Source organism: Arachis ipaensis, chromosome B3, assembly GCF_059453495.1.
Source record: "Arachis ipaensis isolate K30076 ecotype BB chromosome B3, ASM5945349v1, whole genome shotgun sequence".
Classification (NCBI taxonomy): Eukaryota; Viridiplantae; Streptophyta; class Magnoliopsida; order Fabales; family Fabaceae; genus Arachis; species Arachis ipaensis.
The window spans coordinates 139,690,979-139,809,351 of NC_142438.1; the positions used below are offsets into that span (position 1 = coordinate 139,690,979).

At 33.6% G+C, this 118,373-nt stretch overlaps 11 protein-coding genes and 3 pseudogenes across 24 annotated transcripts; 5 read left to right on the forward strand and 9 right to left on the reverse strand.

Moving 5' to 3' along the window:
• Positions 1 to 8,687: 8,687 nt before the first annotated feature.
• Positions 8,688 to 10,130, reverse strand: LOC107634781 (uncharacterized). 2 transcript variants are annotated; one of them, XM_021119718.2, is made up of 2 exons: positions 9,424 to 10,130; positions 8,688 to 8,948 (listed from the first exon to the last, which is right to left on the reverse strand). In XM_021119718.2, the coding sequence occupies exons 1-2, from the start codon at positions 9,994 to 9,996 to the stop codon at positions 8,862 to 8,864; spliced, it is 660 nt and encodes a 219-aa protein (XP_020975377.1). In that variant the 5' UTR covers positions 9,997 to 10,130; the 3' UTR covers positions 8,688 to 8,861. The 2 variants fall into 2 exon arrangements, with proteins under 2 accessions (XP_020975377.1, XP_016193690.1); XM_016338204.3 differs by having other exon boundaries at positions 8,821 to 8,948; positions 9,420 to 10,130.
• A 14,383-nt stretch (positions 10,131 to 24,513) lies between these two features.
• On the forward strand, positions 24,514 to 26,411 carry LOC107631884 (delta(8)-fatty-acid desaturase 1-like). Its single transcript, XM_016335463.3, has one exon. The coding sequence runs from the start codon at positions 24,862 to 24,864 to the stop codon at positions 26,206 to 26,208; it is 1,347 nt and encodes a 448-aa protein (XP_016190949.1). The 5' UTR covers positions 24,514 to 24,861; the 3' UTR covers positions 26,209 to 26,411.
• A 6,778-nt stretch (positions 26,412 to 33,189) lies between these two features.
• Positions 33,190 to 35,580, forward strand: LOC107631883 (delta(8)-fatty-acid desaturase 2). Of its 2 annotated transcripts, none has more exons than XM_021119719.2 (2): positions 33,190 to 33,733; positions 33,965 to 35,580. In XM_021119719.2, exon 2 carries the CDS (start codon positions 34,047 to 34,049, stop codon positions 35,391 to 35,393), a length of 1,347 nt encoding a protein of 448 aa, XP_020975378.1. In that variant the 5' UTR covers positions 33,190 to 33,733; positions 33,965 to 34,046; the 3' UTR covers positions 35,394 to 35,580. The 2 variants fall into 2 exon arrangements, with proteins under 2 accessions (XP_020975378.1, XP_016190948.1); XM_016335462.3 differs by having other exon boundaries at positions 33,265 to 33,733; positions 33,970 to 35,580.
• A 1,721-nt stretch (positions 35,581 to 37,301) lies between these two features.
• On the forward strand, positions 37,302 to 38,900 carry LOC148572610 (uncharacterized; annotated as a pseudogene).
• Positions 38,901 to 45,967: 7,067 nt separating this feature from the next.
• On the reverse strand, positions 45,968 to 47,728 carry LOC148572611 (uncharacterized). The gene is made up of 4 exons (XM_088507650.1): positions 47,675 to 47,728; positions 46,987 to 47,220; positions 46,598 to 46,701; positions 45,968 to 46,491 (listed from the first exon to the last, which is right to left on the reverse strand). Exons 1-4 carry the CDS (start codon positions 47,726 to 47,728, stop codon positions 46,104 to 46,106), a joined length of 780 nt encoding a protein of 259 aa, XP_088363776.1. The 3' UTR covers positions 45,968 to 46,103.
• A 104-nt stretch (positions 47,729 to 47,832) lies between these two features.
• Positions 47,833 to 51,467, reverse strand: LOC107631881 (cullin-3A). Of its 2 annotated transcripts, XR_001618636.3 has the most exons (3): positions 50,913 to 51,449; positions 48,052 to 50,155; positions 47,833 to 47,983 (listed from the first exon to the last, which is right to left on the reverse strand). XR_001618636.3 is itself a non-coding variant. In XM_016335460.3 (2 exons), the coding sequence occupies exons 1-2, from the start codon at positions 51,071 to 51,073 to the stop codon at positions 48,118 to 48,120; spliced, it is 2,199 nt and encodes a 732-aa protein (XP_016190946.1). In that variant the 5' UTR covers positions 51,074 to 51,467; the 3' UTR covers positions 47,833 to 48,117. The 2 variants fall into 2 exon arrangements, 1 of the variants encoding a protein (XP_016190946.1); XM_016335460.3 differs by having other exon boundaries at positions 47,833 to 50,155; positions 50,913 to 51,467.
• A 5,160-nt stretch (positions 51,468 to 56,627) lies between these two features.
• LOC148572612 (acidic endochitinase-like) lies at positions 56,628 to 57,721 on the forward strand. Its single transcript, XM_088506567.1, has one exon. It carries the CDS (start codon positions 56,746 to 56,748, stop codon positions 57,628 to 57,630), a length of 885 nt encoding a protein of 294 aa, XP_088362693.1. The 5' UTR covers positions 56,628 to 56,745; the 3' UTR covers positions 57,631 to 57,721.
• A 77-nt stretch (positions 57,722 to 57,798) lies between these two features.
• Positions 57,799 to 63,062, reverse strand: LOC107631879 (putative hexosyltransferase MUCI70). Of its 2 annotated transcripts, none has more exons than XM_088506565.1 (9): positions 62,640 to 63,062; positions 61,995 to 62,257; positions 61,692 to 61,877; positions 60,746 to 61,101; positions 59,979 to 60,190; positions 59,630 to 59,886; positions 59,359 to 59,537; positions 58,761 to 58,855; positions 57,799 to 58,316 (listed from the first exon to the last, which is right to left on the reverse strand). In XM_088506565.1, exons 2-8 carry the CDS (start codon positions 62,215 to 62,217, stop codon positions 58,793 to 58,795), a joined length of 1,476 nt encoding a protein of 491 aa, XP_088362691.1. In that variant the 5' UTR covers positions 62,218 to 62,257; positions 62,640 to 63,062; the 3' UTR covers positions 57,799 to 58,316; positions 58,761 to 58,792. The 2 variants fall into 2 exon arrangements, with proteins under 2 accessions (XP_088362691.1, XP_088362692.1); XM_088506566.1 differs by having other exon boundaries at positions 61,692 to 61,862; positions 62,640 to 63,020.
• A 4,201-nt stretch (positions 63,063 to 67,263) lies between these two features.
• Positions 67,264 to 72,020, reverse strand: LOC107631880 (putative hexosyltransferase MUCI70; annotated as a pseudogene). The gene is made up of 10 exons (XR_015906928.1): positions 71,611 to 72,020; positions 70,986 to 71,248; positions 70,641 to 70,671; positions 70,503 to 70,585; positions 69,557 to 69,912; positions 68,806 to 69,019; positions 68,486 to 68,742; positions 68,215 to 68,393; positions 67,458 to 67,900; positions 67,264 to 67,362 (listed from the first exon to the last, which is right to left on the reverse strand). The product of XR_015906928.1 is annotated as a putative hexosyltransferase MUCI70 (transcript).
• Positions 72,021 to 76,688: 4,668 nt separating this feature from the next.
• LOC110269836 (serine hydroxymethyltransferase, mitochondrial-like) lies at positions 76,689 to 79,401 on the reverse strand (annotated as a pseudogene).
• A 9,845-nt stretch (positions 79,402 to 89,246) lies between these two features.
• On the forward strand, positions 89,247 to 91,032 carry LOC148572613 (uncharacterized). Its single transcript, XM_088507652.1, has 3 exons — positions 89,247 to 89,450; positions 90,153 to 90,494; positions 90,565 to 91,032. The coding sequence occupies exons 1-3, from the start codon at positions 89,247 to 89,249 to the stop codon at positions 91,030 to 91,032; spliced, it is 1,014 nt and encodes a 337-aa protein (XP_088363778.1).
• A 2,915-nt stretch (positions 91,033 to 93,947) lies between these two features.
• Positions 93,948 to 94,977, reverse strand: LOC107633958 (uncharacterized). The gene is made up of 2 exons (XM_016337545.1): positions 94,227 to 94,977; positions 93,948 to 94,108 (listed from the first exon to the last, which is right to left on the reverse strand). Exons 1-2 carry the CDS (start codon positions 94,975 to 94,977, stop codon positions 93,948 to 93,950), a joined length of 912 nt encoding a protein of 303 aa, XP_016193031.1.
• Positions 94,978 to 95,220: 243 nt separating this feature from the next.
• Positions 95,221 to 96,231, reverse strand: LOC107633957 (uncharacterized). The gene has a single exon (XM_016337544.1). The coding sequence runs from the start codon at positions 96,229 to 96,231 to the stop codon at positions 95,221 to 95,223; it is 1,011 nt and encodes a 336-aa protein (XP_016193030.1).
• A 2,318-nt stretch (positions 96,232 to 98,549) lies between these two features.
• On the reverse strand, positions 98,550 to 105,882 carry LOC107631877 (uncharacterized). Of its 9 annotated transcripts, XM_088507036.1 has the most exons (8): positions 105,506 to 105,844; positions 105,141 to 105,255; positions 104,424 to 104,613; positions 103,407 to 103,446; positions 103,120 to 103,206; positions 102,790 to 102,869; positions 99,765 to 100,195; positions 98,550 to 99,669 (listed from the first exon to the last, which is right to left on the reverse strand). In XM_088507036.1, exons 7-8 carry the CDS (start codon positions 100,185 to 100,187, stop codon positions 98,674 to 98,676), a joined length of 1,419 nt encoding a protein of 472 aa, XP_088363162.1. In that variant the 5' UTR covers positions 100,188 to 100,195; positions 102,790 to 102,869; positions 103,120 to 103,206; positions 103,407 to 103,446; positions 104,424 to 104,613; positions 105,141 to 105,255; positions 105,506 to 105,844; the 3' UTR covers positions 98,550 to 98,673. The 9 variants fall into 9 exon arrangements, with proteins under 9 accessions (XP_088363162.1, XP_020975381.1, XP_020975380.1 ...); XM_021119722.2 differs by lacking the exon at positions 103,407 to 103,446 and having other exon boundaries at positions 105,506 to 105,882; XM_021119721.2 differs by lacking the exon at positions 103,407 to 103,446 and having other exon boundaries at positions 104,424 to 104,533; positions 105,506 to 105,856.
• Positions 105,883 to 118,373: the final 12,491 nt, after the last annotated feature.

Consider the following 118,373-nt stretch of genomic DNA (forward strand, 5'->3'; position numbering starts at 1 on the left):
TTTTAATCTTTGTATTTTAGATCTATCTAAGCTTATTCCATTTGGGTTTCATGTGAGACTATAACCTCTCTAATATTTGTGGACTTCAAACTATAACCTGTTCAAGGTCCAAATCCATATATTTTGCTGGGTCGAAAGTCCATTTTGTAACTAATATAGCCTGATCAAGAATGGAATGAGATTCAGAAGCCCAATAAGAGTCGGATAGAGAGATGAAAACCAATACCAGCAGCTGAGGCTTTAGCTTAATAGTCCATCATCATGCATCAAATGTGATGCATCTGGGTTCAAGTCTCACTATAGATAGTGGATGAACCCTTAATAAAGTGTGTATCGAGTGTGAATGTGTGTGTGAGTTGTCTGACCCAAAAAAATAAAAAAAAGAGATATGAGAAAGGCTATTTAAAAAAAAAATTACCACCTGACCACAACAAAAATACCAGATAACTACCATCAAAATCTATCTTTCTAGTTAGGAACTAGTAGTTACTCGTTAGCTTTAAAAATCTGCTTTTCCGATTTTTTTTTTTTATTCACCATGTCTATATTTCTATTATCTTTTAAAAAATTAACGTTTTTGATACACATACAAGCATTTAGTAACTAAGTTTAGTAAAATTAGTACAAAATCCAATAAAAATCACTTACACAATATACGAGTAAATAAAATATTTTTTATTTTTTATGTTTTTTTTTATATTTTTGTTGTTATTATATTTTTTTTATTTCTTTCTCCTCTTGCTCTTGGAGTTATTGCAGAGTTTTTTTTTTTCTGTTTTGTTTTTTTTTTTTTCTCTGTTTCTTATTTTTATTCTTCTTGAGCAGGTAAAACAAAATCCTGATACTTCATACTAAATTAACTAAAGTGATAAAAAAGTTATTCAAACTCCCTCATCCTAAAGAATTCGAAAATTAATTAGTGATTCATGTTACATCAAAGTTCATAAAAAATAAAATTATTAAATTGATATAAAAAAATTTATGTGTTGGTTATTATAAAATTTTTGTGCTCGACTCTAAAATTTTTGTCCTCAATAATTTTACTACACATGTCAAAAGTTACTTTTATTGTTGCTTTTTTTTGTCCTTTAATTTCTATATTAATATTTTTATCTAATAATTTTGTGTTGAGTTCTAATAATATTTGATATATTGAATACATTTTATTGGTTGAGTTAGTCGATAATCTGAGTTTATAGTCTTTTAAAAATTAAAAATTTATGTATTATTCATTACAAAATCTTTATGTTATGCAATATGTGTTTAGTAATTTTGTTGAACATATAGATGATGAAAAAAGAAAAAGGAAAAAAAAATCAAACGAAAGTGCGCATGCGTAAATATATGATTTGGTTAAAAAAATGTTTAACTGCCTAGCTAATATTTCTGAAAAATTAATATAATATAAGATTATTGGTTTTTTCGTTTTAAAGCAAGTGGTGTTTTTTTTTTTTTTTTTTTCATTTGGGATGAATGTAATAAGAAGACAGAAATTATTGTTAGAATTCTAGGACATTCGATCAGCGACCTTATAAACCAAAACGAACATTCCTTTCAAGTTTGTTTGTCGTATACTCAAACGTAATTTTTTTTTTTTGTGAACTATGAATATGATTTAATTTTCTCTTTGTGGCCGCAGAGCTATATTATTCTTCCAAGTTTAAGCCTAATTATCTTATTGGTTTAACTGGTCCCCAATGTGTTATACGTTCTTTTCCAAATCAGGATCTTATTCATAAGGTCTTGGGGTCCATCCATGCATTGAAAAAAAAACATTTTATTCACTAATTAATAATACTACCTTTTGTTTTGAAATTGCATGCACACATACAACACAACTTTGCTAATAATGCACGTGTAATTCACGTGGATTACTGGGATTTCACATTACAATGGCAGCACCTGTGCTTGTCTCTATGTATGTATGGCATGGCTTTTCTAATGGATCAACTTTGTTGGTAAGTGAGTCAAATATGACTATAGAGCCATACAATTAAAATTTTCGAAAAAATCTAAAACATGTATATGATCTTTGTTTTTCCGATATGAAATAATAGTTATCTTGGATTTTTTGGGAGAACATGTTGTGCTTTATGGACATAAAAAAATATAGTATAATAACAGAATTTAATTTTCATCCTAGTAAAAAAAATGTTTTATATTAATAACCTCCAACTATAACTGTTTTTTTATAATTATTTATGTAGTTTATATAAAAAATAATTATTTATATTAATATGATGTTATATAATTAAATATATATAAAATTATTTTATATTAATGATAAATTAAAATTAAATTCATGATAATATATATTTGATGTTGATGAAAAGATTTGGAATAGTTTGATTCTTTTATTATAAGACATTTGACTATTTTATTGATAGATTACTGTAGTTTGTTTTACATACAGAATATATAAAATAACACACATATATATATAATTAATGTAGTGATTAATTTTTTGTTATTGAGATTTTTGTTGTGCAAATCACACATAATGACAATAATCTTTAAAGAATTGATTCATCCTAGTGTTTGTATTTAGAGAGAAATTCTATTACTCTCTCTATAGTCAGTAGTATGAACATATGTTATCAGCTTTTTGTGTTACGACCAAGATGCATGTGAGAATGGGATCGGTAGTCAAATTGTTTTAATTATTGGTTCATTAATTTATTGGTCTAATCGATTTAATCATTCAACTGAAAAAATTATTTTAAAATAGAATAATAAATAAATTATAAATAAATATTTTAAAATATAATTACAGTCTAATATAAATTTTAAAATATTTTTAAAATTTAAAATACTACATAAAATATCATCAACCAAATTCATATGATCTTATTAAAATACAAACTCAAAAGTTAAATAATAAAAAATATATCTAAATATTAAATTTCAACATCATGATTTATCAATCATCAAAATTCGCAAGAACTTGTTGCAAATTTGCTTCGGTGGGATCATCTTCACCTTCATTTTCACCTTCTTGAGCAGAAAAATCAAGAAATGTAGCATAAAGACCACTACTACCACCGCCACTTTGATATAAATCAGCATCAATATCACTCAATAAAATACACATGTTATCATTATATTATAAACAACATTCTAATAAATCATTAGAAAATAAACTATAATACTCACGCAATAAGTCATCCACATTATTAGGAAGATCAGACTCTTTGTCTACAACCTCTTCCGTCATCTAAAAGTCAACTAAATTGATAATCAATTGGATCATATTGTATCTTTTACTTTCTTTTTTTCTTTTTTCTTCCTTACAAGTTAAATACGATATATGAAGAATTAATAATTTACAAATTTGTTATGATAAAGATTACGTATGAAATAATATGATATTGCATAAACATATATTACTTGGATTTAAGATGCAAATTATAAGTAATATAAACAATATCATTCAATCTATCATGCTCTAATCTATTTCTTCTTTTTGTATGAATCTGGTAAAAAAGACTCCAATTTCTCTCACACCCAGAAGAAGCAGATGCTTGGCTAAGAATGCGAATAGCTATCCTTTGTAAACATGGAGCAGAACTACCGAATAACCTCCACTATTCATCTACCAATTATAAAATCATAACATACTATTGCTTCATCAACTGCATCCTCTACCTCATCACCATCCTCTTCACTAAAACTTACTTTTCTTTTGTTTTTGTTGGTCTAAATTTCTTTCAATAAGCTTTCCATCTATTTTTTCACATCATATAGAACTTTAGGACATTTTTCACATCTCCAGTAATCTTTGCTAGATGTTTCTTCAACTTGTGAATTCTGCCTCCATTGAAAACTTGTAGACAAAATAAACATTGATATTGAGGTTTTTCATTCACTATTTGTAGAGCAATATACTTCCAAACTAAATCTGTTTTTCCCTGTAAATTAGAGAAATTGTGACTGACTATCGTTAGTACTAGGAGGATTAGGATTAGCATCATTATTCGAAATAGGAGGATTGATAGGCAAGTTATTAGTCACAGATGCATTGTTATCAGCAATTGCTTCTTGATTAATACTATTATCCATAACTAAAATTAATAAAACAGATACAAAATTAAAAACAGCCGCAGCACAATGAGAAATAAAAAAATCATTAACAAGACCATATCTGAATTCCGCCTACAGCATTCAGCAACAAACAAACCAAAATATTAACCAATAATCACAAAACACTAAACTTTCACCCAGCAATTACAAACAAAGCCAACAATTACAACCATTAGCACATTATAAAATATTCCAAAACACTAAACCTTCACCCAGCAAAACTAGTAATTACAAAACAAAGCCATTAGTAAATTTGAACAAAAAAATTAAGAGCCATCAGCAACTAGTAATTACAAAACAGACCCATAAGTAAATTTGAACAAAAATTTCAGAGCCATCACTATCCAGCAATTACAAAACTGTAAAACACTAAAACAGACTAACAGAGCCATCGAGCCATCAGTAAATTTGAAAAAAAATTTTACAGTCATCACCAACCAACAAATACAAGACAGATCCATCAGCAACAAACAATTACAAAACATTACAAAAAAAATGGAACAAAAATTGAACAACAATTTCAGAACTTCAAACGAAGAAGAAGACCGAATATTCAGAATTTAAAGGAAGAAGCGGAGGCTACTAACCTTTGACGGAGACACGGACGGCAACCTGCGAGACGAGGCAATAGAAGAGACGATGGTAAGCGGCGACCCGATGGCGAGCTGCTCCAAGCCACGAACAGAGAAGGCAGCGAAGATAAAGACGACGTGCCGAGCTACCTGGGTTCTGCAAAACGGGAAAGAGGAAGAAGCGGCGGCGCTGAGGACCTGGGGGCGGCAGCAGCGCTGAGGACCTTGGGACGGCGGTGGCAATGAAGAGCTAAGATTTGGCTTTTCTTCAGAGGTCTCCAGGGAGTAGGGGTGGCAAGAGTACCCGAACCCGCGGGTACCCGCGCTCGCCCCGGATGCGGGGCGGGTTCACTAGCGGGGTGGGGTGGGGTCGAGGTTAGGGTGAACCCGTCCCGGAGCATATATTATAATACAAAATAAAACATATAATATAAATATATAAAAATTAATAAATATTATTAAATATAAAAAATATATAAACAACTTTTGTGTGGAGTGTGGGTGTGCCTCAGCCTCACTCTCAGATGCAACATTGAAACCCTAAAATTATTCTTCTCTTTTCCAAATTCCAGAAACCAATGAGAGGCTGAGGCTGAGAGCAATAGAGCATCGAGCTTATTGCCTTCTTTTTCTCCAACACCTACTCGCCGGCTGTCGTCGTTCTTGCCTCCGTCCTCCGTCCGAGAGCAGCTGAGCAGTGCTTCGCCGCCATCATCCTCTTTCTGAGAGCAGAACTTAGCCTCCTTCGTCACCGTGAGTCTGTCGCTGTACCCTCTGTCCGAGAGCAGCTGAGCAGAGCTTCGCTGCCGTCATCCTCCGTCTGAGCGCAAAACTTAGCCGACGTCCTTCGTCCTCTGTCCTCCGTCCTCCGTCCTTCATCGCCGTGCCCTGTGAATCCGTCGGTGTGTAATTTTTATTTAGTTGCAATGTTCCCTAATTTTAATTTGAGTAACAGTTTTGTCCTAATTTTAAATTTATGATCAAAGTAATACTTAATTTGTGTTGAGTCTTGTTTGAGTTGGTTACATGGTTGAGTCATTGAATTGTGTTTTGGTGACCAGTTGTATTATGAGTTTTGAAAGTTTTGATATTTTTAATTTTGTCAAACATCATATTTATTCTAATACTTGGTAGTTATTTATTTTAGATTATAGTAGAGTAAATTTGATATTAGATATACGTTTTGTGACACCAATCATATATTAAACTGTAAAATTAAAGCAAAAGAGAAAATATAAGTTGATTCTTTATTTTTTTGTTGGTGACTGGTAAGATATATGACTAAAGAAATTACCTTCACCATGAAAAATGTGTTTTATGATTTGTCAAGTTTGCAGTTTGAAAAGATGTTGTCATTAACTTTAATATTTTAAAATGGTAAAAGAACAATCAGATGAAATTTAAAGTTCTTACAAAATAGCTAAGGATATATATGTTATTCTATGTTGTCATTAACTTTAATATTTTAAAATGGTAGAAGAACAATCAGATGAAATTTAAAGTTCTTACAAAATAACTAAGGATATATATGTTATTCTGGTGTCCACTATTGTCTCTGAATCTGCTTTAGTACAAGTGGTCATGTAATTTCTCCTCATCGCGCAAAGCTCAAACAAGACATAATTGAAGCTTTGATGTGGCCAAAGTTGGTTGTGGGCACCTTTGGGAAGTAAAGGTGATATATTGTTTAATCTTCATTTATGTTAATTTTTTACATAGTACCAATTAATTTGTTACTTGTTATCGCTTTTGATTTTCAAGTTTAAATCTTGATTTGCAAACTTTTAATGATGATGAAGATGTCGAAAGTGATTAAGAATAAGAATTGAAGACTCTTTTATATCTAATATTATAATTTCTTTACTATGGTGTTAAATTTGTAGTGATCTAACACTAGTTTTTTTTTTTTTTAATTTCAAGTTATTTGAGCTAATGACATTGTATGAATTTTATATTTGTATTTTAATTTATCTATGAATTTTAACTTTTTGTCTTAATTTATATATGAGTATGTAAAAATTAAAATGTTATTTAATTTTTATAGAGGCGAATAGAGGTGAGACAGGTAGTACATGAGTAATAGGACGACGGGACGGGGTCGGGTAAGGCAAAAATCCTCCCCACTGCCACCCCTACCAGAGAGTGTATGAATTATTGGGGGAAGAAGGGGGTTGGTTCCGAATGATTTTGGCTTTTTTTTTTTTTTTTTACAAATAAACAAAACAGCGTTGTTTTATTCGGACCAGCATGTTATCGATTTAATCCAACTAGCCAATTCTCAACCAATTCGACGGTTTTTAAATGGTTTTTTTTTAGCGGTTATAAATAACAAACCAAATTACTTTTATCATTAATTTTCAATTAAATTGGTTCAACCGATCAATTCGGTCCAATTTTCAGAACCATGACTAAAACATGCGTGTCCACCTTCATGAATATTGAATATCATGTTTATTAGTTGGCACAATTACTACATACAAGTAGTGCACCGACAGATTTTGTCCTCACATATTAAGGCAACGTTATAAGAAATTGGAGATAAGAAAATAATGTTATTCATTTATTTATCTATTGCCTTTTTTATTGAGGTAGTAATTACATATAATTAACAAGTTGATATAGTTTTTTCTTAATTTCTTATTTTTAATATTTTTCTTCATTGAAGTTTGGCTTAAATAAAAAATAGGCAGGCAAAAACCGCCGAATTTAAATAGCTAGGATAGGATCTCATGTCGTTAGAATCCAGTTGAAGAAAATGTAATAATGAGAAAATTAAAGACCTAATAACCTAATAATGCGTTTGTATTAATTTGGTATATAACATAAAATGGCAAGTAAGAATAAGGGATAACGGTCACTTTCCGGTGGTTCATCAATCATGATAGATAAGGAGGCAACACCATGGAACAAGAGAACAAAGAATAATGAAGAAAATAAATGCGCAGGAGTTATAAAGTGACAGAATCAGATTTGGATTTTTCTCCAACACTATTTGTCCCTTCCTGCCCTACTTGTCTTGCACTGCTTTAAACGAACAATAATATTTAATTTCTTTTAGAAAAAAGGTTAAAAAAAAAAGTGAACCTCTCTGGGTGTGCCACTTAGAAATTATAATATGCTGCAAGTTACAATGGCATTAATCATAATTTCATAATTCACATTTTCACTTATAGAATATTAATAATCAGTTGTGTGGTTTAACTTTTAAGCATAATCTTAGATGACACATAACATCTCTCAATTGGGAATTCCACCTATCTATGATATTTACTTTCCTAATGTTCCTGATGACCCTTAGCATTATTCTAATTAAAATTATCGCATTAATTCCTATTTGTGAAAACTGAAAACATTATTATTTCTGCATCAATTATGGAAAATTAAACTAGGTTTCATAAAGTTGGAGGAATAATTGTCCGGAGTAGAAGATTCTGCCAGGAGAATTTGCTTTCTACATTATGCAAAACATTGCTCTTAGCTATTTTATTCACATCTGTGAGAATAACGTATCCTTTTTAAATTGACAAGCTAACCTTGTGGAGGTTGTTGGTTGCACTTGTAAGGTTGTGGAAAAGAAAGAGATACTTTTTTGGTGTACCACATAGATAACTACAAGCAACAATAGCGAATAACTTTTAAAATTAAATTAAATATATACTCTACAACTAAATTAAAAAAAAAGTACTTTAAATGATTTTTTTACATACATTAATTTATTTTTAAATAAATAAAATATCAAACAAACTCAAAGTAAAAAAACAAAATATAAAATACGTACTTCACAAAAAGGTTAATTTAGCAACTATTTGTCTAATGATATAATTTATTTTTGATACCTTGTCTAATTAACTAATCAAGTCATAAAAATGTGTATATTTTCTTTCTTGCTTTTTCATAACTAGATATTTTCGAAATTATTGATGGATTTTTTCCAAGAGAATTGGAATAATAAGAATGTAATAGAGTGAAGAACACAAACATAAGTTGAAGGCAATTGATTAGGGATTTCAACCAAATCGATTAAAGATATCTCGAGGTATTCACTTTACTATAATGAAACACTACTTTGCTATGAAAGCAAGAATTTCATTGACATGTAGAGTGAGTAATAATATAAAGAGGAATTTTAAAATAAAGAACATATATTAAAATGAATTACATATATTAACATCAGGAACATAGGATCCACTAATATATTCCAACATTCCCTTAACTTAATATATCATCTATAAATCCCTCAGCTTGGCATGTCTCTAGCAAATTAAAGCTTCTCCAATTTTTCTTCTCTTCAATTTTCTGAAATATGAAAAAGAAGATTAAATAAGAAAGTAATAATATGCCTTATGGATAGCGTTTTAAGATTTTTTTTTTATCTATTTTTGTATAATTTTTTTTATAATTTTATCTGTTCGTGAATATTTAAATTTTTTTTTTAATTTTTTTTGTCCTGACTTTAGATATTGTATTTATTTTTTTATTAAATAAAATATCACTATATTATTTTTAGAATATATATATAGAGGGTTATGCTAGGTAACCAATGATTTTTTTGAACAACATGAACAACCATCAATCAAATAAAAACACACTATACTTCTAAATTATCCACCTAAATTTTAATATTAGAATAACCATCTGTATACCTAGTAAAATGAATATCCGATATATCTATTGTTCACATTGTTTAGTTTTTTCATTGTCTACCTATACTTTTCCATATATAAAAGATGATTAACAAATTTTAGAAAAGCATGAATAAAAATGTACCTACTGATCTTTTGCAATGAAGAACAGCTTCATAAATTGAATTCTCAAGATGAGAATCATGGAAAGCACCAATAACAGGATGAACTGTAATTGATGATCTTTTAACTTGCCTTTCTTTGTTCTTGTTATTGTGATTATCAATATCAATATCATCATCAATAACACTAACAATCTTCCCTGAACACACAACTTTCCGGCTTAACCGGCCGATACGCCTCGATATGTTCTTGAATGTTCTCCTTGTTGATGCCTTCCACCTTGTGAACAATTCATCATGATTATGATGATGAATTGGAGACCTAAGATCTCTTGAATTGGAAGATGAAGAACTATTGTCCAAGGAATCTAGTTTGGTGTTATTAGGGTGAAGAACAAACAGAGGTTTGATGGTACCAGCAGAGAAGAGTTCATCAGCATAAGCAACAACACAAGAAGAAGAATTAGTTAAAAAAGAGATATCAAAGTTGAAGTTCTGGCAATTTGGGTCTAATGGTGTTGTAGTAGTAGATTTGCAGCTTGATGATGATAACCAACTATATGAGAAGCTCTCAGTGGCTAGAGTCAATGAAGATTCCATGATATTGCAATGATTTGGCAATAATGATGAATAAAGAAAACTTATATGCTGCAAAAGTTGATATTAATATATGGTGTTGGTTGGTTATAATGACAAAACAATGATAACCACAAAAGGATAAAGGGACAAATGGAACAATATGAATGAGAAACTTTGTATTGACTTTATGTGCTTGCCCAGAAAATAGGTATATAAAGAAAAATATAATCATTTTTTTCAACTTAATTGATTGATTCATTTGCTTACAAAATTTGCTTCTTTCTTTTATTAAAATTAAAATAAAAGTAATAATAGAAATTCGGTAACATTCTATCACAATAATAGAAAGGAAGAACATGATGAATGCCATGATTTATGTGTTAGATTGGCTCTTCAAGAAAGGAATGTTTTTTAGCAATAAATTTCTGACAGTGTATGATGAGGATTTCATGATGATGTAATTAAATTATTAGAAGGAAGGTTTTATTACGGGGATCGGATATCTTATTTGTCGGATTTTGTTCAGGAATCGGTAACAGTGACACTGGTAAGGTGGTAAGAGAAATTACTGAGAGTATGTTGGGAATGCACAATTATTTGGAATTGAATCAATTTGTGAATAAAATGTTATGTTTGGAATTAAGAAAACTTCCACTATTGTTTGTTTGTATTTTGAAATCCGACCAGGATTTGATATCTAAAAATATAACAGTATTTTGACTTTATTAATTATTGAATACACGTGTTTTTTTTTAATGTAAAATGATAAAATCAAATTAATTTTATTATAATTTTAATGAAATAATTTGATTCATAAATCAATTCAATTGGAATGAAATAATTTCTTAACATTTTTCTCCATTCCCATCCAATTAACATTGAGAGAAAATGATTTGATTGTGATTGCTCAACTAGGAAATGCTTACATCTTAATTAATTTATGTAGAGAGTAACAATTCCATGTTCTACAAGCTACCAATAGCTGACTACGAACTGTAACAACAGTGTAACATACAACAGTTTTTAAGTTATAACAACGTAGCAAACTCTCTACGGTCCTTAACCACTTAAAAGATAACTGATAATAACTAACAATCATCTAACTGTCGTTATTATAAATAGCTAGTAATACCAATAACAACCATATTCATTCTAAGAACACATGATAAATTTATTATTAATGAAAGACTTTAAATTTTTTTATTGTTTTTATTTCTTACGATATCTTCTATTCTGACTAAGCTTCATTTAAGAGTTTGTTACTGGTCAATAAGTTGTTACATGCACAATACAAAATTCAAACCCCCGATACTTGTTTATTAAACAGATTAGTGAGCTAATCACTAGACTAATTCAATTTGGTTAAATTTTTTTATTTAATAAATATAAAATAAATACATTAAAAACTTAAATTTTTTATATTTTTAATAAAAAATTCACAATTTATAATTTTAACTTATATTCTTAAAATACATGATAAATAAACCCTAATAATTAATCCAAATGGAATGACATTACGACTGCGTGGTTTGTCATTTTTTGGAGTCAAAAGTACAATAATAATACAAGGATTTTAGTTTTCCGACTATAAATGTTGAAAAATTAAAGCACCATATAGAGATGAAAATACAAAATAGAGACATAAAAAAAATTACGGATAAAGTATTATTTTAGTTCTTAAGTGTTTGGGTTGAATTCTAATTTTGTCTTTAATATTTTAGACATTTTATTTAAGTTTCAAAATTTTTAAATGTCTTATTTCAATTCCAAAATTTTTTTAACATGTTCGATGTTGCGTCACAAACAAATTTAATACAAACAATTTTCATATTAAAGAGCCAATAGTATATGATTTTGAGGAGAAAAAGTGTTATAAGAAAATTTTGGTAATATTTTTCTGACACATAAAAAAATATATGACTTAACTAATTAATAAATAGTAACGTTATTAACATAAGCGTCACATTTGAAACGTTAGAGATAAAATTAGAATTTAATCCGAATGTTAAGATGAAAATAATATTTTACCCAAAAACTATTTTATCCCTATCTATTCCTTGCCATGTAGACCAAATCCCCAAACCTTCTTCCACCACCATCCTGTCTGCTATTTCAACTGCACTATTCTTACAATAAGGGGAACATCTAAGTTATGGTGCATGCTACAGTGTCTATATATATTTGCCTAACTTATTAAAAAAAAATAAAAATTAATATTTAAATTAAAAAATATAAAAATAAATAATTTTTTAATATTTAAAATTTACCATAAAAAACAAATTTGATAATTTCGACACCAAAATTATAGGCACCACAAAATTTGCTTATAGTTGTAGTGCAAGAAATTTTAACACATCAAAAAAATAAATAAATAAAAGGGATTAGTAAATATGCACGCTCCTTCCATCAATGAAGTTAACATCCATAATCATGATTGTACTATAAATATACATATTAATTTTGACGATGTGACAAAGTAACTGAAAAGCCACTCATCACTTGATGAGTAGAAGCGGTTTGAGACATATGAAACCTAAAAAAAGTCCTTATTCACCAGAATCGTTCAATTAAATTAAAGAGGTTTCTTATCTCTCAAGTTAGTTGAACTCACTCGACTCCTTGTAGCTTTGAAGGCTTCAATTTCAATCCTATTGTTGTCAGTAACCCTGTTAGCACTTGCAAAAGGTTCCAATACTCGGCGTCTCGCCCTCCAGGCCCTGCAGTTCTGGATGGCGTTGAAGGAGGACCTTGCAAGGTTCTTGAAAGGCTATGCCAAGAGCGTGTTGATAACCGCCGTAAGTCACCGTGGTGTAAGTATCTTTTCTTTTTATATGGTTAATTAGAAATCCTTAATAGGTGGAGGATTTAATTGATGTGTGACGTGCCATGGGACCATGGATCAGCCAAATGCGATATCTAAATTGAACCATCGTTGCCTCTTTGATCTGATAATTAATGTCAATAGACAGATTCCATAATTATGCGTGGTCATTTCTCAAACTAATTATGTTCTTGTGCTCTTATTAATGTATTATTTTTATGATAAAACTGTTAGAACTTGTGAATGAAATTGAATTAAGTAAACTCAAAAATTGAAATTCTTATACTCATCAGTTTTTGCAGAAACTAATTATGTAAATTTTTTTTTTTGTTTCTAAAACTAGAAAGAAATAGAGAATGAAAGAAGAGAATAATGTCAGCATGTATCTTGATTTGATTTTCAAGTACCATAAAACTTACATTTAGTCTCCACTATATATATCAAATCGATCAACAGAGGTATCATTTCTGGTGATGGTTTTCAGTGGCTAAGAGAAGGGGGTTTGAATCTTAGCCCATTTTTTTACTTAATAACACTTGCTGGTCTTTGTAAAAATTTCTGGAGACTTTTTTATTTTTATCTCGTACCCAGCCACGAGACTTTTTTTTTATCTCGTCACTCGGCACGAGATGTTTTTCAATTTTATCTCCTGTGTAGCAGAAACAGAAATGGAGTAGAAGAGAGAGATAATTACACCAAGATATATCCTGGTTCAGCTGCTAAGTGCAATGCAGCCTACATCCAGTCTCCATCACAACAATGATGAAATTTCACTATAATCATCGATTACAAACACCAATTCTCCCTAGGAACTATCCTTCCTATCCGGGACAAATCCAGAATCTAACCCTAATCCTGAACTTAACTTGGTTACAGCCAAGCTTTCAACTGCTAAGTGCTAACCCAACTTGCAAGGGGATTCCCACAGAATCATGAAACATAACACAGATGTACAAAGGACCTCTAAGGACATCTATGACTTTTTCTTTTAATTTTGCACTCTCTGCCTTTTTTTGCTTTATAGCTTTTTCTTACAAACCTCACTGTTTTGTCTTTTTTCATGAGACTCAAGACAGACAAAATTAAACAGAAAAATTATAAAATGAAAACATTGAAGGAGAAGAACTTCTGTTAGCTTAGGTAGCTATGAGAACTCTGTGTCTTGCCCTCTCACTCCTTGCTTCAAGCCTTGGCTGTGCTCCCTTATATATAAGGGGAAGCCTCCACGGTTGAAACCAAATGAACCAAGCTAAACTTCTTCTTCTTCATGCAAAATCGGTTCGGCCAGAGAGAGAGGAGAAATAACCGAATGCTAAAACCCAACATGCAATTACCTCTGAGTCTTCTCTTTACACCAATCTTCATCAATCTGAGCCATCCAACTTGACTTACACCCCAAGAAGGACTCCTAGCCCTTGATGCTTCTTGATGTATGACAACTCCTCCTGCTCCACTTTTGCTTCCTTCTTCATGTAGCCACCCTACCTACCTTCTGTGATGAGTGAACACAAAAGCAGAGATGAGCCATCCCTCTGAGATCTTCTTCCTCTAACCGAAATCTTCTTCATCCATTTTTGGTATGGAGAAGTTGAGATCTCTTTAACAAATCTTACCATAAGTGATGAAAATCACAGCCACAGCATACTTTTTATTTTTTTTCTTGCCATCATTATAATGGTCTTGTTGCTTGCTTCTTCTTCTCTATGGTAGCTTGCCATAGCTTCCATGGTTTCTCTATTGAAATGACCGAAAGAGAAGAGAGATGAGAGAGAAGAGAGAGTTGAAAGAAAAGCAATTAAATGAATTTGAACAAAATAATTAAAAATGAGTTGATTTTACTTCCCTCTTTGCTGAGTAGCGTGCCTTCATTAAGGCCATCAATCAAATCAATAATAATTTTTCTCTCATGGTTCCCAATGTAAGTTAATTCAAGTTAATTGAATTTGAAATCCACTACATGATAGAAATGGAATCCATTGGAAACATAAGGCAAAACATTTGCTTTCTCTCACAATTGGTTTCAGATCAAGCATTGGGTGTCTAGCAAAAATTAATTTGGGCTAATAATTATAATCCAATCTGGCCCAATATTATAAAAATAATTCAGCCACTCATCATATATACTTGCATCAAGGCTAATGAATAAACCAATTGGGCTTATGTCACAATTTTTGGCCCAACTAACATAACCATGATTTCAGCCACCATAATCATAACAATTCAATACCAAGACTGAATATATTTTTGATACAATTAGCTTGTTATATTTTTCTTTTTTTTTCGGCCCAAATGCAAAAACTTGCATAGCAAAATTATTTAAAACAACATTTATAAATTGAAATCAAACTGATAATTTTGCAATTAATTATATTCATAATGTTTGATCATCACTAATTTAAATTAGAGTTTTCCAAACTCATCACCTGAGAATTTATACATGTCCGATCACCTTTACGTCGTAGGGTCAACAGAGTATCGAGTCTCAACTTGGAACACGTGGTGGCAAGCCACGGTACTTTACCCAGGAAAACTCGTATCTCAGATAAAAAAAGTGCAAAAGCCACATATTCATTTATTCATCATCATTTCCGCATTTCATTAACAATTCATATCAAATCAATCATCATTCAAGCCATAAGTCACTTTTCGTCAAACGTAAATTCCCCTTTTTAAAACACAGTCGTCCTCCACAACATCTTTCCAAAATATTTCAAAAACCACACCAATTTAAAAATCTCTTCTGAGAGATTGAAAATCATTCACCATAAAACAGGATTTGGTAATAAAAATTTCTCAGCAGAGTCTCAAACGTAAATTTTTCTTTTTAAAACACAGTCGTCCTCCACAACATCTTTCCAAAATATTTCAAAAACCACACCAATTTAAAAATCTCTTCTGAGAGATTGAAAATCATTCACCCTAAAATAGGATTTGGCAATAAAAATTTCTCAACAGAATCTCAAGACTTTAGGGGAGAATAACATAACTCATTTTCTCAAATTCGTTTAAAATCTGTAAAACTTTAACTTTCTTGATTTGAATAAATAAAAATAAAAATATAATTTAAGTCAAACCGAGTCATGTAATCAGTTACTCCAACCACATTCTCAAAATCTTTTCTTTTACTTAAACTAAAACCAATTTCAACCCCATGTTAAAAATCTGAAACGTTTCCAACGGCTCGTAAATCATTTTAGTTTTTCTAAACCATAATTTTAAAGGATACTTTAAACTTTTCTCAAAACCTTGTAAAAATAAGGTTTATCAATCAAGATTCAAGTTCTTTTAAAACCACTTAAACTCCTCCAATTGAACTCCTCAAGTTAATTTCAAAGACAAACCCTTTCACCTTTAAAATAGCTTAAAAACACAAGTTTCTTCTAACTGTCTTGCATCCAAAGGTAAAATCCTTTTCTTAAGAAACAAAGCTGAATCATAGTTCTCTTTTCAATAATTCATTTCGAAACACAATTCATCACCTTTGTAAATAGTTCAAGTAAAATAGTACAAGTCTTAAACTCATGACTTTCTAAATAACACTTCAAATAAAATCTTGGATTTTATAGAAATTTCGGCAACACCTCCCCTAAAACATGACTTTGCCACCCTTTCCGGGTCCCAACCAAACCACTCTGTAACCCTCTTTATCGGGTTCAAAACCAAATCAGTTCAAAATCAAGTTGTTTTCAAAAGTGCATCATTTTCAGATTTTAAGAATACCAATTCAAACTCAAATAAATTTCCAACCGGTTAAACTCGATTTCAAAGCTTTTATAAAATAACTTTAAAGAAGTATTTCAAGAACAGTCCGTTTCATAAAACCGTACAATAACCCAGCCAAACAAGCATTCATATTCATCCAAGACAACCAACAATACATAAGACTTATACAATCACTCAATGATACATTTTCTCACAGTAATATCCATATATAATAATTCCAATTCATAAAGTGTAGTTTTCTGAAAAGGCCCCTACGTATACCTCGACACGTTGAAACCACAACCCAAACGCGTCAACTGAATCTTTTCTCTTAACCCGAAATCACCGGCAGCTTCAACCACAGCTTCGCTCACTTCCGCAACAGCAGGAACAGCCTTATTCACAACATGAGGAGGTGGCTCCACGGACAGCAGTAGCGGCCTCCCCTCATCCCTGCGACGACTGTGTGACAGCCCTGAGCAGCGCAGTGGCGGTGAGCTCTCTCTCTCTCTCTCTCTCCCTCCCTCCCTCCCTCCCTCCCTCTCTTTGAGCAGCGGCGGCGACGGTGACAGTGACGCCCACCGCACCACCTTCCCTTCTCCTCCCTCACCCTCCTTCCGCGGTACCCCCTCCCTCTTACCCTTTCTTTCTTTTCTTTTTTCTTTCCTTACAGGAACCGTGTGTGTTGGGTTTGTTTTGTGTGTGTGTGTGTGTCCGTGTGGGGTGTGGGGATAGCTAGGGTTTCATTTAGGAAAAAGAGAAAAAATGTGTGTGTTAATTAGGATTAGGGTTTGTGTGTGAGAATTAGAGATTTTGGGGTTTAATTTGAAAACTAATTGAACCTTTAAAATTACTTTAAAATATTATTGGTTGTCTTAAATTGCTATTTTGTTTCCACTTAAATATTCTAATTGAAAATATAATACAATATATTAATTTTTTTTATTAACAAAACATAAAGTATTTAATTATAAAAAAATATTATCATATAAAAATTTTTATTATTTTATAAATACTAATTTTATAATTTAAATATAGAAATTAATTTAATAATTAAAAAATTAGATAAAATTCTAATTTTAATATCCAAACATTATTATTTTTAAATTTCTAATATTTTAAATAGTAAATAGAAAAATAATCTAAAATTATACAGTTTGGATAAAAACCTTAATTTATTTCAAATCCAATTAATCAAAACTACCTTTAATTATCTTCAATAAAATAATTTATGAAATTAAATTTATAAATAAATATATAATTTGAAATTAGTTCATAATAACTTTTCAAAAGTTTTGGGTCTTACAATAACTATAACAAAAAAAATCTAAAATAAAGCATAAATTAAAAGAAAAAGAATTCAACTCAAGTGTTTTGAGATAACATTCTTGTATCACTCTCTTTTTCTTGTCTTCCAATGTTAAAGTGAAGCCAACTTTATAGATGCAGCTTGCTCTTCCAATTCTTGTTCATTGTCTCTTTCAATTTCGTGTATCTTCTTTCCATTGAAACTGTCTCCATTAGCATGCAATGCTTTTTTCATTTTACTCTACTAACTCCTTGTTTGAAGAGTTGTTCCATCAACTTTACTATCTTTAGATTTGTTGGATTCTTTGACATGCATAGCATTTCTATTTTTGTGCCATTATAACTGTTGTCTATTGCTCTTTATTTTTATTTTATTCTACCTAACTTTGCTAGTGATTTTTTGAATAATATTACCTTATTGATGTCCTTGGATCGGAGTAGTGATTTTTAGAGCCACAACTGTTCTATAATAGTGCCAAATATTTTTTTCTATAATAGTGCCAAATATTTTTTTCTATTTTTCTTCTTTTGTTCAAACCATGAATGTTTAAGAACCTTTTCTCTTAGCTTGTATATCCTAAACCATGTTTATTAAGAGTATTGGGCTGAAACCTTGACTTTGTGCACTAGAAGTCAGCTGAAGCAGCATGAACTTTGGACTTAATTAGAAGTGAACATTGAGCCAGCATCATTAGCACACACATTAAACAAACTTAAATTTTTAACTTAATACATTTTTGTCATCATTTATATAAATCCAAAATCAATCTATCTTAACTCAAAATTTTACCAACGACCTTAGATTTGATTGGTGGTTTAATAATTAAGCACGTCCAATCAAAAATGGATTAAGGGAAATAATTAAAGTACCCCATTTGTTTGCCAAAAGTTGAGGGCACCATCCATGCCAACATCAATGTGTCATTCTTTCTTAGGCTTCAAACAAATCTTCTCCTCTATATTTCATCGTCTTGCTCCCACATCAATAAAAAGTTTGCTTTGTAATTTTGTTGTCCTTTAAAGGGAAGCATATTACAACACATCTAAAGAGAGTAATAACGAAATGAGCACCAATTTATTTGTGTACTTTTTTATTATTATTTTTTAATATAATACAAAAATGATATATTTTTATAAGTTTTTTAAATATTTTTTTTATAAAGTATGTCTGATAGAAAATAAATAAAAGATGTATACAATAAAGAAAGCATATATAAATTTTTTTATAACAATATTCTTTCTCAATTTTTGAACGATTTCTTAATTTCAATAAAAAAACAGTTTTTAAATATATTTAACATGTAAAAAAATAAAAAAAAATTGACTTCTTTTGTATTTATAATAATAATAATAATAATAATAATAATAATAATAATAATAATAATAATAATAATAATAATAATAATAATAACGTTTTAGGAGAATAAATCAATTCTATTTATTTTATAAATTTCTATGACTTTGTAAATTTTCATCAATGTTCGAGTTAGTAACTTAAACTATAAGCAATCATGAGGTCTAATATAAGTGGTCATTATTTGAGTTTAAGTGTCATGTTTCAAGTTTGGTTTTTAAAAGTAGCAGGCATATAGTATTATAGTAAATTTTATGCTCAACCCCTATCAACTGAAAGATGATTTCGGGTTAGGAATTAGTAGTTGGCTCCCAATTAACATACCAAAATACAAGCAGACATTGAGCACATTGTGTGTCAAGCAGATCAGAAGCACTTTACTTATTTTCTTAACTCTGCCGAAAGTGATTTTCTGGTGGCCACAAATTAAAGTCACAAACCATTGCCATGTTGCATCGCCTATTGCGGGGTCTATAATAATTATAAACAAACTTGAACATTAGTTAAGTTTTTAATTTGTCTATTATTGCAAATCTACGAAAAGTAAAATGTATCATAAGATAAAGAAAAGAAAACTTTTTTAGTGCACAGCTACATTAACGTAATAGGCATTGACCGTGAGGGAAGAATTGAGATTCGATCTCTCAGAGATATATGATTTATGTAGGGATATTACCTTTTTTTTTTTTAATCAAAGATAGAAAGACTCAAATTCGCAACTTCTAAATGAATATGGAGAGATTATGCCATTTGAGTTACAGCTATTTGGCGGGATATACTTTTTTTTATTAGCTTAGTTTTTGAGAGAAATAATTTTATAATATGATTCAATGTTTGTTTTTATTTATATTATTATATAGACTAGACAATTTTTAGTTTACATCACTAATTGAAAATTGAAGAAATAATATTTTGTAATTGAAATTATTTTAAGGAGATAAAAATTGCTTATTGAATATCGTTCCAGGAAGAAGACAATTAACATATATAGTTAAGAGTTAAGACTTAAGAACTAAGATACTAGCTACTATATAACAAGGGAAAGTCTTACTGATGATTGACGAATAGTGAAATTCATCAGTGTTTGTTAAAACTTAAAACTAAATTAATGGACGATGTTTATCTTTTATTATCTAAATTAATATAAACTTGAAAATTTTTGGACAAACAAATATATTTACTCCATTTCAAGACATTTTCATTAAATTCTCTATTCATTATCAGTCTTATTTTGTCACCCAAGTCAAATTTCGTTGGCAACAACTATATTCTAAAAAAAAACATAGAAAACCTTTTTTTATTAAATATATCAACAATAATGAAGTTGATATAGTAACGGGGCGGTGATGTAAGGGAATGTAATAATATGGTGATGACGTAATAGTATATATATATAAATATAATATACTATATGGTGCATGTTTGATTTTGAATTTTTTTAGAAACTATTTATTCCTTGATAAGATTGTGGAAGGAAAGCAATTAAGTTTCATAAGGTGTTTCATTTATGATCTCTCCATTTTGGGTCGAGATTATAAAGACTGATCTGAAAGAAAATCTTTAATCTCATATATTCTACTAATTAAGTCCCTGACCATGTCACTTTTTCTAGATGGGAGAAAACTCTACTCATCTCAATCTTGATTCCCTGGCAACTGGTCCAAGTCAAGAATGGAAAGGTTCAAAGGCTCTCTAACGAAGCAGTGAACAAAATATCTATCAAAATCAGCTCAGAGAACATACCACTAAAATTATTTAAGAAAATATATAGAAGGTTATTCGTATATTTAACAATTAGTGAGAGCAGTTAACTTTTGCTTTTAATTTATCATAAATGGTCAACAAGCTAAGGTCACTGCCATGCAGATATTTATTTTTGGGTAATATAGTTAAATAAATGGGAAAAAAATGAAAGCTAAACTCAATAATAATAATAATAATAATAATAATAATAATAAGGAAAGGTATTACAAAAGTTTATTAATAAAAGAATGGAGATAACTCTACTCATATTGATATAGTTTTCAGACTTTAGACCCCAGTGACTTAGGCCTTCCTCGCTTAAAAAAAAAGGTGGGGATAGTCGAAGTCAAATAATGGAAATAATGAAAAGAAACAAAACCAAATTGAGACATGGTCCCGTTATTAAATGGCGAGTACCCAATATAGATTAGTACTAAATTGCCACTAGCCACTGCATGAATCACTCCAAAAACCAACATCCCCAATAAGGGGTCAAGTTTGGAGTTCTCCTTAGTACGTCTCTCACCTATCATGTGTGTATAATACATTAATTATCAAATTAGTTATTTGTGATTTAGCTAGCGTTTAATTTTTAATATATAATATTTTTGCTAAAATAATCAAGATGATGTTTGATAAAATTTGGTTAAGCTGACCTGAAATACGATATGATATGAAATATGTAAAGACATTAATTTTAATTTTTTTATAAAATATAAAATATGATATATACATATATATATAAAAAATAAAATATTTTTAAAAAAATTATAATACTTTTTTTTATATTTTTTGATATTATTAAAATACAAACTAATATTATTAAATATTTTTAATATTTTTTAATTATATAAAATATTTAAAATAATTTATTTTAATAAATAATATTATATGTTAGTTTAAAATTTATTTAAAAAATATATATTAAGAATGAAATTAAATACGTCAAAACCTAATGATATTTTAATATGTCTAAATGTGTTTGGACTAAAAAATATGTATATCAAATAAATGTTAAATAAATATTATGTTTAAAATTTTGGGATAAGTATTGTTTTGGTCCCTAATGTTTAGGGTCAGAATCAAAACTGTTTTTCGCATAATTTTTTATTTAAAATCATCCCAAACGTTTTATTTCGTATTAAAATCGTCCTTTTAATTTTTTATAGAGAAAAATACCCTTCACTTCTACCATCACCTTTACCACCACCACCTCCCTTACTCCCACCAAATACTAATAATCAGATTCAAGAACACCAACAATAACACATTATTCAAATTCAAAAACAACAACATTAAATTCAACAACAAAATCAACACACAACAACAATAAAATCAGAAAATAACAAATCAAAATCAGAATTAAAAGCAAAAATAAAAACAAAAGCAGATACAAAAGAAGAAGAAGAAGAAGAAGAAGAAGAAGAAACTCAAACAGAAGCAGAAGCAAGAAGAAGCGGAAAGCACAGGCCGAAGCAAGAAGCAGAAGGCGAAGCAGAAAGCAGAGACCGAAGTAAGAAGCAGAAAGCGAAGCAAGAAGCAGAAGCAGAAACGGGGAGGTGCAGCGGCGAGGTGAGGCGGCGACAATGGCGGAGCGCGACGACGAGCTCTCTCTCTGGCTTGCGTCTCCTCTCTCCCTCGTGAGCTCTGATTCCCGACGGCGACGGCGGCTCCAAATTTCGCCGGCGCCGTCCCCTCCCTCCTTCTCCTTCCCCTTTTCCTTCCCCGCCCCTTTCGCATCCTTTCCCCTTTTTCTTTCTCCCCCGCGTTCTTTTCTTTTTTAAAAAAAATATAATTTTTTATTAAAGTAGGAGTAATTTAATAATAAAATTAAAAATTTTATTAAAACGGACGATTTTAATACAAAATAAAATGTTTGTGATGATTCTAAATAAAAAATGACGTAAGGAACGATTTCGATTCTGACCCTAAATATTAGAGACCAAAACAATATTTACTCCAAATATGTTCAACAAATAAACCCCCTAATTTAATAAAGTATCTTTACTTCATGGTTAAGAAATAAGAACACTCAATTTTATTAATATATAATATATATGATATTAGAACCTATTTCATCTAATAATAATAACACAGAAGGGATGCGTGGTTAAAAGGGTGTGAGTATGTGTGGCACTGTGGCCAGAATATAAAATGCAAAAGATAAAAGATAAATTAAAAATATTATTTGTATATCATAATTAATTACTAAAATTAATTATTAATATATTTATATATAAATATATGTGTGGTTTGATTTATTTTTATGTGTATTTATATGTTAATATGTATTTTATACTAATAACTAATTTTAGTATACATATAACATTACTCAACATAAATAAGTGGCAATTAGGGGTGTACATGGTCGGATTCGGTCCGGCTCCGAACACTTTAGGGACTAATTTAATGTGAGGGTCTCAAAAATAAACCCGGTCATTATTTTGGGTCGGGTCTGGACCATAGCTCGGGTCACCCGAACTCGGCTCGGTGGCCCGGTCATCATACACAATTAATATTTTGTGTTATTAGTGATGGATGATAGCTATTTTTATGTGGAATTTAAATATTGTAAACCTTAATATTTTGTGTTATTAGTCATTATAAGATTATAAGTTAATGTTTTATGTTTAAAATGCATAATATTATGTTATTTGTATTGATTTAAATATTTAGTGTTATTAGACAATATTAGTATTGATTATGGTTATGCTTTAATTTTAGAGAAGAGTTAATGCTTGTTATATTTTTTTAAGTGAATTTTACTATGTGAATTGTGAAATAATAGTTGAAAATTAGGTGATTTTTACATACTAAAGACCCGATTTTCATTCAATTTTTATCCGATTTTCACCTAACCCAAAAATGCATAAATTTCATTGGGTTTAGGATCGGATTAGAATATAAAAATTAAGCTCGGTCTATATTTCGAGTCGGATCTGGATTAAGTCAAACCCGTGTGGCCCGTACACCCCTGGTAGCAATAATGTTTTCGGTTTTATACGTACCCTTAATGTTTTCGGTTTTATACGTACCCTTATAATTAAGGTCACCAGCCCAGCAGCTTCCATTATATACGTACGTATGGTTTCTTGTCGGTTAATTTATTTTCTCACAAACTAAAATAAAAACTGAAAATAATTAAAAAAGGATATTTTAAAATAAAAAATGATTAGATATATAATTATTTTTTAATAAAATTTTAGTTTTATATATAAAAGATATTTTAGAAAATAATTTGGATTAAAAAAAAAAAGAGAATTCGGAAATATAATTATTTTCAAAATTTATTCCCAAAGTGTTTTTTTTTTTTAATTATTAATCAATATGTCACCATTCAAAAAGAGTGGTATTAGATATTTGTGTGTACAGATAATAACAACAATAAAATATAACCAACATTTTCCTTCTATTGCTTCTAATTTCTAAATGAGACTACTTATATGGTTAAGTTATAGTATATTGGAAATAATTGTGTTGATAAACGTGTTCCAGCACACGTTTGCTGCCTGGCTGGTACCTTAACAGCACGCTGCCTTGCTCGTTAAGCGTTAACAACATAACAAAAAAGACTTATTTTTTCCCATGTGTGGTTAACTGCCTTAACGGCTATAACTTAAAACCTAACAATTCTGTTAATATAGAAGTTATAAATCTTCCTAGCTAGGAGAAACAAGCATCCAAACCTAACACAAAAACCAAAAAAAGGAAAGAAACCGAGAAAAAGAAGGGGTTTTAGGTTCCCTCAATATCAATCCAGGTCCCTTGATCAAAGGGATTCTCTGCATTGTATTCGTAGAATCAGATACTTCATCATCTTTCTAGATATCTTTCTGTGAATGAATCAAGAATAATATAGTTATATACTTCCATTTTTTGTTATTCTTATCCCTTGGTTGATATAGATACACATATACATAGTTTTGACATCATCATAATCAAGATCAAGATCAAGAACATGCAGGGGGTTGAGAAGAAGTACATAACCCCTGAGGAGCTGAAGGAGCATAACAAGGCAGGGGATTTGTGGATTTCAATTCAAGGGAAAGTTTACAATGTCACAGATTGGGCCAAGGATCACCCTGGCGGTGATGTTCCCATTCTAAACCTTGCAGGCCAGGATGTAACCGACGCATTCATCGCTTACCATCCCGGCACAGCATGGCAATATCTGGACAAGTTCTTCACCGGCTACCACCTCAAAGACTACAATGTCTCCGAGGTTTCCAAGGATTACAGAAAACTCTGTTTCGAGTTTGCGAAAATGGGGCTATTCGAGAAGAAGGAGCATGTTACTCTATACACACTGTCTTCCGTTGCTGCCATGTTTGCCATGGTGGTGTACGGTGTCTTGAAATGCACAAGCGTCTGGGCTCATCTGGGATCGGCCCTTTTGCTTGGTTTGCTTTGGATGCAGAGCACATATGTTGGACATGATTCCGGCCACTATGAAGTTATGTCGAGCCGGCAATACAACAAGTTTGCACAGATTCTTTGTGGGAATTGCTTGACAGGGATAAGCATTGCATGGTGGAAGTGGACTCACAATGCACACCACATTGCTTGCAATAGTCTTGACTATGATCCTGATCTACAACACATTCCGGTTTTTGCCGTGTCTTCACGGTTCTTCACCTCAATGAAATCTTACTTCTATGATAGATGCCTCAAGTTTGATGCTCTATCTAGGTTCTTGGTGAGTTACCAGCACTGGACATTCTACCCTGTGTTGTGCTTTGCAAGGCTAAACCTTTATCTTCAGACCTTTCTGCTATTGTTTTCGTGGCGGCGCAATGTCCCGGACAGAGCTTACAACATTGCTGGGATCCTTGTGTTCTGGACTTGGTTCCCACTCCTTGTTTCTTGCCTGCCAAATTGGCCGGAGAGGGTGATGTTTGTGGTTGCAAGTATGGCTGCATGCTCCATTCAGCACCTCCAATTTTGCCTCAACCATTTCTCAGCCAATGTGTATGTTGGGCCGCCAAGTGGGAACGATTGGTTCGAAAAGCAGACGAGTGGGACACTGGACATCTCTTGTTCATCTTGGATGGATTGGTTCTTTGGTGGGTTGCAGTTCCAGCTTGAGCACCATTTGTTTCCAAGATTGCCAAGGGCGCAATTGAGGAAGGTTTCTCCCTTGGTGATTGATCTTTGCAAGAAGCATGGTTTACCTTACAGGAGTTTGTCTTTCATAGAGGCCAATATATGGACCCTCAAGACCCTAAGAACTGCTGCATTGCAAGCCAGGGACCACACTATCCCTCCCCAGAATCTGCTATGGGAGGCTTTCCACACTCATGGTTGAACACAGCATATATAGTTGACAATCATACACCTTGTGGTGTTAGTTTTATTTGTTCATGTTCTATGTATATCTCAATAAGCTAAATGGTATTCTTGTACAGTTTTCTTCTGGAAATGATGTTAAATTGCTGCACATTGCATGCAAGTAACATTAGCCTTATGTATCTATCGGGATTATATGAAAATCTCCTCTCATTTGCTACACTTTTGCTTTTTCAAAATTAAAATTAAATTTTCAAACATAATTTTGCAAAACAAAAATACTAGCTGCCTAAACCTATTTTACTAAGTCCAACCAAGTCATAATACTTCTTTTTCTTAGTTTTGGTGCTTCTTTTTCTCTAGTTTCATTTCTCCTTCTCTTTCTTTTTCCTCCTCCTTCTTATTCTTATTCTCCTTTTTTTATTTGATTTCTTCTCATCATTCCTTCTCCTCCATCTTTAATTCTTAATTATAAAAAAATTTGTCAATAATTATAACAGTCTATATCATATCTTTTTAATAATTACCTTAATTCTTTATTATATCTATGAATAATATATATATCTTTTAAATAATTTTTTATACAATATTTTAAAATATAGTATATTTTTATTTTTGTCTATTTAATTTATCTGAATAATTGGAGAATTATTTGTTAATATTTTTAATAGTATATTATTATTTTTTACTACTCAAATCAATATTTTATTATTATTATTATTATTATTATTAATTTGACAACATTTAATGAATATATAAAATTTATTTTAAATATTTTAGTTCATTTTTTCTTATAGACATTGAGTTATTTGTTTATTGTATAGTATACTTTTTTTATTAAATATAAATATTTTGTAAATTCTTTTATTTTATAAATTGTTTGGTATTAATATAAATAACAAACAAATATAGAAAGTTGTTTCATATAAGATAAATATATTCATGAATAACTTATTTTAGAAGCATATTTAAGACATAAATATAAAGAAATAAATATTTTTTATATATCATACAGATACATAGACTAGTATCACATAAATTAAATACATGGGTTATGCATCAATTTAGTTAGTTAATTTTAGTCTTTAATTAGTTAGTTTTTAATGTTAAAACTCCTCCTGATTTTTTATGTACAAGGATTATAGTTGTAACCTTATCTCTGGTTTGAAATTTGGTAGAGCTCACATTGATGACACATTGTTACTTCAATTCTTTCATTCATTCACTGTATATAGACACAACAACAACGACAACAAATACTAACAATAATTAAGAAAAAAAAAAAACTTGGGAAAGAACTGTGAACGTAGTTGCAGGTTGAAAACAGTGAATGAATGAATTCATCAATTGAGCTGATCGAATAGAAGGTCTGTGGGTGTGGGTGTCGGGTTTAATAGTTACTAAAATCCAAAAGGGGTACAACAATAATGAGTGCCAAAACTTCGATGTGAATTACACATAATAATTAAGAAAAGTTTAGGGCAGTAACTTTATTAAATTCTGCCTAGTATGTAATCAGTAAAGAAAAGTGAGCCATTGGATGAAATTTCACACCAATCTCACATCATTAAAATCATCATTAATGGCTATTTGATGGTTACAAATCACAAAAGTTGCTCTAGCATTCCTCTAATAATTAAAGGTAGGTATATGAATGTAACCGATTTAAATTAGTTGAGTGATTAATTTATTTATTTATTTAAATATAATTTTGTTAAGAAATTATTTAGAAGTGAAGTTAATTAGAGTCAATTAATTAAAAAATAGGAGACTCAAACTTACGATTTTTAGGTGAGTATAAGAAAATTATGTCATTGAGTTATAGTTTATTGGTGGCTTATGTTGTAATTGGTTCTTTAGACTTTTTCGTTTAAATAAATATCGAGAGTTTAAGTCTTTTCTAATACATACACTAATTTATTGGCCAACAACAAATCTATTTTTAGTTTTTTGCATTATTTCTCAACTCGACAAACTAAAAACAAATTCATTACAGATCTAAATTCTATTTAAGGAACTACCGCTAACCAATAAATATTAAATCTCAAACATCGAATCTCTAAATAAAATTTCGATGTACAACAAATTAAATTTTAACTTATTTAATTGATAATCATATTATGTGTACACAAAAAACCAAATATTAAGTCACAAAAAAAAATATTAATCACTAAAAAGAATAATATAAACTCCGTTTTTACTACTACAAAAAGAATCCAAATAGATACTCAGCCCAGTATAAAATGTTATGGACGACCGAAATTACAACTTGGGTCTATCTCCATTTCAAAAGGTTCATATGAATCACACATGAGGCACACGGGTAATGTGAAACAATATGGAGGAAAGTGAGCCTAAACTGCCTGCCAGTGAGTTGTTTCTTTTTTTTCAAGAAAAATAACGTTATATTATTTTTAGTATAAAAAAAAATAAAAATACATATAGCCAGACATGAGCCACTTTTATTGACATATCACATGGTTAGCAATCCTTGATAGGTGGAGGACTTAATTAACGTGTCACGTGGCATGGGGCCATGGATCAGCCAATTGCGATATTTAAATCTAATTAACATTGCCTCTTAACTCTTTAGTCTGATAATGTCAATAGACAGATTCTATTTGCTCATACTAATTCTGTCCTTGCTGTTATTAACTTATCATTTATTACGATTATTAGTTTAGTAGCAACCATAGATTTGCTTGGTGGTTTAATAGCTAAGCACGTCAAATCAAAATGAATTAAGAGACCCCATTTGTTCGCCAAAAGTTCAGGACATCATCGATCCCACCGTCAATTCTTAGGCTCCAAATAATCTCCTCCTCTATTTCATCGTCCTGCTTCTGTAATCATAATAAAAGCTTGCTTTCTAATTTTATTGTCCTTTAAAGGGAAGCATATTATTAACACACACCTGAAACGAGTAATCATGATATGACTTATGACCACAAATATATTTTTTGTATAAAAATAAATATTTCTATAAGAAAAGTAAAATAACAAGCTCATAAAATTTTTTGTTTTATTTCTAGCAGTTTTCCATATTTATATTTTCGGATACTAATGATGTATTTTCTTAACTTTTAATTATTTCTTTCAAAATTATTTAGATATATTAAATGTTTTAAAATACAGAAAACGTTGACTACTTTTTTTAAATTAAAATTAAAGGAATAATTAAAATAATAACATGCATTTATGAGAATAAATCATTCCTCTGGTAAAAATCTCTATGAGCTGTGTTATCTTTCATCATTTCCAGAGTTAGTAACTTAAAATACAAGCAGACATTGAGCACATCGTGTGTCGACCAAATCAGGACCACTTTGCTTATTTTCTTAAGTCTGGTGGTTGCATCACGTTTTGCGATGTTTATAATAAAAGTAAGGAAAAGTTTAGGGGGACAACACACCAATTTCACACCATTAAATCATTATTGATGGCTATTTAATAACTACCAATCACAAAAGTTGCTGGTCCCTAACATTGCTCTAAAAGTAATACCAATTATACTGTGTTTGGAGTCTAAATTTTTGTTTAATTTATTTTTTATAATAAATTTTAAATAATTTAATTTTTATATTTGAAATTAAAATTAAAAATTTTTTTGACAATTGAATATCAAATCTTTTTTCAGAAACAAACTTGCATATTATTATTATTATTATTAAGTTTTTAATTTGTCTATTATTGTAAATCTAAGAATAGTAAATTGTATCATCATATATTCATATCCAATTATCCATATAAACTAACAAAAGAAAAATTTCTTAATACAGCTAAGCTAGCGTAACATGCCTGGCATTACCGAGTTATTATCTAAATAAATATGAAACTCGAAAATGTTACACAAACCATGCAAATATATATATATATATATATACACACACATTTCTTTAATTTTGTCTATATGAGATATTAAATTTATTCCAATAGATATTACTTACAATAGACAAAACTTTTTGTCTTGTAGAGTCTAACTTATTATAAGATTTGAGACTCAAATTCACAATTTTTTTCCATCTCCATTTTATCACCCAAACAAAATCATGTCGACAATAAACATATTTATTCTGAAAAATTGGAAAAACATTATATTCAGGTCCCTCACCGTGTCTCTCTTTTTCTAGGCGTGGGATAAAACTCCACTCAGTTACTTTCCTGGCAATTAGTCCAAGTCAAATATTGGAAAGGTTCAAAAACTAACAAAGAAGTAAACAAAATATCGATCAAAATCAGCTTAGAAAACACACCCTCTTATATATAGAAGGTTCGTATATTTAATAATTAGTGACAGCAGTTAACTACTTTTGCTTCTTAAAAAAAAAAAAAAATAGCCAAACCCAATTATTTTAATATATCAGTATAATACTTGTACGCTACTTGTAAATTACTCAACTCTAATATTTAAACTTTTAATCAAACGTGATTCATAATAAAAGCACCAACAGATAAATACCTATGGAATAATATAAAGTAATGCGATTTTGAGTTAGTTTATAACTTTATATACATGGAATAATATATAATAATTAATTTTTATAAAAATAATTAAAAATATTATCTCTTTATTACACATAAAAGTATGAAACAAAACAACATTTGAAAAATAAATAGACAGTTGTTAATAAAACTCATGTATCCATTTATAATATTTAAGTATTTAATTAATAAGTAAGAAGATATTAAATTTCAACTAAATAACAAATTAGAATAAACAAAATTGTATGACTTTGATGCTCTGTCAATTGAATCCTAGTAAGTAGTAACAATACGTACCTATCATAACGACATATACTTAAATAATGATCTATTATTGTTTTATTCGTTTAAAAAACCTAATACTATATTTTTTTTAAATTAACCCATCAAATTAAAAAAAAATCACAATTATCTCAAAAAACAATGAGATTTTTAACAAAAAATTTTTTTCGATTAATGAAGACTCGAACTCGCAACTTCTTAATTGAGTGTGGGGAGACTATGCCATTTGAGCTATTGCTTCTTGGCAAAATTAAATAAACTTACATAAAATATTAAACTGTTAATTTATCCATTAAAAATCAATCAGAATTAATAAATTTTTTTATTGAAAATTTTGTTATCTTTTAATGATAATTGTCAAGACTATTTAATTTTTTATTATTTTTTTAAATATATTAATTAAATTTATTGTATAAAATTAAAAAATATTAATAATTTTTAAAATATTTTTATAAAAATATATTAATAATTAATATATCGCATAAATATATTTTGAAGAGATCATGACAGAATTAACCAATTTTACAGAAATTAAATATCAAAAATTTAAAAATAATATTTTTTATTTAAAAATCTTACAAAAAAATTATTAGAGGACGGATTGGATATTCAATTAAATTACATTACAAAATATGTACATAGCGGACTCCATCGTCTAGGCTCAAGAAGGGACCTTCCCCGAAAGTAGCATCTATGCTTGTAAGTTAGAAAAAATTTTAAGTGTATCCAAAATAATATTAGTGTTTCAATTATTTTAATCATTAATTTTAATTAATTTATATTATATATATTTTATAATTAAGATCAACTATTAAAATAATTAAAATACTAATATTTTTGATATACTTAAAATTCTTTCTATAAATTATAACTACAACGATTGATATTTTTCATGGGGTACCATAAGTCTATAATTATACTTCTAGTCTTGTAGGACCGGATGGAAGACTTACTCCGTTATTGTATTTAAATAATAATATATAATAAGTATATATTAAAATTAATTATCAAAATTAATTATTAAATATAAAATATATATTAAAATATAAATTAAAAATGATATTTAACTTTTTGAAATACATTTCATTCTTTAAAAATAAAAATATAATATTTAGATATTTTACATGTTAAATAGTATAGTATATTAGAGAGAATTTTTTATTTAAATAAATATCATTCTCTTATCTCATTTATACGAGATATACACACGTTTCGTGTCCATCTGTATTATCGGATATACATATATTTCGTTTAGAAGATAGGTGGACACGAAACGTGTATATTTCAGTGTAAACAAGATATACTGTAAACGAGATATATGTTTTTTTTTTTAAATTAAAAATAATAAAAAATATTAATATTATCAATAATCCAAATTTTTAGCATGCAATTAGTATATAAAAAAGTTGGTAGAAGATATTAAAATGGATATGTTTGATCAATTGGTACTCAAAAAGGTTGATGGGATGGTGGGATTAAAATGGAAACGGTTATCTCTCACGTTATCTCCCACTATTCACGTGAGAGATAACCGTTTTAATTCTCTCTCCACTATCCTATCAATGTTTCATAACAATTGGCAAACGATTATTTTTATTTTTCAAATTTAAATAAATCCAATTAGATCATAATTTATTTTAAATTTTTTAAAAGAGTACATAAAAAATTTTAGTTTAAATTTTGATCCAATTAGATTGATTTAAATTTAAAAAATAAAAATAACCGTTTGCCAATTGTTAGAAGATATTAATGGGATAGTAGAGAGAGAATTGAAACGGTTATCTCTCACGTGATAGTGGGAGATAACGTGAGAGATAACCGTTTCCATTTTAATCCCAGTATCTCATCAATTTTTTTGAGTACCAATTGATTAAATATATCCATTTTAATCTCTTCTACCAACTTTTTTATATACTAATTACATGCTAAAAATTTAAATTATTGATAATATTAATATTTTTTATTATTTTTAATTTTTTAAAAAAAATATATATATCTCATTTACAATGTAAATGAGATATTTATTTCGTTTACACTGTAAACAAAATACATACAAAATTATCTCGTTTAAACGAGATAAGAGAGGAATATTTATTTCGATAAATATTTTTTAAATTATTTATTTCAATAATTATTATAATTAATTTATTTATTTAAATAAAAAATCCATATTAGAGATGAATTGTTTATCATGTATGCAATTTGATTTGTGATGTTATTATATTGGTGTTAATGTGTGTATAATAATAAATTAATGAAAGTGCAGGCTGGCACAGCATGAGTATGGCAGTGCCGCATGTGATGTGTGAGAGCGAAACTGAGAGGTGAGAGCATCACATTCTCCGTTCCCCAAAATATCTCAGCATCGACTTTAACCCACTCTCAATACGTTGCAACGCGCTTTACCATAACTAGCCTGTGCCCCACCCACCCATTCACACCCTCATTCTTCGCTGGTGTTTTGCTTCTTAAGCATATCCGTTCCACCTTGGGTAGTTACTTTCTGAATCATTTAATTTAATATACAAGTTATAAATAAATCTACCTAGGAGATCCCAAGCATTTTCCCCTGAGAGGGAGAGAGAGAGAGAGAAAAAGAGAGAAAAACGGGGTTTTAGGTTCAGATTCGGTGTTCCTGCCGCCCCCTTTCTTTCTCATTCTCTGCCTTGCCGCCGCACACTCAATCTCATTCTCCGCTACACCTCCTTTCTTCTCTGTTCTCTGTTCGCTTTCTCGACTCCCTGCTGATCTGATCCATCTTCTCCACTTTAGAACTTCAGGTACATTGAATTTGGTTTCGTTGTTATTTCAGTTATTCTGATTCTCAAGCTGAAATTTGTTATTAATTAGGAGGAGGCTGTTATATTTGTTAAGAATTAGGATGCTGATGTTATCATGATTACAAAACTGCTTATGCCTATATTTGAAACATGCGTCATGGACATATATATCACTTTGAATGCTGACCTTTAGCGCAAGTTTATTTATTTATTTACATGATACTGTGGCAGGACAGTAGAGGAGTTTGACAACCATGGGCATAGTTTTGTCTTCATCATCATCATAATCAAGATCAATATTAGGTTCAAGATCATGCAGGTTGTTGAGAAGAAGTACATGACCCCCGAGGAGCTGAAGGAGCACAACAAGCCAGGGGATTTGTGGATTTCGATCCAGGGGAAAGTCTACAACGTCACAGATTGGGCCAAGGATCACCCTGGCGGTGATGTTCCCATTACAAACCTTGCTGGCCAGGACGTAACCGATGCGTTCATCGCTTATCATCCTGGCACAGCGTGGCAATATCTTGACAAGTTCTTCACCGGCTACCACCTCAAAGACTTCAATGTCTCTGAGGTCTCCAAGGATTACAGGAAACTCTGGGTCGAGTTTGTGAAGATGGGGCTATTTGAGAAGAAGGAACATGTTACTCTATACACACTGTCTTCAGTTGTTGTCATGTTTGCCATTGTGATCTACGGTGTCTTGAGCTGCACTAGCGTCTGGGCTCATCTGGGATCTGCCCTTTTGCTTGGTTTGCTTTGGATGCAGAGCACATATGTTGGACATGATTCTGGACACTATGAAGTTATGTCAAGCCGCCAATACAACAAGTTTGCACAGATCCTTTGTGGGAATTGCTTGACTGGAATAAGCATTGCATGGTGGAAGTGGACTCACAATGCACACCACATTGCTTGCAATAGTCTTGACTATGATCCTGATCTACAACACATTCCGGTTTTTGCCGTGTCTTCACGGTTCTTCAGCTCTATGAAATCTTACTTCTATGGTAGATACCTCAAGTTTGATGCTCTGTCTAGGTTCTTGGTGAGTTACCAGCACTGGACTTTCTACCCGGTGTTGTGCTTTGCAAGGATAAACCTTTACCTTCAGACATTTCTGCTATTGTTCTCAAGGCAGCGTAATGTCCCGGATAGAGCTTACAACATAACTGGAATCCTTGTGTTCTGGACTTGGTTCCCACTCCTCGTTTCATGCTTGCCAAATTGGCCGGAGAGAGTGATGTTTGTGGTTGCAAGTATGGCTGCATGCTCAATTCAGCACCTCCAATTTTGCCTCAACCATTTTGCGGCAAATGTGTATGTTGGGCCGCCGAGTGGGAACGATTGGTTCGAGAAGCAGACGAGTGGGACACTGGATATCTCTTGCTCATCTTGGATGGATTGGTTCTTTGGTGGGTTGCAGTTCCAGCTTGAGCACCATTTATTTCCAAGATTGCCAAGGGCACAATTGAGGAAAGTTTCACCATTGGTGATTGATCTTTGCAAGAAGCATAATTTGCCTTATAGGAGTTTATCTTTCTTTGAGGCCAATCTGTGGACTCTAAAGACCCTAAGAACTGCTGCATTGCAGGCCAGAGACCACACTATCCCTCCCCAGAATTTGCTATGGGAGGCTTTCCACACTCATGGTTGAAGACAGCATAGTTGACAATTGTGACTTCTCTGGAGCATATTATCAAACACCTTGTGGTGTTAGTTTTATTTGCCCCATGTTTTCTGAATTGGGCAATTGGAGTGACATTAGGATTATACGTCTATCGGGAATGTATCAAATTATGAGCGATGATTCATTCAATAATAAAATCTTTTTCTTTTATGAATGTAGTTAGTTAGAAGAAAGTGAAGAAAAGTGGCGGGTTTTGCTAATTCTACACAAGACGACAAATACAATAATAAGAACAGTGAGGGCAATGCAAATTAAGATAGATTCCCACTTGTTAACGTGATAAGATAAGTATTCGTAAACGATGGAGTGGTCATTTCCATAAATTTGGGCAACTAACCAACTACACTCCTTTATTTAATACGAACAAATGCTCAAGAATATCCAATGATGCTATAGTATTTGACTATTTCCAATACTTAGTACATTCTAAGTCTTAATGTGGAAGAAACTTAGCAGATATTTATTTGAGATTGCGGTATACTAGTCTTTGGAATTGGTCCATGGCCATTGGGATTACTGGTTTCAGATCCCTGACTTATCAAGTATATTGTTACTGGTTTTGCTATTCATTCGGTCATTCCCCTTTTAAAAACATCAATGATTTTATTTTGCTTTATTATATCTGATGTTTGCAATAAACAAATTTTTCTTTAAACATATTTGTGTTTAGTTTTTTTATCGCATTATTCATAATTCTTTATTTCTTTTAGATATTTCTCTCTAATTATTTATCTATTTTTATCTAATGTGCTCTCCTGGTTGAAATGTTTTGTTGGTTTCCTCAACGTTTTTCTTGGGACAAAAAATCGAATTTCATTAATGAAAATTACAAGTACAAACAATTATAAGTTCAATATCACAACACTACAGATTATTATAAATCATCAAAAAGCATGCAGGGCATAGTGGCATGCCCTTTAATCCCTATATAGGTATCTAAGTACATATAATACCATATTTCATTCTTGTACCCGAACTTTTGCTTAAACTCAACTCTTAGAATTGCAACTGATACGTCATCCTTATCCTTGGTCGCCCGAAAAGCTCGGCACGTGAGCAGATAAGATCGGCCTCACGCTAGCCGCTCGATAAGCTCGGCACGAAAACAGACATGAACGACCTCACCCAGTTGAAAATAAGAAACGTGCTCAACAAACTTAATCACCAAAACAGAATATCATGACCAACCTACAAACTAGGACTTATCCCCAGTAAAACGGATAAAACAACTCCTATAAAGCCGAGCTAATATCCTCGGCTAAGGTTCAGGTTCCATTCTCAGTCTTCTATTCTTTACTTATCTAATTCACTAAAGATCATTACTAACTTGAGCGTCGGAGTATCTTTTGCAGGTATTCCCGCCGTGGTGTTCGATCCAGGCCGACGTATAGCTCTTCCTCTCCGACAGCCGCCTGCTCGGAGTCGCTAAAGCTCGGCCACCCCAGTGCCAGGACTAAACACTTGGCGCCCACCGTGGGGCCGGAATATACCTGACCTCACCATTCATTTTATTTAGTATCTTACCTTATTTTGCAGGATTTCCTATCCTCGGACATGGCTGACAATGGGAACCCCCAACCCACACAAGCAGAGCTCCTAGCTCAGATCGCCGAACTCCAGGCAGAGGTGCGGAAGATAGCTGAACTGTCCGCACAGAACAATGGAAAGCACGAAGGAGAAAGCTCTAAAAACTCGGCGCAGGGCAATGCGGATCCCCTGAACATCACTCCACCAAAGGAAAAACTCACCCTTGAGAACCCCTTTTCTGACGAGATGACTAAGTTCCAGATGCCGAAAAACTTTGTATTACCTACAGCGCTGGAACTATACAAGGGGTTCGGTGACCCCTGAGCTCATGTCAAAAAGTTTCAATCCATGATGTTTTTTAACGGCGCTAACAATGAGCCCGTGCTTTGCCGGGCTTTTCCTACTTATCTTGATGGTGCTGCATTACTGTGGTTTTCTAAACTGTCTGCAGGTTCAACTTCCTCCTTTGAGGAACTGGCGAGATCCTTTATTGACTATTTCGCTGCATCGAGAATTTATGTCCATGGATCAGACTACCTAGGCACAATCAAGCAAGGCCAACACGAGAGTTTAAAGAACTACATGACCAGGTTTTCCGAGGCTACTATGGAGATCCAAGACTTGGATCCGGCGGTCCACCTGCATGCCCTCAAGGCCGGCCTCCGACCAGGCAAATTCCGGGAAACCATTGCGATAACAAAACCAAAAACACTAGAGGAGTTCCGAGAAAGGGCTGCAGGTCAAATGGAGATTGAAGAACTCCATGAGGCCCAAAAGCCGGATAGACAACCTCAGCGGAGGGATGAGAAAAAGGCTTTCAGATCACCAGGCAACAAGGATACAAAGAGGCCCTTCAAGCTTACACCAAAATACAACACATATACCAGATTCAATACCAAGAGAGAAAACATCATCAAAGAAATTCTGAATGCCAAAATTGTGAAGCCGCCAGCTCGAGCAGGGAACTACCAAGACCAAAGGTTCGTAGACAGAAGCAAGCATTGCGCCTTCCACCAGAAGTTCGGCCATACTACGGACGACTGCATCGTTGCAAAAGACCTGCTCGAAAGACTGGCACGCCAAGGGCTCTTAGACAAATATGTCGAAGGCCGGAAAGCCAGAGGGACAAACTCGGACAGGAACGAGTACAAATAAGCAGTGACAGAAAAAAAAGAACAAACAACTCCTGATCCACCAAGTGGCATCATCAGCCACATATCAGGAGGATACGCAGGCGGAGGTGAAACAAGCTCGGCCAGAAAACGAAGCTATAGGGCGATGCTGGCAATCAAAGGAACACTGCAGCCAAAGAAGAAGGAAGACCCAGATGTCACGATATCCTTCAATCATTCAGACTTCAGATCGGCAAGCCCTAACCTCGATGACCCAGTAGTAATCTCCATACAGGTTGGAGAGCTGTTGGTAAGAAAAACACTACTGGACCCAGGTAGTAGTGCTGATGTTTTGTTTTATTCTACCTTTAAAAAGATGAAATTATCAGAAAAACTAATACAGCCTTCCTCGGTAGAGCTAATTGGGTTCTCCGGAGAAAGGGTCCCCATCATGGGACATATATGGCTGAGGACCACAATGGGAGAGATCCCTATCTCGAAGTCCATTGATATTCAGTACCTAATAGTAGACTGCTATAGCCCTTATAATATCATAATTGGGAGACCCGCCTTGAATATATTCAAAGCGGTAGTATCCACATTACACCTGTGTGTCAAGTTTCCAGTGCAGAAAAACAAGATAGCTACAGTATACGCTGATCACCAAGAAGCTCGGCAGTGCTATAATGCATGTCTAAAGCAAGCCCATACGAGGGAGATAGCTCGGCCCCAAGTCCAAGCCATACATAACTCGACCGAAGCCACAATGTTAGCTGATCTCGACCCGAGAGAAGACCTCAGCGAAAGACCTCAGCCAATGGACAACCTTCACTAATTAACATTAACAGCAGATGAAAAGAAATACACATACATCGGAGAAGCACTAGAAGGAAAAGAACGAGCAAGACTCATACACATACTGCGCCAGAACGCCGACCTATTCGCATGGACACCAGACGACATGCCGGGAATAAGCCCAGAAGTCATCTGCCACAAATTAGCAATCGACAAAACAGTCCGACCAGTGGCACAGAAGAAAAGAAATCTCGGAGAAGAGAAAAAACAAGCAGCACTTGAAGAGACCAAGAAGCTCCTCAATGCAAGTTTCATCAGAGAAATCTGCTTCACCACATGGCTATCAAACGTGGTAATGGTAAGGAAAAACTCAGATTTTGATGCACCCAGAAGACCAAAGCAAAACAACTTTTATAACAGAGCATGGAAACTTTTGTTACAAGGTCGGAATATGGAAGTCTATCTGGATGACATGGTAGCAAAAACGCATGTGCAAGGGTCACATTGTGATGACTTGGTAGAAGTTTTCAATCAACTCCGAGCATATGACATGAGACTCAACCCGGACAAATGTGCTTTTGGAGTCCAAGGAGTGAAATTTCTTGGCTTCATATTAACCTCACGAGGTATAGAAGCCAACCCAGAGAAATACAATGCAGTGCTGACCATGACAAGCCCAAAGACAGTAAAAGAAGTCCAACAATTTGCAGGGAGAATAGCCGCCCTATCACGTTTCCTACCCGCAGTGGCAAACCGATCTTACCATTTCTTCCAGACATTCTCTAAGGGCAAGAAATTTTCATGGACGGAGGAATGTGAAAACTCCTTTATAGAACTCAAACAGCTCTTAACATCACCTCCAGTACTCCAAAGACCAGAGGCAGGTAAGCCGTTGTATTTGTATTTATCAGTATCTAACAATGCTATAAGCTCGGTCCTAGTGATCAAAACAGGAAAAAAGCAAAACCCAGTATACTTCATTAGTAAGGTACTGCAACCAACAGAAACAAGATATCCGAAGATAGAGCAGCTAGCGCTGGCACTAGTCACCACAGCAAGAAGGCTGCGACATTACTTTCAAAGTCATACAATCATAGTACGAACAGACCAACCATTAAGGCAGATATTAACCAGACCCGAGCTCGCCGGACGACTAATAAAGTAGTCAATTGAACTATCCGAGTTCGACATTTAGTACGAGTCGAGAAAGACTCTGAAATCACAAGTACTTGCCGACTTCGTGTCAGAAATGACTAATGAGACACAACATACAGCAACCAATTGGAGTATACACGTGGATGGAGCATCAAACAGAGAAGGAAGCAGAGCTGGGGTACTGCTAAAAGAGGGAGAGAAAGTGATAGCCGAACAATCACTACTATTCCGCTTCAATGCAAGTAACAACCAAGCGGAATATGAAGCTTTGCTAGCAGGATTGAAGCTCGCCCAGCAACTTAGGATACCTTAGATAATAGTCTACTGCGACTCATCACTTGTAGTACATCAAATCAAGGGCGAGTACCAGGTAAAAGATCCTTTGTTAGAGAAATATTGGCTCATAACAAAGGATCTCATCTCAAAGTTCAGTAATTTGATATTATTCATGTAAACCGAGAATAAAACACCAGAGCCGATGTGTTATCCAAGTTAGCCACAACAAGGCAGGCGGAAAACACACCGGCCCTGTCCCAACTAACACTCAACAAGCCGAGATTTGAGCAGGACACAATCTTAAGCATCATGCAGGTACCAGATTGGAGAACACCTTTTCTCAATTACATCAACACAGGTGCCGTGCCAAACGAGGAGCCGAACTTGCCGCTCTTCCGAAGGAAAGCAAGTTTCTATACAGTACTCGAAAATACCCTGTACAGGCGAGGACACTCCCAACCACTCCTCAAATGCATCAGCTATGAGGAAGCCGAAGATGTTATGGCAGAAACACACGAAGGGGTTTGTGAAAACCACATCGGCGGCCGAGCATTGGCTGCAAAGATATTGCGAACAGGATACTATTGGCTGACGATAAAAAGAGACTGTATTACGAAAGTCAAGGCATGTGATAATTGTCAAAAGCACGCCACCCTCTCAGAGACCCCGGCCGAGGAGCTCCACACCATAGAGGTAAGCTGGCCTTTCGATAGGTGGGGATTGGATATCCTCGGACCTTTTCCGAAAGCGCCAGGCCAGGTAAAGTTCCTTTTAGTATCAATATACTATTTCTCTAAGTGGATAGAAGCACAACCACTAGCACATATAACGGCAGAAAAAGTGCGATCTTTCTTATGGAAAAACATTATATGTAGATACGGTATCCCAAGAGAGATAATCTCGGATAACGGGAGACAATTTACAGACCATAAACTCGCTGCCTTTCTAACAAATTTTAACATTAAACATCATTTCAGCTCAGTCGAGCACCCGCAAACCAACGGGCAAGTTGAATCAGCTAACAGAATTATCTTGCAGGGATTAAAGAAAAAGCTCGGCGAGGCTAAAGGAGAGTGGGCCGACCTCATTCCAGAAATCCTATGGAGCTACAATACCACCATTCAATCTGCTACAGGAGAAACTCCTTTCAAGTTGGTATATGGTACACAAGCACTAATCCCAGTAGAGGTCAGCGTCCCAACGTTAAGGGCCGAACTTTATAATCAATCGAACAACTTGCAAGCTCGAGCAGCCGAGCTTGATCTTGTGGAAGAAGAAAGAGACATCTCAGCCATAAAGCAACGAGCCAGGAAGTAGTTCATAGAGCGAAGACACAACAAAAGGGTAGTTCATAAGTCCTTCAATAAAGGAGACCTCGTACTCAGACGAATAGAAGAAGCTCGGAAACCTCCAACACATGGCAAATTAGCAGCAAATTGGAAAGGACCTTTCCGAGTTCTCCAGAATCTCGGAAAAAGGGCTTACAAGCTAGAAACCCTTAAAGGAGATCAACTTCCAGGAACATGGAATGTCTCCTCACTAAGGGAATACCAATCATGACACATGCTGTAAATACGCGAATGATGGTACTCTTTTTCCCCTTTGAAGGTTTTTTCCCAAAACACATGGGTTTTACTCGGAGAGGATTTTAACGAGGTCAGACGCCACAAATCATCATACCAATGTAATTTACATTGCAAGCAAAACATATTTTATTTTGGCAGTTAGCATATATTTCACTCAATAAACATTCAAAAAAATCCGAGCTTCATACTCGGAAACCAAAATACGCATGCCGAGCATATTACTCGGAGAAATACAAACAAACAACAAAATCAAATTGTCTAAACGAAGCCTAAGGGCTCACTCCGCCGTACCTCCTATATCAGAGCTACCGCTCTCGTTATTGATAGTCTAATCATCTAAAAAATGGCAACAGACAGCCATCTTCAATACATACACGTAATCGCTATCGCAACATAACATATTACTATGAGTATAACTTTGCCAAAATATCATATCTTATAAAAGGCTAATCAGTCATCATAAAAACCAAGCTATATACTCGGAAATCAAAAGATCACAACCGAAAATAACACTCGGAATTACCAAACAAGTCAAGTCTAACAAAAAAAAAAACAAAAGTACCATATACAAAGCTTACAAAACAGAAGCATAAACTAAAGGCCTAATTTGCCTTATCACCACTAGCTGACCATTTACGACCACCTTCATGACGTCAAGCCTCGAAGGATCAGCTTCCGGGAATAACACCTTGACCTGAGAAACAGCGTAATCAAAACCTTGAGCAAAAGCCTCATAGATCCCAGCTTCCAATTCTTTGATCCGAGCAGAAAGTTGATCATTCTCGGACCCCATAACCTTCAACCTTTCAAACGATGTCTTGTGCAGCTTCCTCTCATCAGCCAATTCCATCTCTTTCTTTTTCACAGAAGAAGAGAGCTCGGCAATCTTGTTGTCTTTCTCCTGGATGATACCAGACAACTCCTCTACACGAGAATCATACCCATGGAGCCTTTTCTCCTCTAGCATGCTCGTTCTCATCATACCTATGGAGCCTTTTCTGTGATTCATATGCAGACTCAACCATCTGCAGAATCATAGACGACTCCCCCTTACCTTCTAAGACCTCGACAAAGCTACCTTGACCTTGCCCTCTCTTCCTCTTATGCTTCTGCCCAGGGCCATATTGAACCAAAGCAGCAGGACCTTTCCCAACATTAGATGAAACCTCTTTCTCACCTTTCTTGCGTTGATTGAAGAAAGAATTCAAACCTATAGTGGTGATGGCAGGAGCTTTCTCGGCTACAAATCACAAATAACCAAATCAGGAATGATAGATCAAAACAGAAATGGGAAACAAACATAGTAAAACAAATTATCTATGTGATCATATACAGCCTGCCTATCAGTATCCCATTTCAACATCTCGGCAACTGACAACAAACCTTTCGGACCCAAGGGCTTAAACAAAAAATCCATCACGATATCATCGTCAGGAAGCCTATCATCTACATCCAATGCTTGATACGGCTCGGCACACCAAAATAAAGGAAATCTCTCAACTAAATGCTCGTTCAAATAAAACGGAAAATCCTCGGGTACACTCCTAACCCTTACAAACATGGATTTAAAGTCCTTAAACGAAGACTTATATAGACCAAAAACAGCACGACGGGGATAGCTACTAAGGTTTACCCACAAGCCCCTATTCACCCCTTTTGCTTGAAATAAAGAGAAAAACAGCCTCAAAGAAGGCGGACGCTCCAACAGTTCCATCAAAATTTTGAATGCTCAGACAAAACCCCAGGAGTTAGGGTGAAGCTGGGTTGGGGCATAATTTAACCAATACAACACTCCACACTCGAATTCGGTAAAGGGAAGTCTCACACCCAACTCAGTAAACAGACAACTATACATGAAAAAGAAAGACCAATCGTCCAGTCGGTTGCACACTCGGTCACCTCTATCACAAGGTAATAACTCTATCCTAACATTACTACCCTCCCTGATCCAGAAATTCGAACCCAACAACCTCACGGATTCCTCATCATCAAACTGGGAGACATACTCTTTCACCCTAACATCCACCCAACCATATAGGTCACCCACATTACAGTTCTCCATCACGAAGAACAAAACAGAAAGACAGAAAAGCAAAAAGGAAAAATAGAAGAGGAGTTAACACTGACCTTTCTTACTCATTCTCATTCAGGAAGAAGACACAAACTTTTTTTTTGAAACAGAGCAGTATGAAGGAAAGGAGAAATGAAACTACAGATAACTCCCCTAAAACACAAACGGTTACAATACCACAGCATTTAATCCATATTGTTAAAAAAGAGAAGCATTAAACCCACTACAAAATCCAATGGATATGGGTGCCTAAAAAAAGGGGATAGTTTCACATCAATCATGTCATAATGGCGCGCAGAACGAAGCCACCCAAAACGTTTTGAATTCTGCACAGAACCAAGCCGAGCTTGGGGGCTGCAAGGAGTACATACAGTAACAAACTCAGCGACCGAGGATTGCGGTATTCCTGGTTCGAAAGCTCGCCTTAGTCCTGTCCAAACCAAGGCAAGCTTGGGGGGCTATGATACGTCACCCTTATCCTCGGCCGCCCGAAAAGTTCGGCACGTGAGCAGATAATATCGGCCTCACGCCAGCCGCCCGATAAGCTCGGCACGAAAGCAGACAGGAACGGCCTCACCTAGTTGAAAATAAGAAACGTGCTCAGCAAACATAATCACCAAAACAGAATATTATGACCAACCTACAAACTAGGACTTATCCCCAATAAAACGGATAAAACAACTCCTATAAAGCCGAGCTAATATCCTCGGCTAAGGTTCAGGTTCCATTCTCAGCCTTCTATTCTTTACTTAACTAATTCACTAAAGATCATCACTAACTTGAACGTCGGAGTATCTTTTGCAGGTATTCCCACCGCGGTGTTCGATCCAGGCCGACGTATAGCTCTTCCTCTCCGACAGGCGCCTGCTCGGAGTCGCTAAAGCTCGGCCACCCCAGTGCCAGGACGAAACAGCAACCAAATTCAATACATACACTTCTGGACCTATGTTTGTTCAAATTAGTTTACATTAGCCGACGACAACACATACTTTTCTGTTTGACGATATCTTGTTAGTATTTTGGCCCACAATAAAAATTTGTTGAGAGGCAACTGACTCAATTCAATTAGTGGGCTACAGTAGAACGTAAGGCCCAGATTTCTTGTAACTGGTATCCAATAATTCAATGATCTATATAACAAAATCAACAACCATTCAAGATTCAATACAAAAAGGGTGCTATCGTATAGTAGAGGGGTTTTATTACCCCGTATAGTCTCCAATTTAAAGTTTTAGTTTTTGTTTTTTTGGGCTCTAAGCCCCCTTGTAAACCAAAAAAAAAAAAACACAAAAAGGGTGCTACCATGCTAGTAATATTGAGAATATTTTACCAAAAAAAAAAAAATAGAGAATATTATTCACACAAAAGAAAAAAAAAAAAACATATTGAGAATATTATCTTTACCCGACTACCCATGATAGACACATTTTATACCTCACAAGCCAGAAAAAAAGACACATTTTAATACCATGGAATAATTAAGAATTTCTCTCTCTACCAAAGAATTAAAAAGAATTAATAGTCAAAATTGTCCTTAAAAAATATCTCGATCTCCATTCTCGTTCCCAAAAGATAAAATTAATCAAATTCGTCACCAAAACATAATCAACCTGATCGCGTTAGTCCTTCCGTTATCTTCTGTGCTAAGGTGGCCAATGCTCACTGACATGGCCTGTTAACTGCCAGCGTGACACTCGCTAACTGTACCCTCTTGGTGATAAGATAAGTTTATTAGATCAATTCAAATCACTCCCTAAATCTATGAACCCTAATGCCAAATTCAACCATTGAAGCAATTCAAAAACTTCCTCAAAAGAAAGACGTCATAGTCTCTCAGATATAGAACTTTCTTCTATTCACCAGGAAATTTTTATCTTTTGGTCTTTTTAGACACTTATTGCAAGAACAACACATGAAGGGGGAATACAATTCAAGTCTTTCCTCATAAATTATGAATTTTAATGAAAAGAAATGTTTTTTTCCTTTCTTGTAAATATGTATGTGTGCTTACCCGCTGTCTCTGATTCCTTTTAGCCAATTTCATATATCTGATTCATTAGGTTCAGCATATCCTTCCTTACTCTTGTCAACATTAGCCAATGAACCCTTTGGAACCTTGGGGTTCCCTTCTCCAAGAGTAGTGAACCTTTCAACGTCACTCATGATCATTGCAGCTTGGATCTCTCCAGGTAAAGTTTGACGTACAGATGGAGACCAAAGAGAGTGTATAGTGCGAAGTAGCTGGGAAATAAGAACATGAACCGCTTAATACAAAGTACTTAATAAGTATTGGATTTATAGGAGTTGAATCCGGTGTTGAGCTGTTTTCAGGATTCCAATTAGCTTTCTTGATTCCACTCCTGTTAAGTGCCTTATCAAAGAATGTCACACTGTGAAAACTTGACCACATAACTTGTGCTTCTGAGAACAAGTAAACCAGGCCATATGGTTCAGATAAATACTTATCCTGCCATTCCGAATGTGTCCACTCTTGGCTCAAAGGTTCCAATAACCATGCTAAAACTTCTTGCTGCTGTTGAATCCTGTGCAATTAAGGAATAACAAGAAAAGGTTAATTGATATCTTGACTGACTTTACACCAAAATGAAAGGAATATTGACAGAATTATCTGTTATATCCGATCATTACCCAGCAACAGAAGCCATCACAAGAAAAGCTTCACCTAGAAGATTATGCTCTCCTCGAAGCAAACAACCTTCCCTTTGCAAACATCCGATGGTATTGGCAATCCCCTGCATATAACATTGCAAGAGTAAATAAACACACTAGATCTCCCAAACTATGCTCTGGACCTCAAAGCACTTTCAACTTAAGATTATATGAAATTTTGTAAATGTATTAAAAAGCCAGGATATTCTGTTAAGATGCAATTATCCTTTCAGTCAAGTTTCACAAGAACTAAAGTCAAACAGATGTATGAATGATGTTAAGATTAAAAACAAGAATATATGACAAATTTGTCAAAGAGAAACCAACTGAACATCTAATTCAATATTTTATAACTAATAACTAACTACCTGTTCAAGATAGAAAGGAAGTATGTTGCTATCTCCAACAATACTTTGCAAGTTAGAAGCGCCTAGTGACACCATATTTTCACATATAAATTCCACAAATTCATATTCACCATCATCTATAGATTCTAGATTTGAGCCAAATCTGTACAAAAACTCAAAATCTTGAGGAAGAGGGACGAGAGTACCAAGGCAACCAATGATTGAATTTGGGATTAAGGTCCATGGACTTAGGGACTGATTTGAATTGATATAATAAACTTATCTTATCAGTAACAAGAGGGTACACTAAGCGAGTGCCATGCTGGCAGTTAACAGGCCATGTCAGCGAGCGTTAGCCACCTCAGCACAGGAGATGACGGAAGGACTAACGCGATCAAGTTGGTTATCTTTTGGAGACGAATTTGATTAATTTTATCTTTCAGGGACGAAAATAGAGATCGAGGTATCTTTTAGAGACCATTTTGACTATTAACTCGAATTAAAATAGAAGAGCAACAGCAAAGCAAAGAGAATAATATAACAAGATGCCTAAGATTCTTAGGCTAAGAACTAAGCAGCGTGCCACTTCACACAAATAATGACCGACAGACAAACAAAACTGTGATCCATGCACAAAGAAGTCATTATCTTTCATAATACTTGAATCTAACTAAGAAGAGAACATCATGAATCGGCTCCCTTGACAAACAGGACCTATATCTTGTTGAGCAGCATCTGCAACATTGTCAGACAACCAAACCATCTGATTGAAGGCTTTAGGTATCAAATTTGAATGATGGCCATTTAAGTCAAATTCTTTGATAATATAACAAAATTAAAGCACATAAATTGGACTTGGATCCAAAATTTTAGTTATAATAGGGCATGGTTCCCCACTTTCATTGGATGCTATCAGTAACAAGAAGTAAAAACTTAATCCGAAAAACATGTTAGAACTTCCTCACACCCAACGACATTTGTCCGAATTGTGATGCAGATAACAATGAAGAAACAGCACCTGGAGGGGGAAAAACAAATCAATATACATTGAAAATCAATGGAGCTATTAAAGGGCAAGTTTCTCACCTAGTTTTTAAAGATACAACATCTGGGTCACTGTAACTCAAACTAAAACAAAAGAGTTCACCAATTCTAGGCAAGATACCGATACAGTTTTCTGTCATTTTCATCCCTCTCCAAAAAGTCCCGTTCAATCAGGGACTCTATCCGTTTCTTTACCTCGGTTGGGTTCGCAAGAAATCGGGATTGCAACTGCTTTGTGACCTCGGCTATAAGGTTATTATGATCAAGTTGCTTCCTAGATTTCATGATCCTCACTATGGCTGCTTCGATCTGGGGCTTCCGGTCCTCCTCCACTCTCTGTCGAGTTTCCTGTTTCTCGGGCTCCGATTCCTTTTGTGCAACTACAGTTCCTATTTTCACCTTGTATAGTTTGCTACTGAACTTGTCATTAACAAAGAATGCATCATCCTCCCCAACATCTTTACTCATAGGCTCTTTCCTAAGGACATTTCTTCCTTTAACTAAAGCCAATGATTGCAGGCATCTCTTAAGATCTGAAGCAGGAATCTCAGTCGCTTGCTCAATCTCCTTGTAGCTAAGTCTGTCCGCATTATTAAAAAGCATAAGAACACACATTTGGTAAGTGGATACGTTTAGCTCGTGCTTCTGACCTTTCCCAAAGGTTGCTTTTAAGTCTGCAGTGCCCATATTAGTTTGCCAGGACAATCTCCGGCCGGTGTGGGTTCCGAGGTAATATGATCGAAACTTCTCACAAAGGGCAGACATTTCGGCTGGCAGGTTGCATGTAACACTGGACTGAGTTGGCCACGACCCAGTTGTCAGGACCTGTACAGTAAGTGTAGGACCATCAACAAGTTCGGGGTGGCTGGCATAGAAGCCCTGCATAGTGTCCTGGGAGGTTTTCATGTCTGTAAACATGCCCTCTAATTTGGATGTAAACTGGTAACCACATTCCGTCTTGAGCTTAACTATGAGACTTCTCTCTGCATCATCCGAAACAGTTTTTCCTGACAGAAGTCGCTTTGCCAGATGCTGTTTGTAATACTTCTCAAAAACATCCTTTTCTTGCAAGTAACGGAATAGCATCATCACCTTGTCAAGGGTAACCTCTACATCATCCTCACTAACCCCTTTCAGACCTTTACGAAGTTTATCATCAACAAACAGCGAAATAAACTCTGGAGATCGAGGGTTCAAGTTAATGAAATATTCAAAGGAGGAATTCAAAGCATTCTGGAAAGATTTGTCATTGTTAAATGCAAAGTTGATAATCTTGTCATATTTGTCCTTCTCATCTAAGAGCCTCTGCACGAATTCTACAGGATCCTTCAACCTTTCAGGATCATTAACAAGCTGCTTGCCGGTTTCTTTGATGTGTTCAGTCATGACTTCTCGAATTTTTGAGAGACCATCGGGAACACGACGGAACAAATTATACATTCTACCCAAATCATCATATTTATCATCAGAAAACATGTGTACCAATCCAGAATTCTCCATATGGATTAATCTAAGCATGTGATTTTCAATCATCTCCTTCTCCACCACATTAGTGATCTTCTTTTCAGTCCTGGGATCCAAGTAATGGCTCACTCTATCAATTTCTTCGTTCAGACGCCTCTCGGCTTTCTTCAAATAATCACCACAATCGCAACACTCAATGAATTTCTGGGATTCTACCCGGTAGAACTCAGCTGAAACATGAAGAAAATGCAGTTCAAATTCATGCACATAAACAGAAGGACCCAAATCTACAAGCATCTTTGTTATATTTCTCATTATCCCTCTATCAATAACATCCCCAGTACGTTCACTATGTACTAATTCCAGAAGTGTGTTCAGTAACCGATTCCTGATCTGATTGGAATAAATAACGATTTCTCTCCAAAGGTTCAAGCCGAGTTCATGAACAGGGGTCTTCTGGGTGCTTGGTATATAAGTCCTGTCCATGTACATAAGTATGTCTCTAATCATTTGCAATGCCTTATTATGATCATTCCATTTTCTGTTCAGTTCTTCCAGAAAGGAACCTCCTTGAGCAGCTTCAACAGATTTGGCTATTTCTTTTAGATGTCCAGTCATAGTAGCAACCAGTCCTGAATACAGCTTCTCACCGAATTTGTGAAGCACCATATTGTATGCATTTCTAAATCCACACACAAATAGAAGGGTGATATTAAAAGCACTATCGATTTTCCTTATGAAAACCAAAAAGATATAAACATATTTTTAGTCCCTCCACAATACATGATAAAAAATCCAACCCATATTTGTCATACACAAACATGCTGTACACTTCACTACGCCCAAGAGAGTTACTACTTAGGCAATACAGAATCCATGCTTAATCACCATGTGACATCACTTGGATTTTCAAAACTACCATTTGATGAGCTATCAAAACTACAAAAAAAGAAAATAAGAAAGGGCAAAGACAACGAGTCTAACTACAGGTACTGACAAAAGGGCACAGCCAAAGTCATGATTAGTGAATTGTAATAACAACATATATCAACATCTATGTAGCTCACCCTCAACAACTAAATGTTTGAGAGCATATCATAGCACTACATGCATAAATAGAACAAAAAACAATGAATTTATTTCTAAGGTAAATCATCGTTTGATAAACATTCCTAATGCTGAGTATGTGAACAGGCAATAGACAATACCTTAATCTAAACATGAACAACACCTCTATGAGCAACATCCCTAATCCCCAATCTCCTCTAGTTTTGTTTTTTTCTTTTATACATAATAATAATAACTAGAATCATATAATCATCAAGAGGAACTCAGTACCTTATCTACATAATACGCATCAATCATTTAAGGCATACATAATAATAAAAAAAGAAACCAAAATTATTTTAAGGGGAAAGGGAAGAAATTGGGGAGAAAACCTGTAAAGCTCTTCAAAGCTGAGACCACTGGCGTTGTGATTGTAAATCTCATGAATAGCATGTTCGAGAATCTTCCATGTCTTGTCGGCATATTTCGGATCTATGACAACCCTATGCTTGAAAGCTTCTATCTGAAAATTTCTCTTCCTCTGGTTACTCATCTTCTCCCACTTCCCCCCCAAAAATCGAACCTTTCCTGCGACCCAAAACCCTTCCCTCTTCAGATTTACTCAAACCCCGAGATCGATGAGGTTGCACCAGAAATGAGCATGCAAAGAAATCGGGTCAAAAAGAAAAATTGAATTCTTTTTCTCTGTCTCTCTTTAAAGAGAAATTTATGGACGTTGATGAATCATTGGGCAGGATTTAATAATAAATTGATTTTGGAAACTTTGAATGATTGGACTTTTTTTTTTCGGGTGTGTGTCGGGATGAAGAAGATGATGATGATGCTGATGATGGGACCCTTGGGCTTGGGTGCTGTTGTTTCTCAAAATTGTGGTTTATAATGGCGAAACGACCTAAACGAAACGAAACGTTTCTTCTGGGAGTTTCGCGTTACACTTATATTATTCTTGCGCTGTGTTGTGTGTGTTAATACTTAATAGTTAATACGCTAATACTACTAGTGATTCAATTTATTACATAGGCACTTGGCACTTGGCAGCATTACATTCTAAGCAATTCTCATTTTTAGTTCCTAAAAATATTGCTAGTAATTGTGCAAGAGAATTTTACTTGGTTTACAAATGGGAATTTGTATTAAAAAATATAAATTTTATTAAACACTGTTTTAAGAGAAATAATTAAGAAAGTAAAAAATAAAAAGAAAGTATTTTTAATAATTTCTTTGTTAAGTATCTTTAAATAGTATTTTTAAGACACTTATATTCAACACTCAAAAAATATATCTATACTTATATTTTGTATATATAATAAGAATGTAGGAAGGATTGGTGTCTAATTTTTATTTTTAAATATTTGTTATTATATATATTTTTTTGTTACTTTCAATACTTAAATCCAACACCTTTCAATTAAGTTATAGATCACTTGTCATTTCAACTAATTTTTTTATTGATTTTATATACAACAAATAAAAGAGTGAATTAATAAACACTTTACTACTAAATAATGCACTAGTATATATGTAATATAAGTTTTTCATATATTTATTACGTTAAAAAACTACAAGAAAAATGCTCATACTTTGGTTCGTATCAATTTCATCGTTCGATCAATGTATAACCTCTTAAGTAGTAAACTAGCAAAGATAAAACTCGTATACGTGACAATTTATAACTAGATTACTGATAATTGAATTTGAATCTATATTTGTGATGTCTAATTAATAAATGCACAAAGAGTAGCCGGCATGATTAAGTAGCTAATGACATGAAGTATGGAATTGAATCTTTTCAATTTTTTTTAATTATTTGATAAAGTATAATTTTTTGTTAAATATCTTTTTTTACATATTTTTTTGTTTTACTTCAAAAATATAAGATGAGAGATCACACCTTATCAAATAATTAAAAAAAATTTGAGAGGATCGATTGCTATGTAACACTAAGCAAACGAAATAATTTCCGTAGGACATGTAAAGGCTAAAACATGTTCTGCCTCTAACAATGAATATATTCCATGACTCACTAAACATAGTTAGCAAGCAATTGAGATTCAGATTTCTGCTTAGCTGTAACATAATGAGGTTTAACAAGCAACTAAAATTCCTCCTTGCTTTAGCTACCCGCAATTGTTGAATTTAGTTTAATGGATTTTCCTCGTTCATGAAGAAACTTTGTTGCTTGACACAAGTCATGATAATGATAAAGATTTAAAGAGGTTAAATTAAGAATTGTTTTAATAAATATATTAAAAATTAAAATTTTTTATATTTTTATAAAAAATTTAATTGATAATCGTAACATTTATCTTTTTATCTTAAAAATAGATGTTAACTAAAAATCTAACAAATAAAGATAATTTTTTTTAAGGTAAAAGAGTTCAACACCCTAGAGTGGAACAAACAGTATCAAACAAAACAAACAGACAGGCAACCCCAACAAATTCCTAGATCAAAGAAACGAAATCCCCACGTCATCTCTGGCATAACCATCAACAACCCTAGAGATGCGCACCTTTCCACTCGTTGCAGCTAAGGATGGTCATTGTGATGATCTCTTCTACGCCTTTCATTTGGTTCTGAAATATCCTCCTATTTTGCTCCATCCAAATGTATCAAATGATCGCACAGAAACACCTCAAACGCTGCTTTTGATCTTCTTTTCTTCGCGGCTCATCTGTCCAACTCAGGAAATGGTCCTTTACCAATTCCGGGAAAGCCAGAGCCGTCCAAACATAGATATCCATGCACTCCACACATGCCTAGCAAAATCACAGCCAAGAAACAAGTGATGGACCTGCTCAACATCCTTATTACATAAAATACAGCTCTTGTCATCCTGGCTAATAATTTCGAGCCGACTTAGCCATTCTTTGGAATTCACCCTGCCTACCAGGACAAACCAAGCAAACAGCTCCACCCTTGGTGGAACCAAACCTTTCCAGATGGTCTTTGTGAAGCTGTAACTAGTTACATCCTCTGATAGCATTCCTTCTTGTAGCACTTGCACAAAAGAGTTAGTTGAAAAAATACGAAGTCTATCATATTTCCACACAACTCTATCCTCCCTATTATTCGCTAGCCTCACAGGTCTCAAAGCCTCATGTAGCTGACTCAGAAGGTCTAACTCCCACCGAAAGAGCTCACGCCTCCATTGGAAGTTCCAAACTCACTCTAACCCATCCCAAAACCCACAATCCCCAATAACCGAACCACATTGGTTTGAAACAGAGAAGAGCCTAGGGAATCGATCTTTCAAGGAACCACACTGCAACCAAACATCCTCCCAAAACCGGGTCCTTCGTCCGTCTCCAACCTCCATTGCCAGACCTGTAACCATCTTATCCCTCAAATATTGCTCCTTAAATTCTATATGGCAAATATCCTTCCATGGGCCTCCTCTAATAGACAGCACTTGAGAGGACAGTAACTCATCCAACCTCAAATTATTACAGGAACAGACCACCTTCTTCTACAATGGGCACTCTTCCTTAGCAAAAACGCCACCACCACTTAAACAACAGTGCGGTGATTCGAATCATAGCATCTCCTACTCCCAGCCCACTGAATTTCTTAGGGGCCTGCACCAACTCCCATTTCACCAACGCCATGCCCTATCTCCCATCCTCCTTACTCCACAGAAATCTTCTCTGTAAGGAAATTAGCTTCTCAGCGACTGCCTTCGGCATCTTGTATAAGCCAGATAATACACTGACAGACTATTCAAGACTGATTTTATAAGCACCAGCTTTCCCGCTTTATTTAACACCTTAGCTTTCTAAAGGCTTAGTTTCTCTTCCACCTTATCGATTATAGAGTTCCAAGTCTTAACCAACCTCGGATTAGCTCCTAAGGGGGCTCCGAGGTATTTAATAGGGAGGGTACCTTCCTTGCAACCCCACAAACTACACATACGATGTACCCACCACTCTTCACAATTGATTGGAATCAAACTGGACTTATCGAAGTTGATACTGAGACCTGACATCAACTCAAACCATCGCAGCAGCCGCTTGTAATTCTGCATAGTCTCATCATCTGGTGGGCAAAACAGAATAGTGTCGTCAGCAAACTGAATGTGTGAATGCTCCACACTGTCTCGACCAACCACCAAAGGCGAAATACGCCCATTCCTGACCGCCTCACCAAACATTCTATGCAGTACATCCACAACCAGCACAAACAAGAAAGGAGAAAGCGGGTCACCTTGTCTCAAGCCCCTTTCCATTTTAAATGGTTTAGATGGTGATCCATTAATCAAAACCGACATCAAAGCTGTGGTCACACACTCCATAACCCACGCCCTCCACCTGCGTCCAAACCCCATCTTCTCCAGCACAATATCCACAAAGCTCCACTTGACTCTATCATATGCCTTTTAGAAGTCTAACTTGATTATGGCTGCCTCCTCTTTTCTCCTTTTAAGCCAGTGCACTGTTTCACACGCTATGAGAGCCTCATCATGAATTTTTCTACCCTGCACAAAAGCACTCTGAGTCTCCCCAACTAGCCCAGGCATCACTACTCTCATCCTCCTAACAAGCACTTTCGAAATGACCTTATACACACACCCAACCATACTGATAGGTCTGAGGTCTTTGATCCCCTTCGCATCCGTGAACTTAGGGGCCAGCGCCACCCACGTAATATTGGAATCCACGGGTAGCCTAGATGTCTGAAAGAACCCCATAACAACTCCCGTAAATTCCGCCCCAATCTCCTCCCAGCACCGCTTAATGAAATTCATGTTGAACCCATTACTCCTTGGCGCCTTCGAAGACTCACAATCCCACACTGCCTGCCTAATTTCCTTAGCTGATGGCATTGCCTCCAGGGACACCGACTCTTCCTCATCTATCTTTTCCACCAAACCATCTTTGAACCCCAGCAAAGGCGAACTCTCCTGATGATACAGATCTTTATAAACTGTCTAATAGCTACTTTTATTTTAGTTTGGTTCCTTACCAGTCTGCCATTGACTACCAAAGCATCAATCCGATTATTCCTCCTTCTTGCCGACGTTATATTGTGGAAGTACCTTGTGTTTCTGTTCATTTCCATTGCTTGCTGAGATCGAGACATTTGCTTCCAGTGAATTTCTTTCCTCACACACCATCTCTCACAGCAGGTAACAAATCATCAACCTTTATTAAAGATAAATATTAGGAAGTTATTAAAATTTATTGTTTTTGGCTATTATTTAGCCATCAACTCAATTCTTTTAATCTAATTCTTTTAGTTTAGTCCAATAATATAATTTATCGTATACTTTAAAATATCGATAGCTGATTGATGGTTAAAAATAATAAATTCTAATCATTTTCTAGCATTTGTTATAAATAAATAGAATAGAATAATATGAATGATTCAAATGGTATGGATCAAATAGTATAACATTCTCCCAATTTCATCTAGAAATATCAGATTCCGGTCTAACATTGGAAAAAAAAAAAAGCACGGCTCACATTTTGTCCTGCCATCATAATTTGTCGATTTGCGACCAATTCATTTTTGGAGTGCGATATTACTTTTCTGTATAATTCCTTTTAAAATTACCCTCCTTCTTTATTATTTTGTTTTCAATGGTAATACCGTAATCGAAAACTTTTGCAATAGTTTAAGAGTACAAGAGTTTGTTAGCTGTACATTTAATTCAACTATCAAAATTATTTATTAGTGTAAAATACATATTAAAATCATTCATTTCTGTTATCAGAAGATGCTATGGGAGTGGTTCCTCTCCAATGAGAATAAAACTGGATGGTATCCAGTGTTCAATTTAACCATTTATTACTCTCTCTCTCTCTTATTATTTCTGTCCCACTCATAAAATCAAAGGTGATAGATCACACTGTATTCTATCAATTGTTAAAATAATTGGAGAGGAACCTTTTCCATGTGAAGATACTATCATGACATAATAATTATAAGTTGAAAATTATAAATTGACCGTTGCCGTAGCTTATTAGTGTGCTGTATTGTACACGACTTAAATGAATGAGATCAACATCAGTGACTGCTTTCTAAGCATGAAGCGCGAGACAAAGTAGCTGCCAAGCCACGCACTTTTGAGGCAAAGTTAAAAATTGTGTGTAGTTTAGTTATCTTAGCGTTATAAAAGGCACTCTCACCAGCACTGTGTGGCATACATCAAAAGCATAGATTGGTTAACACTTGAAGAGTTCAATAAACATAGCCTTCTTGACAATGGCATTGAACTTGCCAATCTCACTCACATTCTTCTCTTTATTGCTCTTAGCACTTGCAAATGGTTCTAATGCAGGTAGGATTTCAGTCTATTGGGGCCAGAACGCTAACGAGGGCACGTTGGCCGAGGCTTGTGCCGCAGGGAACTACGAATTCGTCATCATAGCCTTCTTGCCAACCTTCGGCAATGGCCAGACCCCCATGATAAACCTGGCTGGTCATTGTGATCCTTACAGCAATGGTTGCACCGGCTTAAGCTCTGATATCAAATCATGCCAGGCCAAAGGCATCAAAGTCTTGTTGTCTTTGGGAGGTGGCGCCGGAAGCTACTCAATTGCGTCTGTCCAGGACGCGCATAACGTGGCCACATACCTTTGGAACAATTTTTTGGGGGGAACTTCATCGTCTCGCCCTCTCGGTCCTGCAGTGCTCGATGGCATTGACTTTGACATCGAAGGAGGATCAAACCAGCACTGGGACGACCTTGCCCGGTTTCTTAAAGGGTACGACAAGGTGTTGATAACTGCCGCGCCTCAATGCCCATTTCCTGATGCTTGGATAGGAAACGCCCTCAAATCGGGACTCTTCGACTATGTTTGGGTCCAATTCTACAACAACCCTCCATGCCAATACACTGCTGGGGGAATTGGGAATCTTGTAGCTGCATGGAAGCAGTGGACATCAAGCATCCCTGCCAACAAGATATTCCTCGGCCTACCGGCTGCCCCAACAGCTGCAGGCAGTGGCTTCATCCCTGCAACTACCCTTACTTCCAGTGTGCTTCCAGCAATCAAGGGTTCTGCTAAATATGGTGGCGTTATGCTGTGGTCCAGGTACTATGATGTTCAGAGTGGCTATAGCTCCTCCATCAAGAACCATGTCTGATACCTATATTCCTTTCATGTACTGTGTATACTTATCCCTGTCCTGATGTATGTTCAAATATTTATGTCTATAATATGATCATATTTTGTGATGATCCATAACAAATTAAGGAAATAACACACCTGTGAAGAGTATAAGTTTGTTAATTAAGTATTTTCCAAAAAAGAGTAAGAAAAAATTAATTTACAGACATCACTGCAACTAAAAAGGGACATTTACAAATAAGAGTAAAAAATGTATCCTATTTCACCAAACAAATGAAGAGACATTTACAGTTTTCTCGTTTCGCCGTTCAACCATAATCCTCTACTTTTGTGTGGGAGAGGATGGAAGAACTGCTACTTGTTACTTGTTAGTTACACAAAAAAGAAAGATTAAAATTACATGTTAGAAAAATGCCAAAATCACCTTTTCCCTCACATTAAATTAAAAAACAAAAAGGGAAGCTGAACAAACTAAAACCTTGATCAACTTGCCTTCCCTCATCAACAACATCCACTTGAACGGTTGAACCCCATCCTTAAGTGAAAAGCTTGCCCACAATAATTCACCTTTTGGTACAGCTACATGGCGAATAACTATTTGCTCCGCCAGAAGCAACTGACTTTGCCTCTCGTTAATCCGGCTCAAAATAAACATCAAGTTCGAGACTAGTCTATGATAAACTTCATTTCCAGTGTGCATCCCTTCACATATAAGATATTCTAGTTAGATGCTTGGATAAGAATGAAGAGCAAGAGTGTGGTTAGGGAGAAGGTGGAAAGTAGAGAGAACGGAATTTGGAAGGTAAACCCATTTTCTCAATTTTGTTGCACCGAGCCGGGTGTCAGATAGTAGTGTTCAACTATTTCAAGTTCCATTTTCCCAGTTGCAGCTATACTAAACATTCTACGGTTGATGAAAAAAGTATTTGAAATTCAAGCAACAAATACAACTTCATATAGCACCTAATTATCTCATATTCTCATTTACCAAATTCATGGAGATAGTTTCTCAAGTCAAAACAATGGACAGCTAGTCTTACCACATAAAGAAAAGTTGAATCATATTCTTAAGTTGGCACTGAAAAAATGAAAAAGCAGAAGAAAACAAAATCTAGCAGTATTAAATGAAGTGATATCAAAAGGCACCTTAAAAAGCTGGCCGGAACTGATCAAGCAGTCTATGGTGGAGAAGGAATTGTCCTATGCCGGAATAGTTTAACTAATGCTCTGCGCTCACAATCCTGCATAGATTAATGGTAAATGTGCATTTTTCAGCATGCGGAATACATTAATCTCTTTGAAGCGACAATCATCAAAAGGGTCAGAAATAATAATTGACCAAGATAAAGTTTTGGCCAAATTAATATAAGAGGGAAGGAGGATGGAGCCTGTCAGCATAACTAAATGAAAATGGCTAATAACATGAATAGTGGGTATAGTAGGTATGTCAGATTCAGAAACATAGACAACTAGCAGAGCTGCAGAGGCTTAAATAATAGAATAAAAAAGATTAATGAAGTAAACGTTTCACCATAATGAACAATACTTGTATTTACTGAGAGCTAAGGTAATTTATTAAGTAATATCAACCAAGACTGATATTTCTGTGCAAACTAAATAAAAAGAAAGACCCCCTTGACTAATAAGCAGTACGATGAAGATCACATAATACATGCAATGAAAAGTAAGTACTGAACACCAAAAATACTATGAAAAATGTTGTGAATTTTGAGTAAAAATTCACCTTGAACATATGCAACTGAAATGGTCTCTCTGGATTCATTCTCCTCAATTTCAAATAAGTATAAGCAAAGCTTAGTTGATCTCGAGAAGTAAATCGATCAACTTCATTGAACCAAAGGCATGAAAATAAATTTGACATTGGTGTATGTGCCCTTATTATCAAGGAACCCTCAGGAACATCTGCAAAATGAAAGACTCATCAGTAGGAATTATATTATGCACAATTGGGAATATAAAAACTCCATATGAACAAGGTTTTGAAGATGACGCACAACTTGGAAGAGGATTATTTGGGTTTGAAGGATCAAACTTGGTTAGGCCATCAGATTGGTAAAAGTTAAACTGTTCGTCAATTGCCGTGTGGTTGTACTTGTTTAAGCGTTTGTTTTGGAGTACCTCATCCCAGACACAGTGGCGATCATAATGATTTGAAATGGCAAATTCAGCATTCCTTCGCCACAAAAAATATTCAATGATCAACATAGGATCAGCATTGAGTCTCATCTTGCTGTCAAGCCAAATTGAATACCTATCAAACAACGTTTACAAAGTTCAACCAACATTACAATGAGGAATAGAAGGTCAAGCAACTGGGATTGCAGGAAATATTTCAAGAACTACCTAGAATTTGGGAAGAGGCGGTGTGCTAAAAATTTTGGCACCTTGCCAGTCCTCCGCATGTCTTCATATGGCAAGTTTTTCACAACTACTACTTTCCATAGGCCAATATGCCCTCTTTCATCGGGACTGTTCCCTTCTGATGAAAGTTTGGATAGTGTTTGTTCATCCAAGAACATCACAAAACAAACATTGTTCTTTGAATATTGACTAATCTGCAGCAATGGACATATATAATGTTTTCTGTATGATAAACAGGTGCTTTATAAAGCTAAGATGCAATACATTTCACTATCAATAAAATATTGACTTAATCAAGGTTGATATTTAAGTTACATTACTTCATAGTAAGTGTAAAAACAACAAATGATACATGAGTCCCAGGAAAGGCTAAGGTGGCTAGACCAAACGAAATAAATAAATAAAATAAAAAATCATCAATTATTGCCAAGAACAAAAAAAGCAATAGTTTTTTATGTTCCTTTTCCTTCTGTTTCTTTTTATTTTCTTATGTTCCCATATTTATTACTCTAATTCTTTACACAAGTGAATGCTTTACCGAGTTTATACATGAAACAAGAACACATATGACATTTATGCTCTGACTTAATATCTTTTATGTACATATATTTTTCTCGCCCTGGTGAATGACATCTTTATCAATTTATTGAACTGACATATGATTACTTGGTATCTTCAGCAAGCCTGTTTTCATAATGAATTATTTGCAAAACACCAAACAAAATATTCAAAACAGGTAACATAATTACCAGTCTACTTGTAGGCCTCCGAAGAAAATCGGAGCTTCCAAAAATGCAAGAAGAAACTGCAATCTTACACTTTGACATGTATGCATTATCTTTTTCATCTAAATCAAATCCAGTGCTTGAATACCCTGGTGATCCCTTGACAAAACCACAATGAACCATTTGGTTTTTGGCATAAAATGACTTTTCTCTCTCCTCAAGAGTCTGATGTCCTCCAAATCGAGGTTCAAACAAACCACTATCGGATGTTTTTCCTTCTTGTTTAACATAATCTAGAGAAAACCAAGTGAAATTCATGTAATTCTTGGGTTCAGCAAGGCCATCTACTGACTTCAGAAATTCAACTTCGCAAGGAAAATCTGAAAGAAAGATATCGAGGAAATTATTGGGGCAAACTGAATTTAGTCACTGACTTAGCTTACTGAGGAAGGTCCAACAAAATTATGCTAATAGATAGTAAACACTGCTGATTTAGTCAACAGAACTCAAGCACTATCAAGTGACATTAAAACCAGGTTAAAAATCTCATATGCTTTGAACTTCGGAAGTAATCAACATATGTTACTATGACAAGAACTACATTTGCATAATAGGGTTTGGTAGCTTATCAAATATGATTGTAAGACATAACAACCACATAAATTCATTCTAACAAAACTACATCTGCCATTATCTAAGAAATGCTCCACTATCTTTCTGACACCTTAGATGTCTCCAGGTCCTAGCGCTTTCACCAGCAACAATCTAAGTAGCTGCTCACTATATTTCTGCAACTTCATATAGTCCAGTATTGCTTTTCTAAAAGGTGTTAATCAACAAATCTTCAATTATAAAGAGGGTGTATCAGTGTATGAGGAAGCAATGCATAACAGAAAAGAAAATGAAGTGCCTATTCTATTTCATTAAACATAATGTAACAATAACTGAAGTTCAAGGCAAGAAATCTTACGCTTCCTGCGCTTGCTTTTAGGTGGTGGTTTTCCAAATTCAGATAATGAAACAGTTTCTTGAAGGTTGAGCTCTTTGTGTATACTGTGTAGGTTAAGCTCTTCATGTTTACTGTGTAGGTTGATCCCTTCCCGTATCCTGTGAGTCGCTGGGAACCTAGATTCCATTTTAGCTGTAATAGAACCATCTAAGGGAAATATAAGTGAAAATTCAGAAAGTTGAAGTTTTTCTTTGACACATCTTGCTACAAAATTCATATAAACTTTAAATGAAGCTGGAAAAAAAGCCTATATTCAAGCCTCACCGTGAATAAACATTTTCAGGCCACAAACTGTGAAATAAACTGAAAAGAGTGCAGTAAGAAGGAGAAGCCAACGCGAAAGTCTGTGTTTGGTAATCCGACCAAGCCTTCTACCACGACGCAAGATTCGTGAGCCATGGTCACTTTTACCAAGAGAATTGACAACCGCATCAATGATGCCCCTTCTCTCGGTGAGCAACTCACCATTGTTTCTATAAAGAGCCATTCCAAAGCGCTTCCCAAGTTTCAGACATAGACTGGTTCATCTGTTAAAGAAAATAGGAAACAAGTCTCCACCTCTTAAGTTTCTACAAACAATAAACTATCCATAACAAACTCACAAATTCATGCATAGTTAAATCCTTGAAATAGTTAATATTTAGTAACTTAGATGTTGATGCATGCACTAAATTTGACAGCCTTATTACCAAAGTGAATCAATATTAAAACAAGCACATGCAAAATATCAAGCCCAAATTTGATAATCAATTCTTCTAGCTCCTACAGCTACAAGCAGCTGGCGTGAAAGGGAAAACATTCAAGGAAAGCCCCACCACAAATAGCTTCCAATTGGATTATCCATTGAAATTGGAAAAGCCAGAACATACCCAAAACGAGAAATGAAAAGATGAGAATGCTACAACTCACAGGGATTAACCAAAAGAGCAATGCAGGAAAAGGCGAATCTTCTTCTTCCCCAAGGTGAGATCTTTGTGCAAGGAACAAGAGTCAAACAGTGGAATGAACATCAAAAACGGATCCTTTGAGCAAATGGGTGAGCGAACAGAGGAACAGAAATGGATTGCACGGAGGCAGAGGGATGAGGATCTATGGTGCGTGATGCATCAGCGGAGCACAGAAGCTGGTGTGTGTATTTAGTGGCTTTTCTTCATGTGAGTTGTTAGTGGGTTGTGTGTTGCCAAATATCACGATCCGAGCTTTTCATTATCAGAAAGTTTCCATTTTTATTCTTATTACGGTTTCTTTGATTCTTTCTCAGGTTCTTACTTCCCTTTCTGGGACCCCTTTTTCTTCTTCTTCCTCCTCTTTTTTTTTTTTATATTAATATTATTATTTTCTTTTCATTTGTTTGACACCGACACGGTAACGAATTGTATAAAAATTAAAAAATAAAGCAGAGATTTTGGGTAAACAAGTGAACATGGTTCTGGACTATGACTATTGCTAACCCTAATTTGAGGAAAATAAGATGGGCAATATTTTTCATTAACAATTTATAATTATTTTTTAGGATAAATGATGTGATTTAAATAAAATGAATCTCTAAATTATACAAATGCAATATTTGAGATTTGGTTACATTGCATCGTTGTCCTTGTCCTTGTCCTCTTCCATATTTATATAAACCGCGTTGACTTATAGAGTTTTTACTTTTTACATATTTTAAAGTAAACCGGTGTTTTAATTTAGTTCAAGTGAAAAATTCTACAGAACATTACCATGTATATATAATTTGGCAGGTCTCATGGCATGTAAACACGTCCCTAAACCCTCAGCTATATATTTTAAGAAAAACTATTTTTTATACTTTGTCAATTTCAATATATTTTACATAGATATTTAATTATATATTGACAAATAATAAAATAAAATAATTACTTTCTACACTAATCAATCAAATTGTCAATTAAAAAAACGAATTTAACTACTGTCTTATGGTTAAAGTTATATGAGTAAAAAATAATAATACCAAATTTCTAGAGGTTTACATATATACATATACTTGTAAACCCGCAACCCTTTACATAGTTAAAAGATGCAAATTTTTAAAATTTATTGAGAAAAGGATAAATAGGTCCTGATCTTTTGCCCCGCAGACATTTTTGTCTTTGACCATTGAAAAATACTTTTAAGTCTCTGATCTTCACAAAAATTGGACGGATCAGTCCCTCTGTCCAAATGCCTCCGTCAAGGATTGATCCGTCCAAGTTTTGTGAAGGTTAGGGATTTAAAAGTATTTTTCAATGGTCAGGGACAAAAATGTCTGCATAGCAAAAGGTAAAGGACCTATTTGTCATTTTCTCTATTTTTTGCAAAATGTCAACAAATAAACTAATTAAGTTTAGAAGTGAATATCTCGAGTCAAGGATAATAGTTTAAGAAATGCTATATGGCTATTAAAATTTATTGTTTTTGGCTATTCAACTCAATTCTTTTAGTTTACTTTATTTTAATTTAGTCATCCAACAGCATATATTTTATCTCATACTTTTAAATATTAATGATTAACTGATGACCAAAAATAATAAATTTTGATAACTCCTTGCATTACTCTAACAGTTTTTCATAGGGCTTGTTTTTGTTTTAAAGCTAGATTATTACAGGACAATAAATATTGATACACTCAGAAAAAAATAAAAAGTGCAATGCTATTTAAATTTTAAAGCATATATCTTAAATTTTAAATTTTAAATTTTGAATTATAAAATTTAACTACTAAAATTAAAAATTTAAATTGTCTAAATCTTAAATTTTAAATTATTAATCATAAATTTTAAATTTTAAATATGAAACATTACTCATATGAAATATAATAATTAAAAAATTAAAATTTATTTAATTAATATGGAGTATAATATTTCATATTTAATAATAAGCGTTTAAGGAAAACCTTATAGGACTACAGAGTACAAACATACCAAAATAAGATCAAATGAGCAAGAGAGTAAAATTTGGGAGGTCATTTGTGAGAGTGTTAAATTATTTTTCCTAATTCAAATATACTCTACTTCATAATATTCTCTCTTACAATCCAGATGAACAAGCAGGTCCGGAAGTGGGTTGGTATTGGAGTGGGTCTGCTGCCAAAGTCTATGACTCACGCAATGGTTACTTGTGGTTGTGTAAGCAGCTGTTTGGTTGGGAGGAGAGGGAGAATTGGCTTTGGCTTTGGCGTCAGCTTGTTCCGGAAAAGCATAAGTTTTTGGCTTGGTTGTGTCTTAAGGAGGCTCTTCCTACTGCAAGTTTTCGCTTTAGAAGAGGGATGTCGTCATCGGATAGGTGTCCAAGATGTCTTTCTAGCCAGGAATCGGTTATACATTGTATTCGGGATTGTCCAAAAGCTCAGCTTGTCTGGCAAAGGTTGGATATTCCTTGTCATCCTTTGGATTTAAAGAACTAGTTCTTGTATCATAGCAGAGAGCACCCGTTCAAGTTCTTTTCGGGACTTTGGTGGATATGGCGAGCAAGGAATAACGACATCTTTAATCCCCATGAAACTTGGCCTCCGGAAAAAGTCATTTGTCTGGCATTAACTTCAGAAAAGGAGCTTAGAAATATTTTTGAATTACAACGTATGTCCCTTCCCTCTACTCTAAATGGTTTTTGGAATCCCCCATCCATTGGTACTTTTAAGATTAATTGTGATGCTAGTTATTTTGGTTCGGGTGATAGTGTTGGTTTTGCTTGTGTTATTAGAGATTGTAATGGGAGCTGGCAAAGGGGGTGTTTGGGAATGATTGAGAGTAATAGTATTCTTCAAGGAGAATTGTTTGCTATTTGGAGAGGATATCTCTTAGCTTGGGATGTGGGTCAACGAGATGTTATTTGTGAGACGGATTGTGTGGAAGCATTTAATCTTGTTACTCAAGATGGTTTTGGGTTTATTGATCCACTGGTGCTCAAAATAAGAGATATCATGCATTGGAATTGGCGTGTTGACTTTCGTTTGATTATGAGAGATGCAAACACGGTGGCAGATACTATGGCAAAGATGGCGATGAAGTTACAACTTTCGCATGTAGAGCTTCTTTCACCTTGGGAGGAGTTTAAGAGTAGTCTTAAACGGGACTGTCCCTCTATTTAAGCAGTTCCTTGTTTTGTTTCTTTTGTTTTTCTTTGTTTAATTTATTTCAGTCACCAAAAAAAATATACTCTACTTCAATTCTTTTTGTAGTTCCTACTTCCTAAATAGATTTTACACCAAGTATTTGATGTATCATGAAACCAAATACAACCCCCCCCTTTTCTCTCCCCTAAAAAAAAGATTAAAATGTTCTTATAGTGGAATCATCGGAGCATATAGGATAAGGTTGAATGCAAACGCCTTTAAAATTAGTTTAATTTAATTTAATTAGCATAAAAAGTAGTCATTCAATTTTCAAAATCATCATCATGACAGTCTAAAATGGTGACATGCATGACACAAGAAGGATAGATAAAGGAGAACAGTAAGAAAATATAAAAATAAATAAATAATAAAATAAATCCCATATTCTAATAATTTATTGAAAATTAAAATATATCATAATGCATAAATTCAGTAAACTATAAAATTTTAGTTGCATTTAAAAATAAAAGAAGAAGAAAATACTGAGTTTGATCCTGAAATTATACTCGAGTCTCAATTTAATCTTTGAAATTTCAATTGCCTCAATTTAGTTTTTAAATTTTTCAAATTTTAATTACGTTAATTCCTGTAGTAATTTTCGTCACAAGAACTAAATTGAGGCAATTAAACATTAAGGACTAAATTGATGCCGAGTGTAATTTCAGTGACCAACCCGAGTATTTTCTCTAAAAGAAGAGTTTAGTTTTCACTAATTCTAACTAACTAACAATGACCGTTCCATGCAAAACTATTGTGTGCCCGATAATGTTCAACCAACAATTGTTGTCTAAAATTTTCGGCTTCTTTTCTTGCTAATGAAAGCTTTTCTTGCTCCCGCTCTTGTTTCTCCTTTTCGTACAAATCTCTGGCTTCTTCCTCTGACTTTGTTAGTTCTTCTATTGTATCGAGCAATTCCTCTCTTTCTTGGTTCAAAGCTTGGATTTTTTGATCCAATTCTGATATCTCTTTTTTATAAAATTCTTCCAATTGTTGTTGTCTTTTCTTTGCTTCCATCATGGCATCTTCCATAAACATTGTGGCCAATTTTTCCATCTTCTCAAATGCTAAATGCCATTCACCCAACATTGCCTCACACTTGGAGCATTCTTTATTCGTCTTGTTACTTAGCCACTCAGAGATCGTAGACTCGTCATCATCTTCCTCCTCTTCCTCCCACCCTACTTCTTTGAATTCATCATCACTTGACTGAACCTTCTCTTCTTTTACTTCCTCTTCCTCTTCCTCTTCCTCGTCCTCTTCCTCCCACCCTACTTCTTTGAATTCATCATCACTTGAGTGAACCTTCTCTTCTTTTTCAGGTTGTTCCTCTTCCTCTTCCTCTTCCACCCACTTTACTTCTTTGAATATATCATTAATTGTGTGAACCTCCTCTTCTTTTTCTTCCTCTTCCTCTTCCTTCTCCTCTTCTTGGTCTTTCCCATTATCATGATCCTTTTCTTCTTCTTCTCTTTTGGCGGAATTTATACCGGTTTCATCCGAACAATAGTTATTACTGTCAACCTGAAAATAACACGCAGTTAATTAATTCAGATCACATGGCAAAGGATATGTATTTTCTATTAAATTATGTTTGCAGTCATAAATAATTTACTTACAAAGAATAAAAATCGATCGAGCCAGCAGAGGAAATATGCGCCAGTAACGAGAAGAGACAAGAAATACATTAAGAAAGTTGGATTAACAAAGATGGATTCCCGGGGAACCGCAGCAGGCATAACCACCACCAGCAACCTCTCCAGAATGAAGAGGATTCTCCCTACCCACGGTGACATCTCGGTGGTGGCCACGGCGGTGTAGAACCACCGGAACACGTAGAACGCGGGCATGATGGTGTAGGTAAACAGCACCAGAGAAATAAACGACCACGTGTGAGGATCATCAGTGCTAGGGCAAGTGGCCACGTTGTGTGCTGCACATGGCCACCATATTGAAGCAGTGACGATGGCGATGAAAACCAACGCAATGCGCTCCATCAACAAAGCCTTGAACTCAACATTTGACCTTTCTTTTTCTGTCATTCTGTTTGCCATTCTTGACCCTGCTTAACAAAGGTTATTAGATTAAAGAAGGTGAAGCACTCAATTAGGCTCTGTTGCCGTCTTATTTATAATCTCAAGAATCATATCTACATTAAAACTGCTTATTTATCTTTTTTTTTTTTTGGGTAGAGTTATCTTATCCTTTTTTTTTTGTATTGTTATCTTATCATATCTTATCAAAGAATCACTTGTATTTCAAAAAGGCCATCAAATTAAAACACACCCAAAAAAAAAAAAAACAAAAGGAAAAGGAAAAAGTACTGAACACCAAAAATACCATGTACAATGTTATAAATTTTGAGTAAAAATTCACCTTGAACATATACAACTGAAATGGTCTCTCCGGATTCATCCTCCTCAATTTCAAATAAGTATAAGCAAAGCTTAGTTGATCTCGAGAAGTAAATCGATCAACTTCATTGAACCAAAGGCATGAAAATAAATTTGACATTGGTGTATGTGCCCTTATTATCAAGGAACCCTCAGGAACATCTGCAAAATGAAAGACTCATCAGTAGGAATTATATTATGCACAATTGGGAATATAAAAACTCCATATGAACAAGGTTTTGAAGATGACGCACAACTTGGAAGAGGATTATTTGGGTTTGAAGGATCAAACTTGGTTAGGCCATCAGATTGGTAAAAGTTAAACTGTTCGTCAATTGCCGTGTGGTTGTACTTGTTTAAGCGTTTGTTTTGGAGCACCTCATCCCAGACACAGTGGCGGTCATAATGATTTGAAATGGCAAATTCAGCATTCCTTCGCCACAAAAAATATTCAATGATCAACATAGGATCAGCATTCAGTCTCATCTTGCTGTCAAGCCAAATTGAATACCTATCAAACAACGGTTTACAAAGTTCAACCAACACTACAGTGAGGAATATTTCAAGAAACTACCTAGAATTTGGGAAGAGGCGGTGTGCTAAAAATTTTGGCACCTTGCCAGTCCTCCGCATGTCTTCGTATGGCAAGTTTTTCACAACTACTACTTTTTCCATAGGCCAATATGCCCTCTTTCATCGGGACTGTTCCCTTCTGATGACAGTTTGGATAGTGTTTGTTCATCCAAGAACATCACAAAACAAACATTGTTCTTTGAATATTGACTAATCTGCAGCAATGGACATATATAATGTTTTCTGTATAATAAACAGGTGCTTTATAAAGCTAAGATGTAATACATTTCACTATCAATAAAATATTGACTTAATCAAGGTTGATATTTAAGTTACATTACTTCATAGTAAGTGTAAAAACAACAAATGATACATGAGTCCCAGGAATGGCTTAGGTGGCTAGACCAAACGAAATAAATAAATAAAATAAAATAAAAAATCATCAATTATTGCCAAGAACAAAAAAAGCAATAGTTTTTACATTCCTCTTCGTTCTGTTTCTTTTTATTTTCTTATGTTCCCATATTTATTACTCTAATTCTTAACACAAGTGAATGCTTTACCGAGTTTATACATGAAACAAGAACACATGACATTTAAGCCCTGACTTAATATCTTTTATGTACATATATTTTTCGTTCCCCTGTGAATGAACTGACATATGATTACTTTGTATTTTCAGCAAGCCTGTTTTCATAATGAATTATTTGCAAAACACCAAACAAATATTCAAAAACAGGTAACATAATTACCAGTCTACTTGTAGGCCTCCGGAGAAAATCGGAGCTTCCAAAAATGCAAGAAGAAACTGCAATCTTACACTTTGACATGTATGCCTTATCTTTTTCATCTAAATCAAATCCAGTGCTTGAATACCCTGGTGATCCCTTGACAAAACCACAATGAACCATTTGGTTTTTGGCATAAAATGACTTTTCTCTCTCCTCAAGAGTCTGATGTCCTCCAAATCGAGGTTCAAACAAACCACTATCGGATGTTTTTCCTTCTTGTTTAACATAATCTAGAGAAAACCAAGTGAAATTCATGTAATTCTTGGGTTCAGCAAGGCCATCTACTGACTTCAGAAATTCAACTTCACAAGGAAAATCTGAAAGAAAGATATCGAGGAAATTATTGGGGCAAACTGAATTCAGTGACTGACTTAGCTTACTGAGGAAGGTCCAACAAAATTATGCTAATAGATAATAAACAATGCTGATTTAGTCAACAGAACTTGAGCACTATCAAGTGACATTAAAACCAGGTTAAAAATCTCGTATGCTTTGAACTTTGGAAGTAATCAACATATGTTACTATGACAAGAATTACATTTGAATAATAGGGTTTGGTAGCTTATCAAATATGATTGTAAGACATAACAACCACATAAATTCATTCTAACAAAACTACATCTGCCATTATCTAAGAAATGCTCCACTATCTTTCTGACACCTTAGATGTCTCCAGGTCCTAACGCTTTCACCAGCAACAATCTAAGTAGCTGCTCACTATATTTCTGCAACTTCATATAGTCCAGTATTGCTTTTCTAAAAGGTGTTAATCAACAAATCTTCAATTATAAAGAGGGTGTATCAGTGTATGAGGAAGCAATGCATAACGGAAAAGAAAATGAAGTGCCTATTCTAATTCATTAAACATAATGTAACAATAACTGAAGTTCAAGGCAAGAAATCTTACGCTTCCTGCGCTTGCTTTTAGGTGGTAGTTTTCCAAATTCAGATAATGAAACAGTTTCTTGAAGGTTGAGCTCTTTGTGTATACTGTGTAGGTTGAGCTCTTCATGTTTACTGTGTAGGTTGAGCCCTTCCCGTATACTGAGTCGCTGGGAACCTAGATTCCATTTTAGCTGTAATAGAACCATCTAAGAGAAATATAAGTGAAAATTCAGAAAGTTGAAGTTTTTCTTTGACACATCTTGTTACAAAATTCAGGAAATGGATCCTCTTCAGTTTTTTTAACACTTAGACAGAATCCAGTGTGATCTTTTACCTTTGATTTTATAGGTAGGACCAAAAATAAATAAGAGAGAGTGTAATGAATGGTTAGATTAAACACTGCACACCATCCAGTTTTTTTTTTTCACTGGAGAGGATCCACTCTCCAAAATTCATATAACCTTTAAATGAAGCTGGAAAAAAAAAGCCTATATTCAAGCCTCACCGTGAATAAACATTTTCAGGCCACAAACTGTGAAATAAACTGAAAAGAGTGCAGCAAGAAGGAGAAGCCAACGCGAAAGTTTGTGCTTGGTAATCCGACCAAGCCTTCTACCACGACGCAAGATTCGCGAGCCATGGTCACTTTTACCAAGAGAATTGACAACCGCATCAATGATGCCCCTTCTCTCGGTGAGCAATTCACCATTGTTTCTATAAAGAGCCATTCCAAAGCGCTTCCCAACTTTCAGACATAGACTGGTTCATCTGTTAAAGAAAATAGGAAACAAGTCTTCACCTCTTAAATTTCTACAAACACACAAAATTCATGCATAGTTAAATCCTTGAAATAGTTAATATTTAGTAACTTAGATGTTGATGCATGCACTAAATTTGACAGCCTTATTACCGAAGTAAATCAATATTAAAACAAGCACATGCAAAATATCAAGCCCAAAATTGATAATCAATTCTTCTAGCTCCTACAGCTACAAGCAGCTGGCGTGAAAGGGAAAACATTCAAGGAAAGCCCCACCACAAATAGCTTCCAATTGGATTATCCATTGAAATTGGAAAAGCCAGAACATACCCAAAACGAGAAATGAAAAGATGAGAATGCTACAACTCACAGGGATTAACCAAAAGAGCAATGCAGGAAAAGGCGAATCTTCTTCTTCCCCAAGGTGAGATCTTTGTGCAAGGAACAAGAGTCAAACAGTGGAATGAACATCAAAAACGGATCCTTTGAGCAAATGGGTGAGCGAACAGAGGAACAGAAATGAATTGGACGGAGGCAGAGGGATGAGGATCTATGGTGCGTGATGCATCAGCGGAGCACAGAAGCTGGTGTGTGTATTTAGTGGCTTTTCTTCATGTGAGTTGTGAGTGGGTCGTGTGTTGCCAAATATCACGATCCGAGCTTTTGATTATCAGAAAGTTTCCATTTTTATTCTTATTACGGTTTCTTTGATTCTTTCACAGGTTCTTACTTCCCTTTCTGGCCCCTTTTTCTTCTTCTTCCTCTTTTGTTTTTTGTATTAATATTATTATTTTCTTTTCGTTTGTCACAGCTTTGTTTGACACCGACACGGTAACGAATACTATAAAAATTAAAAAATAAAGCAGAGATTTTGGGTAAACAAGTGAACATGGTTATGGACTATGACTATTGCTAACCTGATTTTTGGAAAATAAGATGGGCAATACTTTTCATTAACAATTTATAATTATTTTTTAGGGTAAATGATGTGATTAAATAAAATGAAACTCTAAATTATACAAATACAATATTTGAGATTTGGTTACATCATTGTTCTCTTCCATATTTATATAAACCGCGTTGACTTATAGAGTTCTTATATATTTTAACGTAAACCACTGTTTTATTTTAGTTCAAGTGAAAAATTCTACAGAACATTACCATGTATATATAATTTGGCAGGTATCATGGCATGTAAACACGTCCCTAAACCCTCAGCTATATATTTTAAGAAAAACTATTTTTTATACTTTGTCAATTTCAATATATTTTACATAGATATTTAATTATATATATTGACACATAATAAAATAAAATAATTAGTTTCTACACTAACCAATCAAATTGTCAATTAAAAAAACGAATTTAACTACTATCTTATGGTTGAAGTTATATGGGTAAAAAATAATAATACCAAATTTCCAGAGTTTTACATAGTTAAAAGATGCAAATTTTTAAAATTTATTTTCTGCAAAATGTCAACAAATAAACTGATTAAGTTTAGAAGTGAATATTTTGAGTCAAGGATAAAAGTTTGAAACATACTATATGCCCATTAGAATTTATTATTTTTTACTATTATTTAATTATTAATTTAATTTTTTTAGTTTAATTCTTTTAATTTAATCATCCAATAACATATATTTTATCTTATATTTTTAAATATTAATTATTAATTTATGATAAAAAATAATAAATTTTGATAACTTCTTGGATTACTCTAACAGTTTTTTATAGGACTTATTTTTGTTTTAAGGAAAATTCTACTATGCTAAAGGCCTCTCCTTTAGATGCTGAAGACACATGTACAGGTTTTAGGCAGTGAGTGAGAAAGTATGGAAAAATTGAGTCTCTACTTTGTAGCAGATCATGAGTTCAACAGAGCATCATTTGTCGGTTACTTATACACCTGTTTATAATTATGTGTGTGTTTTGATTACAGTTTGTAAATAGGAATTTGCATAAAATTGATTTTGCAAACTTAATTTTGATGAAAAGTAAGTTTGTATTGAAGTGATTTATGTTTGGCTATCTTTATATCAAAATGGATTATAATAAAATAAATATTGTTTGGATTACACTATTCAAAATCACTTTTAGATAAAAAATTACTAAAATAGATATCAACTTAAATAATTTTTTTATATTATCCAGTTATTTTAATTTAGATATTTAAATAATCTTATTAATTAATTTTATAATAAATTAATATTTATTTATTAAAATAAAATAACATATAAAAATTAGCAAAATATATTTTATATTAAAAATAAGAAATATAAATTATATACATGAGAGTATTTAATCAAATATGTTATATTTTTTTAAACTTTAAATATTAACGTAAAAATGTTAATTTAGTATTTTTTATATCGTATTTTTGTTTTAATACTCTTAATAATCTTATTTTTAATATTATTTTGGAATCCAACATTTATGATTTTATTAATACCTATGATTAATTTTTTATTTAATTTATCGTTTTTTACTGGGATCATAATTTATATTATAAAAAAATTATAATAAAAAATTGTATATACCAGAATTATAATTATAAAAAAGAATACTAAAAATAATAAAATTAAATATTTATCTTGGTAGAGATAAAAATAAATCTAAAAGTTCTTGATGATGTATTTTATATAGTATATTTTTAGTTCTTTTAATACTCTTTTTTAGTACTTATAGTTTTTTACTATTATTATTATTTATGGTTAATTTTTAGTTTAATTTACTTTACCTAATGGGATCAATAAATCGTATTATGAAAAGATAATAATAAATATAATATACAAAATCACAATGATAAGAGTGTATAATATCAAATAAAAATTTAACAAAAAAATAAAAATAATAAATAATAGAAAAAAAAAGAATTCATATGGAGAGAAATAATAAGAATTCCACAAATAATACAATAATATATCTAAAGGATAAAATTGGTAAAGGAAAAATAGATGTTTAGTGTAAATGGTTAAAAGCCCGTTAGTAAAATACAAAAGCTATAAATTGTTGCTTCTGGTAAACCATGATTTTGACTACAAAATCACTTCTACGTTTGCCAAATCAAAAGTTAGCCAAATAAAAAATTGAAACTTTCAATAAGCTTAAACGTGCTTTTTCTCTTCAAACGGGTTTGCCAAACACACCCTATAACGTTGGGTTAATTCTTGCCATAACTAAAGTAGTTAAAGTGTGTAGTGTTTTTGTAACTACTCTTGGAATTTATTGCAAAAATTGTGTTGGGTTATTTGGCTCAGGATTCGGTGGTACAGGAACCTTTAGACCATTTAGTGGTCCAAGTAGAAAACATGTTCTTGGAGTTTTTTTATCAATTGCTACGTAGTCTTTAAACTAATTTTAATTACAAATCAACCCCATATATTTTATTTAATTATAAAAATAGTTTTTTATTTTATAAATTATTATTTTATCAATTATCTGTTATATTTATTAACAATCAAATACAAAAATAATAACCAATTATATCCTCCATTCATCCTAATAATTCCAATTGATTAAAAAATTAACTTTGATCTCGTTATTCGTTCATGGCTTCCAAATCGTGTTTCCTTGAAATTCAATCGATTGGTTTACACTATATCACAAAACAATGGATTGAAAGTTGTAAGGTAGAATGGTAAAAAGTTTAAACCAATTGATTATTTATACTTTCCAATTGAATGAATGCCTCAAAACAATCGATTGTTGTTGTTACTCAATTGATTGAATTCACGAAAACAACATGGATTTGCCAAATACAATCGATTGGAAAGTGATGACATTGAAGTTTTAGCCAAATTCAATCGATTGGTAATGTAATCCAATCGATTGGAAGGTGATGAAGTTGAATGTTTTGCCAATTTCAATCGATTGGTAATGGAATATCCATCTACTCAATCAATTGGTAATGTTCTCATTTTTCAGAATTCTGTAGGATTTTGCACAATTTATTCTATTCTACTTTCATAAATCACAAATAGGTTGTACAAATCCTCATTAATCCAATTTTTTTTCAATCACCATGATCAGGATCTTATTATCTTTTTGCACCAATATCAATGTATTAACATAAGAACAATTTTTATCACTTAACTTAAATCATTGATCCTATAGTTTGGTCTAGTTTGGACGAAGGAAATGTATTTCTACTAGTATTAATTAAATCCGTGATACTACATGACCAAATTATTTTGGTAACCAAGTTTAACCAAGTTGGTTCAATAGCTTATTGGTATAATAAAAAACAATTGATTGAGTAGATGGGTACCATTACCAATCAATTGAAATTGGCAAAACATTCAACTTCATCACCTTCCAATCGATCGGATTACATTACCAATCGATTGAATTTGGATAAAACTTCAATGTCATCACTTTCCAATCGATTGTATTTGGCAAATCCATATTGTTTTCGTGAATTCAATCGATTGAGTAACAACAACAATCGATTGTTTTGAGGCATTCATTCGATTGAAAAGTATAAACAATCGATTGATTTAAGCTTTTTACCATTCTACCTTACAACTTTCAATCGATTGTTTTGTGATATAGTGTAAACCAATCGATTGAATTTCAAGGAAACACGATTTGGAAGCCATGGACGAACGTAACGAGATCAAAGTTAATTTTTTAATCAATTAGAATTATTAGGATGAATGGAGGATATAATTGGTTATTATTTTTGTATTTGATTGTTAATAAATATAATAGATAATTGATAAAATAATAATTTATAAAATAAAAAATTATTTTTATAATTAAATAAAATATATGGGGTTAATTTGTAATTAAAATTAGTTCAAGAACTACGTAATAATTGATAAAAAAATTCCAAAAACATGTTTTCTACTTGGACCACTAAGTGGTCCAAAGGTTCCTGGACCAGCGAATCCTGTGCCAGGTTATTTCAAAAAAGAGTAACTCGGAGTTAGAAGACTAATATGTTTGGGTTTAGCTAGCTGGGGAATACTCCTATAAAGATGCTCCAAACATCTTTTTTTAAAGTTGTTGACATGTCATATTTTAATTGGTATCTAAAAAATCAGTTAATAAATTATTTTTTAAATCCGGTTTTAAAACCCGGTTTGACTCTGTTCGGTTTACATAAACCGAACCAGGTCATGCTTAATTTGTTTTTTAAAAATTACTGATATGACATCGTTCAGTAATCCTAAACTCTGAGTTAAGCCCCCACTTTGGTCTTTGAGATTGGCGAGTTGCACTGAATTCGTCATTGAGATTCCAATTGCACTAAATTAGTCTCCCAGATTCGAAAAAATGCACCATGTTAGTCCTTCTTCCAATTTCCGTCACCGGAGCACTGATGCCGTCAGTGACGTGGCCAGTTCTTGCTATGCTGGACCCAGCAACGGTTAGATGACATAGCAATAAATTTGATTAGCTCCAATTTATTCCTTGTCCCCTTTTATAACTAAGATTTCTGCTCTAACTTCTTCCTCTTCTTCTTCTACCCACTTTTCCTGGTTCTTCGTCTTCTTCCTCACTGTGCAGCTTTTTGGATTTAGGATCATGAGTGCAAGTAGGAGCCAGAGTTTCCTGCGGTCAAACAGAAGAATCTCCAGAAGAACCAGTAGAGCATCGAGTGTTCCAAAGTAGTGTGGGTGTGGCTGCCGCCCTATTCTCCGGTGGTCCACAACAGAGGCTAACCCTAACAAAGTCTCAACTAATAAGAATTATACATAAATAGATATGTAATAAAAGCATTAAATTTTTATGAATAACTACAAAGTGATTTCTATCTAATCCTTGAAGAAATTACCAAAAGAAATTACCAATAACCCATGAACTTGATAGATTTCATTATCACAGGAAATGGTGGATGATGAAAATTGAAAATACCTGGTATTCATGAGAAAGATGTCCACCATGAGGAAGATCAAGTGCCATGATTCTGTCATGAGGTTTTAGCAATGCAGTATAAACTTGAAAATTTGAAGGAGACCCAGATAGAGGCTGAACATTCACTGCAGTTTATGGGTAATAACATATGAGAAAAATTGACACCTAAATATTTTAAAATAATCTACTGAATATCAAAAAAGCTTATGAGCATTTATTTTGAAATTTAACCAGCAAAAAGTCTACAAGAGAATTCAACCTAAATGCTACTTCTGAATTCTGAAGAAAAACTCGTGTGCCTCAAGTGGTAGAAGAAAGAGGAAAAAAAAATAATCACAAAGAATAGATCATGTCCACCTGCAAGCTTAGAACAATTAGAACACCATGCCAATGACCAACAAGATGAAATAATGTGCAATCAACAAAGCCAAATAAAAGGGTATACCAATATAGTTATTGTGCAGTTACCTCCCCATTTAGCTGGATCCAACCTAAATGCCTCGAGGGCACGCTTCTGACATAGTCTTTCTGCCATATCAATGTACCTTACGAAAGAAAGGCAACAATTTTTTAATTGGACTAGAAGCAGGAGTCCAATAATAAAATCCAAAATGCTAGCCACTGTATATTATTGTGTTTGTTGAATTATCGAGAGGTGAACAAACACAAAGAAGAAAAGTGAGTGACATATTCATTTCCACCATAATATCTTGCACCAGGATATCCTTCGTTGTACTTGTTAGTCATGACTGAGCCAACAGCTTGCATTACAGAGACTGAAGTGAAATTCTCTGACGGTATCAATTCAAGCCCCTTCACCCCCAAAAAAGTGATATTTAGATAAGTCATTCTAATAAGTACAAGCTACTGAAAAAAAGAAAAAAATGAGTTCCAATCCTTATGTAATGTTCTCCCTAGGTGCGGTAATTTTGAACAGAACCACGATTAAAATAGAAATAAGTTTGTTGTTCCATGGTCTCCGCAATCACATTGCACGCAACAATTGTAGCTGCATAAATGAAGAGTCTCATGACCAATAACATGTATGTAAATAAATTACCTTCCATTGCCTAGCTTTTTCGAGCTCAATTATATCAGCAATCTAAGGATCAACAACCTCAAGTGGGGCATTCAATTGCTTTGGCCACTGAAAATCTCAACAATTTGAAATCGAAACCATCACACTACAACCACAATTAACCTTCTTTTTTTCCTATAGTAGAGATGAATTGAAGTGATATCTTACTGTAATTCCTGGTCTCTCTTTGTCGTAGACAGCTTCATCATGATTTGTTGGTTCTGTGATGTTGGGTGGTGAAGTGTTACAGCCAGGGCAGTGGGCTTATTGTCTTCGATGGGTGCTGATTCTTCCACCATTGGAACAGAGCATAAAAAGAAACCCTTAAACACAGTCCCACAAAACATCAAAATAAAACCCTAACACAAAATCAGCTTTAAAACTTGTGAACTAACAATATACAAAACACTTAACCATGATCAACACACATCACAGCATTCCATTAAATTTGAAAAAAAAATTCATCCTCACTAACCTCAGTGACGACACAGAAGATCCCTGTAGTGGCAAACATACTCTTCCGACAACTGCACAGCGAACGTCATATTCCAATGGTCTCGAGAAATCCTATTGCAGCCACCTGTTGCTACTTTGGGTCACTCATGGAAGAGAAACCTTTTTTTCTCTGCACTAATGGAGAAGTAGAAGACAAAAAGTAGAAACAAAAAAATGGTGCCTAATGTTTTATTTCTCATCACATACAAATGACGTCGTTCAAAGGGGTGTTTAGCGCCAAATTAGAAACGACCTCGTCTCATTCTGTCCAGCATGGCAAGAACTGGCCACGTCACTGACGGCGTCAGTACTCCAGTGACGGAAATTGGAAGAAGGACTAATGTGGTGCATTTTTTCGAATCTGGGGGACTAATTTAGTGCAATTGAGATATCGAGGACTAATTCAATGCAACTCGCCAATCTCAGGGACTAAAGTAGGGCTTAACTCCCTAAACTCTACCTTCTCCTTACTCAACGTCACTCTTCACTGAAGCTCTCGAGCTCTCTCATCTCTCTCGCTGTGGCTCATTGCTCCCGCACCGAAGCTCTCTCCTTCTCTCATCTCCGGTCTCCCTCACTGTGTCCGGACTGGCACTCAAGCTCGTCGTCGCTCTCTCGGCTTCGGTCTCTCTCACAGTCTCTGGTCTCCCACTCAGTCTTGCTCGCTCGCCTTCCCTGCCGTCGTCGTCGCCGACGGCAGAAGCAGCAGATCCTAGGACTGGTCATAATCGTCTCTCCCTGTCTTGTCACCGTCTTGCAATCAGTCCCGCGCCTTCGTTGCTCTCGTCGTTGCCGGCGGCAGAAGCAGCAGGTCCCGTGGCTTCCTCCTCGCTGTCAGCAACTCTCACCGTCAGCTTTCTTCGCGCAACCAGAAGCTGGTCCTGATTTGGTGAGTCCCAACAAATTCCCCTGTTCTTTCCTTTTCTGCTTTGTTGCTGTGTTTGATTTTGCTGCTGAAAATATCACTGAACTACTTTTTTTGTTGCTAAAAATAATCACGGACGTGAATTTGTTACTGATTATCACTGAACCATCCATAATTTGTTGTTGAAAATATCACTGAGCTAGATTTTTTGTTGCTGAGAATCATCACTGAGATGAATTGGTTCCTGATTATCGTTACTGAACTTTGAATTTGTTGCTATTTTACTCAAATAATTATTTAGCTAAATCTTTTTGTTGTTGAAAATCATCACTGAGTTGAATTTGTTAGTGATTGAAGCTTGACTACAATTCCTCTTGGTATGTTGCATTTCCTCTACATAATTTGGTTTTAATTTATCGATTTCTGCTTTAAGGTTTGATGGTCTTGGTGTGGTTATTTCTAGAGATCTTTCAATTGGAACTTGTCGTTTTATTTTGGGAGTTAGGGATAAAGATTCTGATTCATCTACTTCTCAGATAACAACAACATATAAATATCATCTGTGCATTCTGTTGGTAATTTTAATCATCCAATGGATTTTTAAGTAATGTGTGAATTTAGAGGTTTCATAGTTGGAGTTTTAATGGATGATGGATATAGAAGTAAAAGTAGAATTAGCTAATGTAGTTTGTGTAAGCAATTAGAAACATACCAAAAAGCATTTTTGGTCTGAAAAAGTAGCATTATTTATTAGGAAGCAACTTCACAATGCTGAAACCCAAAGGCTGAACCATAGTTTCAGAAATTCTCCATCTAAAACACCTGGTTTCTTGGATGATTATGCTTTTCTGAACTCTGGATTACTAGATCTCTATATTATGCCTTTCTTTGCATGTATAATTCATATTTAACGTTGAAAAACACATTCTGTGAGTAGTGTGTTATTTCATGTTTCATTTTTACCATAATAGTCGTATTTAATTGTTTATCTTTTGTTTGTCACGAACCTCAGGTTTCAAGCTCTGTGTTAAGTTAATAAATATTCTAATCCTCTTATGTTGCATTTGGTTTTTTATTTAAAGGATCGAGCTAATGAGATATACAAGCGGGTTGAAGATCAGAAGTCTAATAGATGAAGAAATCAGGATGCATTATTGGTATGAATAATCAAGCTGTCAAAGCTGCCAAGCCTTTGAAGAACCTTTTGTAGCCCTTGAAATGTAGAGCAGAAAAGAGCATAAAGGCCATATTTACAATTACATCTTAAATGCCATGGGAGCATTCTGTTTTGGCCGTATTTTTTAACCACTCTACTTGATATTAATTCAACCGTTCATTTTGGTTCACCCTCCCTATTTGATGATTAATTCTTGGGGAAGGAGGGGCCATTGATATCAAAAATTGCTCGACCTTGTAAGAGTTCAAAAGGACATAAGAAATAATGTATAAATCATTTTTAGTCGTACAAGCAAGTTTTTATCTCTCACGAACAAATTAACGTTGTTTAATTAATGGACTAATAATAATTAAACCCAAATCGGATATGCATGGGCATGGCTCTTGTATAAGCTCAATTTGCTAGTTTATATTGTGCATTAAACAGTAATTGTAACATGCGTCGCTACACTCCACAATGTCAGAAAGAATCCAAGCAAAGCCGAGTGCCACTACAAGTCGCTACACTCCACAATGTCACTTAGAAAGAATCCAAGCAGAGCAGAGTGCCACTACAAGTTGAAGCCTCTCGATTTCGTACATGATTATAATATTTAAAAAGAAAGATAAAATAATAAATAAAAAATTCATTATTTATATAGATAAACAAAAAAAAACGTATAATATCAATTCAATTTTAAACTTCTACATAATAACAAATAAGATTAACACAATATTTAAAAAAAAAGATAAAATAATAAATAAAAAATTCATTATTTATATAGATAAACAAAAAAAAACGTACAATATCAATTCAATTTTAAACTTCTACATAATAACCAATAAGATTAACACGTAAATACAACAAAAGATTGAACAAATACACATCTGTGTGTGGCATGTCACCAAAGAGAATATTCTCATTTGCCATTCTATCAAACCAAGTCAAATAAGTAGCCAACCCATGATCAATTAGGCTCTTTGAGTAAATAGAACTACCATAGTGATCTGAATGATGGAACTTCCTGTGAAGTAGTTCTAATCTCCAAAGTTAGAGGCACAAAGACAAAGGTATACTCAAGTCACAAATACGAGCAAAGACAGATCAGTCTAATGCAAAGAGTTGGGCTTTATAATTTTTTACTTTGGACATAATGGAACTCATAAAAATCCAAATCTTGTGCACAATGTGATTAAAACAATTCAGCAGTATGTTTGTCTTGTTGGTGCAATGGTGCTCATCAAATTAGGAATTGATGGTGTCTATTTGAGTCAAATCTATTTTAGGCTTTTAGTCCTAAATTTTCAAACAAAATGATATTAGCTTCTATCTAATCTTATTCTTGTATGTAAGTCAACTTCATACTTACAATTCAAAATATAAAATTTCAAACATTGCTTATTGGTAACGGCAACTTCTAACATCCAACATATTTAATGAAACAAAATCTCACAAACAATTATGACATAACATTTTCTTATATACATATATTAAATTTGCGTGAGTTAAGACACATTATATACCAACGAACTAAACACAATTCTAAAATAAAAGAGTTAAGTTTAGACAAACCAATCTAAAACTCAGTCATCTTGTCCTTCAGTTTTTTTTTTCAAAAAACTGCAAAAAAGTTTAATACAACAGATGGAGATAACATTAGTCAAACATTAAGCAAATAATAATTGTTGTATAATACTATTACTTTAGATAATAGTCCAATAGTGTGATCCAATATTATTGGTAGATTTCACTTTCTGCTATCTCTTCCTTTCAAAATATTATTGAATCCTTTCAATAAACCTTGCAAGAAATGTAGTATTAATTAAACTATTGTCTCTTTAATCTAGTATACAAAAGTTGAAAAATTTTGATAATAAAAAAATACTCGTACTACTTCTTTTTTCTTTTTCTTTAAATTAAAAAAAAAAACTTTTTCCATAAACCAATCATAAACCAAAAAAAGCTAACCCAAAACAGAATCACAGAGAAGGCCACTTCATTAATGCTTAGTAGTATATACACCTAAATGAACAATTTTCTAGCCTAATAAGAACAAATTTCCAGTCCTCAAATCTACGTGACTACAAAACGTAGTATTTTTGGAATTCTACAAAATGTAGTGCAAGCAGGGATGGTCTCGCTGATTCAATTCATAGAATACACAAACAATGCAAAAGTAATTCAATTCGCAGATTTCTACAGGTAGATAAATACAATCAGGGATGATTTCAATACCACAAATTGCAGTATAACCATCATCTCAATAAGTTATGAAAGTAAAAAAATTATAAAAAAATCTCAGGACTTCAATTCATAGATTAAAATTTAACACTACTTATCTATGAAAAATGGAATATTAAATGAACAAATCAGTTATACATTATGCAATCATGACATGAATTAAGATCAGAGCCACTAACCAAGGTCACGGTGGCAAGCAATGTCACGGTGGCAAGCTAACGATGATGAGGAGGTGGTTGTCCAGGCAGCGGCTAGAGGACCTATCTTTAGATGGTCCTACATTGGCAAAAGAAGAGAAGATGGAAACATAGTGGAAAAGAAGATTGGTCCTGTGTTGGGAAAAGAAGATTGGTCCTGTGTTGGCTAAACGGCGACTCACCCAGCTTACAAACGCTACAACGGCGACGCTGATGTTGTAACACCCTAATTAGCCTAAGCCTTACCTCGCATCGTAAAGCAAAAGTTAATCAGAGACTACGACAGTTCTAAGCTCATACATATAATATATATAGATAGAATAGTATAATCTAGAAGTTCGATGAAGGATATAGCTCAAAAACAGGAGTTTAAAAGTGCAAAGCATACAAACGAAGCGTCTAACGTAGGGCACAAGAAACAGATGTGATAGGAACATAGATAATAGTATAATAGTGTAATATCATAAGGAACTAGCCACGACTCGCGAAGTTTAAGCCGGCTAGCCAAATATACAGACAAAAAGGAAACTAATGTTTAAAAGGGCTTATACAAGTTGTATTCTCTCAAAACGTGCCTCTGGGTAAAACAAAATACAAAAGTGAAAGATATATATAAACAAAATAAATAAAAAAGAACTCAGAAATAATGGGATCCTCCGCTGCTGTCACCTTCCAAAGCAACTCACCGACGTGGGTTGCAACCTGCATCTGAAAAATACAACAAAAATATGGTATGAGAACCGGAGGTTCTCAGTATGGTAACAGTACCCAGTGATGTAGGATATAAGACCCCGAGACGCCAAAGGAAATCCTAGATTTCATATCCATCACAAGATCCAACTTAAAGCATTCTAAAACCATAAGACATAAAATATATATAAAACCTTAACATAACTAAACAGGGCACTCTATCTTAAAGGATTGCTATTCTAACCAAACACTGCTGTCCCACAGCCTTCGCCAACCTATCCTCCATGCGATCCCATCGCCACCGCCTTCCGAACCTCCTCAATCCCAGTAGAAAACACAAGTATATACAATACAAGTAAAGCACAGATAGAAGCATATAAAGCAAATAATTCAAATAGCAAATAAGCATATTATACAAATAGGCAAACCATTTCAAGTAGTCAAAGCATACAAACAGATAGAAAATGCATATGATGAATGCTTGTCCTATTGGCTCGTGATATCACTTGTCGGTCTATAAATGCCAAACTGACACACCCTTTCGAATGTCGCCTTTCTGCCACTTCCGAGGATATAGCGCCTGGCCTGCTCTTGTTCCGAGGATATAGTGCCTGGCACACTACCATTCCGAGGATATAGTGCCTGGCCCACTCTTGCGGCAAAAAAAGAAAACAACAATTACACATAACTCATCACAAATCATTCCAAGGATATAGTGTCTGACCCACTCTCTTTCAAGCACTATCGCTCCGAGGATGTAGTGCCTGGCACACTTTTCACGTCCAACAAGCCCATCCACCTCAAATCATTATCAGTCATCACCATTTCTCATCTCAATCCACTTTCAATTATCAATTCTCAACATTCCAAGGATATAGTGCCTGACACACTCTCAACATTCATATCTCTAAAGTTCATCAGAAGCCATTCCACTCTGGACTCATTAGTCCATCAGTTTCTAAATTCACATACCAACCTACCTTCACAAGCCATCAAATCATCCTCATTACACCCGAAACCTAAACCTCCGTCTTCTAATATTTCATAATAATCATCAACTAAAACCCTTAGATTATCTCCCATATGCCCATACTCGAAATTAAGGCCACAAGCCTTAAAATGGTGTTATAGAAGCTTACAACCTTGTTGGGAAGGTGAAATAGTTGAAAATAAATTTTAAATTACGAAACAGGTCGTGTGCGTCCGCACAGGGGTGTGTGTGCGCACACAGGAAGATTTTGAAAGTGTGCGTACGCACAGGGGTGTGCATACGCACAGGTACTAAAATTTATAGAGTCTGTTCACTCGCACAAGCTGTGCGAGCGCCCCTAACAGACGTCCCTTCCCGACTTGTGCGTGCGCACAAGGCTGTGCGTCCGCACAGGTCGTAATTCTTCATTGATGTGCGCGTGCACAACCCGTGCTAGCGCTGCTACCAGAGCCATTTTCCCTGCCTGTGCGTACGCACAGGTCTGTGCATCCGCACAGAATAGAATTTTTGCAGGGTTGTGCGTGCGCACAAGGCTGTGCGTCCGCACATATCAGAAAATCCTGAAATTCTGCAACTTTGCAGAATTTCAGATTTTTAACACCAACTTTGAATAATCATAACTTCCTCTACAAAATTCCAAATTTTACAAAATTTATATCAATTTAAAGGGTTTTCAAAGATCTTTAATTATAGATAAGTTTCATCAAATTTTAAAAACCGAGGCAAAAGTTATGATCAGGCAAAGTTTATCAAAAACCAACTTTTACCCAAAAACACAATTTCCTCAATTCTTTGAAAAACATAACCAAAACCAAACCAAACCAAACCATTCCAAACTCCAATTCTCATTAAAATCAACATCCCATGACCCATTTCACCAATCCTACCACATATTTCTCCACCTTACCTCATCCTCAATATCAACATCAATATATTACATGTTTCAAACCTCATTAACAATTTTCCAACTACATTTCCAATCAATCCACATCGATTTCACATTTATCAACACAATTCACTCCTCAACTCCACAAGTCATTTATACTCATCATAACACTATCAGTTATCAATATCTAACTCAAAATCATCATTCCATCATACATCATCAAAACAATAACATCCAACAACTCATTAACCATTCAAATCCAATCCTATCCTATGGGTCACTAGTCTAAGTGTCCATGAATATTATATACTACATAGAGGAAACCGAAACCATACCTTAGCCGATTCTCTTTATGAACCAAATGAGCTTTCCACCAAAATCTAACCACCAATGTAACTCCAACAAGCACCAACAAACTCCAATCTCACAATAATCAAGCTCTATACATATAAATCACCAGAAAATCAACCTAGGGTTCCATTTAAACTTAATATCACAAGGGTTTAGTTGCTCTTACCTTTTTCAACAGATTTGATAGCAAAAATCCAATACTAAGCAAGGATTAGAGCAAACCTAAACATAAAAAATCACAAAAACTCATCTAACCCAAAGCCCTAAAAACCCGACATTCAGAGGAGAGAAACTGGAAAGATTTCGAACTTTTCTTACCAGTTTCTTACATGGGTTTTGTAGGGCTCTTCACAAGGAATGCGTAACCGCTGACGGCACGCAAATCGGAGCACTGTAGCTCAAGATATTAGCTTGGAAAGATTGAAGTGAATAGTGCTCAAGGGTTTCTCTTCTTCCCCTTCTCTTCAGCTGAGTGTGTATGTGTTTGAGTGTGTTATGAGTGTTTGGGTTCATTAATGAACCGCTGCGAATCGAGATTGGCCTCTGTTCCAATTAGATGTGAAAAATGCCTTCCTGGGCACTCCGGCCTTGTAGTACCTCGCTATCCTCTGTTGGTAAGTAGCCATTCTGAACTGAGCTTGCTTTCTTAACTCTAAAATTAGGTCGAAGTTGGTCCTCAACTCTTCTTCTGGACTTGGGCCCAACTTAGGCCCGGTCCAATCTGTTAGCATTTTTAGCCCGTTTGGCCCAACTTCGGGCCAAACCTTTAACACTAACGCCCAATTTTCCATCTCTAATATTTTTCTAAGGTTTTCGGCTATTTTCACTGCTTCTCGTGCAGCACTGAGCAGACTTAAACTGGTTTAACCGGTTCGACTATCGGTTCGCAATTTTTCACGGTTTTTCGCAGAAAACACATTTTCTGACTCAGAAAAATCTACTGAGTCCAAAAATCACATTTAAATCCCCAAATTCTCATCCTAACCTTTCGAAATTTAATTTATACATTTAAATAATTTTATCCGTAAAAAATTCGGTTCTTACAGATGTCGTGCTCGACGTGCTGGTCATGTGTTCTGCGATGGGAGAAGATGAGTGGCTACTAACTTCAGCGTGCAACGGTGATTCACCCAACTCACGGTGGCTACCACGACAGCAACGAGGTGGTGGTCCTGGCGCGGGCGTTGGAGTAGCGGCTCCAGCTGAGAAGATGATGGTTTCCTAAACCGAGAAGATGAGCATATGCAATAAGTAGATAACTGAACCCTAATTTGATTTGGCAAAGGGTACACTTGGAATTAGCAATTTTGAATGTGGGTATTTTGGATAGAGTTGTAGTGACTTTATATAAAAAATATTAACTCAAACCGGTTTAAAATTTAATTTATCTAATTTTTTATTGAACCGATTTATTCGGTCTAACTTAAACAAAATTAATATGATTTAATTAATTATATGTGTTATAATTTGATTGTTTGAAATAAAAATTCTTTAAAAAAAGATATTTTAAACATCTTTATGTAAGTGACTTCCTAGTTAAAAAATCTTAGTCTTATTAAAATGTTATGTGTAGTACATAATTTAAGAATGAATTGTAAGACCACAAAAATAAAGGACTAGATTGGATTGACCAAAATAAAGAAAAATGAGTTATGCTTATGATGTTAGAAAAGTTTTTGTTTTTTTGGAAAGCCTTAAATAAAAATGTCATAAAAAAAATCTATAAAAATATATAATTTAATAATTAAAGTTGTGACCACATGTATTGGCAAGATAAAAGATGGTGATAATATAACTTTTGGATTGAAAATTAAGTGTTAATTTTTTTATGAAAATTAAACACCATTTCTTAAAAATTAATTGTCAATAGCAATTATCTTTATTTACTTGTATAGTAGAGAGTATGGTACTCCCAATTAACATGAATAAGTGAATGAAAATACAAATAAAAATAAGAAACATGAATACGAGAAAAAAAAAAGTAGAAATAGAGAGGTTATAAAAATAAATTAAAATAAAAATATGAAGACTTTTATCTTAATAACAAAATAATTGGGAGTATCGTACTCTCTACGTTACAAGTAAATAAAGGTTATTGCTATTGATAATTAATTTTTAAAAAATGGTGTTTAATTTCATAAAAAAAATTAACACTTAATTTTCAATCCAAAAATTATATTATCATTATCTTTTATCTTGCCAACAAATATGGTCACAAATTTAATTATTAAATTACACATTTTTATAGACTTTTTTTTATGACATTTTTATTTAAGGCTTCCCAAGAAAACAAAAAATTTTCTAACATGATTAATGTTCCGTTCCAACTCGACCGAGGTATATGGCTCCTTCTCCGATTGCTCGGCTTTGGGAAGAGCTATACGTCGTTCAAGGAGAGTGATGGCAAACCTCGGTAAGGCGAAACACAGCGGCGGGAGCACCTGCAAAAAGTACTCCGACGCTCAAGTCAGAAGAGAGTATTAAGAAATTAATACGAATAAAAGAATGAAGGTGTGTTTTGTGACCTGACTTCTTCTAGGATTTTTTGGCTTGTTTATATGGATGAGTGGAGTGTCATACTTGCCTCGTTAGTTCCGGTTTTCTTGGTTGAAGGGTGCATGCCGTTATTGATAACGGTCTGGTGTTAGTGCTTGACTTGTTTTGAATCTGTTTTCAAGGTTTGCGTTGATATCTCCGCCTTATTTGGTCGGTTTTGGTTTTTACCACATTTTGGGGTACACATCATAGCCCCCAAATTTGTCTGGCTTTGCTTTTGAAAGTCAGGCAAGCTTTTAGTACGGTCGGCTGGTTTATGTGTTTTTGGCGCGCAATTTTATTTTTGATTGCTTCCGTGTTGAGTTGGGTTTTCTTTTGTAGTTTGGACTTTCATGTGGTACGTTTAATCATTGACCATGGAAAGAAAGAAAGGAGAAAATACCGGGGGCGCTAGGAGGAAATTTAAAAGACTTTTATCTCGTGAGATGTGTTTTCATTTAATGTGCCTTCTCACCGTTTGGATTTTTGAAACCCAGAGTGGTTATTATTTGTGTTACCCACTAAGTTAATGGACTTGTAATAATAATTGTTGCGTTTTCAAGATTCTTGCTCTTTCGAATTCTTCTTCTCCAGTTGACTCAGCATGACTTCTAAAGGTTAGTTTCCTTCTTCAAAGATTTTTGTTTCTATTTTTTGCTATGGCGAGAGAGAAAGAAAAAGAACAGCAGAAAGTAGCAGAAGTGAAAAAATATGACCCTTATCACTGGGTTCATGATGACGTTAAGACTCGCTCATCGTCGTATACGAATGTAGAGTCAATGCGTGAAGTGAAAGGTTTGAAATTTGTGAAGAATGATTCGGGTGTGTCAGTTGAGCTTCTCCCCTGTTCTGGCGAGGATAGGGTTTGTGAGAGGAGGGAGGATTGACAGTATTTTTACATGTATGTCCCGTGTCTTACTGAGCTTCGCGTAAGTTTTTCTTTTTCTGATTTTGAGTGCGATGTCTTGACTCAACTTAACTGCGTGCTCTCGCAGTTGCATCCAAATTCTTGGGCCTTTCTTCGCGCCTTTCAGTGTTTAATGGAGTTTCTTTCTTTTCCTTGTTCTCTGTCTGTGTTCTTTTCGTTGTTTCCGTCTAAGGGTGTTCGCAAAGGCTTGTGGGTTTGCCTTAGTAGCTTTCCTGGTCGCTCCCTTTTTCTGCTTTACAAGTCTTCTTTTAAAAATTTTAAAACCCTTTTTGTTAAAGTTTGATCGGTTGAGACCGAATATCCTTTTTATCTGGATAATGAGCTTATTGAAAGGTTACCCCTTTATTGGTGTTCGGAACCGAGCCAAATCTTTGAGGCTACTGAGCGGAGCGAAGAGGAGGATTCTTGTTTAGAATTTCTGATAGAAAGCTTTTCTGTCAGGGAGTGTTTGTCTATTCCCGAGCTTCTGCGTTTACATGACTCTGGCGATAGTGAGGGTTTGAAAACTTTCATAGGTAATCTTTTTGTCTGCTCTCAGCATGGTTAGTGTTGTATTTTGCTAATATTGTGTTTTGTGTTCGTAGGTGGGTGAGTTCCTCATCTGGATCCTTCTCGTTTTCAATCTTTTCTTAAAAAGAAAAGGGAGAAAGATGTGGGAGGTTATGGGATTTTGAAGGAGGGTGGTGGGGAGGTTGCTCAGTGTACTGCTCAACCTGCATCCTCATTTAAGAGAAAACGAGATGATACCGAGAAGTCTCTAGAAGTTATTTCCGAGGGTGATCAAGAGGTCATCGGCAGTGGTAAATTTGCTTTTGACAGGCAGAGAAAACTTCATGGTTTTATTCCTAGTACGAGCTCTCATTCATTGTGGAGCGATCAATTTCCAATTGCTGAATTGTCTGATAGGGTTTCTCAATATCCTGGCGACATACTTATGACTCGCCGAATTGGTATGGAGGGAATGAAAAAATTTATTCAGGTCAGTTTTATGTCTTTTCCCTCTTCTTTTTTCTCTCTTTTTTTTACATAGTGTATTTGCTTGGCTGTAGATTGTTGCATCAAGGTTGATGTGTGTTGGCCGAACGACTGAGCTGCTTGGGGCCGAGCAGCAGATAACTGTAGATAAAGTAACTGACCTGGAGAGGTCGTATAAGGAGAGAGTTGCTGAGCTGGAGATGTCATCCAAGGAGAAGGATGAGGTTATTGTGAATGTCACAACAAAGGGGAAAGAATCTGATGAGGAAGTTGTTCGTCTGCGGGACCAGATACGGCTGCTGCAAGTTGAGATTAAAGAGAATGACATATCCAAAGGGCAGTTGACCGCCAGGGTCCACGAGCTGGAGGAGGTGAGGATGGAGATATTTTCTTCTGGGTTTGACCGGGTTGTTAGTCAAGTATCCGTTTTAGCCCCTGAATTTGATTGTGGTCAGCTCGATGTGACCAAGATAGTTATTGGTGGGAAGCTGGTTGTGGATGGTACCATTGAGGATCATGATGAGAATGTCCCTCCTTCTTGAATTGTGTAAATTTTATGTTTGTTCATATATGTTTGATTGTTCTTTTGGTGAACTGTAGCAACATTTTGTTTGTGCTGACCGAGCTCTGGTCAGTTTGACTTATTAAGTATTTTGATGGTATACATAACTATGAATGTTTGGTTTAATATTCTGTATATTTATAAGTAGAATAGGAAGAGTAGAAATAGATCGGTTATGCATGTATCATTGTCCAGATTTGATAATTTGACAATTTGGGCGTCCGGCCTCGTTAAAACCCTCCTTAGGTAAAACCCTCTTTTTAGGACAAAACCTCTAAGGGGAAAAAGAGTACCTTCATCCGCGAATTTGTACAATTTATGATCTATACAACTTTAATGAAGAAATATTCTAATTTCCTGATAATGGGTCGCCTTGTAGTGTTTGGAGTTGGTAGGCCCCCATTCCGAGTACTTTCGCGATTCGGAATGGTCCTTCCCAACTCGCAGCGAGTTTGCCGTGTGTTGGAGGTTGTCTTGCTTCCTCTGTTCTTCTGAGGACTAGGTCGCCTTCATTGAATGTCCTCGGCATTACTCTCTTGTTGTGTCTTCTCTCCATTAGTTGTTTCATTGCTCTTTATTTGATAGCGGCGATGTCCCTGTCTTCTTCGGCGAGATCTAGCTCGGCTTTCCTTATATCGATATTGTGATTTTGATTGTATAGCTCAGCTCTTAAGGTAGGATTGCCGACTTTGATCGAAATCAGTGCCTCTGTTCCGTAGACTAGCTTGAATGGTGTCTCGCCTGTAGTAGATTGTATTGTCGTGTTATAGCTCCATAGTATTTCTGGGATCAATTCTGCCCATTCACCTTTTGCATCACTGAGCTTTTTTCTCATTGCCTGCAGTATTACTCGGTTAGCAGCTTCGGCCTGCCCATTTGTTTGTGGGTGCTCGACCGAGCTAAATTGATATTGTATGTTAAAATTTTTCAAGAATGATGCAAGTCTGTTATCTGTAAATTGTCTACCATTATCTGATATGATCTCCTTAGGTATTCCAAATCGGCATATGATATTTTTTCATATAAAAGATCGTACCTTTTCGGTAGTTATTCTTGCTAGTGGTTGTGCTTCTATCCATTTTGAGAAATAATCAATTGATACTAAAAGAAATTTTACCTGACCTGGCGCTATTGGGAATGAGTCGAGGATATCCAGCCCCCATCTGTAGAAAGGCCAGCTTACCTCCATGCTGTGCATTACCTCGGCTGGCTTCATTGAGATGGCAGCGTGCTTTTGGCAGTTGTCGCATGTTTTGACCTTTGATATATAGTCTCTCTTTATCGTCGGCCAGCAGTATCCTGTTCGGATGATTTTCACTTCCAGAGCTCGTCCTCCTATGTGGTTTCCACGCACGCCTTCGTGGACTTCATTCATGGCGTCATTTGCTTCGTCCTTGCCGAGGAATTTCAGTAATGGGTGTGAGAAGCCGCATTTGTAGAGTTCTCCCCCTATTGTTGTGAAAAACTTGCTTTTCGTTTAAAGTTTTGGGGGTTAGTCTCGTTTCTGGGTATGACTCCTGTATAAATATATTCAAGAAAAGGTATTATCCAGTCGTTGAGATGGTTAATGTTCGTTATGCGTAATAATTCAATGCTAGGTTTTTCTAGTGTAAGTTGTGATAGTGCCGATGTGTGTGTGCTTGCTCTAGTAGCAGCGAGCTTAGATAATATGTCCGCTCTAATGTTCTTCTCTCTATGCACATGCGATATGATGAATTTATCAAATTTTGAAATAAGATCCTTTGCTATGAGCCAATATCTCTCTAACAAAGGATCTTTTACCTGGAAATCTCCTTTTATTTGTTGAATCACTAAGAGGGAGTCACAATGTACTATTAGGTTCTGCACTTGGCAGTTGAGGGTGAGCTTGAGTCCTGCTATGAGCGCCTCGTATTCGGCCTGATTATTGCTTGCCGAGAAGTTAAATTGGAGAGATTGCTCGACCATTACTATGTCTCCCTCCTTTAATACTATCCTGGCCCCACTTCCTTCTCGGTTTGACGCGTCGTCTACCTGTAACTCCCAAATCTGCTCGTAGTGGTGCTCGTCAGGTGTGAGTTCGGAGACGAAGTCTGCTAGGGTCTGTGACTTCAGGACCGGCCTTGATTGAAATTGAATATCGAACTCAGAAAGTTTGATAGACCACTTGGTCAATCGTCCTGCCAGTTCTGGCTTTATTAATATATGCCTTAATGGTTGGTTCATCCTTACAATTATTGTGTGGCTCTGGAAATAGTGTCTGAGTCTCCTTGCTGTTGTTACTAATGTTAAGGCCAGCTGTTCTATTCTGGGATATCTTCTCTCTGTTGATTGCATGACTTTGCTGACGAAGTATACTGGCTTTTGTGTTTTTCCTGCCTCAGTAACAAGGGCCGAGCTTATAGAATAATTGGAAACAGATAAATATAAATATAAAGGTTTACCGACTTCCAGGCTTTGTAGTACTGGTGGTGATGACAGGATGGCCTTAAGTTCGGCGAACGCTGTCTCGTATTCCTTTGTCCACTCGAACTTTTTACTTTTTGATATCGTCTGAAAGAAGTGATATGATCGGTTTGATACTGCTGGCAAGAATCGTGACAGGGCGGCCACTCTCCTTGCCAGTTGTTGTACTTCCTTGATTGTTTTAGGACTTGCCATGTTAAGTATTGCCTCACATTTTTTAGGGTTCGCTTCTATTCCCCACGAAGTCAACATGAAACCGAGGAACTTGCCTCCCTGTACCCCGAAAGCGCATTTCTCTGGATTGAGCCTCATATTATATGCTCGGATCTGATTGAATACTTCTTTGAGGTCATCGCAGTGTGATCTTTTTGGTGTGTTCTTGGCAACCATATCATCCACATAGATTTCCATGTTCCGACCTATCTGTTGGTGGAATACCTTGTCCATTAGTCACTGATATGTTGCCCTTGCATTCTTTAGACCAAATGGCATCACTCTATAACAAAAATTCCCATGTTCAGTTATAAAAGCTGTCTTGCTCTGGTCTTCTGGATGCATAAGGATCTGGTTGTAACCAGAATATGCATCCATGAAGCTTAAGCTTTTGAAACCTGATGCATTATCTACTAGTTTGTCAATACACGGCAGTAGGTAGGCATCTTTTGGGCATGCCTTGTTGAGATTTGTAATGTGTGCTCACATGTGCCATTTACCTGAATTTTTTCTTACCATTACCACGTTTGAGAGCCACGTGGTGAAGCGGATCTCTTTGATGAAGTCGGCACAGCTTCTTGGCTTCCTCTAGAGCTGCCTTTGCCTTTTCCGCCCCGAGGTTCCTTTTCTTTTGAGCTATAGGTCGGATCATTCTGTCGATGGCGAGCTTGTGGCAAATGACATTTGGGTCTATTCCTGACATATCTGCCGAGGTCCAGGAAAACAGATCGGTATTGTCTTGTAGTACCTTTATGAGCTCCAATTGTTCTTGTCCTTGGAGTGCTCGGCCGATGTAGGTGAATTGTCCTGGTTTTGATGTCAGGAGAACTTTCTGGAGCTCATCCGCTGGCTGGGGTCTTTCTTGGGTGTCCTCCCGAGGGTCAAGTTCTGCTAGAGACAGTACTTCATTCATGTTGTGGATTGCCTTGACCTCTTGTTGATACTTTTGTCTCGTGTCAGATCTTTTTAGGCTTGCATTGTAGCATTGCCGTGCTTGTTGGCAATCTGAGTGGAGTGTTGCTATCTTGCCGTCCTGTGCCTGAAACTTAACACATAAATATAAGGTCGACACTACTGCTCTGAACATGTTCAGAGCAGGTCTTCCAAGAATAATATTGTAAGGACTGGGGCATTCGACTATAAGATATTGTATATCAATGGCCCTTGATAATGGGGTGTCCCCCAGTGTCGTTTCTAACCATATATAACCTTGAATTGGGACCCTTTCTACTGAGAATCCTACCAGTTCTCCGGATAAGGGTTGCATGGCTTTTTCAAATAATTTCATTTTTTGAAAAGTAGACTAGAAAAGAACGTCTGCACTACTACTTGGGTCCAAAAGGACTTTTCTTATCAATAGTTCACCTATTTGGATGAAGATTACTACTGGATCGTCTAAGTTCGGGATGGTCGAAGATACGTCAGCCTGGCTGAAAGTGATTTCGAGATCGGTTGTATTCTTGTTGCTTCGTGGTGCCGCTCCTTCGATTGCCAGCATTGCTCGATAACTTCATTTGCGTGCCGCGTTTGTCTCGCCTCTCCCGGTGAATCCTCCGGATATGTAGTTTATGATTCCCTTTGGTGGATTAGGATTGGACCATTTATTGTCGTCCTTGTTCTCCGAGGTTCGTTGGCGCTCTTCTCGGTCTCGAGTGTTTTCCTTGTTTCTTCTTCCTTTGACATATTTGTCCAAGAGGCTTTGCCGAGCTAACCTTTCTAATAAGTCTTTGGCGATTACACATTCGTCTGTCATGTGCCCGTACTTCTGATGAAAAGTACAGTGTTTGCTTCTGTCTACAAATCGTTGATCCTGGTAACTTCCTGCTCGGGCTGGAGGTTTTATGATTTTGACATTGAGAATCTCTTTGATTATTTTTTTTCTCTTTGTTTTGAATCTGGTATAGTTGTCGAATTTTGGGGTGAGCTTGAACTGCTTCCTTGGTTCTTTATTGTTTAGAGATCTTATAGTCTTGTCTTCTTCTTTCCTAGGTTGTTTTCTTTCTGTTCTCTCAGCCTCATGGAGTTCTTCGATCTCCATTTGTTCAGCTACTCTTTCTCGGAATTCCTTCAGCGTCTTCGGTTTAGTCACTGCGATTGTCTCCCGGAACTTGCCGGGTCGAAGGCCGGCCTTGAGGGCGTGCAGGTGGACTGCTGGGTCTAGATCTGGTATTTTCATGGTTACTTCAGCAAATCGAGTCATGTATTCCTTTAAGCTTTCGTGGTGTCCTTGTCGGATGGTACCGAGGTAATCTAACCCGTGTACGTATATCCTTGAACCTGCAAAGTAGTCAATGAAGGATCTCGCCAACTCTTCAAACGAAGAGATCGAAGCTGCAGATAGTTTAGAAAACCAAAGTAGTGCAGCACCATCAAGATAAGTAGGAAAAGCTCGACAGAGTATAGGTTCATTGTTAGCGCCGTTAAAAAATATCATAGACTGGAATTTTTTAACATGAGCCCGGGAGTCACCAATCCCCTTATATGGCTCAAGAGAAGTGGGTAGCACAAAGTTTTTGGGCATCTAGAAGTTGGTGATCTCTCCGGAGAATGGGTTGTCCAAGGTCAGCTTCTCTTTCGGTGGGTTGAGACACAATGGATCGGTGTTGCCTTGAGCCGAGCCTTTGGAGTTTCCTTCCTCGTGTTTTTCAGCATTGTTGCGGATGGACAGTTCGGCTATCCTTCTGACCTCCGCCTGTAGTTCAGCAATTTGAGCTAAGAGCTCCGTTTGTGTGGGTTGATGAACTCCGTTGTCAGCCATGCCTGAGGATTGGAGATCCTGTTAAAGAAAAGAATAAAGAGCCAGATAAAGAAAGTAGTAGGGTTAGATAAATTTCCGAGCCCCACGGTGGGCGTCAAATGTTTCGTTCCAACTCGACCGAGGTATATAGCTCCTTCTCCGACTGCTCGACTTTGAGAAGAGCTATATGTCGTTCAAGGAGAGTGGTGGCAGACCTCGGTAAGGCGAAACACAGCGACGGGAGCACCTGCAAAAAGCACTACGACGCTCAAGTCAGAAGAGAGTATTAAGAAATTAATACGAATAAAAGAATGAAGGTGTGTTTTGTGACCTGACTTCTTCTAGGATTTTTTGGCTTGTTTATATAGATGAGTGGAGTGTCATACTTGCCTTATTAGTTTCGGTTTTCTTGGTTGAAGGGTGCGTGCCATTATTGATAATGGTCTGGTGTTAGTGCTTGATTTGTTTTGAATCTGTTTTCAAGGTTTGCATTGATATTTCCGCCTTATTTGGTCGGTTTTGGTTTTTGCCATGTTTTGGGGTACACGTCAATAAGCATAACTCCTTTTTCTTTATTTTGGTTAATCCAATCCAGTCTTTTTTTTTGTCTTGCAATCCACTCTTAAATTATATACTACAAACAGCATTTTAATAAGACTAAGGTTTTTTTGGCTAAACCCAAACATATTAGTCCTCTAACTCCGAGTTACTTTTTTTGAAATAACCCATCACAGTTTTTGCAATAAATTCTAACCATTGTTGCAAAAACATTACACACTTTAGTTACTGCAAAGATTAACCCAACGTTATAATCATAAACAGGTGTGTAAGCAACGACAGATGCTGTTCTGTGAGACCCAAGATCTGCTACAAAGTGGAGACTCAGCTTTCCCATGTTTTCTCACTCACCGCGTGTCATCTCTGCAGCCTGCACATGTGTCTTCAGCACCTAAAGAAAGGAGAAGTCTTAAACATAGTAGAATCTCCCTTGTTTTAAAGCTAGATTATTTCAGGACAATAAATATTGATACGTTCCGAAAAAAATAAAAAATGCAATGCTATTTAAATTTTAAAGTATATATTTTAAATTTTAAATTCTAAATTTTGAATTATAAAATTTAACTGCTAAAATTAAAAATGTAAACCCTTTAAATCTTAAATTTTAAATCATTAATCATAAATTTTAAATATAAAATAATACTCATATAAAATATAATAAATAAAAAATTAAAATTTATTTAATTAATATGGAGTATAATATTTCATATTTAATAATAAGCGTTTAAGGAAGAACCTTATAGGACTACAAACATACCAAAATAAGATCAAATGAACAAGAGAGTAAAATTTTGGGAGGTCATTTGTGATTGAAGTCAGAATTGAGTGTTAAACTATTCTTCCTAATTCAAATATACTCTACTTCAATTCTTGTTGTTCTTCCTAAATAGATTTTACACCAAGTAAAAGATTTGGGTAAGGATTCATTGAGATTGTAAATTTTGAACAATACTTTTTTTGTATGAGCCAATCCCCCTCCCCTCCCTCCCTCAAAGATTAAAATGTTCTTATAATGGGATCATATAAGAAGAGATCAAATGCAGACGCCTTTAAAATTAGTTTAATTTAATTTAATTAGCATAAAAAATAGTCAGTTAATTTAAAATGGTGACAATTGTGACACAAAAAGAATAGATAAAGGAGAACAGTAAAAAAATATAAAAATAAATAAATAACAAAATAAATTTTATATTCTAATAATTTATTGAAAATTAAAATATATCATAATACATAAATTCAGTAAACTATAAAATTCTAGTTGCATTTAAAAATAAAAGAAGAAGAAAATATTCCGTTTGATCATTTTCAATTTAGTCTTTGAAATTTCAATTACTTCATATTCTAATAACTTATTGAAAATTAAAATATATCATAATGCATAAATTCAGTAAACTATAAAATTCTAGTTGTATTTAAAAATAAAAGAAAATATTCCGTTTGATCATTCTCAATTTAGTCTTTGAAATTTCAATTACTTCAATTCAGTCTCTAAATTTTTCAAATTTTAATCACGTTTGCAATTTTTGTCAGAGTCAATCGAAAAGTTTAGAAACTAAATTGAAACGATTAAAATTTTAAGGACTAAATAGAGACTTGAGTGTAATTTCAGAGAGCAAATCAAGTATTTTCTCTAAAAGAAGAGTTTAGTTTTGGACTAATTCTAACTAACTAGCAATGACCGTTCCATGCAAAACCCCGATAATGTTCAACCAACAATTGTTGTCTAAAATTTTCGGCTTCTTTTATTGCTGATGAAAGCTTTTCTTGCTCCCGCTCTTTTTTCTCCTTTTCGTACAAATCTCTGGCTTCTTCCTCTGACTTTGTTAGTTCTTCTATTGTATCGAGCAATTCCTCTCTTTCTTGGTTTAAAGCTTGGATTTCTTGATCCAATTCTGATATCTCTTTTTTATAAAATTCTTCCAATTGTTGTTGCCTTTTCTTTGCTTCCATCATGGCATCTTCCATAAACATTGTGGCCAATTTTTCCATCTTCTCAAATGCTAAGTGCCATTCACCCAACATTGCCTCACACTTGGAGCATTCTTTATTCGTCTTCTTACTTAGCCACTCCGAAATCGTAGACTCATCATCCTCTTCCTCATTACTTGGGTGAACCTCTTCCACCCACACTACTACTTTGAATTCATTATCACTTGTGTGAACCTCTTCCTCTTTCTCTTCCTCTTTGAATTCATCATTACTTAGGTGAACCTCTTCCACCCACACTACTTCTTTGAATTCATTATCACTTGTGTGAACCTCTTCCTCTTTCTCTTCCTCTTTGAATTCATCATTACTTAGGTGAACCTCTTCCACCCACACTACTTCTTTGAATTCATTATCACTTGTGTGAACCTCTTCCACCCACACTACTACTTTGAATTCATTATCATTTGTGTGAACCTCTTTCTCTTCCTCTTTGAATTCATCATTACTTGGGTGAACCTCTTCCACCCACACTACTTCTTTGAATTCATTATCACTTGTGTGAACCTCTTCCTCTTCCTCTTCCTCTTCCTCTTTGAATTCATCATCACTTGGGTGAACCTCTTCCTCTTCCTTTTCCTCCTCGTGGTCTTTCCCATTATCATGATCCTTTTCTTCTACTTCTCTTTTGGCGGAATTTATACCGGTTTCATCAGAACAGAAGCTATTACTGTCAACCTGAAAATAATACGCAGTTAAATAATTCCGATGGCATGGCAAGGAATATGTATTTTCTATTGAATTATGTTTGCAGTCATAAATAATTTACTTACAAAGAATAAAAATCGATCAAGGCAGCAGAGGAAGTATGCGCCAGTAACGAGAAGAGACAAGAAATACATTAAGAAAGTTGGATTAACAAAGATGGATCCCCGGGGAACCGCAGCAGGCATAACTACCACCAGCAACCTCTCCAGAATGAAGAGGATTCTCCCTACCCACGGTGACATCTCGGCGGTATAGAACCACCGGAAAACGTAGAATGCGGGCATGATGGTGTAGGTAAACAGCACCAGAGAAATAAATGACCACGTGTGAAGATCATCAGTACTAGGGCAAGTGGCCACGGTGTGTGCTGCACATGGCCACCATATTGAAGCAGTGATGGCGGCGATGAAAACCAGCGCAATGCGCTCCATCAACAAAGCCTTGAACTCAACTTCTGACCTTTCTTTTTCTGTCATTCTCTTTGCCATTCTTGACACTGCTTAACAAAGGTTATTAGATTAAAGAAGGTGAAGCACTCAATTAGGCTCTGTTGCTCTGTTATTTATAATCTGAAGTATCATATCTACATTAAAACTACTTATCTTATCCTTTTTTTTTTTTTTGGATGGAGTTATCTTATCCTTTTTTTTTTTGTATGTTATCTTATCATATTTTATCAAAGAATCACTTGTTTTTCAAAAAGGCCATAAAATTAAAACACACAAAAAAAAAAGGAAAAGGAAAAGGAAAATTGCTTATCCAACTCAACTCAAACGAAAAGTTGAAAACTAAAAATTAAAATTTTAAATTACATCAGATGTCATTTTTAACTAATTGAATGAATTTTAAGAGTTTTGGATCTAATTTTTCAAATGCGACACAATCCAAACGAAACCACATATACTATTATATGTTTTATTCATTATTGCATAGTTTTTTTTTTTAAGAAGAATGCTAGATAAATAAGTTATTTTAATAATCAAGTTTAGCTAATTTTTTTTATGTCACTTTTTTTTTCTTTTTTTTCAACTAAATTTTTTTATTATCAATTCCTAAATTGTTAGACCAACTTGATTAACCTTAATTATTTAAATGAGTTGATCACGTAGCACCATCAAATTTTTTTATATTCATACATTATTTAATTTTGTTCTTACTTAAACAATATTCTATATATATATATATATTTGGAACTTTTTAGTAACAAAAGAATTCTCATATAACAATTAAATCAATTATTTGTATAAAATACACATTAAAATATAAAATAAATATTAAAATATGTGACATTATATATATATATATATATAATTTTTTGTACATACATAAGATTTTTATTTTAACCTACTACCTTCGTGCCTTTTCGTGTTTATTATTCTTCATATAAATTCAGTTACTTGTTTAAATTTAAAGAATTAGAAATAGAAAAGATAAGAATAAAAAAGTAAAAATAGAATAATCTTTCAGAAGAGATATATAAGATTTTAAAATCTCTAGAAAGACACTAAGATTTCGTTTGGTTTGTTAAAAATTGTTTGGAGAGGTATTTATATTTTGGTAAATAAAAAAAAATGATGTACTCGTAATTTGAGTTTTTAATAGCTAGAGATATTTTTGAAGGTGCATAAAGATGACTTTTTAAAATTAGTTTATATTTATCTATAAGATCATACATGAATAAATATTTATATATTCTTATATTTATTATATATTTTTAAATTTTAAAAATTATTTTTTTAAATATAATTGTTGTTATTTATATTTGTTAAAAGTTATTGTTACTTTGCTTTATCAAATATAAATACTATAATTTTTAAATAGTTATCTTTTAAATAACAGTTTTGATAAACTATTTCTAATTTTTTTTTCACACTAAATCTAAATATATAAATTAAAAGTTGTTTGTTGTATAGAATTTAATGTTCCATAAACAAAAAAATCTATCATTATATCAATTACGGCTTCTTTATTATGTATATATTTATAGACATTATTTTATATATATTTTTCAACAAAGTAAATAATATAATATTTTTTCATAATCATATAGACTTTGTTTGATAAGGTTTTCAGAAAGGTGTCTCAACAATCATCTCATCGTATGTTTGGTAATAGCTTTAAAAGTAAGATATTTTTGAAAACACCTATATTTTTTTAAAATTTATTTATGTTTATTAAAAGTTAAAAAAATTAATAAATATTATATATTAATTAATATCCAAAGATATTATTCTTATTCTATTATAATCTTTTTAAATTTTAAAAATTATTTTATCAATCATAATTATTAGGATAAGTATTATTTTGATCCCTAACGTTGAGGGTCAGAACTGAAACGCTCTCCAACATAATTTATTTAGAATCATCCTTAACGTTTTTTCGTATTAAAAATCATCCTTTTAACTTTTTAAGGACAAAAATACCCTCAACCATCGCACTTTTACCACCAGCACCTTTACCACCACCTCCCTTACTCCCATTAAATACTAATAATCAGATTCAAAAATCCCAACAATAACACATTTAAATTCAGAAACATCAACATCAAATTCAGCAACAAAATCAATCAAAAAAATAATAAATCAAAATCAGAATTGGAAGCAAGAATCAGAAGCAGAAGTAGAAGCAAAGAAGCAAATTTGTTTTCTTCACCAGTTTGGGTGTATCCTTAACTTCACTTTTCAGCCTTCAAAATTTGTTTTCTCGACAGAAATATTGTTACCAAAACTAATTAATATGGATATGCATTTGGATGATAGAGAGTACAAGCAGATAGAACCAAAGAGAATAGAAACAGAGCTGAATACCAAATGACATGCAAGACACAAAATCACTAAATACCAAATACATAAATTACTAAATTAAAACAGGGCTGATGTGTGAGGAGAGAATAGAAGGGAAAAAGCTTCAAGATTCTGCTATGTGCAAAGAGAGATCTCAATCTTCTATTCTTGCCACTAACTAAACTAACTTCTATATAAATATGGAGCTAACTAACAAAGAGATATATTACAAATTTAAACTTCATAAGAACTCGGTATATTCAAGGTTTTTTTGCAGAAGAAAAAAGAACCAGAAGCTAACCATTACCTCGTCAGTTGCATCTTCCCTTTCAGATGCACTGCAGCTTCACAGCTCTCATCTTTTCCTTTGTTTTCATGTTCTTCATCCTGGTTATTTAACCAAAGCATGGTGTCACTTTGTACGAATAAAGCAAGAATCTTATATCAACATTGAAAAACACATAAATGAACAACTGAGATGAGCAGAAAATAATAGATAAAGTTCACACATATCTACTTTAATATTAGATGTATTCATTATTCAAATTTAATTTCCAAAATATAGTTAGCATTCTGAGAAGTTCACACATATCTACTTTTCACCATCTATTATGTCAAAATTATCCTTTTTATATACCTGAAGAAGGATTGATTCATTCAGGTTTTCCACTGAGTCAACTTCACTATCTGAGTTTATTTCAGCCTCTGCTCCACCTTCAATGAACTGCACATAAAGTTGAATAGCATTAAGGAACAATCAAAAGCATGACAAATCGACACTCATGGGTATAAATAAATTAAATTGAACTAATCAATAAAATTTCAAATATAATTAAGTACCTCAAAAACATAATTAAATAGAAAAATAATTCTAAACTATTCACAATAATATATATATATATACGGGCAGGAGCAAATACTCACTTATCAACAAATGGTTTGCTAAGGTCCCTATTAAGATTCCCTGAGCCGAGGCATGGATTAATGGATTAATGCATTAGACGTAGTATCAACTATTCATATTCATAATCAGTAGTATATATTGGCACATAGGACATATCTAGAATGTTTCTTTCTCTTTGGAGATTAGAAAATTGCAAACAAAACCTTCAACTTATCGAAAACAATCAAATGCTCCAGAAAAAAACATAGTTTAGTGTCTTGGGTAGTTTTAGCATCAACTGCTATAACTCTTGCCTTCTGAGAACTAAAGTGGTGATCACCAGCTGTGAATGAAGGACACAGATGATTGTTTTATGAGAATGAGACTAATGGCAGGACACAAACTCATGATGACAAAAATGAATGTTATATAGATTAAGAGCTAGATCATTTTCCAATAAAAAGAACCAAGAAATGCAGAGTACAAAACCATAGTCTTGTTTCCTTGTATCAAATCAAGTACCTTTACAAAGTTTTTAGTCCATACAAATCAAGTTAGGAGATGCAGTATGGTGAAAAGAGATGTACAAAATAAAAAAGTGAAGAGGGAAAAAACATAATTTTTTTTTAAGTAAACTATGCCACAAGACAGTGACATATATTAAGTAGAAACTTATTGTCTCTAGATATACCAAGACAAAAGTTATGATTAGATGAAGTACAAAAAGGGCAACGACATGGACAAACCACATTACAACAATTTTGCAAGAAAGAAATAAATCCCCAACAGAACTTTACTGTTAGAAATAAAGGGAAATGGATATGAAACCTTCTCCAAAATCCCTAAATTTACTGAAAAACAAATTTCTAAACCAGAAAGAATTTATCAAACTTTACTATCAGATTTCTTAATAGCAACCAACTTTCACAACTCACAAGAACATGAATTTCTTCTCTACAAATCCCTAATAGAACTCGGTCATAAATCGCTGCAAGCCATCAAAATGCGTAAAACCCTCAATATAAAGAAATAATCGAGAAAGGAATAAGAGGCATAACCTGCTAACATAGAAGACAGAGGCACGACAACGGCAGAGGAGAGACAGAGATCAGCCACAGATGCAGATCCTCAAATTCCGCAGAGAAGAAGGAACACGTGAGGGAAAAATCTGCAAATGAAAAGGATCTAACACATTTACTGGAATAGCAATGTCTTCTTCTTTGTAAAAGGACCTTTCCCCTTCATAAACTGATGAGAAGAAATATAAATATAAGAACAAAGCATTCGTATGATAAGAAAAACGGATAAAGAAAAACGGAAAGCATTCGTATGCTGTTACATTTGCATAAAACATATGATAAGAACAAAGCTTAATTAAGCATTTTATATTATAGACTATGAAATTATCAAGGCTTATATTTTTCTTTGAAGGTATGTAAGATGTAATATTTCTATATCGAAGAACAAAGAGGTAATATGGACTTCCCAAATCAAACAAAGTATTCTATGTAATCATTGGTTTAATTTCCTTAAAGAGGCTCTAAGCTATTAATCTTCATGAAGATAATTTAACTTTCAGAAATTTGTTTTATCCTATTTCAAAAGATAAAAGTATTATATTATCAATTACATGATTTAATTCTCAAACAATAATAGTAATAGAGCCAATCACCCATCATGTGCTGGTTAATCAACTTATGACCTAACCCTCAGCAACCTAACATCACATGCACCATCGTGTACCACTTGAAAAGATATCAATGAATAATGAATACCTGAAAGAATAGATCAGTGGGGAATCTGAGCGATTTAACAGTCCAATAAGCCATCTTGTCCAGAAATGTTACCGGCGCACTAAACAGCAACAAGTAATCCCTAATCACACTAAACCTGAAATCAATAAAGCTAACAGAGCATAATCCCTAATTACAAAACAGCAACAAGTAATCCCTAATCCCTAATCCATTTTTAGCAGCAGCAAGAAAATTTCAACAAAAATTTCAGGAATTAAAAAAAGAGCAGCCGCACAAAATCAATTATTTGATTTCCATTAATCCATTCACAACTTCACATTCAAAAATCAGCAAACAAAGCATAAAAGGAAGAGAAGAACCGAAGAAGTGAAAACAGTGCCACTAACCTTAGACGGAGACACGGACGGCGACCGGCGAAATGACGGCGACCGGCGATACGGCGGCGAGCTGCTCCAAGCCTCGAACAGAGAAGCCAGGAAGACGAGCTTAGCGCGACAGAGCTTGCGACGAGCTTGAGGCGGCGACGCGAGCTTGAGGCAGGGACAAGCTTGAGGTGGCGACGCAAGCTTGAGGCAGCGACGAGCTTGAGGTGGCGACGCAAGCTTGAGGCAGCGACGAGCTTGAGGTGGCGACGCAAGCTTGAGGCAGCGACGAGCTTGAGGAGCCGGCGACGAGCTTGAGGGAGACTGGGAGAGAGTGGCGAGAGAAGAGAGAGCTGAGATGGATTTTTTTAATTTATTTTGAAATTCAGTTTATTTCTCTTATTTAAAAAAAGTGACCGATTTAGCAATTAATTAATTTGTAACTTTTGATTTTTAGTTGGTCTCAAATTTCGTCGTTAATAACGATCAATTTTATGATTAACTGTTCTAATACTAAGATTTTATAGTTAGTCGCTAAAATCGGTTGCTATATTAATTCTTAGTAACCGATTTAGTGATCGCTACTTTAGCGATCGAATTAGCGACCAGCTATTTTATCAACATATTTTTAAGTCGGTTGCTAATTCGGTCGCAAAATTATAAAATACCAACTAATTTAGTGACCGAATACTTTAAAACCAATATTTTATAGTTGGTCGCTAAATCGGTTCAACCAACTTCTTAGCGACTAATTTATCGACCAACCACCATTAAGCTTATTTTTATATTGGTCGCAAAATCGGTCACTAAACTAAAAATAGCAACTGATTTAACCACCAACATACCCTAAGAGCTTTTTTTTTTTGGTTGCTAATTCGGTCGCTAAGTTAAAAAAATAGCGACCGATTTTAACGACCGATTAGATTGGCTTTGTCATTAGTAGTTAAATCGGTCACTAATTTTTATTTTAACGACCAATTTAGCAAACCAAGAGTGGGTGGTCACTAAATCGATCGGTAATTGAAATTTAGCGATCGATTTAGCAACCGATTTTTTTTAATCCTATAAAAGTTTGATTGGTCACAAAATCGGTCGCTAATAGTGACTGATTTTGTTGGTCGCTATTTTAAAACTTTTTCGTAGTGAAAGCATAAGCAAAGCAGATGCAAAAACAGACAGACGCAGGAATAGAAGAAGAAGCATATGCATCCGGATCTCAAGCGGCAGCGGCATTTCTCGGCGACGAAGGCTCGGCCACCCATCACCAGCGGCGGCGACGGAGCGTGCGACGGCGGCTAGGCAGATCGGCGATGGTAGGAACCCAGCTCAGCATCGGATCCCTCTCTCCTTCGCGCGCCACCCTCCTCGCGTCGGGCTCCCCTTCCCAGCGACGCACTCCACGGGGCAGAAGCATGCATGAACGGTGGCGATGTCTTCCTCTGTTCGCGGTTCTGGCAGCGGTTCGTGGGCAGACCGGCGACGATGCAGGTGTCGCGATGGTGGTGGCGACTATGGCAGCTGCCTCCTCTCCTCCACCGGCGCTCCTTCTCTCTTTCTCGGATCTCCTCTCTCACTGGCTCGTACCCGGTGGCGAAGGACCCAAAAGTGGCGGCAATGGCAAGACACGACGGTGGAGACTCGCATTGAAGGCGACGACGGCACTGGGATGCCGGGGCTCCCCTGTTCCCCCCTCTCCCCTTTTCCTCCCCTATCCTCGTGTCCTTTTCCCTCCCCTTCTCCCTTGATATCGTTTTTTTTTATATAATTTTTTTATTAGAATAGGGATAGTTTAGTAATAAAATAAAAAAATTTTATTAAAAATGACGATTTTAATACAAAAAAAATGTTAAAGATAATTCTAAATCAAAAATTATGTTGGGGACGATTTCGATTCTGACTCTCAACGTTAGAAACCAAAATAATACTTGCTCCTAATTATTACGATTTTACTAAACATGAATACTACAATGCAATTTTTGAAAGTTACTTTTTAATAACCAATTTTGATAAGAGCAATATTAGATTGTTAATAAAATTTTTAACAATTGACTATTAAAGATATTTTTATATTAAATTATAAATTTTAAATTCTAAATCCTAGACTCTATCAGTATACAAATAAAATTTTGGCTTAAAATATTGGTTAATATCAATAAAAAAAATATTTTGATAAACAACTTTTAAAATATCAAAGTTGGTTGGTAACTGGATATTCCAATAAAAATTCTATAAGGGTACGTCTTTGATGGCCAAGGTTATAGTTACTAAGAATAGCTAAGTTTTGACTGACCAATGAACATATGATATGTGAAGAGTTGAGTGAAAGTTATTAGTTAGAGTGATAGATCTTATTGTTAGTGAGTAGTAGATCAAAAGAGTAAATAAACTGACCAAAATGATGTGTATATCATGTGGGACTTTGTTTTGAAGAAAAAAATTAGTTAGTATTTTTTTAGTGGATAATTCCAAAATTTTAATGGTTGGACTTTAATGTGAAAATCTATTATAATGTTAGATCAATAAAAGGTCATGAACTATTAATGATGAGAGAAATAAAAAAAAATGTTATGCTACACATACAAGTCTTTTTGGCTTACAAGTCTTACAAGTTGGCCAAATCTAACAAAAACTACATTCACCCACTGGAGCGTGATAACACGCACGTCACCCAACCATTATCAAAGCACGCTCTCACTCACCATTACGGAAGACACTTCTTCTTAAGGGAATTTACAAATTTGATTAATTAATATTATTGATATTATTATTAATATTATTAATATTAATAAATGGTTACTAACCGTTTAGTACCATTTGGTTGAAGGGACACAACCTTTTAAAGATTGTGTATGTTCAAAATATTGTGTCTATTGGCTAAAGGGACACAACTCTTTAAGGATTGTGTACGTTCAAAATATTGTATCTATTGGCAATAGAAAAGACACAACCATTTGTATACGTAGCTAATCATAATTGCTATGTGCAATATGTATAAATAAGTCCTTGTCCACTATTTAAAAAATACAAGTACTAAGTGTACAATTTACTCAACTATTAAGAGATTTTCTTTGTTAAAGAGAGTTGAGAATTTCTTACTATTGCTAATTAAGAAATTCTTAGGTTTCATTGTATCCTGGGAGAGTATTGTCATCAACCCTATAGCAACTAAGTGTGGAGACAAATATCTCTCTAAAGAAAGCGATCTAATCGTGCCTTGAAACCACTACACAAATATAAGATTTTGTCATCTTACCATCTTCTTATACCCAACATCTTCTTCTTCTTCACGTTCCTCCTTCTCCTCCTCCTCTTCCTTCTTCTTCTTTTCTTTTTTCTTCGCATGTTTCATCTTCATCGTTGTTTTTTATTATCGTTGTTGCTGCATTTTTTCCTCCTCCTCTTTCTATTGATTTTGCAATATTATGTATTTTTTCCTTCTTTGTTTAATTTTTTCTCTCAAGAAGAATTATAAGAAAACAAAACAAGGAGATGAGGAAGAAGAAGCAGTAGAAGATGAAGAGGCAGTAAAAGATGAAGAGGAGAAAGAGGAAGCGTTTTGAATTATGCAGAACTTATCAGAATAAAAATATACCAAAAAATTCTTAAAATACACTCAAATATCTTCGTATTACACCCAAATATCTTTGTGTTACGCCCAAATTTGCTGCAAATATAGAAAAATATTTTCTCTAATGTTGCGTTTTTTTTTTTCTTCTTCTTTTCCTTATTTCTTTCTTTCTTTTAGTTAAATGAATGTAAGCTCATACCCTTTCAAGTAATTTTGTAGCATTATGTGTTTTTTCTTCTTCTTTGTTTGATTTTTTTGTTTTTATTCTTGTTAAGAGAGTAAAACAAGAAGAAACTGGAGAATGTAAAATAAAAAAAAAAAGATGAATAAGAAAAAAAAGAAGAAAAAGATTGTGATGATGATCAAGAAAGAAGAAATAGTAGAAGATGAGAAGGAGGAAGAGGAAGAGTTTTGAATTATGTAGAACTTATCAGAATAAAAATACACCAAAAAATTCTTAAAATACACCCAAATATCTTCGTATTACACCCAAATATCTCCGTGTTACACCCAAATTTGTTGCAAATACAGAAAAATATTCTCTCTAATGCTGCATTTTTTTCTTCTTTTTTTCCTTATTTATTTATTTCTTTTAGTTAAATGAATGTAAGTTCATCCACTTTCAAGTAATTTTGCAGCATTATGTGTTTCTTCTTCTTCTTTGTTTAATTCTTTTGTTTTTATTCTTGTTAAGAGAGTAAAACAAGAAGAAACTTGAGAAGGTAAAATTAATAAAAAAAGATGAATAAAAAAAGAAAAAGAAGATGGTGATGATAAAAAAAAAAAAGAAGAAATAGTAGAAGATGAGAAGGAGGAAGAGGAAGAGTTTTGAATTATGTAAAACTTATCAGAATAAAAATATACCAAAAAATTCTTAAAATACACCAAAATATTTTCGTGTTACACCCAAATATCTTCGTACTACACCCAAATTTGCTGCAGAAAAATGTTTCCTCTAATGCTATATTTTTTCTTCTAAATTGAACCACACTTTAGCTTGGATTCAAAATAATAATTAATTTCGTTCTGGTTCAATTGACAATATGAACCTGAATTATTTATTATCTTCAACAACGAGATAACTGATGATGAAGGAGAAAGAGAAAACGAAAAGAGCAGAAGAAATTCCAATGAAAAAAGAAAGAGGAAGAGAAGGAGGAGGAAAAGGTAGTGTTGCTGACGACGATAACAAGAGAGAAAAATTACGAAAAAGAAGAAGAAGAGGTACGGAGAAAGAAGAAGAAGGAGAAGAAAAAGAGGAGGCATGGAGAAAGAAGAAAAAGAAGAAAAAGAGGCACGAAGGAAAAACGCGTGAATATAAATGACTTGTATGGGAAAACGCTTGTGTATGAAAAATAACTCTTGTAAAAAAAAAAAGAACTAAATCTATTATATATCTCTAATTTTACAACCGAGAGGTGCCACGTGTCACTTTTTCATTGCAATTGGAATCAAATCCCCCCTCCTCAAAAATTAAAGAATTCTCCTCTTCACCTTACTAATTTTACAATCAAAATGTGTCACATGTCACTCTCTCATTATAATTGAAATTAAATCATTCCCTCAAAAATTAAAGAATTATTTCCTCTTTCTTACTAATTTTACAACCAAAATGTGTCACATGTCACTCGCTCATTACAATTGAAATCAAATCCTTCCCTCCAAAATTAAAGAGTTCTCCCATCTTTCCTCTTCCTTTCTCTATTTCTCTCATTCCTTCAACCACTCTATCTATTTTATATATCATTATCAATGTCAATTATTAATTACTAATTTGATAATCAAAATGTGCAATATGACATTCTTTAATTGCATTAAAATTAAAATTAAAATTAAAATATACTTGTATTATGTATTATATATTACTATCTAATTTAATAATCAAATGTGTTACATCTCACATGACACTCTCTTATTAAAATTGAGAGAATTTTTTTTTTCAAAATTAATAAACTCTCTTCCTAAATTCTCTCATCTACCTCACTCCATTTTTCTATTTCTCTCTACTATTTTTATTCATATATAATTTATATTTTATATCAGTGATTTGAAAATCAAAATATATCATCCGGTATTTTTTTACAATTAAGATAAATTTTTTCTTTCAAAATTAATAAATTCTTACTCTCACTCTCACTCTCATTCTTCATCTTTATCTTTCTCTCTCTTTTCTCTCATTCTCTATTTTTTCTATCTTTATCTTCTACAGAAAATAAAATTAACAAAATAATACAATTTAAATAAAAAATATTATTATTATTGTTATTATATTCATAGTTTTTTAGTTTTTTTATTTAGTTTTAAATTTTCACCGCTTATCTTTCTAATTTATATTTTCATTTCTCTTCTTTCAAATATTTATTACATATAATTTGGAGAGAATACTAATGTTATAATTAAAAATTAGAATCAAGATTCAATTATTTTAAAAAAATTAATTTTGAGTTAATTTTATAACTATCAGTATAATTTTTTTATGCTCATATCTAATTATATTTTTATATACATAGAGAGAAAAAATATTATTTTTAAATAGCAAGTATAAAAATTAATTATTTCTATTTGTGCAACAGACTTAACAGTTAACACCTAATTAAATGTAAAAATATACACGTTAAATTGTTTTAATTTTAGATAACAAATGTTAAAATTAATTATTAATAAAAAATTATACTTTTTCATATAAAAATAATAACTAAAAATCTTATTATTTGATTTTTTATTTACAGATATATTGGTCTTTTTATCCAGAGACTTTTATCAACTTACGACTTTTTTTTAAAAATAGTTTGATTTTATAAATCTTTTGTGCCATGCATAATCTATACTGTCAGAATAAAATAGACCGTAGTTTTAAAAAAATTATATTTCCGTAATATTATTACGAGTAAAAATATTAGTCATGTAATATTTATGTGAGCTCTTACTATTAGTATATTTGTGGCATGAATTATATGAGAGTGTAAATTTATAAAGTGTTAAAATTTTATAAGAAAATATTTTTATTTTGAATAAAAATAACTATTAAACAATATTGTTGATATTATCATAGTTATTATTATTTTTGTTCTTGTTATTATTATTATTATTATTATTATTATTATTATTATTATTATTATTATTATTATTAAAAGAGAAATTTTTGAAAATTAGTAATTTTTAGTAGTTTTGTTCATCTTTTGGTGAATATAAATACTAAATTATTTTTAAGAGATAAATATTATTAATTTATGTGTTTAAATGCTGAAAATTTTGAGTGCAAATAGTAATGATTCAAGTGTGCAAAATTTTAATAAATATAGGTATAAATTGTATGTTTATTGTGTACAAAATCTTTATAAATATGGGTACAAATTATTACTGGCTAAGTGCTGACAAAAAATAATACTTGTTAATCATACAACATTGTTCTTATTAAAAATCATCATAATAGTTTTAGTAATAAGATTTATTTTTTTACTTTGTGAATCCACTAAAATTGATATCCGTAAATATTGAATTCATAATGTCATACCTTTTATAATTTATTTAAATAAATTAGTTAAAAATTAATCATACTAGATTGTCTTACAACTGAATTTACTATTAATTTTTTTCCCTCTCAATATTTATATAAAACGTGGTCCTTGTATAAAATTTTAAAGAAACAAATAAAAAATTAGCAAAATTACCACGATCTGTGAAGTAGATTTATTAGTTTTTATCAATGTTTATTCTTTTTTAAGATATTAATTTATTAATTTTTATTTAACTAAAAATTCTTTATTGTTTAATTTATATATCCATGATTATACATATTATTTGTTAATTCCATGATATAAGTTTTAAAACTAAAGAAGAAATAGGCATTGACAAGTATGAAACGTAAAAATATAAAAGAAAAAGAGTCACTCGTATTTTCTTAGGATATTCATGTAAAATTACGGTAAAAGATATTTTAATCATAATAGTGTATAAAATATTTTTGTATTTAGATTACCAGGGGATCTAAGATTTTTAATATGGAGGAGTCGAATTATAAACAAATTTTTTAATTTATTTTTACATTTTTTTCATTACATAAAAGTAATTTAGGAATAATATATAGTTATTGAATTTGTTTTATCTAAATATAAAAAAAATGTTATAAATTATTTTTTGTAATATCATTTTTGATATGACAATTACATAAAAGAGACAACAATATCAATAATATATTATAAAATTATAATGGACCAAAAATTTATAGTGCATTTAGTTACAAAAATTATTAATTAAAATTACTTGAAAAAATCATAAATTATTAATTACTTGAAAGGTATAATATTGTTATTAAATATAAGTTACAAATATCAAAATAAAATGATAGCTGGAATTAAATAAGTTAGGATTAAAAAAATTAGGTAATTTTTTTTTTTAAGGATGTAAAATTAAACAAAAGACTGAGTATTTTTTTTACAAAAAAATAACATCTAAGATACACAATATAATTACTAGAACATAATTCTGTAAGTCATTACTAATATTTTATATAATAATATAAATGTTAAATATGTTATTATTAAAAAAATAAATTTTTTTAAAAATAGATATAGAGATAAATATATAAAAACTAATTTGATAAGTACAAAAATTTGAGTGTATAATAATAAATTGGTTAAATAAAAAATATTAGAGAACTAAATAATTAAGATATAAACTCATTACATAATAAAAAATTAATACATATAAAGTTACTAAATTACATAATTTTTTTATTTTTGTAGACATATATCCTATATGTAGACATAGTTTTTTAAAATTTTTTGATGACCAAAGCCACTACTATCTCTTACATGTTACAATAAAAAATAAAAACAAAATAAAAATTAACAAAAACTGAAATTCATATTTTGTATAATTGTATTTGATTGGAACTCAAATAAAATTACATATTTACAAACATATAAATTTAAACCATAAATTTTGTTTTCGAAAAAAATAACATATATATAACCTTCTAATGTGGCATTTTAGTATAAATTTTTTACATTTTAAATTTTAAAATAACAAATAATGATAATAAATTTTTTTTTATAAAAGTCTAACCAGATTTATACAATGTGATTCTAAAAATATTAGGGCATAGCATTAATAAAATTATTATTTCTCTTATAATAATAATAATATAAATAATAACAAGAACAAAAATAATAATAACTATGATAATATCAACAATACTATTTAATAGTTATTTTTATTTAAAATAAAAATATTTTTTTATAAAATTTTAATATTTTATAAATTTACACTCTCATATAATTCATGCCACAAATATATTAATAGTAAGAACTCACATAAATATGCCAATGAGTTATAGTTCAAATGGCATAGTCTCTCCATACTAAAATTAAGAGGTTGCGGGTTCGAGTCTCCTATTTTTGGACGAGTGAGCTGACCACTCGATCAACCCAAGTTGGTTGTTCATAACCTTTTTATTGATCCAACATTATAATAGATTTTCACACTAAGGCCCAACCATTAAAATTTTGGAATTATCCACTCAAAAAACACTAATAAATTTTTTTCCTTAAAAAAAAAATCCATATAATATACACATCATTTTGATCAGTTTATTTACTCTGTTGTCCTACAGTAATCAATAACAATAAAGGCCTATCACTCTAACTAACAATTTTCACGTAACTCTTCACATGTCATGCGATTATTGATCAGTCAAAACTTAGCCACTATTAGTCATTATAATCTTGACCACCAAATACCTACCCATTCTATAATATGTTTTCTTTTAACTATTTGATGGTAGATTATAGAATTTGATTATAGCATATTATAAAAATATTATTTTTTTAATCTAAAAATGCTATGATTTCCTTTAAATCGTTATTTTATTTATAAATTATACTTTAAAGTGTGACTAAATAAATATCTTTATAAAATTATTTTGATATTTTTATTAAAATTTATGCTATAAAAGTTTTACCAAAATCTAAATAAAAAATGTTCTAAAATGAGAAAAATTGTAAGATAATAAAATAATGAACTAATCATCATTAGATTTATGTAATTTTTATTATGTATAAATTTTACTATTTTAATTTAAAAATGATTAAACTCTTACTTATATATTTAATTACTTTACCAATCTTCTCATTTTAGATGAGCTCAATTGGTTTGAATTTATAAATTAAAAAAGTTGCGGGATTCATAAATTTTACAAAATATTAAAGAGGCACTCTATTATATAGATTGAAGTGGTATAAAGAGAGAAAATAATTTTTTATAGTTATTTTTTATTATTTTATTATTATTCAAAGTGTGGTCCTACCTTTTTCAATTTCTCTTTCATCTCATAAAAAAAATCTATAAACTTACATCTTCACCGTATAATTCACCAATATTAAAATACCAGTGAGTTTGTTTTCCGTAAAAGGAAAAAGAAAGTAGCAGTTTTGTATGTTCTGGACTAAATTATTATTGTTACTATGGGTTAATACTCAAATTCGTCCCTAAAAGATCATGCGATCTTTATTTTCGTCTCTGAATGATTTTTTAATCAAATTAATCCCTGAAAGATAAAATGTAAATCAAATTAGTCCTTCCGTTAGTTGGATAATGACGTGTCACGTCAAGTGCCACGTTGCACGATGACGTGTCACGCCACGTGACAGATCAGTGACACGTGGCACATGTCACTTGACATGTAAAAAAGTTTTTTATAGTTAAAACAGTCCTTGAAAGTCCAAACGTAAATCATTTTCATCCCTCAAATTTTAAAAATTAGTCAAACTAGTCCTTATATAATTTTTTTATAATATTAAATTTATAATATTTTTTTATACTACTAATTTTAATATTATTTTTTAAACCTTAATAAATAAAATTCTCTTTACATAAAATAATAAAAATAATTAAATTTTTATAAAGTTATTTTGTCATTTGTATTTTAAAATTTTACATTTTCAAATTGTAATTCTTTATGTGAATTTTTTTATTTAAATGACTTTATCAAATCATTGTTGATTATATATTTAAAATTTAATATTTTAAATTTTACTAAATAATATAGTAATTATTTTAAGTTTTTAATCTTTTAAATTTTTTTAAATTATAATTCTTATTATTGTTTAATTTATATAGTAAAACCCAGTAATTGAAAAACTAATTTATAGAATCACTTTTTGAATCTTAATATTCTAATATAATTTTTTAAATATTTCATTTAAAACAAAAGGAATTTTATTTTAATACGAAACATATATCTATTTATATAATGTACTGGTGTAGAGTAGTCTGTACTATGCATAGGTATAATGTTTTCTGTTTTATTTTATCTCATTGACTTGTGAAATTAAAAGAAAAATTATATAATCTATCTCAAACATATGAAACACACAAAAGTTTATTATGATCTTTGCACGTATTACGCTTAAGAAGCAATTTATTAATAATAATAATAATAATAATAATAATAATAAAAAAGTAACAAATTTTCAATATTTTGTAAAGTTTGAAATTGAAGCAAAATTTGTGGATCTTCTTGAATTTTGACTCTAAGTATCACTACCATTACATCCTATACGTAAATAATACCGTAATGAAAAAAAAAAAGATGTAGTAAAAAAAAAAATAGTGGTATAACTTTGTTTGAGTTAACATACATAAATTTTGATTTTGAACATATAACTTTGTTTAGGTTAATAAATACATACATTTTAATTTTGAGTATATATATATATTCCAGCAAAATGTAATAATGTAAGAAAAATATTTTAGAATAGAAAAGAATGAGAGCTTTTAAAAAGAATTAAAAGAGAGAGTTAATTTTATTGAAAAAATTTTTAAAAAGAAAAGATATAATTCCTAATGTTTTGTTTGTCAATTATATTTCTATTAAAATTAGTAGTATAAAAAATATTTTAAATTTAATATTATGAAAAAAATAAAAAAAAATTATATAAGGACTAGTTTAACTAATTTTTAAAATTTGAGAGATGAAAATGACTTACGTCTGAATTTTCAAAGACTATTTTGACTATAAAAAACTTTTTTACATGACAAGTGACACGTGACATGCCACGTATGCCTAGCCTGTCACGTGGCGTGACACGTTATCATCAAATTAATGGAATGACTAATTTAACTTACATTTTATTTTTCAAGGACTAATTTAATTAAAAAAATTATTCGGAGATGAAAATGAAGATGCTTGTCTTTCACGACGAATTTGAGTATTAACCCTTTTACTGTTCCATGAAGTGCATAACCATGGCATCATGCAATAGGTTTCGGTAGAGTTCAGTAGTTGCTATTGCTGCTGAGAGTTTTCCAACAAGTTGAGCCTTTTCTTCATCCCATTTTCTTCGTTCTCTTTGGTACCAATCTACTACTTCTTCCTCCCACTTTCTCAGTTCTTCTTTGTACAAATCCCATTTGCGCAACATTACCTCACTTTCACAACATTTCATGCATTCTTCTTTTCTATTGTTTCTCAAACACTCTGCCCTCACTTCTTCCTCTTCTTCTTTATTGACGTGAACAACGTCATCTTTGTCATTGTTGTCATTATTTTTCTCCTCTTCTTCTTGGCCTATGTCGTTGTCTTCATTGTATTCTTCTTCTCCTTTTTTACTTATTATGCCACCATATGCATATGCACCAAGATAGTTATCAGTGTAACCCTACCAACAATAATACACAGATAATTAATTTCAATCTCAGGCCATTAATTTGGTAACATATTTTACTCCAGTGCGGACCTATTATCAAATAATTGAAACCAGATTCCTTTTTTTTTTCTTGAATAATCAACCAAAAAGTTCTTCATGAGTGCAAACTTCAAATCCAAAAACAAGCTCCAGAAAAGAACTACTTTCATATGACTATTCTGATGTGTATGATTGAAACATAGTCACAAGTTATAAAATCGTAGAAGAAATTAGAAAACACAATTGAATAGCATGGTTCAGGTACTTACAAACTTGCAGACCCAACTGAGAGAATAAATAACCCGGTAGAGGTAGCTTGCCAAGTACACTCCACCAACGCAAAGAGACAATACCACAAAAAAAACCCAAGTGAGAAGAGTATAAAGTGGCCTCATGGGAACGAAAACAAGGCTAAGAAACAGCAAGAACCGCTCAACCAAGAAGAGGCTTCTCTCAATCCACAGCGGCGGATACGTCGTCGTGGAGTGTAGCCAGCGATACAAGTAGAATGCCGGTGTCATGGCAAAGGCCGTTGTCAGAGAAATCTGCCAGATGCTGGGGAAGGAAGAAGCATTGCAGGTGGCCGGAATAACGATGAGGGCGAAAAGCAGCGCTATGCGATCCAACAAGAAAGCAT

Excerpts from the sequence above, each read along its gene's own strand:
- LOC107634781 (XM_021119718.2), bottom strand. The coding sequence starts at position 9,996 with ATGGAATCTTCATTGACTCTAGCCACTGAGAGCTTCTCATATAGTTGG. Across the intron at positions 8,949-9,423 it reads TTCTTCATTGCAAAAGATCA|AAAATTGAAGAGAAGAAAAA; the intron begins GTAGGTACATTT and ends TTCATATTTCAG.
- LOC107631884 (XM_016335463.3), top strand. The coding sequence starts at position 24,862 with ATGCAGGGGGTTGAGAAGAAGTACATAACCCCTGAGGAGCTGAAGGAG.
- LOC107631883 (XM_021119719.2), top strand. The coding sequence starts at position 34,047 with ATGCAGGTTGTTGAGAAGAAGTACATGACCCCCGAGGAGCTGAAGGAG.
- LOC148572611 (XM_088507650.1), bottom strand. The coding sequence starts at position 47,728 with ATGGTTTGGTTGTCTGACAATGTTGCAGATGCTGCTCAACAAGATATA. Across the intron at positions 46,702-46,986 it reads TTCCTTTCTATCTTGAACAG|GGGATTGCCAATACCATCGG; the intron begins GTAGTTAGTTAT and ends TGTTATATGCAG. Across the intron at positions 46,492-46,597 it reads GTGATGGCTTCTGTTGCTGG|GATTCAACAGCAGCAAGAAG; the intron begins GTAATGATCGGA and ends TTAATTGCACAG.
- LOC107631881 (XM_016335460.3), bottom strand. The coding sequence starts at position 51,073 with ATGAGTAACCAGAGGAAGAGAAATTTTCAGATAGAAGCTTTCAAGCAT. Across the intron at positions 50,156-50,912 it reads AGCTTTGAAGAGCTTTACAG|AAATGCATACAATATGGTGC; the intron begins GTTTTCTCCCCA and ends GTGTGGATTTAG.
- LOC148572612 (XM_088506567.1), top strand. The coding sequence starts at position 56,746 with ATGGCATTGAACTTGCCAATCTCACTCACATTCTTCTCTTTATTGCTC.
- LOC107631879 (XM_088506565.1), bottom strand. The coding sequence starts at position 62,217 with ATGGCTCTTTATAGAAACAATGGTGAGTTGCTCACCGAGAGAAGGGGC. Across the intron at positions 60,191-60,745 it reads GGAGGCCTACAAGTAGACTG|ATTAGTCAATATTCAAAGAA; the intron begins GTAATTATGTTA and ends CCATTGCTGCAG. Across the intron at positions 59,538-59,629 it reads AAATAATCCTCTTCCAAGTT|ATGTTCCTGAGGGTTCCTTG; the intron begins GTGCGTCATCTT and ends TTCATTTTGCAG.
- LOC148572613 (XM_088507652.1), top strand. The coding sequence starts at position 89,247 with ATGGCGAGAGAGAAAGAAAAAGAACAGCAGAAAGTAGCAGAAGTGAAA. Across the intron at positions 89,451-90,152 it reads CCTGTTCTGGCGAGGATAGG|AAAAGGGAGAAAGATGTGGG; the intron begins GTTTGTGAGAGG and ends TTTCTTAAAAAG. Across the intron at positions 90,495-90,564 it reads GAATGAAAAAATTTATTCAG|ATTGTTGCATCAAGGTTGAT; the intron begins GTCAGTTTTATG and ends GCTTGGCTGTAG.
- LOC107633958 (XM_016337545.1), bottom strand. The coding sequence starts at position 94,977 with ATGCAACCCTTATCCGGAGAACTGGTAGGATTCTCAGTAGAAAGGGTC. Across the intron at positions 94,109-94,226 it reads GGCTCTCAAACGTGGTAATG|GTTTCAAAAGCTTAAGCTTC; the intron begins GTAAGAAAAAAT and ends ATAATGCATCAG.
- LOC107633957 (XM_016337544.1), bottom strand. The coding sequence starts at position 96,231 with ATGCCCAAAAACTTTGTGCTACCCACTTCTCTTGAGCCATATAAGGGG.
- LOC107631877 (XM_021119722.2), bottom strand. The coding sequence starts at position 100,187 with ATGGCAAAGAGAATGACAGAAAAAGAAAGGTCAGAAGTTGAGTTCAAG. Across the intron at positions 99,670-99,764 it reads TTGATCGATTTTTATTCTTT|GTTGACAGTAATAGCTTCTG; the intron begins GTAAGTAAATTA and ends TATTATTTTCAG.